We start from the raw sequence: 143,496 nt of genomic DNA on the forward strand, positions 1-143,496 counted from the left end.
TTTATTTTGGAGAGAGCGCAAGCGGGGAGGGGCAGAGAGAGGGGGACAGGGGATCTGAAGCGGGCGCCGCGCTGACAGGCTTGATCGCCTCGAGCCGGATGCGGGGCTCGAACTCAACAAACCGCGACATCACGACCTGAGCTGAAGTCAGACGCCCCGTGCCCTGAGCCACCCGGGTGCCCCCCCAAATGTTGGCTTTATTGAAGCAAGCGTTGACATACAAGTTACGTTAGTTTAGGTTTTACAACACAGTGAGTCAACAATCCTGAACGTTCCGCTGTGCTCGAACGTTCCGCTGTGCCACGGTAAGCGTACCTACCATCTGTCACCCCCAACCGTATTATAATATTATTGATTAGATTCCCCAAACTGCCCTCCACCTCCATGACTTATTCATTTTATAACTGGAAGTTTGTACCTCTTAATTCCTGGCACTTATTAAGCCCATCCCCCCCCCACCCCCTCCTCTCTGGCAAGCCACCAGCTTGTTCTCTGTATTTATGAATCCGTTTCCATGTATTCATTTGTTTTGTTCTTTAGATCCCACGTCTGAGGGAAATCAAACAGTGTTTGTCTCTCTGACTGATTGATTTCACTTAGCATAATACTCTCTAGGTCCGTCCTGGTTGTCACAAATGGCAAGATCTCTCTCTTTTTTTTTATGGATTATTTTTGAGAGCCGGGGGCACAGGTTGGGGGGGGGGGAGCGTGCAGAGAGAGAGGGAGACGGAGGATGTGAAGCGAGATCTGTGCTAACAGCCGAGAGCCTGATACTGGGCTTGATCTCACGAACTGCGAGTTCAAGACCGGAGCTGAACTGAGATGTGTAACTGGCTGAGCCACCCAGTTGGTGTCCCTCATTTTTTTTTATGGCTTTTTTGTGGAATCGTTTCCACGGCGTGTATATATGCCACATCTTCTTTATCCACTCATCTCTCGGCGGACACTGGGGCTGCTTCGTGCCTTGGCGATTATAAGTAAGTCTGCGATAAACCTAGGGGGGCATGTATCTTTTCAAATTAGTGTCTTCGTTTTCTCCGGGTAAATAGCCAGCAGTGCAATTGCTGGGTCGTCGGGTAGTTCTCTTTTTAATGTTTTGAGGAACCTCCGGACTGTTTTCCACGGCGGCTGCACCGGTTTGCATTCCCACCAACAGTGCACGAGGGTCCCCCTTTCTCCACATCCCCAACAACCCTTGGTATTTCTTGTCATTTTGGTACTGACCATTCTGCCGGGTGTGAGGTGGTATCTCATTGCAGTTTTGATTTGCGTTCCCCTGATGATGAGTGACGTTGGGCACCTTTTCGTGCGTCCGTCGGCCATCTGGATGTCTCCTCTGGAAACACGTCTCTTCGGGTCCTCTGCTCATTTTGAATGAATTATTTGTAGGTTTTGTGTTGAGCTGTATGCTACTTCTATATTTTGGCTATTAGTCCCTTATCGAATGCATTACTTTCAAATATCTTCTCCCATGTTAGGTTGGCTTTTCATCTTGTTGATGGTTTTCTTCACTGTGCAGAAGTTTTTTATTCTAGCGTAGGTCCGACAGTGTATTTTTGCTTTTGTTTTCCTTGCCTCAGGAGACAGATCCAGGAATACGTTGCTAAGACTGATATCCAAGAGATTACTGCCTATGTTTTCTTTTAGGAGTTTTATGGTTTTAAGTCCCACATTTAGGCCTTTAATCTATTTTGAGTTTATTTTTGTGTATGGTGTAAGAAAGTGGTCCAGTTTTGTTCTGCATGTGGCTGTCCAGTTTTCCCAACACCATTTATTTATGTATTTATTTAAATGATTATTTATTTTGAGTGAGAGAGAGAGAGCTCAAGAAGGGGAGGGGCAGAGAGAGAGGGGAGAGAGAGAATCCCAGGCAGGCTCCGCACAGTCAGCTCAGAGCCCAATGCGGGGCTCAAACTCATGAACCGTGAGCTCATGACCTGAGCTGAAATCAAGAGTTGGATGCTTAACCAACTGAGCCACCCACGCACCCCCAGCACCATTTATTGAAAAGGCTTTCCTTTCCCCATCGTATACTCTAAACTTTTAAAAATTAATCCACCAATATTAAAAAGGGAAGTTGGATGAGGATATGACTGATGAGGGGCACCTGAGTGGCTCAGTAGGTTGAGCATCTGACCCTTGAATTTGGCTCAGGTCATGATCCCAGGGTAGTGGGATTGAGCCCCACATCGAGCTCTAAGCTAAGTGTGGAGCTTGCTTAAGATTTTCTCTCTCCCTCTGCCCTCTCCTCTCTCTCTCTCTCTCTCTGTCTCTCAAAAATAAATAAAATAACCTTAAAACAAGTTAGAGGACGGGAGGTTTTTGAAAGATCAAGGTGTTCAGGAGTACAATACCGCAGTGAGGCACCGATACTGCAAAGCACAGCCTTGGAAACATTACATTTTGCCTTGGAGTTTGTTTAGCAGGAAATGTCATATATGTACGTAAGGTTAGACGTGCTATCCTAGCTGGCTAGTTTGAAATAAAAAAGGGTTCATCATTTTAGCTCAAAGTGCCAAAGCCAGGCATTTTAGCTCAAGTGCCAAAGCCAACCTGATTGTTTAAGCGCATTTAAAACGGCACAAGATAAAGGTCAAATACCTTATAAGTCTCTAGCTTCTGTCAAATGGGGTTGGAAACATTCGTAATTCTGAAGCATGGCGGCGAAGGCGGGGAATGCTCCAGCCGCCTACCCTCTGACTCCAGAGTCAGGACTCCTATCTCTCACATCCCCTCCGGCCAAAAAAGGACCCCACCCTTGGTGTTTGACCCTCCTAGGCACACCCCCCCTCTTTGTACTTTGCTCACGCAGGCAGTTCCTTCCGCTAGAACCCCATCCCCTGCCAATAACAGTCCTTCCTCCACTGACCACCCTCCACTCCCTGACTGCGGTGGATCGAATCTTTGTCCCCCCCCCCCCCCATCCACGTGTTGAAACTCAAATCTCATTGTGATGGTATTTGGAGGTGGAACCATCAGAAGCATTAACCTTAAAAATAAAACCGCTCGGGGCGCCTGGGTGGCTCAGTTGGTTAAGTGTCCCACTTCGGCTCAGGTCATGATCTCGCGGTTCGAGAGTTCGGGCCCTGTGTCGGGCCCTGTGCTGGCAGCTCAGAGCCTGGAGCCTGCTTCAGATTCTGTGTCTCCTCTCTCTGTTCCTCCCCTGCTCACGCTCTGTCTCTCTCTCTCTCTCTCAAAAATAAATAAAGATTAAAAAATAAATAAATAAAACCGCTAGTTATATTACCGGCAAACAAACAAACAAAAAACAAAAAACAAAAAAAACCAACTGGGTTTATTTGGGCATAACAGAGAATTGCAATCCGGCACGAGCGAGCTATGGCAAAACGATATGCAAGTCTCACAAAGGAGAGAAAGAAACGTTACTTAATGGAGAAGGGGATGTTGGGACGAGTTGTTTACAATGGAAGCCCATCAGAGAAAAGCAAGCGTTCAGGGCAATGAGGGTGCCTCACTGGTAGTTCATTTCTTGGATGAAACGCAGTGCACATCATTCCCTGTTGGGGGCTGTAACTGATGATTCTTTCCTGTTGGCTGTTCCCCGGTTCTCTCCTGGAAATGACATCGAGTGGTTTCCTACTGCCAGCCTCTCCTAGCATCCCAAGTCCATGTTAATGAGGTTCCCCTTTATTAATTTTTACAGGAGGTCCCTAGGTCATGAGGTTGGAGGCCTCCTGATGGGATCAGTACTTTTTTGGTTTTGTCTGTTTTTAAGAAGAGGCCGGAGAGATGCTTTACTTCTTTTCACCGCAGGACGACACAATAAGAAGTCTGGTAGGTGCCTCTCAGACTTGCAGCCTCCAGGACTCTGAGAAATACATTTGCATTGTTTAAAGCCACCCGGGCTATGGTACGTTGCTATGGCAACCCCGGCTGCCTGCTCGCCACCGCACCCCCCCCCCCCTCACCACCACCACCGCACCCATCTTTCAAGGACGGCCCAGCCCAACTGCTGCTGTTTCAGGGCAGGGAAAAGTTCACCTCTGAATGTTGGAAAGAGGCAGGAAGGAAAATCATTGACCGGGGCTGTACCCATAGTGCAGAATTTATTTACTACAGCTTACTAAAAAATTAACTTCAGCAAATTCCATATGCCGGGTATTCCGTTGCATTTCCTCAGTGGTAAGATCATGCCTTTTCAAATGCTGATGGCCCTGGAACCAGGATGCTGCTGACAACGGATTTTTTTTTTTGTTTGTTGGTTTAAAGAACCTGCCTTCTCCCAAAACGTTGCCTCTGCCTGCCAGGTGCTGTTACCTAATTTGAGTTATTTGACTTGGCAGCAAAACATAGGCTTGGATTTTGTCTTAAGTTGAATTCCTAATTGTCACTTGCGATGTCTTCAAAAGGGTTACGTCCTGGTGCAATTTTAGAACCAAGTTTAAAAGCTTGGAGCCGCAGGGGGTAAACTGACTAAGACCAGAGCAAGTAGGGGAAGGGGGCCCCAAACTACCTCATTGTCTTGAAAAGCAACAGCCAAGTGTGTAGGGCTCTGGGCAGGGAGAAGGTAAACCCACAGTGCAAACGGCTAGTGTGTGGGGGGGAGAGGGGTGTACATAATTTGTATTTAATTTCTTCCAGCTTTATTGAGGCATAAGTGACATACAAAATCACCGTCCACATTTAACGTATACAATTTGATGAGTTTGGATATACGCACACACCCTGATGCCAATCAAGGTTATAAATGTGTCCATCATCTCCAAAAGTTTGTGTCTTCGCTTTTATGTGTGTGGTAAGAACACTCAGCATGAGACTAGCCTCTTGCAACAGTCTTTTTTTTTTTTAATTTTTAATTTATTTTTTTTTTTAATTTCTATCCAAATTAGTTAGCGTCTAGTGCAACACTGATTTCAGGAGCAGATTCCTTACTGCCCCTGACCCATTTAGCCCATCCCCCTTCCCACCACCCCTCCAGCAACCCTCAGTTTGTTCTCCGTATTTACGAGTCTCTTCTGTTTTGTCCCCCTCCCTGTTTTTATATTATTTTTGTTTCCCTTCCCTTAAGTTCATCTGTTTTGTCTCTTAAAGTCCTCACATGAGTGAAGTCATATGATTTTTGTCTGTCTCTGACTGACCAATTTCACTCAGCGTAATACCCTCCAGTTCCATCCACGTAGTTGCGAATGGCAAGGTTTCATTCTTTTTGATTGCCGAGTAATACTCCATTGTATATATATACCACATCTTCTTTTTTTTTTTTTTTTAATTTTTTTTTTCAACGTTTATTTATTTTTGGGACAGAGAGAGACAGAGCATGAACGGGGGAGGGGCAGAGAGAGAGGGAGACACAGAGTCGGAAACAGGCTCCAGGCTCTGAGCCATCAGCCCAGAGCCCGACGCGGGGCTCGAACTCCCGGACCGCGAGATCGTGACCTGGCTGAAGTCGGACGCTTAACCGACTGCGCCACCCAGGCGCCCCTGCCACATCTTCTTTATCCATTCATCCATCGATGGACATATGGGCTCTTTCCATACTTTGGCTATTGTTGATAATGCTGCTATAAACATGGGGGTGCATGTGTCCCTTCGATACAGCCTCTTGCCACAGTTTTAAGTGCACAGTACCATGTGTCTATCTACAGATGCCAGGCTGTACCACAGATCTCTAGAACTTACTCATCTTGTGCAATTGAGACTTTATGCCCTCTAAACATCATTTCTCCTCATCCTGTCCCCATGGCAACCACCATTCCAGTCTCTGCTTCTACAAACTTGACTAGATAGGTCAAATCATGCAACAGTTGGCTTTCAGTGACTGGCTTATCTCACTCAACATAACATCCTCCAGCTCCCCGCATGTTGTAACAAATGACAGGATTTCCTTCTTTTTAAAGGCTGAATAATATTCCACTGTATGGGTATACCATACATTCTTCATCCACTTATCTGTCGACGGACATTGGGACTGTTTCCATATCCTGGCTCTTAGGAATTATTATTACAATGAAGAGGAGGAGTACAGACATCTCTTCACAGTTCCGATTTCCATTCTTTTGGATATGTACCTGGGAATGGGGTGGCTGGATCATGCAATAGTTCTATTTTAAAATTTTTGAGGCACCTCCACACTTTTTTCCATAATTTTCCACCCTTTTGCATTTCCACCAACAGAGTACAGGGGTTCCCGTGGCTCCGCAACGTCACCAACACTTATCTGTTATTTATTTATTTATTTATGTATTTATTTATTTATAACAACCACCCTAACAGACATAAGGTGATTTGGGGGCTTTGATTTGCATTTCCCTGATGGTTAGTGATGTTGAACATCTTTTCCTTGACCTGTTGGCTATTTATTTGCATGCCACTTTTAGAGAAATGTCTGTATCGAGCTACGTTTTTGGCTTGTTGTGGGACGCATGTAAAATGATGACACAAGTCAAGCTTGCACTCAACTCGTGGCAAGAAATGAAGATGCTCGGGGCGCCTGGGTGGCGCAGTGGGTTAAGCGTCCGACTTCAGCTCAGGTCACGATCTCATGGTCCGTGAGTTCGAGCCCCGCGTCGGGCTCTGGGCTGATGGCTCAGAGCCTGGAGCCTGCTTCTGATTCTGTCTCCCTCTCTCTCTGCCCCTCCCCTGTTCACGCTCTGTCTCTCTCTGTCTCAAAAATAAATAAAAATTAAAAAAAAAAAAAAAGAAATGAAGATGCTCACTGGGGACCCAGGGAATAATGGTGGCTTGGAAAGAGAGGGTTCTTCCTTGCTGAAATGCACCCCTTAGCTATCACCTCACGCCGTTGTCTAGAAGGAAATCTCTTGGACGCTGTAAAATTTTACACAAAGATTTTCATATGTCTCCAAAGCCTAGCAAATAAATGTCACGGTCTTATTTGAGATACTGGCCCCGCGTGTTTTGTGGCCAGTGGACACACGCAGATGAGGATGGTTGGTACACTTCACAGGTGCCAGGAGTCAAGGTCTGGACTGCGGGCATCCCAGCGGAATTATGGGAAGAGCGCACGATAAAGACACAGATATGCCTTCCAGCCTCAGCAATGCTCAGAATTTCCTCTGCAGCCTTGGGCAAGTTGCATTCCTTTTGGGGACCTCAGGTGCTTCATTTGTAAAATAAATGTAGTAAGTTAGATCCTTTATCGAGTTCCTTCCATCTCCAAGACATTCCGTATTTTATGGCTTATGTGGCTATGCCATTTGCTGACTTTCCACTTTTGTGGCATAAAAGATGTACACTTTTTTTTTTTTGGAGAAAGAGAGAGAGCGAGTGAGCATGCGTGCGAGTGAGAGAGGGGCAGAGGGAGAGAGAGAACCTTAAGCAGGCTCCGCACCCAGCACAGAGCCCAATGCAGAGCTCGATCTCACAACTGTGAGATCATGAACTGATCTGAAATCAGGAGTCGGACGCTTCACTGATGGAGCCACCCAGACACCCCAGGATGTACGTTCTTACATTGAGCTAGTGGAAGAGAAGCTTTTCTTTTTTTTTTTAAAGACATCTCTCCCAACCCCTACACCAGCTGGCTTTCTTTTTTGCATGGAGAAGCACAATGAGACTCTGTGGAGCATTCCCACAATCCCTGGCGTACTTCTCCATGCTCAGTTTAAGGCAGATTCCTCCATGGCTTATTTCTAGATCGAAGGCATTGAACTAGAGCCTGTCCCTGGGACCAAGCTCCACTCTCTGGAGTGCCCGATGGGCCTGCTGGCAGGGCTCCCAGTGTCTATGGAGCATCCTTCATAGGAGAAGGGAAAATCTGCGTGATCACAATCCTGGTGGATGCCCAGAACTTTATGATTCAGAAAGTATGTTACCTCCAACATCTGTACCCATTTGCCGCCCTTGAAAGATCCCGTGGGATAACCGTGGGTCTGCTGGGCTAAACAACTATCTGTGGACATAATGCTGTAAGAGGCAGAGTTTGGCTGGACCCAGTTCTGGGACTCCCACTCTCCTGCTCTGTCCCACACACCAAACCACCAGTGGTACAGGAAAACGGGGCCCCATGTAGCCTTTGTTTCTTCAGCGAGCAACATACAGACAGAAGGCACAAAAAGAGTTTCCTCTTCGAGCCTAGCTCATCTGGAACCCCTGGGCGGAGGCTGCCCAGATGGGGGTTCTGGGCACCAGGATGTAGGTGACTGACCCGGATCCGGGGTACCCACTCCCCCCGTGTGACAGCAGAGTTAGGGCAAAACAGCCTGGGGCCACCGAATCAAGAGACTGGAGACGCGTGGCTTCTGGTTCTGCTCGTCAGCAACTCACAGCGTGAGCTCCAGCGAGCCCCTCCTCCTGTCTCCTCGCCTCAGTGTCCTTATCTGTAAACAGTGGGTTTGTAGTCCACACTGGCCATACTACCCTCAGCTCCGACGCTCCACAAACTGTGATCTAAACCTTAGTCGGCCCTTGTTGGACACTGTGATCGTGGCCTTCGTCTCCGGACTTCGGTTTCCTCCACACCAAACAGAGACTGTAGTCACAGCACCTGCTTCCGACCTCCTTTCGCTCCTCCCTCCCTCTGCTCACAACACAACCTGCCCATTTTTGATTTGATATTTAGAGGTCAGTAACAGAAAGCCCCAGTCAAGCTATTTTTTTTTTTAAGTTTTTTATTTAAATTCCAGTCAGGTAACATACGGTTGTACTAGCCTGGATTTTCCAGAGAAACAGAACCTATAGGAAAGGAGATCTGTTTCTATTTACATTAATGACCGTATTTTAGATGAGATTCGATTCACTATCAGGATTTGGTTCTCATGGTTACGGAGGCTGAGAAGTCCAAGGTGGGCAATCGGCGGGACTGGAGACCCAGGAGAGCCAGGCTTGGTCCAAGTCCAAAGGCAGCAAAAGACTGGTGACCCTCCTTGAAGATTGAGGTCCCAGTTGGAAGATAGTCGGGTGATGGATGAGGCCCACCCACAGTGGGGAGGACACCTGCTTTCTTCTCCCTGCTGATTCAAATGCCAATCTCCTGCAGAAACTCCCTCATCTGCACACCCAGAAATCGTGCTTGACCAAGTATCTGGGCCCAGCGAAATTGAGGTCTAAAATTAACCATCATGAAAATATAATTGGCTGGCGTGTCTGCACCGTCCAGCAGCTCAGGGGACACAACCAGGACCCTGTGTCTCATCTCCGGGTTCTACTTGCTTGGAGTTCGCATCCTTCCCAGGATGATTTTTCCTTCATGGCTGCACCATGGCCCGGGGCTCTCTCTGGGGCTGCATCCTCCCTGCTTCGTCCCCGAGCTGGCGTGTGGCAGGAAAGCAACTGTCTTCACATGTGACTGGATCAACCTACGTCACATGCGCATCCCCAGACCAACTACGTGGCCTAGGGGATGGATTATGCTAACGATTTGGGGCCCCAACTCTCCACCTTAGAGCTGGAGCTGAGCCCTCCTTACCGAGGCGGGAGCTGTGCCAAGGAGAGAGGTGGTTACGCAAAAACTAGCTGCAGGTGCCAACGGGGAGAGAATGGCTCCGAACACCAAGTCTTCCTGACAGTGGTCCAGCTAGCGTGTCACCTCGGGTGGCATTAGTTTTTGACGGCTGCTGAAGCGAGTCACCACAACCTTGATGGCTTAAAACAACACACGTTTATGTTTTTTTTTAAGTCTATTTATTTTTTAGAGAGCGAGAGCATGAGCTCAGAGGGGCAGAGAGAGACCAAGAGATGGAATCCCAAGCAGGCTCCGCCTGACAGGCTCCGCACTGTCCCAATGCAGGGTTCAATTCCACAAACCTCGAGATCATGACCTGAGCTGAAATCAGGAGCCTCCCTCCTCTCCCTCCTCCTCCACTTCCTCCTCCTCCCTCCTCCCCTTCCTCCTCTCTGTCCTCCTCCTCCTCCCTTCTCTCCCTCCTCCCCCTCCTCCTCTCCCTCCTCCTTCTCTCTGTCCTCCTCCCCCTCCTCCTCTCTGTCCTCCTCCTCCTCTTCCTCCTCCTCCTCTCTCATAGCTGACCCTCCTGCCTCCCTCTTACAAAGACTCTCCTGCTTACATTGAGGCCACCCAGAAACCAGGATAGTCTCCCTCTCTCAAGATCCTTAACTTAATCACATCTGCAAAGTCTTTTTAGCCACATAAGGTAACACTCACAGGTTCCAGGGACCAGGACCCGGATATCTTTGGGAGCCGCTAGCCCCAACCGACCAGAGGGGGCTCTCCTGCTGCCCTGGGCACAATGAAGCGTACCACCCCCCCCTGCCACGTAGGCCTTTAGCACACCTGTGCTCTGGCATCTATCACGGCCTCATCGTGGAATCCTGTGAGTATTTGCACGCCTCTCTCCTCCGTTCGGCTCTGAAGACCTCCGCACCAGGAGCACGCTACTGACTTCCCGAAAGCCCAGCGCCATGGCGCGCCCAGGGCAGGTTCTCAGTGAATGAATGAAGAAATCTCTTCACTGGAACCAGCATACTGGAGACACAAGGCCTGAGGGAACCTGGCACCAAGGAGGACCCGCAGACGGCAGGGGGTTAACGCAAAGACCCCCAAATCCCAGTCTCAGATCTCCAGGCCCCTTCTGCTGCCTTCATACGGAGACAGTCGCCCCAGCCCCCCCCCCGCCCCGTTTCCTGAGGCCTATTTTTAAATAGAAGCCATGGATTGTATGATCAGAGAAAATGAGTCCATCATATTAAAATACACACACACACACACACACACACACACTATTTATAACCCAAGGATTTCCACAGCTGAGCACACTCCCTGAGAACCCCTGGCTGGTTTTCCTCCCAGCCACACAAGGCTCACGGAAATGCAGCAGGCAAGGGAAAAGTATGTCATTCTAAATTGCATTTATTTTTGCAAACCCGCTTTCCAAGGGAGGAGATCATGCAAAATGTATGAAACTGACAGCAGCTGAGGGACCGACCGGGGGTGGGGGGGGGGGGGGGCGGGGGGGGGGGGGGGGCACCGAAGGAGCCTTGCAAAGACATTCAACACCAAACACACCAGAGAGGCCAAAAAACCCAGGGCCCGTGGACCTGCACTGAGCACCTACTGTATACCAAGCCCTGTGTTTGGGACTTAAATGCATTATCTCCTTACATCATCTCAATAGAGCACATCATATTGGTACTATCCTCACTGACCCCATACAGCAGATGGGTAAACCGAGGCCAATGAGGCTGAGGAACTTGCCCGAGGTCTGGGAAGACTTGGAATTGGAGAGGGAGCCGGCATGCTGAAGCCCTAATTTAGCCCACCAGCATCAAAGCTTCAGAGTGCAGGCACATGGTGAGCTGAAGAGCCAAATACTCAGGCCCTTCTGCTTCTCTTTCAGGGCCTCTGCGATCAAGCTCTGTCTCCCTCCTGCGGCACCTTCTGTTGCCAATTTCTCCTCCCTCTCCTCCCACGTACAGAGTACATTCTAGCAAGGGAAGTTGCCACCCTACATTCAGGGAGGTTATTTACCGTATTTGCCAGCCAGCCCGGGATGCCCTGACTAATCAGGGCATAGGCTGCCATCGGCCAGCCTGCCGAGGCCACTGTGCCGGCTTGCCGTGGCCCCACGAGGTGACTTTCTCTTTCTCCGAGCTAAGTCCCTCCCCATTTCTGCACCGCACCGCCTCCCCTCCTCCACAGATGGCTTCCCTGATTACCCCAGTGCTTGCCACTGTCTGTCATCTGACTCTCTGTCTCCCTGGAGGGCCAGGCTATTCAACCGGCCCAGATCCTAAGACCCTAAATGTCCTTGGTAAACGCAGATGTTGCAGACGTCAGGTGTCAGCACTCAGAAGCGTGGGCATAGACAGTCACAGAGCTGAAGCCAGGGGAAGCTTAACTCAAGTCCCAGGTATGACAGGTGAGGAGAAAGATCCAGCACGCGGCAACATGATTTTCTCTGGCCAGCAGCAGGACCGAGAAAGGGCCCAGCTTTTCTGAGACTGAGCATCGTGGGTCACGTAGGATGATTCCAAGCAGGGTCGTGACAATGCTCAAGCTTGTTTTCTTTTCTTTTCTTTTTTAACGTTTACTTATTTATTTTGAGAGAGAGGGAGGCAGAGAGAGCACAAGCAGGTGAGGGGCAGAGAGTAGGACAGAGAGAATCCCAAGCAGGCTCTGTGCCATCAGCACAGAGCGCGATCCAGGGCTTGAACTCACAAACTGTGAGATCAAGACCTGAGCCGAGATTAAGAGGCAGATGCTTAACCAACCGAGCCACCCAGGTGCCCCAAGCTTGCTTTCTTTTAACTTCCTCTTTAGTAACAAGGGCATAGAAAGTATGACTTGGTGAATCCTGTCCAAGAACATCCCCTGTGTCTCTTCTGTCCGTGCACTTCTCCAGGACATCAGCAATAGCCTCCTGATTGGTCCACTTTGCTGCCCCTTGTTCCCCACTCTCATTCATTTCTCACTCTTCCATCAGAAAGGTCTTCCAAAATTTAAAATTGGGTGATGGTGCCCTCTGCACGCTCCCCACCCCCCTTCCCACGAACCTTCCTTCTGGTCCTCCAGGTAAATCACAAACCTTCCGTGATATTTTGTAAGCCTTCTTCTCCAAGTTCTTCTCTTCCTCCCGTTCCTCCACAGGGGTTTTCGCTCCAGCCTGAGTGAGCTACTTCCTGTTCCCTGAAGCCAGGTGCTCTCCCCAAGGCCCTGGAGTCTTTGCTCAAGCTCGCAGGAGCTCCTTGGGGACCAAGAGCATATCGTATCATCTCCTTATTCCTTGAGCTAAAGGCTTAACACCTGTCGGTGAGATGAACAGATGAATAGATGCATACTATTTTCTATTTCTGGAGCCCACCTGTTGCCTGATCATCCTTCAGACCTTCCTTATCCTCAGCCTTGCCTCTTTTGTAAAGTCTCCCCTGGGCCTCACCCCCAGGCAACATCAGGTGCAATTTTATAAAGGCTTCTGGGAGCCCAGGTACAGCAGCACAATATATATTTTCTGTGTGTCTGTTCTCTGTCCAGATTGTCCAGATTGTCCCAAGGACAGAGATCATGTTTTCTATGTGAGTGCATCCTGAGGGTGCAGCATGAGGCCCTGAGCTTTGATGACTGAATGAACAAAGAACCGAATAAGGGGCCAAACGAAGGAATGAAAAAGCCTGTGACATTTGCCCACATGGGGAGGTAGGGGGAAGAGTGGGGCCTGCCTCCTGGTGATCAGGATTCCAGGTCTCTGTTCTTTCTAACCCTTCTCAGTGCGCATAAGAAACTGGGGATTTCACTGGCTTTAGAATTTTCTCCAAGCTTCTGGAGTGCCACAAAGCATACCTAGTAAGTCAGAGTCATCCCAGAGTGGTAACCAAATGAGAATGTGGCTCATTTGTGATGCCAAACTCAATCTCTCATCAGTGGTTTCCTCTCTGGAGGAAAGGTACCCAGGAAATTACTAGTTCACCCTTATATCCTGAGTGATTAGTCACAAAACAGGGCAGAGTGGCTTTGGACAAAGGCCACTCAGCAACATGGAAGGACACTTCAGAGCTGGGAGCAGTTTGGAGCGGGGAAGGAGCCCTAGAGAGAAGCCTGGATTGTATTCCAACCCTGTTGCTAATTTACTGTGTGACCTTTGAGCAACTGCATGGTCTCTCTGGGTCTTGGCTCACGTCTCTGTAAAGTGAGGGAACCAGAATATATTTTCTCTAAGGCTCTCCCCAGTCCTTGGGCTCTGTGGCTGTATATCTGAAGAGCTCATTTGGAAAGACAGGAAGGACTCAGAGGTTAACAGTGAAGAGGGAACTTTTTCAGTAAAGGGGTAAGTAGCAGGCGTACTTCCCAGGTATTCAACCATCAACAGCAAATGGAGGGCAAATAATAAGGAAAGTGAAAAATCCAGAAGGTTTTATGGAAGAAACCCTACTAGATTCAATATAGAATAAATTCACTCACGAGTAATATCCTAGACGTAGACCAGCCGTTACCCACAGATGCTCAGAAGCCCTCTGCTTCTACTGATCCCGATCCCTTCCTTTACTGGAAACCCTCTTCCTCTCAGTTTGTTTTTGGAGGAGGAGGGGAAGGGAGACACATGCCTGGCTCACTCTATCTCAGGAACCCAGCCCCAAAGAGCAAGGCAAGAGTAGATGTGCCACCAATACAGGCTGAGGAAATAAAAGAGGAACCCAAGTTCCTGATCATCAGTTTCATTAATGATGAAATTCAATTACATCTCTTCCCAATTATCTGAACATAAAATAGACCTCTTCTAGCCACAGCACTGATATTCCATGGTATTGCACCTTTGAAATGAAAAGGTTCGCCTGATAATATTCCCTTTCAGTGTGAGGTTTGAAATTTCCAAGTATTTTTAGGTCCACTATTAACTAACAGTAAAATAATCACCAGTACTTTTGTAGAGGTTTATGGTTCACGGAAGTAAGGCTTTCACTTCCACTATCTCATGAGCTATGGGGCAGGAGTTATTACGCTCATTTTGCAGGTGAGGAAACCAAGGGTCAGAGAGGCAAGGTGACCTTCCCAATGTCTCACAGGCGGTCGGGAGCCAACCTAGGGCTGCAGTCCGGGACGCCTTCCCACAATGCCACAGACTGAAGTGCGCCTCTGCCCCCTTCCTTCATTCCTCCCCAAATTTCCCTATCGTTGCCAGCGAAAATCTGAAGATTCATGGGTTTGCTTCCATTTTGCTCTTTTTTTTTTTTTTTCACTCTCTCTTCTATTATCCCTTCAAGGAAGGCAGCCCCTTACTGGACTTGCAAAGTGTTTCCATGTAGGTTTATTTCATTCCCATTAGAAGCCTCTGGGGCAAGCCTATGATCCCCACTCTACGGACAAAAGAACGGAGACTTAGATACATCTCTTGCCCAGCGTCACATGGCTAGTGAAAGACACGGCCAACACGTCTCGTAGCCCTTTTGAGATTCCGTTCTATGGAGCTGACAGCATGGTGGAAAGGAGAAAAAAACGAAGCCCCAAGCCGACCATTTCTTTCCTCCAAAACAACATGAGGTGAGCCTCTCTTACTGGGTGAACAGCAATATGGGTCACCAATTTCAATTTACTGAAGTACAAAGAACACAGCTAGCGTGGCTCTCTACTTTGGAAAGATGTGGTGCCATGAAAAACATTTAACTGAATGCCACACAGTGTAGTAAGATAACTATCCATTCTGCAAATTCCTCCATAATGGTTCATCTTCACTGCTCCCATTCGAAAGAATTTTCTCTGTGAGTTACATTAACTTTTAATTAGCATCCTTTTGGAGTTTTACAACTTTGGATATTTCCCCGAAAGCCAAGAGGGAAGGGATAGAAAGACAAGATATAATTTGGAGGGTAATGCAAATTCAGTTTTTACCCAACACACGTAACTGCTTGGTTTGAGTGATGTGGCTTAGAAAGGCATTCATTTCAAAGCAAGTAGCATTTGTTGTGAGTCTGGTGCTTGGCATAGGGAGGGGGCTGACAGAAAGATGGGACACCGTGGCTCTTTGCTTCAAAGAGCTTGGCATCTGCTGGGAACATGGGTCCAGCCATCGCTAACTTGAATGTGAACCCCACGGGGAGGCTTCTCTAATTGTCCTCCCCCAGGCTCTTCTTCTTCTTCTTCTTCTCCTTCTTCTTTTTCTTTTTAAAATTTATTTATTCTTCACAGGGAGAAAGAGACAGACCATGAGTGGGGGAGGGGCAGAGAGAGGGAGACACAGAATCCAAAGCAGGCTCCAGGCTCTGCGCTGTCAGCACAGAGCCCAATGCGGGGCTCGACCTCACGGACCGCGAGATCATGACCTGAGCCGAAGTCAGACGCTCAGCCGACTGAGCCACCCAGGTGCCCCTTCTTCTTTTTTCTTTAAATGTTTATTTATTTTTGAGAGACAGAGTGCAGGGTGGGGGGAGGGGCAAAGAGAGACAGACACACAGAATGTGAACCAGGGTCCAGGCTCCAAACCATCAGCTCAGAGCCCTAGCAGAGCTCGAACTCATGAGGTGTGAGATCACAACCTCAGCGAAAGTCAGACGCTTAACCAACTGAGCCACCCATGTGCCCCTCCCCCAGGCTCTTCTTAGACTCCAAATTTTTTGCCCTATTTACAATCGCTGTTTTTGTGTGTTTGTCGAAGAGAAAAGGTATCTCTCCCCTCTTACATCTCTTCAAAATAAATCCCACCAAAATAATGCTATTATTTCTAACAAGGGCAACAAACATTTGCACGGTACTTTAAAACTTAAAAAACACTTTCCTACTCCGTGTACCTTAAAACTACAGAATCAAAAATACTTAAGTCAGGTGATACTTCTCAGCTGAAAATACTTATGTTCAATTTTCTATAACTAGCAAATTTGAGAGATCACCTTTTTCAAACATTGTAAACAACACCCCTGGCGGGCTGTTGCCTGCTATGCCAAAATGCATGCTGACACCCTTCAAGTATTAAAAAAAAGCAAGCAAAACATTTCAACTATTTTAACTATGTGCAACAAACCAGTGGGGAATGTGTATGACTCTGCAGAAACAAAGAACATTATTCAGCAAAAAAGACATGCATTCTGCATAAGGCTATAAACTAATTTTTTTCCTAGAGAATATTTTTAGATCATTGAACTGCAAGTATGCTGATTTCTTTCCGAAACAAATTGGCTATCAAGAATTACTGAAACTGTTAAAAAAAAAATAGCAACTGATTTAAATGCCTCGTCTGACAAGAAAGCATCAAGCACGAAGGATATGCTATATGATTCTCACATACATCGAAACTGATGAGATTTTGCTTGGTACATCAGATACCTTTATATCAATCCTTAGTTAATTTGTGGATTCAGGAAACCATTGGCCCAGGACCTGTGAGCCACTGTCCGTGGTACTGAACTACCCATCGACTCACCTCAGGGTCTGGTTGTTACATCTCACCCTGGAGGGCCTAATTCAGAGTCAGATTTAGAATCCTGTTCTCATTTTAAACTATATGACTAATTGTGTGCTAAGGGATAGGTTACTCACTTATTCTCTTTCAACCTTGATTTCTTCTGAATGTAAAATGAACAAGTTAAACAAGAAGGCTCTAAGCACCAACATCCTATGATTTGGTGACTTTAAATTGCCAGAATATCTGAAGGAGTAGCCGGGCTCTCAGTGATTCAATAAGATATTACTAAGGGTAATGTCTCATGTTCTAGGTACTACCGTAGGCACTAAATATACAATTGTATATTAGAAACTTTTTGGTTGAAATAGAAACAAAACACTCCGGCTTATGTGGGGAATGGGTAACAATGATGGAGCAACTTATAGGATTGCAGCCGGGACTAAGGTGTAATTGGAATGAAGATCTGTTGAACTCTCAGTTCTTCTTTCTTTATTATTTCTGCTTTGTTCCAAACTGAATTCTTCTATTCAGCATGTGAGTGGCAGACGGAGTCTAAGATGACCGACCCCCAGTTGTCTCAGCCCCCTAACATTCATAACCTTGTGCAAACTCCTCCCCTTGAATGTGGGCAAGATCTGTGACTTGTTTCTACCAAGCAGAATATGGCAAAGGTGATGGGATGTCTCTTCTGTGATCACATTACATAACACTGTCACGCCTTTCTTGCTAGCATATTTTCCCTTGTTGTATTGGACGATGCCAATGGACACGATGCAGAGGTGCACATGGCAAGGAATTGAGGGCAGCCTCCAGCCTGCAACCAGGTAGGAACTGAAGGTGGCCTATGGCCAATAGCATCCATTAAGCTAAGACCCTCTGTCCTACAGGCTACAAGGCCCTGAGTTCTGCCAACAACCATACAAACGTGGAAGAGGATCCTTCCCATTTGAACCTTGAGATGAGACTGGCCACCATCTCATTTATAGCTTTGATGTGAGATCCTGCAAAGTTGTGCCCAGGTTCACACACACTGTGAGGTAATAAATGTGCATTGTTTTAAGCCATGGGGTTCATCTTTTGTTATGTAATAGACTAATAATGCAAGGAGCACGGCGCCTAAAATCCCTAGACTCATATCTCAAACCTTGAAACATGGATCGATCTGAAAATCACTTTTTCTCCTTTCATGTTCCAAGATCCTAATGAAGGGCTCTGATTGGCCCAGCTTGTGTCAGGTTTCCATCTTACCAATCACTGTGGCCAAGGAGGTTGGAATCAGCACAAAGATAGTAGCTGCATTCTAACTGAATTAAATAGATGTTTTCCACAAAAAGAGGGAGTGCAATTATGGGCAGGCAGAACAGTGGCTGCCCACTACAAAGGGCGAACAATGTAAATACGTTCTTTGCCCATCATCTAGGGGCAGATGTGGATGAGTTAATAGCCTCTGGCAATGCAGTTTATGTGCTGCAGTACAGGAAGTACAGGTCAAAGAGGGGTCTTTAACATAGACTTGAGAGTCAGACAAGAAGTTCCAGGGAGAGGGACACCTACGACAGAACCTGAAAACCGAATGGAAGTAATCCAGGTAAATAAGGGACAGGTAAGAATGTCTCAGGCACAAGGAGTATCATATGGAAAAGTTCAGGAGCTAGAGAATAAAATATTTGGTGGACCCCAAATATTTTTAACGCAGTCACATCATGGCATGGAGGGAGTGAGAAAAGTGCCAGGAGGGAGGCTGAAGAAATGTGTCAGGACTGGGACATAATGACCTTGTGTTGGTCCGGATTCTTATTAACAACTCAGAGACTCCACTGCATTAGTTAAGCCCACAGGGTTAAGGCACCATGAGGTCAGAAACTATGCAGCCATGACTAATACTGAGCATGCCATAGCATCATGTTTTTCCAATCTCCACCACTTGGCACCAATCATCCAGATACTGCCCAAGATTCCTCCACTGCTGTGCCTGACAAAGACCATCTCCTGGGTTACAATTGGTCTTGGTGCTTCATAGAACACTTCCACACCCCATTCTCCCAGGAGGGACCTGATTGGAAGAACCCAGGTCACATGCCTAGCTGCAAGGTGACTGGGAAATGTTGCTACTGATGCTATTTTTCAGTCAGCCATGAGAATGTAGGAATCATACAGGTGATTAAAAAATAGTCTGCACTATTAAAAGTGTAGACAAGTTTCTCGAAAAAGATATTGGACAGCCATGAATGGCAGCTGTTCATGATAGGCCTCATGAGCCAATCAAGGAGGTTTGCCATTATCCTGAGGTATGTCATTGAAGGGGGTTCAGTAGGGGAATGGCATGTTTGCCATAGTTTAGGAGGTTCACTTGGCCTACGGGGTGGAGGTTGGATTGGAGGCCAGGAGGCCAGGTGGGAGCCTGATGCAGGCATCCAGGTGAGAAGGTCTGAGTGCCTGAACAAAGTTATGGCAATAGTAATGAAAAAAGAGGGTACCCATCTCTGGGTGGGTCCTAGAAGGCGCACAGAGAAGTGTTTTCTCTTATGTAGATGAAAATAGGCAATAAATTACATTGCCCTTCCTGCCACTACCCATCTTAGCAACTCTTGGGGATCTTCCTGTGTACATAGGGTCAAACTGAGATTTTTAAATGTATTTTCCCAAGGAAACCATGTTACAAGTGGTGGGATATCTGAGGAATTAGCCTATCACTTGTAACACTGCTTCTCTGACAAATGGCTTCCGAATATCTGTTCAACATGGAATTTTTCTTCCAATGAACTCTAATATAAGGTAGAGGACAGGGGCTCTTTAGCTGTGTGGAAAGGGGCTTTGGGTTCAGAATTTTGCCCTCCATGTCTCTGTAAAACATCAGCCCTGAGGAAGCTCTGCAGAACCCTGGGTTTGCATGGTTCATATTCTAAAGATATGTGCCCCTTGGAAGTGTGCCTTCAGAGTCAAACAGCTCACACACACACACACACAAAATGGTATGCATCAAAACACAGATACCATGTCTGCAGCTATCAACGCTGGAGGAATTCACTGGGGAGAGAAAGGCAATGGATGGCTGGAGTTTCCCTAGATGATTTCTTGGAGGAAGGTGTGGCTGGTGCAGAACCTCCGTGGACAAGAAAGATCTAGTGAGGAGAATAAAGGAACATGCTAGAAATCCTAGAGACTAGATGCCTGTCCAGTGGCCACTAAAACTAGATGGCTGGCGTGATGTGCAGACTCAGAGATGTCCCCTGTAACCCGGTCCCCTGGTATACATACGCAACCTAGAAAAATGCCCCCTTCTTGAGTGTGGGCAGGACCTCTGGCTTGCTTTTAACCAACAGAATACAGAAAAGGTAATAGGGTGCCACTTCTATGATTAGCTTACATAAGCTTATGGTTTCCATCTTTCTGGCAGGCTCTCTCTAATGCTTTCTCCACCTGTACATGCTGATGAAGTGGGTTGCAATGTTGGAGAGGCCCACGTGGTGAGGACCTGAGAGTGGTCGCTGGCCAATGGGCAGCTAAGAAGTTAGGCCTTTGTTCTAGCTTCCCTCAAGGAACTAAATTCTGCCAACAGCAATGTGAGAAAAAGCTTAGGGTGGGTATTCCCCCAGTTGAGCCTTCAGATGAGACCCCCAGTCTGGTTGACAGGTTGATTGCAGCTTTGTGAGCCACCATAAAGTGGAGGGTCCGGCTAAACCATGCCCATACTTCTGACCCACCATAACTGTGGAATAATACGCGTGTGCTGTTTTAAGTCATTGAGTGATGGGGGTCATTTGTCACGAAGCAATGGATAACGAATGGCTTGAGGTATGTTCTTGCTATCTCTGATACTTGGCTTTCTTCTCTGGAAGAGAGGGTAGTGCATGAACCACCTCTCAGGCTTGGTAGAGAAAAAAAAATCTCTAGATGCCTTAAACCCCTCAGTTCCTTGGTTGGCCCTGACCGTATGTGATTCTCAAAAACACAGCACCAAAAAAACTCTGGGTCCGGGACTATGGGTGGGTTTATGATGCTTATTAATTAGTTTGTCTTGGGTCATGGGACAGTGGGGGAGAAGGGCAACATCGTGCTGGTTCTTCAAGGCAGCCTTTTCCCAAGTTGCGGTAAAAAACATAAGTGTGCATTTTCTTTATTCGTGTTCCATCATACTTAACCCCCAATGCGGATTATAACCTTTGGCTATTAGTCACTCTCTCGTAATACTTAACATTAACAGGGTAAACATATATTCTGTACTGCTTTGCCAGAAAAGCTCGGCTGATCCAACAGATTTTCACTCCGTGGGACAGATTTTGCTGTATTAGTGCTTTCTCTTTTTTGTTGTTCCGCCTTCCCTGGGAGGAGTATTAGCTCAAAGTCATCACGAAAGACCCATCACTGCCTGCCGCTTTCTGCACGACTGTTAACATCTCTCTTTCTTTTATAACTTCTCCTCCAGTTTGAGTAAGCACATCCACACTCACACACACACACACACACACACACACAGGCAACAATGTGATTAGGAAATGGGGAAATCATCATCATTCGTACTGACTACACTTCCATCCACCTTTTCCATTCTACCCAAGCCAGCAGTGGGGCTTGCTCTGTTCACTTAAGAGATGCTAGAGGATGCAGTTAGAGTGATCCTTGAGAGGACCCAAGAAGATCGAAGTAGGTTGGAAGCTAACAGAAGGGTACACTCTGGACTTGTATATTCCACGATCTCTAAAAACGTAGTGGATGACAATGATGTTTTAACAAGGTTGCTGATATTTAAACCTTAATGGTTTAGAGAAAACCAATAGGAGGCGAAAGAACGTTTTGGTTTTTTTTGTTGTTGTTGTTCTTTGTTGGAAAGTATGGGCAGTAACTAAGTGTTTTGAACCAGTAAACCCTGAAGATAACAGTGGTTTAAAATAATAGCCGTTTCGGAGGCAACGAGGGAAGTCTCTCAGCCGCTGCTTGTTGCGTTACTCTGAAAGGGGAGAGATCAGTTCTTGAAAGTTCTGCATTTACGTGCCCTGACGTGACAGAGTGCATTGCATTTTCTTAGCTATAGGCTCTGGCTGGTCAGACGTGAATATGTTTTATGACTACCTTTAAGTTAATGAGTTCTAACGGTTTGAAATATTCATCAGCGAAGTTCAGAGTTTTGAAGATTAAAAAGAGCCTTGGGCTCTTGGGGGATGCTGCTCCTTCGTCAGTAAAATGGGAGTAAAGGTATGTACTTGCAGTGTTTCTGTATATTTTAGGTGGAAATAATGTACGTGAAAGTGCCCGGCACAGAGTAAGGTCACCAATGACGGTGACGATGATGAAGACATTATCGCCGAGATTCGTATCCCTGATATTCTTATGTAAAGTCTTCCTAACTCCACGAGCCATCTTTGGACATTTTCCTGGATGGTTTATTAACGTAACCCCCCCTAACAATTCCACATGCACCTGTTTTAGGAGATGTTACTTTTCACAAGCAACCCAAAGCCCCTCCCTCTTTATTCATTTATTTGTTTAGAGAAATCCCAAGTGCAGGGAAGCCGGCTTCCTCGAACTGGACTTGATTCTATGCGGAGTCTCAAGAGGCAAATCAGCCTCTGGCCAATTTGCTGGAACAGATGAAAGTCTTAGCGAGGACCTTGATTGGGAAGACAAGGAGGGGAAACTTTTGTCTCCTTTGCAGTCAGGAGCCTCACTCCTTACACGTGACGGAGGCGACAGTGTGACAGTCTGTTTAATGTTAGCAGATGACACGGATAACTGGCTGTGTGTTCGGGGGGGCGGGTTCCAGCAACGCTCTCTGATTGTAGATCAGTTCTGTGGCACGTTATCTTTTCATTGCCATGGCTTCCCCGTCATCAGAGAATATTCGCCTGTTTTTAGAGCAGTTGACATTATGGATGGTTGAGGCTAAGGAGGAATGACTGACGTCAGCCACCTTTGCATGTTCAGCAGTTCTAGGGAAATGTCTGTTTTATAGGAAGATCTCCTCGGCAGAGCTGAATTACTACATTAATGTTAATCCTTGGAAGAAGGCAATCTGTACCTGAATGTACACAGAGCCATTCATTTAACAATACTTCCCAATTTTTACCTTGGGAGCTGAAACCAAGCACGCTGACACCTGGTGATTATCAAGAAAGTATCTAGGAATCATTTCATGTGTAATTAACTGGGGACCGGCTATTATTCCCTTGCCCCCCTGCATCGTAAGTTGTTGTTAAAACACACACAGGCACACACACACAGGCACACACAGACACACACACACACACACACACACACACAAGGATTAACCCTCGTTTAAGAATTAAACACCGTCCAAGCTATGGCTGAGAGCGATGACAAAAATAAACCAACGTTTAAGAGTCAGGCGCTCTGTGGTTTGGAAGAGAGTCTTAGACGGAGGCGTAAGCACTGACATTAGAGGGTCCGTATCGCACATCACGAGTGGGAGGGAAGGCCTAGCAGTAACCGGCTTCGGGGATGCCCCGAAGGCAGGGAACATTTAGAACGTTTGGCACAGCACTGCTTCGTGCATTGCCAGGTGGAGGTCCCCGGCATTCTGTACGTTCTCCTGAAATTCTGTGTAAACACAGACGACATCAAGACTTCCTCTAGCTGGAGAGCTAGCAAAACTGTGGTTGAAATGGGTTTTGAGCATGATGAAGTGTCTGAGAACGGATGCGTCAGGGCCTGAATGCTTCTCGGGAGAGAAGCTCTTAGGGGTGTCCGTCAGCTGGGGATTTCGGCCAAGGGCGGCCTGCAACCAAATACCTTGATTATCTGTCACCTGGAAACAAAAGCAGCAGCAAAAACAATACGAAATGTAAAAACCCGAAGCCATGGTGGCTTTTAGGAAAATCCGTGCCTGGAATTCACCATGGCGTGAACTGGACCAGGCCACCTAGGATCAGGGACGCAGTCTTTCTTGCAGACACTAGGGACAGCATTTCCTCAACTTGGTCTTGCTGGTGCTACTCATAAGGGGACATTCTCCTTTTCTGGTCGGAAGGTCTTTGCTTCTGCACGCACGCCGTGGATTACTGCATGGGAACATTTTCCTTTGTTTCCATGACGGTGCTTGCAAGATGGTCTGGGGTGGGGAAATCGAACCCGTCCCTACCCAGCCTGCCGGAGGCAAAAGAAAAGACGGAGAAATGGCCACGGACCTTCCTTTTTTTCTTTAAAGAGACCATTTTGCTTTTCGTTGCCATCTCACTTGGAAAGAAAGCAAATTTCTGCTAACGGCGCTGAGCAGCAATGTTGCTTTTGCTGGATAAATGCACCTGGCTGAGTAAGTCTCTCCCTGCCTTTGGGATCTACCGAGCTCTCATCACATTCTGGCCAAGCGAGCCGGTGCCTAGGCGACCAGCTCTTCAAGGGCAGGTGTTCTGCCCAGTTCAAGGTCTGGCACTGAGTTTGCTGAATGATGTCCCCAGAGACCCCAACACAAGCCTAATGAAGCTAAGTTAGCTTATACCGAATCCTTGAAACACACAGTCATGTGTGAGCCTCGTGGCACGCTAGCAGCCTGGAAACAATCCTCGAGGTCATTCATCAGCGAGTTTGCACGCGAGCGCGTCTTTCCCGGTGGACGGGGCCTGGGTGTAAGAAGGATTCCAGCAGGGGCCCCTGGCTGGCTCAGGTGGTTAAGCATCCGACTCTTGATTTGGGCTCAGGTCATGATCTCGCAGTTCGTGAGTTCGAGCTTCACATCCTGCTCCGCGCACTGTCACCGCTTGGGATTCTCTTTCTCTCCCTCTCTTTCTGCCCCTCCCCCTGCTCTCGCTCATGAGCTCTCTCCAAATAAATAAATAAATAAATAAATAAATAAATAAATAAACTTTTTTTTTTAAAAAGAGAGATTTCCAGCAGATGTTCGTTGGATATGGGATTGCCTGAATTTGCACATTTGCCATCTCCTATTAAACAGGCTGAGAAAGCTATCGCTCTCTTCGATGGACTTAAGGTTCTGGGGGCAAAACCCTACACACCTGAGATCCTGCTGAGGCTGTTCTGCAGACGGATTAGTTAGCCATAGTTGGACTATCTTGACGGGCAGGCAACGCAGAAATTTGAATAATTAATTGAATCATTTGAGTCATTAACTCCCGCACTCTTACCGTCTCCAAGGGACTTTAAAGGTCACCTGGGCACTTTGCAACATCACTGCTTAGCAGCACTTCAGCTTTTTTTTTTTTTTTAATGTTTATTTTTTGAGGGAGGGAGAGACAGAGTGTGAGCGGGGGGAGGGGCAGGGAGAGAGGGAGACACAGAATCCCAAGCAGGTTCCGGGCTCCGAGCTGTCAGCACAGAGCTCGCCGCGGGGCTCGAACTCACAAACCGTGAGTGAGATCACGACCCGAGCCAAAGTCAGACGCTTAACCGACAGCCACCCAGGCGCCCCGCGGGACTTCAGCTTCTGCTTGAAGACTACAAGTGATGGGGAACTCGCCACCTAATGAGGCAGCCCGTTTGGAATTTGGGTTGCTCTAATTCAGGGGTTGGCAAACTGTTCTGCCGAGGCCCGACCCTAAACACTTCAGGCTTAGTAAGCCATACAATCTCTGTAATAGATACTCGACTCTGCCCTTATAGCAGGAAAGCGCCATAGACAATACGTGAATGAACGGGCAGGCTGTGTTCAGGCAGAAATTGGCTGACCAAAGTAGCCAGAGGGCCGGATTTCGCCGATCATTGCTCTCCTAAGCGTTACTCTCTTTTGTCCCGAAGAAGCCCCCGGCTCCCCCGCAGCCTAGATCAACCTTCTGGGGCCACACCTAAGGGCTGATGAAACCGTCTCGATTAAGGAAACGCTTCAGCTTCTGCAAACTGACGACACCCTCTTTCCGAGTTATCTGTCTCCTTGTCTTGCGTTCTCTCGTCTGTCGTCAGCTTGTCCTGGCCAAGTCTCCCACCCCCTTCTGAGTGTGCTCGCCTGAATTATCTTATTTTGATAACCACCTTAACATGGGTGTCGCAAAGGAAGATTTCAGACCCCAAAGCCTCCTTTCCTCCACAAAAATGGTCCTGGAGTCTTCTTCATTGCATTCTACCTGTCCTTTGTGTCACCCTCCCCTCCCCACCAAGGCTCTGTCCCTCACCCAGGCGGTCCTGTTAGCAGAATGCAGACGGTTCACGCTGTCGCTCAGTCCAGAGGCCACAGCCCCTCCGCATGAGCCCAGAAAATCCCCCCTCTAGGCCTCTTGCTGACCAGGGGGCTGGCATTTTCTTCCTTTGAAGCTGGAGATGATAACACAGTCAGGTGACAGGGACTGCGGACGTGAGTATGCTTGGTCCTATAAAATTATTAGGGATTATCGGGACCAGACCAGCCACGTGGAAACCCCAGTTCAAGTTGTGGGGTCTGCTAATTATCAGCTTTGAGGCTGAGGGACTGTCTTGACCAAATTCCCTTCCATGTGATGAGGGCCAGTGAGACATGGGATGTGGAAGGTTCTGGAAAACTGCAAAGCACTGCAAATAACTGGGAAGTCATTGATGAACAAAGATACCTACTTTTATTTGTTTATTTTTAATTATTTTAATTTTATTCTAGAGAGAGAGCGTGCTCGCAATTGGGGGAGAGAAGCATAGCCGGGGGGGGGCGTGGGGGAGAGAATCTCGGGGCTCAATCCTACAACTCTGGGATCATGACCCGAGTGGAAATCAAGAGTTTGATACTCAACCAACCGAGCCACCCAGGCATTCCAGAGATACCCGTTTTTATTTAAAAACAATTTTTTAGATGTTTATTTATTTTTGAGAGAAAGTGTGTGTGTGTGTGTGTGTGTGTGTGTGTGTGTGTGTGTATGAGCAGGGGGAGGGGCAGAGACGAGAGGGAGACACGGAATTTGAAGCAGGATCCAGGTTCTGAGCTATCAGCACAGAGCCGGATGTGGGCCTCGAACTCACGAACTGTGAGATCATGACCTGAGCCGAAGTCAGACGCTTAACCGACGGAGCCACCCAGGCGCCCCAGAGAGGCCCGTTTTTAAAGAGGAGGTTGGCTTCTGACTTTCCTGTACCATTTCTAAGGAATTCCTTCCTTCCTCCCTCCTAGACCCCACTTCCCCCACCCCCACATCAAAGGCTTATCCGGCTGGCCTAGCCATAGTTGTTCTCTGAGTTACAACTAGGTTTGACTTTGCTCAGTGGGTCTCATTTTTCAGGGTCTGGAGTGCCCCACAATTCACCTGCAGGCCCCTGCCAAGTGTAATCCCTGTACATGGAACATTCCACGCTACCTCAGTTCTCCTCCCCCTACACATTCCCTTCCACTCGACTCCCACTCATCTTAGAAAATTCCCCACCAGGAAGTCCTCCCCGATCCCTGAAATCCAGGGAAGGGCCCCTCTCACCACCACGCAGCCCGCAGGCACCACAGCACTGACCCCGGGTCGTGCTACACATCCTGTTGGCTGGTCTCTCCCCACCCCCTGCCTTAGACCGTGAGCAACATGAGGGCAGGGGCCACGGCCTGTTTCTGGCTCAATGCTTAGAACCAACAGAGAGCCGGGCACACAGGAAGGGCTCAGTTCGCATTCATCACATGAACAAACGCACAAAAGAATGACTGAATTGGGTGAGAAAACTTGCGCGTGGGTGAACTAGTCAGGCCTCTCGTGTGTGCCATGCACCTATGAACAGGTCTCCAAGCCTTGCCTCACATCCAGCGCCCCTGGTGGTGGACTATGTCGCTCGCAGTGGCACTGCAAAGTGCTGAGGCTGGCAGGGATCACGACTCCCGTTGTCCCTAGGTGTGATGGGAGATCTGTTCTCCTGGGGACTTGACACGCACGTGTCATTTGTAATCCTCAGGAGTCGGGTAGGCACTTTCTATATTTTCATCATCCCCATTTTCTTTTAGCCTGGCAGACAAAACAGGGTAATGGCTAGGGCCGTGGGCTTTGGGGTCAGGGAGACCAGACTGCAACTCGCAAGTCCATCGTTTGTCACCTGTGCGACTTTAGGGAACCCACGTAAGTCAGCCTTTAACTCTTCCCTCGGGGAAGGGATAACGGACCTACGTTACATGCTTTGGTGACGTTAAAATGAGCTCTTGTAGGCAAAGCACTTCGTACCTGGAGTATCTGCGTGGGTTTCCCCCCCTCCCCCATAACTGTCCCTAGGAGGACCCGGAAGACAGAGGGCTTCTCTGATACATCTTTGCATCCCTAGTGCCGAGCAGCGTGGATGCCGCTTGCAAACTTGGGGACACGTTCCTCCACCGCATTGCAGGTGGACATCTTGGAAAGACGCGGCCTTAGGGACTCACGGGCCTCCTTGATCTCGATGCTCACGAATGACAAGGCCACGTAGGGGAAGCCTTCCCCGCCGCCTCCTTGCCCCACCCCCACGCACGTGCGGCAAAGGAACACCCTGGCTTTGGCTACAGCATAAGCTAGCACTTTTCAAATCTTTGCGTCCTGTGAATGAGTTGAGTGTCCCATCAAATCACATTTCTCCACGGGCTGCCTTGGTTCCCGGAAGAGCAGGGCCCAGATACCAGTTGCGTGCGGAAAGCGAGCCCTGAGGTTTCATTTGCTGTTAGCACTGGGTTCTCTGACCAAATGAGGTATCGGTTCCCCCTGCACCTCAGGAAGTCTGTGCTGAGGGCGGAGCCAGTGGCCGCCGTGGCCCCAGGACACAGCTCTCCTAGAGTTCCTGTAGGCCAGCTAGCTGGCTGTCGTCAACCATAAAATCTGGTTGGGGACTCAGGGAATTAAAGAGCATTGCCTCCAATTTCACTAGGAGATGTCACATCTCAACACTTGCACATGGGCTGAGATGCAAAGTGGTTTTCCCGGAAAAGTGCTGCCTTTGACCTCAGTTTCTTAAGACCCAGGTTTCCGTTTGGTGGTGTTTGCAGGGTTTTTCAATATGAGTTACGGCATCTGGATGATGATGATGATGATGATGGCTGGAGGACATATCCTGTCACTGGGCCAACAAAACTCAGGCCCTGCTATTTCCCAGAGCCCCTTGAGGGAGGGGATCTGCACCCTGGAGACCCACAGCGGGAGGTAATGATTGTTCTAGGGTAGGTAGGATCCCCCTCGTCCGCTGCAGGGCCCATCCTCTGCTTGTTTCTCCCCACAGCCGTCCCAGACAGGAAGAGAGGAGAGCAGCGAGGGAAAGGGCCATGACCTTGGTCCTGTGGGTGACCTGGCAAGTGGTTGCTATTCTCAGGTGTTAAAGAGGGGGCGGTGGTGGGGTGTTGAGTTCCTGGGAACCAGGAAGCCTGCGTTCCGGGCCCAGCTCTGCTTTGAAGCACCCAGTGGATTTGGGCAAGTTACCTCTCTCATCTGTAACAGCAGGGGTCCCTGCTGCTAGCATATGTTTCGTATGTCATAGCACCGTTTCCTGGGTGCTGGGGTGTATTTTGGTGAGGTCCCGCAGGCTCAAGAGACAGGCCGCAAACCTTCCAGCAAACACATGCCGAGCACATTCACGGAACACCTTAGATGCTAGTACTTAGCTGGGACTTTGGGGGACAAGCACTTCGTTTTAGTGAAGATGTTAAATAACTTAAGGAGCATCATACAACTGAAAGGGCCTGAATGTGAACCCCAGTCTAAGAGGCCCCCAATGCAGAAACAGGAAAGTCCCCCGACGAGGCGGGCAAGGAGACAGGGGAGATGAGGTGGGGCGGGGGGGGGGGGGGGGGGGGGAGGTTTGATCACCACGCAGCTGCCCGCGACCTCCTGTTCTCCGAAGGTAGGAGGAGCTCAGAGCAGGGAGCAGAGCGACCTGTACTTCCATGATGAAAGACAGTCATCGCAGGGAGCAGAACGTCCAGGAAGGAGGGAGGGAGACCAAGGAAGGAGGAGGCTCCTCCTTCACTCGCGTCCTCAGGTCCCATGTACGCCACGTGGGTGGGAGCGTGTCACACACACCCACGCGCCCACAGCCACACTCGCCGCGCTCCCGCCCGGGCCAGGCCCATCTCGGCGAGCCTGTGGGCGCCGGGCCTCAGCCGGCCACGCCGCCGCCACCTGCTGCTGCGTCCCCAGTGAGGGGGAAGGAACATCTCCGTGCCTCCCCCATCCGCTTCCCGCCCGGCGCCGGCCCCCACCGGCCCCCACCGGCCCCGGCCAGGCTGAGGCCACGTCTTCCCCGGGGCCCCCTCTCCAGCGCGGAGGGGGAGGCGGTGGGAGGGAGGAGCTCCGGCCGCAGCCGCCCGCCCTCCCCTCCCCTACGCTCCCCCTCCCCTCCCTTCCCTTCGGCTGCCGCAGCCGCGTTCGTGGCGCGCGTCAGCTTGGGCTCCCCGGAGCGAGTCGCTAGGTAACGGGGCTGGCTCCGCAGACCCGCGGCCGGGGAAGCCCGCGCGCGCCGTCAGCAGCCGCGCCGCGGGGCGCGGGCGGGGACGCACGGACCCTCCCGCATCCCGGCCGCAGACCCCGACTCGCCCGCGGCCCCCCTCCCAGGATGCCTTAACCGGCGCGGATCGCCACCGCCCAGGTGTCCCTCCCTCGCAGGGACCCCGACGCCGCCGGCCCCCTCCTCCTTCCCAGCCGGTGCGCACCGCTCTGCGCGCGGCCGGGTGGGCGCCCCACCGCCGCGGTCACCGTCGCCGCCGGTAAGCTGGGCTCGGAGGCCGGGGCTGGGGCGGGGAGGGAGTGGGGGTGGGCGCGCGCGGAGCCCGGCAGCTCCCGCCACCGCGGCCGCGGCCCGGCCATGTGCTAAAGTTTCTGGGGCTCGGCGCCCCGCCGGGCGCACAGCGCAGGGCGCAGCGGCACGGTGGGTGGGGCGGCGCGGTCCTGCCGGGGGCGCCGGCCCCGGCGGGGTGCAGCTCTGCGCGCTCTCACGCTCTCTTTCTCTCTTTCCCCCCGCGCTGCCTCCCCGAGATCCTCCCGCCGAGCCCCTGCGCGGGGCATGAGGAGCCCCGGGGCGCCGCCCGGAGACGACCCGGCTGCGCGCACACCTCGCCAGCGGCGGACGGGGACATGAGCGGCGCGCGCGGGGTCCGGCGCCCGGCGGCCAGCCCCAGCCGGCGGCGGCCAGCGGGTCAGCGCTGCCCGGGAGAATGAGGCAGGAGCCCGCGGCAGCCTCCTCCTTCATCTCCTCTTCCTCCTCCTCCTCCTCTTCGCCTTCCTTCGGCTCCGGCGCCTCGGGCCCGGGCCGGGCTGTGGCTCTGCTGCGTGCCCCGCGCGCCCCCCGCCCGCCTCCGGATGCGCTGCTCGGTAAGCCAGGCCCTCCGCCTCGGGAACAAAGCCCTTTCCGGCCGGGAGGCCGCCTCTGAGCCCCCTTCCCGGCCCCCACCGATAGCCTGGAAGCCAGCGGGGCTTCCGATGGAACCCTTCCATTTCCTCCACCCTCAAACCTTGCCCGGGAGGCTGAACAGCCCTGGCGCCTTCGAGACGCGGGGCTTTCCTCTGCCATCGGGGAGGCAGATGCGGGCTTGTCACGCAGGCGGGAGACCTGTTTGGTCCAGATAGGGATATATGCATCTTGGTTCAGACTCATCGGTGGTGGGGGGAGACTCATCGGTGGAGGGAGACGACTCCTATATAGCGACTACGTAATGGGTGTCCAAGCCGATCTGGGTAAGTCGGTTCCCCTTCTTCCATGGCTCAGATTTGGAAACTGAGGCCCAGAGAGGTTGAATGACTTAATCAAGGTCACAGGGCCAGCATGTGAGAGACCAGGATTGGAAACCGGCCTCTCCACCAAGCTGATCCGTTTCGTAGCAAACACACTCTTGTCCCAGTTCTGCTACCTGCCTCTTTCTGGAATCATTTGCATGTGTGTGGAAATACTTGTGCCAGTATCTGCTCTGGTGAAATACATTGCCGGTAGCATGTCATTTTTGTCCATTCCTCCCTCACGTGGCTGCTAGCCCCTAATGTGAATTGCAAGCTGAAGGTTACTTCCTTTAGTTAAAAGGGGGGGGAGGATAAAAATGTTCCCCGGGGTGCTGTCTTTTCTGCAGTCCTGTGTCTCCCAGGCCTCTTCAAGGATGCCAAGGGCAGTATTTGGTTCCTCTCCTGAGCCCCTTTCAGGCTGTGCCTGCCTGCACATGCTCAGCCCCAGAAGCCGTGACCTAAACCCTTCTGTGGGGTGAGGGCTGATCAAGGCTCCCCGCCCCTGGTTGTGTAAGTCTTGGAGATGGTTATTTAACAGGCGCTGGGGCTGATCCCAGATGGCCACCGTTCAGGAACTGACCCTGTCAGAAATGTTATCCTGGCTCATGCTTGCCAACCCTCCCTTTCAGCAGAACTTCGCACTTTCTAGCCTAGGAGAAAAGGGGATGGGGGGGGGGGTTACAGTAGACATGGGGCTCTCTCTTCTTGTCCCCAGTTCTCAGGCTTGCAGCTTTTCACTGTTTGCTTAAGTGCACTTAGGTCGATCCTGGAGGAGGAAGCCACATGGAATCCTTTGGTGCTGGTCTGAGCGGCTTAGTTAATCGATTGAGTGTCCAGGCGTTAGGCTTGGTTGTCATGACATGGACAGCGTTCGTGTCAGGGCAGGGAAAGCCCTTAGCAGCGGGGAACCTCAGTTTCCCGATTCCCAGAGTCCGACTGGACGACCTCTCCGTTCCTTTCCAACCAAACAGTTCTGTGAGCGGGAGGAGAGCGGGTTACTGGCCTGAGCCAGGGTGTGTGAGCTCATCAGCCACATGCATTTGGACTGATAGTTCTGCACTGAATAGGCTGTTGATCTCCAGGAAGAGGACACGGTTATATTAGTGATGGGTGCAGTCTATCCCTAAGCAGGGGTTGAAGTGGGGACCCACAAGACTCGGGTTCCACCCGAAAGAAGGGAAGGTTGAGCGGTGCTTTGGTGGATTATTTACTGGTCTAAAGCATGGCGGCTGTTATGGGAGAGGTTAGGCTTTTCGTTGGGAGAAATGACATTGGCCCCTACGAACTGATGAAATACAGTGCGTCAATTAGATGTCCAGCCGGCCAGAAAGTGGCAAGCTGGTGAGCCTGCCCTCCAGAAAGAACGCATCATAGTTGCATAGGTAAAGCTTTTTTAGCCTAAACAATTAGTCATGTAAATAAAGTGATGTTTAGATTCCCCCCCCCCCTCCATTGTTTGCCGGTTATATTAGTGATGGGTGCAGTCTATCCCTAAGCAGGGACCTAGAGGGACTGTGACAAAAGAAGGTGGGTCACAGGGATGTTGAGACCCTGACTTGTTCTTCGCCTGTTGTAGCTAAATCCGTCAACTTGACCTATGGGCCCTTAATGGGGTTGTCATAGGTCTTTTAAAGAGGTGGATTAACGGTCCTTTAAAGTGTTACTGACTCCCCAGTGAAATGGGCATGTGTCTCACCTTTTCCCCAGAAACTGAGCTCCCGGGTTTCGGGACTTTGAAATTCATAAAACCAGAGCAAAGCTTTCATTGCGACATGCTCATAGCTCATAGGGCCTGCGAGCAGCTAATAAGGCATCTCTTGTGGGCGTATCAGTCCCAGCATTGTGTGCTTTGGCTCCTCATGGCTAACTGGTCAGGCTTTGAATAAAAATGAATGTAGAGAAACAGTCTTCGTCGAGTTAACTTTTGAAAATGCCAGTGTAATTACGAAAGAACAGTTTTTACACTGTGAAATCTGAAACCACGGGACTCACAGTAAAACAGTACTCCCGTTCCTGGTAATTTAGTTTATAATTTGTCGGTTCTTTCCTGTTTTCTTTTGCCCCCCATCTCCAGCATGAAAACGTACAATGAGGAATAAATTCTCCCTTTTCAGTTTTGGGTTTGTCTCAAACCTACCTCTTTTTGGAAGAGCTCTAAAACGGAGCTCATGCACACCATACATCTAGTGGCCTCGTGTGCAGATAGATATGCTTTGGGTGCCTTCGATTTCTTTTGGGATGACGGGACAGGCGTGTGTCCCAAATGCATAATAACAACGAGGCTCTCCCTTGTTGGTATCCCGCCTCTGAACCGGGATCTACACCCTGAAGTCTTGCTCGGAGCTGACATGCCCAGCATCCTGAGAACTCAGTTCAAGTGCCAGAGATTTTCTACAACATTAGGGATGGACAGAGGTATCTATGGGAGGCACAGATGAAAGGAACATCCCCAGAGTCAAGGAAACATGGGATTTGTTCTTGACTCTGTTGTTCATTGGCTCTGTGACTTTGGACATATCCTTCCTGTTCTCTAGGCCTCAGTTCAGGCACCTGCAGCGAGTATGTATGTTTCCATTCGTGTGTGTGTGTGTGTGTGTGTGTGTGTGTGTTAGTAGGAGGTGATCTCTCCTACTCTAAGCTTGAAGAGTCCTCGGATTGGGATGCAGCCGGTTATTAATAGCTCCGGAATGCTCCGTACTTTAAGGTTACGTAACATCTTCAATTAGACATCCATATAAACAGTAAGGAGAACCGGTCATTATAAAACATGCCGTTTATTACCCTTAGTGGGGACCCTGCTCTGAATGTGTGATGATGGGACTTTCATCCTAAAGGCAATTATGCCAACTCTCCGATCGGGGTTCCTTGCAGGGTAGCGTCTTGGTGCACGTCTGAAAAGCCTAGAGTGAGCCGTGACCCTCTCCAGGGTCCATGTGGCAGGAGGCGTGGGAGCCTTTGTATACTCTGGGTCGTTGGGGGAGGAAGAATATGTCGTTTTGTCTGTGTAAGTTGAAGTCCTGGGGACTCGGAGCTTCTGCCTCCGTCTCAGGCCGTTCCTGGAAGGTAGGGAGGGGAAGTGTGTAATTACAGTTTGCAGTTGTTTTGAAAATGGAAAGTGCTTTAATTAGAGCCTTGAACTCAGCTGAAGCTGAAAAAGTGGTGAGAAGTTCGTGGATTTGGCAATGGTATTTTTCCCGGGTTCTCTGCGAGGGTTTCCTTGCAACCTTGGAAGTCACTGCTGTCTGAGGTCGGCTTTCCGGACAAAGCCGCAGTGACCAGCAGATACAGAGGGTACGGGAGGAGACAGGAGACGGTGGGGAAGGGATCCAGCAGTCCTTAAACACGTTGTCTTCTGTAGACGCCACCAACCTCCCGTTCCAGATGAGGAACCCGGGGCTCGAGAGAGCATCACCTGGAACGTGTCACTCAGACCCGCGCAGTTAGTGAATGGCAGAACCAGGGAGGATTTCAAATTAAGTCACCCGTGCCACACCTCGTTTCCGCTGTCCCTGCAGTGTGCCTGGCAACCAAATTGGGTCCTTCATTCCAAATTTCTAACTAACACCATGGCACCGAGAAAGCGTCTAGGTGGTTTGACGTGGGTGACCTGGGCGGGGGGGTGAGGGGTGATTTTCCTGCAGAGATTTCTGAATTCACCGGCATTTTTGTTAGGACGTTGGATTTCTCGTCCCTCTGTGCCTGATGTATTAGGTTCCGAAGATATTCAGATACAAGCCAAGTGCCACCCAAAAAGGGTTAGTATTGGTAGTCCTCCAGGGGAGGCTAAAATAACCCCTTGAGATCCCGTGTCACCCTGGGGTTCTGGGGGAAGTGATCACAAGCTGGCACGTGGGACATTTCGGAAGGCGTTGCTAGCCTGCACCCCTTAAAAGGGCTTCAGAATCAAAGTTATGTAACAAGCTTTCCACAGGAGTGTGACTGCTTCTCCAAGTTGCCACACGGGTTAATCCTCCCGAAAGAACAAGCCAGAAGGAAATAGGAGGAACGGATACCAGAATTTCAGGGTTCACCTGCAGCTTTTAAGAACTTCCAGGAAGTTGGGGGAAATGCAGGTTTTGAAGAACTTTTCGAGCCACTGAATAGAGATGCCATCATAACAGGCTTTTCGAGCGGCTGGCGGAAGTCGACGCACATTCCTAGAGCCGCTGCTGTTCTTTGCTGATAGGCCAGCGGATCTGGATGAGTGTCATCCGTACCCAGGATGGGAGGTTCCAGACACACGATGTACGGACAGCAAGGGAGTCACTGAAGTCACCTGGCTTCACATTCTAGTAACCACACCCAGGCTACTTTTTTTCCACCGCAGCTTAAAATCCTTCCAGCCCTGATGCCGGCCTTGCCTGTGTCATGCGAGTGACCTCTCAACAAACAGGACCCTCCCTCTACCTCCCCTGGATTGCTAAACTGCTTATCTCCCAAGAGCTTCAAGTTTTGTGAGAGGTGATTAACGAGAAAAAGGAGACCCAATGTGTTGCAAAACTCCACTGTGATTCACCTGTCATCTGTAAGATACCAAAGCCTCTCTGCAGCCAGCACAATTTTTTGATTCGGTGATTTAGAAATAGCATTGCATGGCCCCCATGAGACCCATAGAGTCGGTACCTCTTGCCCCCAAACCTTGAGAGAACAGATGCCCAGGGTTTTCAGCTCTGGGCCAGATTTCTAGTACGTACAGCTATTAAATGGCAGAAAACACAAAAGCAGCCATGCAGAGGCATCGGGGGATAAGGCAGGAGGGCACGGAAGTCTGTGACTTATTTATTGTTTTCTTTTTTATTAAAAAAATTTTTTTAAGTTTATTTGTATTTAATTTTTTGAGAGAGAGAGACAGAGAGAGAGCAAGCGAGGGAGGGCAGAGAGAGAGAGGGAGACAGAATCCCAAGCAGGCTCCGTGCTGCCCGCGCAGAGCCAGATGCGGGGCCCGAACTCCCGAACTGTGAAATCGTGACCTGAGCCGAAGTCACGAGTCGGGTGCTTAACCGACTGAGGCACCCAGGCGCCCCTGAGGTCTGTGACTTTTGCTCTGTGATTACGAGGAACAGAATTTAGGACGTGGTCGTGGAAATGATGGAATGTCCATCTACACACCAAGGATCCTAGAATAAATTCACTAAAGAATTTCAGATGTTTTCCTGCTGTCTGTCTGTGGCTTAGGATGAGCGCAGATGGCAGGGGCACCTTTACGCAGGGGTAGAGCCTATACCTTCACAAACCCTCCTGGTGGGCACAGAGCGGTGGGTGTTGGTAATTTGCCAGGCTACGTGCTTCTGTGATTGTTACCGAAATTTGAATCACAGGGTCAGTGGTGGTGTTTAGAGGGTCGCAGGCTTCCCAGTTGGCTCAGTTTCTTAATGATCTGTGATGAGCTGATATATGCCGCACTCAGTATTCTGCAGCAGAAAAGCAAATAAATGTCTAGGGCCTTGTGGTTTTTCGGTCACCCCAGGTTTTCAGCCTCTCTCTGCTAACGTAGATCCCGACCAACACGCCGCTTCATTCTGCCACAGGTTACATTGTTTCAGTTCATAGTGGCCTTGACGTGACCGCCGGAGGATCCTCTATTGCTGTTAATTCAGAAAGTGGATGATAACGACAATCATCTTCTTTTTAATCATCAGCATTGACAAGTCTCTTATTTTTAAATAGAATGAATGTGTCTTGGGAGCCTAACGCACACGCTGAAAATGATTTATGAACGCACACAGTGCCGTTAACGTGCTGAGAGGGCTTTATTGAATAACTTCTAAAAAAAGTAAGCCTGGCTTTGCGACGTGAAAATCTAATGGCAGAAATGGAAGTCGGGACCCTGGATTCTCCACCCAGAAGGCAGCAGTGGAACAGCACACTTGATTTCTAAAAGGAAACGTTGAGACTCTCCTCGGTGGGTGTTATTGACAAGATCAGTGTCGCCTCGGTCCCGAAATTCCCTGTAGATGCTGATGCTGCTTCTGCCCAAGGGCCGGTTGTCCTCAGGCCCCCCCCACAACATGGCTGTGGAGTTTGAGAGCTGTGCTGTCCCTCTGCCCGGGCCTGGCACCGTCTCCTCCCATCGGCGGGCCCGCCTCTGGTTCTGCCCGAGCCCTGGGATGGCACCCCATCCTCCCCACCCCCCGCTCTTCAGCAGTCCATTCAAAATCTGGGAGACTTGGCTATGGCAGCAGAATACAGGCTCTCCCTGGGGGGTAGTCAGGGGCCTGTCCATTGGGGCCGCCTTCTGTCTGTCTCACCTGGGCGCCTGGGGACGAGCCTCTGCCCCGCTGTGTTCCTCCCTTGGCTTCCCGGGCTGTCCGTGCGAGGACGGGGCCATGCAGGGTTTTTTCCCCAGTGGGTTTGGGGGACCACCTCCATTCACACCCCCGGGAGCTTACTAAAGTACGGATGCCCCAGCCCTGTTGCAGACCTGTTGAATCAGAACCAGAATCTGTGTTTTTTTTTTAAAATTTTTTTTTTTTCAACGTTTATTTATTTTTGGGACAGAGAGAGACAGAGCATGAACGGGGGAGGGGCAGAGAGAGAGGGAGACACAGACAGAATCTGTGTTTTTAACACCCTCCAAGTAATTCTTGTCTCAGCCACAGCGAAATTCTAGACCCGCTGGTTGTCACGGCTGGCTGATCACTAATGGCCTTTCCTGCTGCAAAGTCCTCAGACTGTGGCGCCCCCTCCCGTGCTGGCCACTCTCCTCAGCTTCACCCAGGCCACCCTCCTGTCTCCTCGCCACCCTTTCTGCTTCCCCTCTGCCCTCCACAGTTTGTTTTCCAGCGGGGCCCCAGGCTCATGACTGCCTTCTGTTCAGAGCTCTCCATTACTTGCTGTGTCCCCGAGGGCGGTGGCCAGTGACTTTGGGAAGGTCCCGGGCCCTGCCACCAGCTGGCCCTGGGTCTGACTGCCTCTCCTGCCTCCTGGCCTTCGCTTCTGCCCTGCTAGCCACACTGGTTTCTGTGTCGTTCCTAAAGCCACACAGCTCACTCTGCGAGAGCCCTCAGGGGCCGGGGACTGACGAGGCAGCGTGCTCGGAGGGTGGAGAATAGCCCTGAGGAGCTGCCATTTTCTGCCCCAGCACTACTGTGTAAACCCATGAGATGGATACGCTTAAGCTCACTGGGACAGATCTCAAAGGCCTTCCCCCAGAGTACAAGTCGTTTTAGGAGCAGCCCTTTAACTGGGCACCGTATTTTAGGGTGACTCATCAGCAGACGGGGTTATCAAAGTGGGTCTAGAAATCTCCTTCCAACGAAGTTTTCTAGAAATAGGCTAGATTTCCCTCCTCCCCCACCTCGGGCTGGAAAGTTCCCTCAGCGGCCACCGATCCCAACGGTCCTGCCATCCCTCTTCCCCTTCCTTCCACAAACACTCCCAGAACACCTAGAGCTACCTCCAGGCTCCGTTCTAGGCCCTGTGATGCTCCAGAGAGACGAGAGTTCTAGAGGAGCAGAGCTGGCTTGGTTTCCTCTCTGACTCCTGCTCTGGCCTTCCTACGGATGGAACAGTGAGGCCTAGACAGTATTCCTCTGGCCTTTATCTTCTCCCACCAGAGAAGACGAGCCATGGGCTGTGTGTGAAGAGTGGCTCTCCTGGGGCCCGGGGGAAGCACAGCAAACCGGACCCAGAAATATCGATGGCATAGTGAGGAGGAGGGAGAGATGGACCGTCTTGTAATATTTGCCTTCGAGGCAAGCTGAGTGCCTAACTGGGTGGAGACACACGAGATACAAGGAGTCTTGCAGGCGGGATTATGTGGTCAGTACGAGGCACTAGTTTGGGTCCTCTTGAAGCCTACAGCCTACCCAGCAGTGCGTCAACGCGGAGAAGGCCACGAAAACTTCGGACCCTTCCGGGCCCTGCTTGCCCACGGTCGACGCTTCTCGAATCTTCTACGAGGGGGAGTTTTCACGCGCAGCTTTGGTCCTCTTGCAGATTCCCGCTCTGGGTACGCTGACCAGGCCTTTACGGAGAGTCCCCGCAGGCGGGAGGATGACGGTACACAAGGTGTTCCTTGCCTTCAGCTGACCCCGAGACCGTCGGGAACCGTGTCGCGTAACCACCTGTAGCTCGTTAGAGTGGTCGGCGCGCCTGAGCAGAGGTGGGAAAGACGGCTTTGGACGGAGGAGGTTGTGGGCATCTGACGTCAGCCTTGAGAGATGAGTGGCAATTCGCCAAGCCGCGGCGAGGCGGAAGGGCATTCGGGGAGGGGCAGCACCGAGCAGACGTTGCAGATGCTGGACCGCTGGGGGTGGGTGAACTGGGGGTGGCGGAGGGCTGTAGCGTCGGGCCGCGGAAGCAGGTGTATCAGTCCCGGCCTGGTGGGCGCGGGTCTGAAACACCAGGATAAGGAGTGTTCCGGGTCTCCTAAGTGATGGGGAGCCACGGGAGGTGTTTGAGTGAGGGTATGGGTTCTAAAAAGCCAGCTGGTGGTCCCGTTTCACGCTCCCTCCGTAACTTGCACATCATAGTGAAGACACGTGAAATGTTCGGGAAGACGTGCTGCGTGGATGTAAGCGTGACTGTCTGGGCTGTGACCTCCAGGCCATTTTCTCGACTGTACTGTGTCCACTGGTCTGTATTTACTGAACGATTCTCCAGGCCCCTGATGCCCAGACCCAAGCTTCAGCGACCCTGCTGGGGCTCGGAGGGAAGGTGAGGGAGCCGCTGGCTCAGGCACTCTCTGCCCGGCCATCGTGGACTCTGGCCAACAGGAAACGGAGCGGGCAGTGTCCCAGCCTGATTCACCGGGCCATGGGTCTCCCTGCGCCTCTGCAGAAGCGTTCAGGCTGCTCCTGGCCTAAAAACAATGCTCCCGGACCTACATCCACAGCTGAGAGGATCCAGGGCAGACATTCGCCGGCCAGCTTCCCGGAGCTTCCCCCAGCGACGGGCTCGATGGGCGGGAAAGGGAGTCAGTGTCAGGAACTTAAGCGTGTGGCGCTGGGTGCTGCGACCATTTGCTGTGAAGTCCTGGTGCTCAGCAGGGTGGTGATGGGCGCAGACCCGGCGGGGCAGAGGGGACACGGGGAAGAAGGTTCCAGGGGTCCCTAGGCTTACCTCACCCGTCTTCACCTCCACCGTCTCATTGCTAAGGGGAAGAGAGAGAGAGGGAGAGAGAGAGAGCAAGCGTGTTCCACAGGCCAGTGGGTAAATTTTTAGCTGTTTCTGGGGAGTCTGGCCCTGCCAAAGGGCCTTCCTTGGGACAGGCCGACTGCCAAATCATGTCAAGGGCAAAGCATCCCGGGCAGTTTGAAGAGCTGCCGTGTGCTAGAGAGTTCAGTGCCCTGGAACGTGGGCCCAAGAAGTAATGCAACTCCACCCCCCCGTTGGCCCTATTTATAGGTCAGCACACCGAGGTCCAGAGACCAGAGGCTGCTGGCCCAAGGTTGCACAGTGGGCTTGTAGCCCAGCGGGACATCAGATCGTTCTGGAGTCAGCCATGATCTCTGAGGCTGGCCCGCGCCCAGTGTTGGCAGGCATCCACGTGGCCACGGACAGTTTGTACTCGCGCTGCCTTGCCACCAACCGGGCACGGAGGACGTGGCTTTCTCCTTGTTCCTGTGCCTTTTGTCTGGGAAGCCAGGGCGAGAGCCAAGGTCCGGGGCAGTCAGAGTTGGAGGGGGCGGGGCGTGACATCTGTATCTCTGGCCGTTTCTCCACTTCTTTCGTTTCTGAGGCTGGTGTGGATGCTTAATGCAGGAAGAGAGCAAAACCGGAGCGAATCGGGGCGCCTGGGGGGCTCAGTCAGTTAAGCGTCTGACTCTTTATTTCGGCTCAGGTCATGATCTCACGGTTCATGGGTTCGAGCCCCGCATCGGGCCACGTGCGGGCAGTGCGGAGCCTGCTTGGGATTCTCTCTGTCTCTCCCTCTTTCTCTGCCCCTCCCCTGCTCACGCACGCTCACTTTCTCGAAACAAATAAGTAAACGTGAAAAAATACTGGGACACCTGGGTGGCTCAGTCGGTTGAGCATCCAGCTTCCGCTTGGGTCTTGATCTCGAAGTTCGTGAGTTTGAGCCCCATGCTGGGGTCTGTGCTGACAGCTCAGAGCCTGGAGCCTGCTTCAGATTCTGTGTCTCACCTGCCCCCTCTCTCTCTGTTCCCCTCTCTCTCTCTCTCACAGACACACATACACAAATAAATAAACATTTAAAAATTTAGAAAAAATATATTGGGGTGGGGGGGGGTACCTGGGTGGCTCAGTCGGTTAAGTGTCTGACTTCAGGTCAGGTCATGATCTCGCAGTCCATGGGTTCGAGCCCTGCATTGGGCTGTGTGCTGACTGCTCAGAGCCTGGAGCCTGCTTCGGATTCTGTGTCTCCCTCTCTCTCTCTGCCACTCCCGTTTGTGCTCTGTCTCTCTCAAAAAAAAAAAAAAAAAAATGGAGCAAATCCTAACAGTTCTCAGGATCTGGTCATGGAAGCAAAGGAGGATGAGGTCCCTGGAGCTCTGAGTATCACAAAAAGCCCCATCAAATGTCCCGGGAAAGCCGGTCACCCTGGCTCAAAGCTCCTCGACGTACCTGGGTGTGGCACAGAGCGCCCTGTGGCATCACTGTCCGTGTCTGTCTCCTTGAAGCTGTGTGCTCCCCTGCCCTCCCCTCCCCCCAGCGCCGGGCGCAGAGTTGGCTCGGCACCAGGAACCGCTGCAGACCTCTTGGTGGCTGAGCGAGGGGTGCAGGGTGGGAAGGGACTTGTCCGACGCCAGCCCAGCCGAGCCTCGGGAGCTCCCCGGCTCTTCTGGCTGCTTCTCGCCTTATCAAGTAGCTTCTCCCAGGTGCCAGAGAAGCTGCCGGCTGACTCCGAAACAGTAAAACCTTCAAGGCTTTATTGGGTAGAAATATACGTGCGGTGCCCGTTCACAAAATGCGTCTGTCACGGCCCTGCCGACTGTGGACGGATTGTTTGCAGACCTTCCCAGGTTATCACCCCCACACTTAGTAAACACACGCGTTAGGCGAATAATCTTGGGAGGCCTGCACGTTACTGCAGCTTGGGAAGGAAGGGACCCGCCTGCTGGCACATTTCATAGATGCCGCTACCTTATTTACTGTCGGTGCGAAGGGGACTGGAGCCTTAGCGGGTGCCAAGCGTGTGGGAACCAGGCAGGCAGGGGCTGAGGAAGAAAGACGAAGACGTGTTGGGCGTCTGACCTCAGTCCCTCTTGTTTTTCTGGTCGTGGACCTAGCACCTCCCAGATAGGAATGACAGCTCTTCGGCGAGATTGTGATCACGGTCACGGCCGCTGCCGGGAGCGCGCACGTTGTATCTGAGGCTGTTCTCAGGGTCGGACTGTGGAGCATCTAACGCCCCGTGGGATTCCTGGACAATTGGCGTTGGTCTTTCCGAGCCCTTGTTTCTGGTCCGTGCAGTGGCCACGATGGTAACAGTGAGTGATAATCAGAGCGTTTGTATCCTCGGGGCTTCCTCTGGGTGGAGACCCTGTGCTAAGTAAGGACTTTGCGGGGACCGTTTCATTTAATCGGAGCAACGGCTTGATAAAGTAGTTGCTTTTATGGTTCCCATTTTACAGACAAGGAAACCAAGGTTTAGAGAGCATTGCTTGCTGCCCGCGAAATGCTTCCAGATCGCGGCTTCAAACATGAGCCTTCTTTATTTTGCTCACGAGTCCAGGGCTGCCTGGGCTCAGGTGGGTGGTTCTGGCTGGAGGCCTCCCGTGAGATTGCATTCAGACCGTGGCTGGGGCTGGAATCCTCTCGAAGGCTTCCTCGCTCACACGTCTGGCGCCCAGGCTGGGAAGACGCAAACAGCCTGGGACATGGGGAGGCTCCTCGGATCTCTGTGTGGTCTTTCCAGCACGGCTGGCCCAGCGAGCCCGGATTCCTACATCGTGACACAGGCCTCAGTGTGAGTTCCAGGAAAGAGCCGGCTGGGGGGGACGGGGGGTCTGTCTGTACCTCCTCGTGTGGCCCTGGCTCAGAAACCACACAGTGTCACTTCTGGCATATACCCTGCTCCTTAGAAGCAAGTTCCTGAGGTTCCCACGTTGGAGGCATTTGGATTCTGTCTTTTGATGGTGGGGGGGGGGAGTGTTGGGGTATTTGCAGCGCGTGCTAAGCCAGGGTAGCACAGGGTAGACGATGGGCAGTAGAGTGTGACCCCGGCGGACAGAGCACATCCCGTCACCCTCAGACATTTATAAACAGTGACCATCTTGCCCCGTAGGAAGCCCCCACACCTTTCCCGTTCGCCTGTCAGGCATCCCCCCTGAAGAAGCAAGCAGAGCTGTGTAAGAGCGTCTGCTCCTGTGGTTCAACGAGGTGCAGGTACAGACCCTGCTGCGGTCTCCCTCGCCTCGCCTCCCCCCTGCGTCTGACTCCTGATTTCAGCTCATCATGATCTCACGGTTCCTGAGATCAAGCCCCAAGTCAGGCTGTACCCTGACCGTGTGGAGCCTGCCTGGGATTCTCTCTGTCTCTCTCTGTCTCTGTCTCTCTCTCTTCCTCCTCCCCTGTCTACCTCCCCCTCCTTGTCAGTCCTCCCCCTGCACTACCTAGTTCTTCATTCCCCGTGTCGCAGGCCACTCACCTCTCCTGGACTGTGAACTCCAGGCCCTTGTCTGTGTCCCTTGGGCGGGTACCCACACTGGACACAGAGCATCCCCGCTGCCCCTTGGGCCTCTTTTCTCTCCTGGCCCTTCCCTGGGGGTGGACACTCCTTATGAGAAGGGACTTCAGCAGAGGCTGCCCCGCCCTCAGCTTTCGAGCAGTCACCCCGTCTGGCTTCTGGCTTGTCTCTGGAACCCCTCACTTCATTTTTCCCTGAAAGCTTGAGAGAGGAGGCTTCTTCCCACGCCCTCCCCGCCCAGGCTGCTGCTGGCGCGTGTGGGGTGGCAAGAATCAGACACCCCCGGCCAGCTTGTAATCGCCCTCTCATCCATCTAGAAGCTTCATCGAGCACCTGCTCCGTGCCAACAGGACCTCTTGGGTCTCTGTCCTCCTGGAGCTTAGAAGGGCACAAAAACAGATCAACACATGCATTTGATAAGCGATGGGAGATTTGTAATCAGGAATCAGCATTTCACGGAGGCCAAAGCGAGCGGGGCAGCCTGGCTTCACAGAGGAGAAACGGTCACAGGACGATCCGCAGCAGCGGCCGGGACACCTTCTTTCCTGTCCGTCTGGAATGCCACGTCCCACCACCTGGCGGTGCCCACCCCCGCCCCCACCCACCCCCCGGCCGTCTCTTCCTGCTCCTTGGAGCACAGGGCCGAATAACGCCCACTCCAGAGCGGCAGCCTCAGCCCTGCAACCGTGTGACCGACCTCCCAACTCGCTCCTTCTGCCGGGGCCCCGGATTCCCAGGAGGGGTACCCAGCGGCTTGGATGGGGTGCTGGGGGGGGGGGCTCCTCTCGTCTAAACAGCCGTGGCTGAGCAGGTGCCGTCACGTGGTCTGCGGAGCCGGCTGCGCGCAGAGGCAGTTGGGACGGTTCCCCGGGAAGAGCGTGCCAAGGGAGGGGGGAGGCGGGGGAGAAAGATGGGGCAACGTCGCAACACCCTACCTCAAAACCGCTTCACTGCGGGGTCGTACTTGCCGGCCTTTTGATGGACAGAGGCGAGGAAGTTTGTTTAATCGAAGACTTGCGTGAGACTGCCAGACTTGAAGTCGCCCCGTGATCCCACCACGGTGCAATAAATCGTTAGAAAAACAGGGCGGCGCCTGGTCGGCTCAGTCGGCAGAGCGCGTGACTCTCGATCTCTAGGTTGTGAGTTCGAGCCCCACGTTGGGTATGGAGATTACTTAAAAATCAAATCTCAAAAAAAAAAAAAATAGGAAGAGCCTCATGCTAGAATTTTCAAAATCGGTTATTTTTAATCAATTCATTTGATTAATTTTTACTCATTAGCCAATCAGCGTGCATGGTTCTTGGCATTTTCATTTTGCCAAGTGCTGCGAAGACTTTGGTCGTAGACCTGAGGTGGTCTGGGGACCCACGGGCATTAAGGCGTCTGCAGAGGTGACTTAGCCGTAACAGCAGCACACTTTGAGCGGCGGGAAGGGCTGACACGTGCCAGCCCTGGACTCCGAGCCTGACGTTCGGTCCTGAGTCTCTACAGGACACTGTGGCTGCTTGCACCTTGTAAGACGGACAGGACGCGGCTCAGGGAGGTCACCTGTCTCGTCCAAGGTGCACAGCCAGTGAGAGCAGGAGTGAGATTTGATTCCAGGTTGTTGACTGCTCAAAAAAGGGTCCTTTTAGATGAGGGAGATGGGTGGAGTCCCCTCATTTAGAGCAAAGGCAAGCTGTGATGTGGGGGTGCTCGTGGCAGAATGCACCAGCTGTTCGGAGACCGTAAGGTGGGGGGGGGGAGGGGGAGGGGCTCGGGAAATTTCCCTGAAGAGGTGTTGGCTTAGGCAGGCCTGGAACAGGACAGAGGCATCCGGGCCAGGGACGGCCACAGAGGCATGGACACAGCTCGGAGCGAGCGTAGAGAGCCCAGACCGGACTTTCCCATCGGGGCAGAGCAGGGTTGGGCTACGAGGAAGCCACATGATCCAGGCTGGGATTTGGAAGGGCAGCCCTATCACAACATGGAGATTGAACCAACATTTACGAATCAGAAATCTGTGCTGGCAAACACTTTGAAGAGAGCAAATGTTTGGCGAATGCAGATGCACTCATATATACTGATTTCCGAAAACGCGTTCCCATTTGGAAGGTCCCACGTCTGTGCCATCTGTGGAGCTTGAGTGGAGCCCTGTCTGTTACCACCTCCCCGGCTCCAAAGACACCACCAGCGTGGGGGGGGGGGTGACCTCGAGAGTGGACTTCACGTTGATTCCTTTCTCCGAGAAAACACTGGCTTTTAGAGCTAACTCCCGTCCTCTTCTGCAAGGGTCCCCTGACTCCCATGGTCAGTTTTCCGTCTGAAGCCCTATCACGGGCACAGTCAAGTTCAGCAACTCTGGGTAAGTGGGGCAGGGTTTAATGGCCCGAAATGACAGATGAGGCTGCCTCGGGAGTGGGCCCAGGGTCACACAGGTGGGGCAGGAAAATGGACCAGGGTCTCTCTGCTGCCAGGTCTTAACCCCGGAGGACTTCGTCCCCTGTCTTATGCAGGACATGTGCAGGGGGGAGGGATTTTCCAATCTCAGCTCTCTGGTGTCATGTGCCCTTGCCGAGTGCTTCTTCCTCGGGCTGCATTCACAGAGCCACAAGCTCCGTGGCTTGAAACAACAGAAACGTCCTCTCCGGCTGTTCTGGGGGCCACAAGTCCGACGTCAAGGTGCTGGCCCCTTCTGAAGGTTCTAGAAGGAACCTGTTTCATGCCTCTTCCTGGTTTCTGGAGGCTGCCAGCAATTTCTTGGCGCTCTTGGGCTTGTGGCTGCACCCCTATAGTCTACACCGCCCCCCCACCTTCACGTGGGAAGATGTCTCCTTGTGTGTCTGTGTGCCTGCCTCTGTACAAACCTCCCTTTCCTTCCTCTTGCAAAGACACCACCCATTGGATGCAGGGCCCGCCCTAATCCAGCACAACCTTTTCTTAACTCGATTACATCCGCAAAGATCCTATCTCCGTATGAGGTCACAGGTCCCAGCGGTTAGGACTTGGGCATAGCTCTCGAGGAGACACAATTCACACTGAGAGACTGCGCCGGGGCGGGCCCCCTGTGGACCACGCCCTCAACCAGAAGGTTCTGTGAGCATTAGTTCTATCAGCCCATGGTGGGGGGGGGGGGGGTCTCGCCCGTCCCCTGCTCAGGCTGCCTTGGCACATGCCCCCCACTGGGGTCCTGTGTCCTCTGGCCCCTCTGCTGAGATGGCCGTGAAGTCAGCTGCTGCCGGCTTCGAGCTCATGGGGGCGGGTGGTGCTGCTTTGGCATCTGTTTGGGATGCTGCCCACGTAGGGGCAAGTAGGAGGTGGCTTGGGCACACTGTGTGTTCTGGGGAGCAGGGCCCCCCCCGGCTGGATAATAACATCCTCCCTCAGGGCTTCTGACCGCACCTGGCACATTATTCCCCCAGGTATCATTCCGACCTCGGGGCGGCCAAGGGACAGCCGAGTCTGGGAAGGTGGGGCAGAGCTTAGACGTTTGGGCCAGTCTGGTTCCTCTCCCCCCGCAGACCGCAGACCTCTCTAGGGCAGGGACGTCTGGCCATCTCTGTCTTCCCTCCAGCACGGTTTCAGACACGTGGCAACTGCCCCGTGTCTTCGGATTTGGTCACCATGTGGCAGGCCTGCAGTGACTGTGGGAAAATGTTCTCACCGCAGGAGCCCAGAGGGAGGGAAACAGGCACCCTCTCGAGAGTTGTGCTAGGGGGTCTTCTGCCAAGGGCGGGCGGGAGGAGACGGGGGGGGGGGGGGGGGGGGGGAGGGGAGGCGGCAGCGGAAGGGGTGGGACGCGGTGCAGGAGCTTGGGCAGGGGCAGTCTGTCCTGCGGGTAGCACAGAAGCCACCCTTGCAAGGTTAGGCTCGGAGGATGGGGATTCAGGGTCTCGGCAGACGGGGTTCTGGGGCACCGTGGGTGGGCACGGCTCCAGCAGATCTGAAAATATCAACTGCCTGGCCCTTTCAGGAAAGTTTTGTTGCCAGGAAGAATCTGGAGTGGCTCAGAGCCTGCAGAGAAGGGGCCGTCCTGCACAAACTCCCTACACAAATCTTTGAGGACACAAATCTGCCCTCTTCCGTGTGGGACCCTGATTTCCCAAGCCGCCTGAATGCTCCCCGAAGGCTGGGCTGGGGCAGGGGGGGGGGGACTGCTTCCAAAAGACCAACAGGACGCCCCCAGCTGCCCCAGAGATGCAGAGCAGGGGTGCAGTTAAGACGATGAGAAGACCCTCTCGTTGCCTGAGGCATCTGGGAATTCTGGGAGCGTTTGGAAAATGCTGAGCCTGGGCCCCCTCGCTTTGCATTATGGTTCAGCTGGTCTGCGATGGGGCCTGGGCACCCGTACTTTTAAAAGCTCCCCACTGACACTGCTCAGGGCTGGCCCGTCGGTTGCACCACTGGGCCCATGTGCCTCCTTGCTGGGCCTGGCTCATCGTTGGAAGACGGCGCAAGGCGCGGCCTTATGCACATGGTGCCTGTGGTGGGTCTAACGCCGCGCCTTGCACACAGACGCCCTCGCCACTCTTGATCCCAAGTAGGAAGCTGATTTTGCCATATGTCGAGGGTGTTTGAGGGAAATGGGCCTCCTCTTGGAGAACCCGGTGCCATTTTGTCATCGTCTCCCGTGCACTGTTCCTGTTAACAAGCCGCATCTGAACAAGGGGTTGGGGACCTCTAAACGAATTAGACACATTAGACAAAGTCGTGCCCTGTTTGGAGCCCCGTGTGCTTGCCCCGCCCCCCTCCCGCCACCCCGTCTCAACCCAGGGCGGCCGGAGAGCAGGGGAGGGAGAGCGGTGTTCCAGCCCCGCGAGGGACGGGTGCGAGGCAGACGGGGACCGGGCGTGCAGGCCACGGGCGGCAGTCGTGATCACGGAGACATTTTTTTTTTCTTTTTTTACCTTGGTGTAAACCGTTTTCAGTCGGCCTCGAGAGGAGATTTGGAATCAAGCCAGTGACCTTCTGCAGGTGCTGAGCTGTGGGTCTATGGATTATTCGGTTTTTACATTAAAAAAAAAAAAAATCCCTAAGGCCATGCCGGAAAGAACAAGCCTCTCACGATTGACCTGCGTCTCTCTGCACCGTTGTCAGCTTCAGGACCTCTTCAGAGAGGAGCTGCCGGCCCCTCAGGGAGCCTCGGGTGGCCCTGGCATGAGGTGCAGCCAGGGCGCAGGTGGAGTTAAGGCGGAGGACGGCCAGAGGACCCAGGCGCCCAGGCATCCTCATTCGGGGCGGTGTGGGGTGCCATATGGCATCCCCTTTAGGCGGACTGTCCGACCACGTGCAGCCGTGCCGAGCTGCGACGTGGATCAGGAACGCTGTCCCCTCTCTGGGAGTCGGGTCAGACAGCGGCGTCCCTAGAGATTCCTGGCAAATGCTGGCAGCCAACCAGGTACGTGCGGGGAGCGCAGAACCAGCCCTGAAAGCAGGCGCGGGTCAGAGGAGACTTCCTGGAGGAGGGGACCTCTGAGCTGTGTCTCCAGGAGGGAGTAGCAGTCAGCCCCCTGCAGCAGGACAGTCCGGGCGGGAGCAAGGGCTCTGTGTCCTCACCTGGAAGAGAGGCACAGAGGCGGGATGCTGAGCCCAGGGCGAGAAAGACAGATTTGCATGCGGGTTTGCTTTGGTGGGAGACAGGCTGGGACCCCAGTCAGGCGGAGCGTCCAGAGAGCTCGGTTCCAGCCAAGTGCGAGTGTGTGCCTGCATTCGGTGCGTGTGCACGCGCGTGTGTGTAGGGGTCCGGGTGGAGGGCTGTTGTAGGATGAAGCAAGCCAAAATCGAGGCAGCGGGGTGGTCAAGTCAGCTAGTCCGGGTGACCTACAGGGTGGCTCCCAGTACATGATCGTGCGAGGTCCCGGGGCCCAGTGACCCGCCCCTGGTCATGGTTCCCTAAACCTCACATTTTTACAAAGTGGGAATTATCGTCCTGCATTCACCAATGATTTAGAATCCTTACGAGGTCCCATCAGGGGCTCAACCGAGCCTCTGATCTGACCTCAGTGACACCACTCTGTGCCCCAAACCTCGCACCCGCTGTTTGCTCCTCTGGACCACTTCTCTGCTTATGCTCCTCGTTCACATCTTAACTCAGCCTCCCGTTCTCCCTGCCCTCGGCCCCGCCCACCACGGGTTGTCCCTCTGGGCAGCTCTCCTGCAGATTTCTCGCTTCCGGAAGCAGCCACGCAAAGTGGCCTTGTCCTTGCTGAGTTCCTTGCAAGCCGGCCACGAGCTTCGTGCACCTAGCACGGTACCTGGCCCCGGACAGGTGTTCAGTAAAGTATTCGTTATGTAAATCAATGAATTGTTGAGAAGGCCACAGGTCAGTGGGGTTAAGAAGTGTTCCCAAGGTCACATGGCCAGCAAGTGGCAGAGCTGGCCTTGAACCGTCTTTTCTGTGGCTCCACACCTGTGGGCTTTGGGGAGCACACCCAGCCTCCGCCGCCCTCGCCAACCCGAAGGGAGAAAAGGGGCTCGGAGACTGGTCTCAGGGAGGGAGGGCACTGGATGAGCCAGGTACAGTGTCAAGGCCTGGTTTAGGCTTTGTGGGGAAACTAAGGCAGAGGTCCAGAAATAGGCATTGGGCTGGTCCAGCTAACTGGGGAAGTACGCAGGCCTTACTCTGGGCCCAAGGTTCCTTCCAGCCCCATCTCCTGGGACGAGGTACCTCCTCCCCTGTTTGGCTCAGAATAAAGCTGGGACTTCTGGGAAAGGCCTGGGGGAGTCCAGAGTCAAGCCAGGAGCTGCACCACGCCCTCCGGCCTCCATTCTGAGCCTCAGTTGTCCCTCTCCTTCACGGAGACATAGAGCCTCTGCAAGCATTTGCTTTCCCCTACACAGTAATGTAAGCAACAGAGAAGCAGTCTGAATTTGCTGGCGAGTAGTTTTTAAAAAGTGCCCAGCGTCCCCAAAAGGTGTATCCAGACATGTTTTCCGTTTGCAAAACCAAAAATAATAATAATACTCGGCCGTGTCCGTATAAGGCAGAGGTAGAGACCTCTACAGTTTGCAAACCCTTGGCTAGTGCAGACAGCAGAATCTCTTTCCAGGCTCTCTCTGGGAAGCCTCCCTCACCAAAGCTCCCCTCCCATATGCTCTACCCTGCTTAGCAGTCTCTAACATAGTCGCCATACTTTATGTCCTGATTCAAGTTCACTTTTACATACATTTCTTTAAGTCGCTCTGTGTGGCATATCTTTTTACGCAACATTTAAAGTTCTTCTCCAATCAGTGTTTGCACGTTGTAAGGCAGGGGTAGGCGTAATAAAATACGTGATATATTTTGAGTGCTTACTTTGTGCCAGGCACTGCCCCGTGGATATTACTCATATGAATGCATTTAATCCTTAGTGCAACCCTTTTCCACTTTCTGCATGAGCCAGGATTCATATCCAGGCAGTGAATTTGTCACCTACACACCGTAACTGTGGATGTTCTAAAGCGAAAAGGGAAGATTTGACTCCTCCTTTGCCCGTTCTTTTTGTTTAAGTTCATTTATTTTTGAGAGAGGCGGAGACGGTATGAGTGAGGGAGAGGCAGAGAGAGAGAGAGAGAGAGAGAGAATGCCAAGCAGGTTCCATGCTGCCAGTGCAGAGCCCGATGTGGGACTTGAACTCACAAACCGTGAGATCATGACCTGAGCAGAAACCAAGAGTCGGACACTTAACCAACGGAGCCACCCAGGTGCCCCTGCCTGTTCTTGTTTTTATTGAAGTGCTTCCATCCGTTAGTTTTTAATCTTGAAATCAGTGTCTTTCTCCATCACCCTTTCGGGGTACTCTGTCACCTCATGTTGTTAAGAAGAGGTGATTAGTGCCCTAGAGTTTTTCCCTTTCCTCTTGCCTTCGGCATTGTGCACCTTCTGCATTAGGGTTGACGCTGCGTCAGACTTGGTTATATTTACATCCTGTCCTGGACTCTCTACCATTTGCTTTGTCCAGAGCTTGACTCTAGGAATCAAAACTGCTAAGCGACATTGGTAAAGTGACTGCTGTATCAGGAGTGTCTAATGCTGTGTTAAACCATGTGTTGGGATTACATTTCCTTCTCCAGAGATCAGTTTAACAACCCCTGGATCGCTCAAGGCAGAATGTCCTGTAACTGAGTCAAATGCATTCTGTTTGCTTGCATTCCATCCTTTGCTTAAAATCAGGCCATTTGTTAGTTTCATTGGTGTTTGGATTATGCAGGATTGTGTGTGTGTGTGTGTGTTTCCTGGGATTTTTAATTGCCTTTCTTTTTTTCTTCTTGCTTTATCTATCTTTATCATATTGTCCCTTTATTCATACCGCCTGGTCTGTTGAGCTCCCCGTGTGTGTGGGGTGTGTGTGTGTGTGTGTGTGTGTGTGTTTCCTGGGATTTTTAATTGCCTTTCTTTTTTTCTTCTTGCTTTATTTATCTTTATCATATTCTCCCTTTATTCATACCACCTGGTCTGTTGAGCTCCCCGTGTGTGTGTGTGTGTGTGTGTGTGTGTGTGTGTGTGTTTCCTGGGATTTTTAATTGCCTTTCTTTTTTTCTTCTTGCTTTATCTATCTTTATCATATTCTCCCTTTATTCATACCACCTGGTCTGTTGAGCTCCCCGTGTGTGTGGGGTGTGTGTGTGTGTGTGTGTGTGTGTTTCCTGGGATTTTTAATTGCCTTTCTTTTTTTCTTCTTGCTTTATTTATCTTTATCATATTCTCCCTTTATTCATACCACCTGGTCTGTTGAGCTCCCCGTGTGTGTGTGTGTGTGTGTGTGTGTGTGTGTGTTTCCTGGGATTTTTAATTGCCTTTCTTTTTTTCTTCTTGCTTTATTTATCTTTATCATATTCTCCCTTTATTCATACCACCTGGTCTGTTGAGCTCCCCGTGTGTGTGTGTGTGTGTGTGTGTGTGTGTGTGTTTCCTGGGATTTTTAATTGCCTTTCTTTTTTTCTTCTTGCTTTATCTATCTTTATCATATTCTCCCTTTTTTCATACCACCTGGTCTGTTGAGCTCCCTGTGTGTGTGTGTTGTTCTCTCAAGACCCTCTCTGTTCCTGTACTTCCTCTGCATGCCTGCTCCATACAGGTCATCCTGGGCTCATCCTTCATTGTTTTCCTCGGTTGGAGCTTCCTAAGAGAAAAGCTACGTGGCTAGTAAACCGTCACAAAATGTCTGTATTTTATATTCACGCTGAAGGTAGATTTCCAGGTTCAAAGTCATTTTCCTTCAGAATTTTGAAGACTTCGGAGCTTTCCATGTTGCTGATGAGAAGTCTGATTCTAGGTCCTTTGTAGCTTTTCTGTTTTCTGTTTTTCTTTTCTGGCGGATTTTAGTAATTATTCTTTATCCGTGACATTCATATATGACATGAAGATACTGAGGGGGGAGGCCCCATCCGTTCTTCCAGATACTTAGTATAACCTGAAGATGAGACCTTGAACTCTGGGAGATCCTAATGTATTTGATTTTTTTTTATATCTGCATTTTTTTCCCATTCTGCATTTCTGGACCCCTTATTTGTTGGTTCTTCTATCTTCCAGAATGAGCCTACTTACTTCTGCATTTTTCTCCTGTTTTCTCATTTCACTGCTGTTGTACCACTTATTCTAGATTTTCTTGACTTCGTTTTCCGGTCCACCTTTTTTGTTTGTTTACTTTTTTTAAAGTTTATTTATTTTGAGAGAGTGCACGTGCAAGTGGGGAAGGGGCAGAGAGAGAGGCGGGCAGAGGATCTGAAGCAGGCTCTGTGGTGACAGCAGAGAGCCCGATGTGGGGCATGAGCTCACAAACCGCGAGATCAGGACCTCGAGCCGAGGTCGGACGCTTAACCAGCTGAGCCACCCGGGAGCCCCGGTTTGCTTACTTTTAAAGACACATTTCTAAAGCAAGAGTATTTTTTTTTTTAATTTTAGTGTTTGTTTATTTTTGAGAGAGAGACAGAGCATGAGTGGGGGAGGAGCAGAGAGAGAGGGAGACACAGAATCGGAAGCAGGTTCCAGGCTCTGAGCTCTCAGCACAGAGCCCGACACGGGGCTGGAACCCACGAACCGTGAGATCATGACCTGAGCCCAAGTCGATGCTCAGCCAACTGAGCCACCCAGGCGCCTCTAAAGCACGAGTATTTTTAATTTCTAAGAGCTTTTTCCTTATTCTCCGATTGCTCCTTTTCTTAGAATCTCACTTTGTTTTATAGTTGTTAACGTACTGAGTAGTGAAATATTAGAGTTTTTGTTTGTGTGCTTTCATTCATGAATTATTTCCCTCCTCTCTAAGGTCAGTTTTTGTGTTTATCTTGATCTTTTTCTCCGTGTTGCTCGTTTCCTTGTGTGCCTGCTCATCCAGAGTTGAGGTGTGTTTAGCGGCTTTTGGGTTTCTTCCTTGGCCAGTAAGCAATCAGACTCAGAAGGACTGAATCGCTGGCCAGGGTCACACAGTACAAATGACACAGCTGGTGAACCCCAACCTTTGGATTTCTGACCTGCCTCCTTTCTCCTGGCTGTTCTGCTTCTCAGCAGTGTGAGGATACTTTCTTTTTTTTTTTTTTTTTTTTAACGTTTATTTATTTTTGGGACAGAGAGAGACAGAGCATGAACGGGGGAGGGGCAGAGAGAGAGGGAGACACAGAATCGGAAACAGGCTCCAGGCTCTGAGCCATCAGCCCAGAGCCCGACGCGGGGCTCGAACTCCCGGACCGCGAGATCGTGACCTGGCTGAAGTCGGACGCTTAACCGACTGCGCCACCCAGGCACCCGAGGATACTTTCTTTTCAAACCTGGCTAACACCTCTCGCCAATACACTGAGCCCCCGGCGGGGGGCAGGCCTGGGTCCTTTCATGCCTAAATGCCCTTCCTCCGGCAACCGTACATCTTGGAGGCTTCTGGGACTCTCCAGAAACCAGTTATTCTATTCTGCTGCTTCTGACTTATGCTTGTCAGACTGCGTAGCCTGATTTTAGGGTTTGGAGAAACAGGCAGCAAATTTAGGGCATCCCTCCTGGTACTTTGTACATAGTAGGCTCTCAGTATCTGTGTTCTTCCTGAAAGACCTGATTGACTTTAGGTAGACGTTAGGCCCAGATCCGTCTGCTTTGCTGATTGTATGAAGACTGGAATTTTCCGCAAATAGTACGCCGTGGGACAAGTGTGGCCCTGGTGCGTCAGTAAGAGGACGAGTGATTTGATCCCCAAAGCCCCAGAAACACCAGTTCCAGAGGGAAAGCGGAGGCTCCGCTAAGCTTTCTGACTACTACAGTCCCCTTTCAAAATTCAGCAGTTCTCTTTTAAAATTTTTGAAGGGTAGAAATAATATATTAATTAGATCCAGCAGAGGGGTTAAACCACCAGCAAAGGTTAGAAACCGCCCCAAAGGGTAGTGGCTCCAGCCCAAGATTAGTTTCTCACGTGTAAATAGCCTCAGTGGGGGTCCCCCGTCGGTGGACAACTGTCCTCCTTGGGGTGATGTGGGGACCCGGGCTCCCTCGCCTCTGCCTCCGCCACACTCCGGATCCTCTGACATCCCTGTTGTCATCCGTTCCGGGCTGGACGAACGGCAGAGAGAGCAACTTGGCTGCGGGCCTGCCCACGGCTCTCTGCTCATACTCCTCCGTCAAGACCTCAGCCACGCAGCCACCCCTAAGTGCAGGACGGACGGGGGATGTCGCTGGGTTCTGTACCAGAGGAGAGCGGGGTGTGGATGCGGTGGGACGGAGTGTGAGTGGGGGAGGAGCAGAGAGAGAGGGAGACGCGGAATCCGAAGCAGGCTCCAGGCTCCGAGCTGTCAGCACCGAGCCCGACGCGGGGCTCGAACCCACAGACCCGTGAGATCGTGACCTGAGCCGAAGTCGGACGCTCGACCCGCTGAGCCACCCAGGCGCCCCCTCCAGTTCAATTTAAAGATGGGGACAGCGAGGCTCAGAAAGAGGGAGTGCCGTGCCTGCCGTCACACTGCTGGCCAGTGAGCAGACCACGTGTGCTCTCCACGCCCCATGCTGGTGCAGACCCCTTTTGGGTCTCTCTTTTCCCATTGCGACCGGCTTCACATTTCCCTCCCATCTGTGTCCGCTGCCCTAGTGCGAGATTTGCCGGGGTTCCTTGTGCTTCTGGGGTCGTCAGGGGGCCTGCAGCCCCATCCTGAGATGGCTGCTTCCCCCCTGCCCGGGGTCCTTTGCCAAGGGCTCTCCACAGCCCTCAGTGAAGACCCGGGCTTGTCCCTTGCAGGACAGGAGAGCCTCCAATCGGAGATGTTATGTGAGGAGCCCAGGATGCTCACTGGCTGCCTATGGAGGGACACCCAAGAGGGACCCCTGGGTCCTGGGGCGCGGACTTCCACCTGCATACAGGATTCCAGCAGGTGGCTGTGACTCCAGACAGGTGTAAAACCGAAAACGTGGGCTAAACATTAACCATCGGTACTCCGGGTCATCTCCCCTCACCTTCCTCTACCCCAGACTTTCTCCTTTGAACGTTCCGACTTGGCGACGGCAGAGTCACTCACAACAGTCCCCCGGCTTCGGGGAGCCCCTCAGATCTCACGCAGGAGCTGAGACGGAGGCACTCACCAGGAGTTGGTCTTCATCCTGTGTTTTTCTCGTCTCCCCAGCTAATGTGCATGGAATCTTCCCGTAAGCACAGAGCCGCGCGGGGCCAGGGGTGTGGGGGACGCAGAGGCGGTTAAGACCTAGTGTCTGCTCTCAGCTGGGTCTTAGCCTCTGCGCCCAGCAGGAGTTCGGGTTTCTTGGTGGAGCCGGCGAGGGGGCAGGGCACGGCCCCGGTGGGTGGGAGCCCGGGACAGCAGGGGATTTGCCACGAGGAGGCCTGGGTGGCTTGTCTGACGCAGGGCACCGTCCCTGCCTCGTGCACGGGGCTGTGCCGGGGAGTAAATGAGCCAGCCGGGGCAGGTGGCAGGTGCCGAGGACACAGCAAGCGCTCAGTCCACGCGGGCCGTCACCGCATACGACGAGGTGGCTGAGGATCCTGGCGAGTCGTTTGCTGCCTTCCCGAGTGCTGTTGGCATTAACAAACGGTAGCAAAAAGGAGGGAAGCAGCGTGTGCTTGTAAGGGGTCAGCCCGCCTGGCCCAAATCCCCATTTCACGGATAGGCAGACAGAGGCTCATGGAAGGAAAATAGGGCTTGTTTAGGTGAGACACGAATGACAGCATGAGCTTTGCAAGTGCTTTGTGATTCCTTCTTCCTTCCTTCCTTCCTTCCTTCCTTCCTTCCTTCCTTCCTTTTTCTCTCCCTTTCTCTCTTCCTTTCTCTCCCTTTCTTCCTTTCTTTCTCTTTCTTTCTCTCCCTCTCTTTTTCTTCCTTTCTTTCTCTCCCTTTCTTTCTTTTTTCCTTTCTTTCTCTTTCTTTCTTTCCCTTCGCCTCCCTCACCTGTCTTTGGAGAGCGTATTTTTGACTTTCTTTTTTATTTCAGCGATCATTCATTGATTCTCTTTTGTTTTCTACAATCATGCTGGAGACGGGAGGAGGCGATCAGCCAAATGACCCAGTGGCGTCGTCTGGCTGGGCTGAGAACTTCCCCACTGTGGGCGCCGACGAGAGCCTGCTTACGGGAGGCAGTCGAGGATTCGGGCAGCCCCGAGGGGCTCCAGCAGAAAGGTGGGCGGTCACGCAGCAAGCCTGCTACACAAAGGGTTGAGGGTTCCGTGAGTGGCCGGACGAGAGGAGCGGGGGCGAGGGGGTTCTGCTCATGCATCGAGACCTGCTTCCGCCAGCATTTTCTGAGTATCTGCTGGGCATCAGGCCTCATGCAGATGGTTCGTGGGATCGAGCCCGTGTGCTTGGATCGAGTCAGAAAAAGTAAGTTATGCGAGTGTACAATGTAGGAGTTCGTCCAGCAGATTTGAGTGCGTGGCAAACCAAGGGTTGACGCCCCTGGCTCCTGGCCGTGCCATTGTGAACAGATCACATGCCCCCAGTGAGTCACAACTTCCTCTTCTGGAAAATGGGCACTGAGCGCATTCGTTCGGAAACAACTGACTGTCTCTGCAGTACTCTTGGTGGTTTGTTCTTGGCGTGGGGGCTCCCTCGGAGGACATGATTGCTATCACGTAGCTTATCTTCAACGTGGCGAGGAGTGGTCAGCCCGCGATCAGCCCTTTGATGCGAATCAAGTAGGGCATGTGCATGGTGAGTGAGAAGTGTCAGGCCTTTATCCACAAGGCGGCCAGCAAGGCTTTCCTGGCGACGGGAGGTCTGAGCCAAGCCTGGCCACCGTGAGAGAGCAAGTGAGCACAGAAGTTAGAGCAACGTGAATTCCGGTAGAGGAGATAGCAAGTGCAAAGGCCCTGGGGTGATATTTAAAAAAAAGAAATAGAGGGTGCTGGTCTAGTTGGTGCAGGAATGACTTAGAGAAAAAGGAGGAGGAGGAACTTGGAGAGGCAGGCAGGAGCCGCAGCATGTAAACTTTTTCAGTGGTGACACTTTGTAGCAAAATCCGTTTAAGCTATTTTTTCCCCCCAGTTCGTTTTGGACAAGTACTGGATCAAAACTGTAACCCTGACTTCCCTCGGTGTGTCAGTAGCGGTTTCTGCAAAAAATGCTATCATTCGGATGGATGCGATTTCCAGTCCGGACACAAACACGCTTGGAGAGGTCCATCTGCAGAGATGAGATTTTTGTGCCTCAGGAGTGGGTAAAACCCACCCAGCTGTCTGGTTGTGTCGAAAAAATCGCATTAAAATGCAGATGTTCCTGAGTAAGTGAGATGTTGATGGGTACAGCCCTCCCAAGAAAACTATTCATGAAATACACACTGTTGAGCCACAGCTCGCAGGCTGGGTCATTTGCTCAGCAAGATGGGAATTGCTAAGAAATCTCAGTTACAGGAGCTATTAGGAAACCCTGGGGTCTCCCCAGTGGCGTTTAGACGTGGGGACTCACAGGCACTGGGGAATCGTGGGATGGGCTCCTTAGAAGGACTTCCTGGCCACATCCTTTCCATATTTCCAGTTGGACCTCTCACGTAGACCTTGGGGACAAGGAATAAAAACCGATGCCTCCCTGGGGCGTCCAACTCTTGATTTCGGCTCGGGTCCCGATCTCACGGCCCGTGGGATCGAGCTCCACGGCGGGCTCCGCGCTGACAGCGTGGAGCCTGTTTGGGATTCTCTGTCTTCCTCTCTCTCTCTCTCTGCCCTTACCTCACTCGCTCTCTCTGTTTCAAAAATAAACATTTTTTAAAAAAATCTGATCCCTCCGTATCGCTCAGGGAGGTCCCACCTCCCCTCATACTTGTTCAGCTTCTCTTTCTGATCTGATCAAAATCTTCAAGGGAGATTTCTTGAACAAGAATTCTCCTTTCCCTGTGGGACTTCGGAAGAAAGAGAAAACAAAAGGGAACGTACGTTTTCTTAGTAAATACCCTTTATGTGCCTCATTGAACCATAAAGCGCGCTGACAGAGAGCTAGGTAAGTGTTACCCTGTTTTGCAGGCAAGGAGATAGGTTCAGGGATGAAAGGAGGAAGGTCTGTGGCCGCCTGCCAGGAAACCATAGAGCAGGGCCCCTGGGAGCGTGGGCCCCGTCCGAGGCGTGGGTTCGAATCCCAGCTCCCTTCCACCTGCCGGCTGGGGCACCGGCCAGGGCAAGTCTGTCCACCTTGCTGGCCCCGCTTTGCTCATTTATAAATGTGAAGACCGACCGCCCCACCCCCACCTTATTTGTTGTGAGGATTAAAGTTACCAGTGGATTTGAAGTGCTCAGATCGCTGCCTGACCCCCAGGAAGTGCCCAGTAGTAGCCCAGAGGCTCCTCGAACTGGCTTCCCAGCATCCGGGTTGCTCGGCCAGCAGGAAGGGAGGGGTGTATGTAGCCAAGCAGGGCCGTCCGTGTGAGGGACGACCAGACCTGAAATGCAGAGACTTTGCTTGATTCCTGGGATCTGCAAAAGACTTGTAACTGAGGTGACTGGCCCTCCCCCCCCCCCGTCCCCTAGTCCCCATACACACAGACAGTGACACGCAGGGACCTAATCCCAGACATAGCCAGCTCGGTCCATTGTCCGGCTGACACGGGGCTCATCTGATTCCCCAGGGAACCATGACTCTCACTTTACAAATGAGAATGTTCATGATCTTTGCTGTTCCGCAGAAGGCTCTGGCTGCCTGTTTATCAGATCTTGCTGGGAGCGCTTGCTTCTGCTTGAAGAAGAAAAACCTTTCCTTCAGGCTCTCGAACACCAGCCTCTTTCAGCCAGGGTCCTGTTACCTATTGGTATGTAACAGCCCGATCTACAACTTAGTGGTTTGAGACAAAAGTCGTTATTATCTGTCGCGGTTCTGTGGGTGGGTGGGCTCAGCTGGGCAGCTCTGACGTGGGGCCATCCTGTGCTGGAGCTGAGGACCCCCCGCTGGGACATCCGGTGGCCGGCTGGCCTCTGTCTCCACGCTCCTCTCCAGGTGGCTCGCTCGGGCTTCTTCGTAGCAGGCAGTCCCGGGGTCACTGGACTTCTGACCTGGTGACTGGCTCCCCCCCGGAGCGGTGTGCTCCGAGAGACGGGAGGTGCACGCGGCCAGTCTCCTAGGGCTGGGCCCAGAGACTTCCCAGGGTCACCGCCACCATAGGCTGTCACCCACGGGGAGGGGACACAGATGCTTGCGTCTCGATGGGCGAGGATGGCAGGTTTGTTGTGATCTGTAATCACCACAGCTGGGGAGGAGGCGTTTGGCAGGCTCTGTGGGGTCTGAACGCCTTTGACTGCTCACTCCCATGTGACCTAGCGTCTGCTGAGTCCCTCAGGAAAGATCGGGAGCCGGGCCTGCCACACCAGGAGGCAGGCTGCGTGGCCCAGGTGATTGGCTTAGACTGGGATCTGCCTCTTTGGGGAGCTGGGGAAAAGCCCGTCTGGCACACACACTGAGACCAGACAAGCCAGACGGCATGTAGGGTCTGTGGGGCACCGGGCAGTGGAGGACACGCTGAAAGATGGAGGACTAAGGAGCAAAGGAGCAGGAGAGGCGAGGTGAACACAGGCAGGACTCAGGAAGGCAGGCAGCCTGACCCTTCCCTCCCACCCCCCACAGCCTCAGGAGCAGAACAGCTGGGGCTCTAGAGTAGGGCACTTGTCCCTGGAGGGTGGGGGACGGGCACAGAAGTCAACAGCCCAGACCCAGGGTCGCCAAGCAGGCTTCTGGGACAGGAACTCACAGAGCCTGCACAGTCAGAAGCTGGTCCTAAAAAGAAAGCCACAGACGTGTGCTGACAGAGCCTGGGTATGATTAGCTCCAAATACAGAATCCGAAGTGACCGGAACCCGGGGCCCTTGAGACGGAGCTCCTGAATGACGGTGGCTTCGGATCGCAACTGGTTCTAAGAACCACGGTGGGCAGCGTCTGCAGGGGGATCCAGGAATTCGAGAGAACCCCACAGGGCCTAACTCTGGACCCCTTCCCTTCAGGATTCTGGTTCTGGCTGAGGATGTTGGGCAGAATGTTCCAGAAGTTCCCTTAGGTTCTGGGGATCTCTCTGTAACCAAGGACCAACCTGGGACCTGGGACCAAAGGTCCCTGGAAGCTCTGGTTCAGAGCTAAGACCCCTTAGCATCTCTCCCCCTGCCGCCCCCACAAAGGATTCACACTGAAACAAATCCTAAGTAGGGCCCAGCAAAGGCCTGGTGGGTTGGCATGAGTGTTAGTGGAATAATTGAATGATGAATTTAAACATGACGTCTTCACTGATGAATGGATAAAGAAATTGTGGTTTTGGGGCGCCTGGGTGGCGCAGTCGGTTAAGCGTCCGACTTCAGCCAGGTCACGATCTTGCGGTCCGGGAGTTCGAGCCCCACGTCAGGCTCTGGGCTGACGGCTCGGAGCCTGGAGCCTGTTTCCGATTCTGTGTCTCCCTCTCTCTCTGCCCCTCCCGCGTTCACGCTCTGTCTCTCTCTGTCCCAAAAATAAATAAAAACGTTGAAAAAAAAATTAAAAAAAAAAAAAAAGAAATTGTGGTTTATACACACAATGGAATACTACGTGGCAATGAGAAAGAATGAACTATGGCCTTTTGTAGCAGCGTGGATGGAACTGGAGAGGGTTATGCTAAGCGAATTAAGTCAGACAGAGAAAGACAGACACTGTATGTTTTCACTCTTATGTGGATCCTGAGAAACTTAACAGAAGACTATGGGGGAGGGGAAGGAAAAAAAAAGACAGGGAGGGAGCCAAACCATAAGAGACTGTTAAAAACTGAGAATAAACTGAGGGTGGATGGGGGGTGGGAGGGAAGGGAGGGTGGGTGAGGGGCATGGAGGAGGGCACCTGTTGGGATGAGCACTGGGTGTTGTATGGAAACCAACCTGACAATAAATTTCATATATTGAAAAAAATAAAAATAAAAATAAACACGGCCTCTTATTTCTAAACAAAGACACCGAGCTAGACTGGAAAGGTGTAGAAATAGTTGAGAAGGTTCCCCTCACCCAGCTTATCCTCAGGTCCCCAGCGTGCATGACCAGAGTGAGGTCACCAGACCCAGAAAGGGAGCCTTGTACAACACGACCGACTGAACCTTGTCCAGACGTCACCAGGGTTTCCTTCCGCTCGTGTCCTTTTCTGCCCCGGGACCCCATCGGGACCCCACAGGGCTTTATTTTTAGCTGGGTGTCCTGGTCCCTTCCCGTCTGGAAGGGCTTCTTGTACTTTCCTTGTTTCTCACGGGCCTGGTGCTTTTGGAAAGTGCTGATCAGTTATTTTGTAGGATGTCCCTCAGTTTGGGTTTCTCTGAGACTTGGGTTCGTCAGGAGTGGCTCGAAGGTGTGCATTCTGGGCAAGAACCATGCCTCCTGCCGGGGGCGGGGGGGGGGGGGGTTGGTCATGGTGTCCGTGTCCTGTCACTCTGATGATGACCTTGATCGCTGGCCGGGATGGTGTCTGCCAGGCTCCCCTACCCTCAAGTCCCCATCTTTCCTACAAATTCCTTGGGAGAGGTACTTTGAGACCATGCAAATCCGGTTTCTCCTTAAACTTCCACCCGTTAGTTTTAGCATCTGTCGGCGGATCTTGTCTTCAGCAGTTACTATTGCCAAGTTTGCCTAAGGGTGATTTTCTCAATTCCTGCTTTCCTTCCACATTTATTGCTTAGAAATTCTACTGTAAGAAAGAACTAGCCCTTCTCCCCCATGTGTGTATTTCTGTGATTATTTCCATGAGTATAGACCCCTGGGTATTTCCTTTCTTCTATGAATTACAATCTGTTACGGTGTTTTTTCATTTTCTGGCTCAGATTGTGTCAGACTTAGCCTAATATTCGGATCTTCTTCAATTTTGTGCTTGTGTTTTTGGCCAGCCCGTGCCCCCTTGTCTTTCCGGGGACACATTCTTGCTTTCTCGAATCACAAGGTGTTCAGGGTTCGGCTTCTGTTTTCCCTTCCCCAGCCCTACAATCAGTCCTTCTCCAAGGAGCCCTGGGTCCTGTCCCTGGAGCAGGTGCCTAGAAACCAAGGTCTGGAGGCCGAGTGTGCTCATTGCTTCTGGGGCATCACTGCTTTTAGGCCCCTTTAGGGGACAGAGCTGGGATAACATGGACGCGCACTAACACATCACATGTGTTTCTGGCTCTGCCCACCTGTCTGTACATTGAGAACCATGAGTCGGCTCCGAGCTCTCAAATTCTAGTCCCAGCAGCAGGAGCTCCACGTTACCCGTCTCCCCTTTCCTTATTTGTAACTTCTTTCTCCAGCCGGGAGTGGCCGTCCTCAGTAGCTACAATGTATTTTCTTAACTCAAGTATACAGGAGTTCAGAATTGCTAACCCACACCCTGTGGGAAACACTTTCCCAGTCGGTGACAGGGTGACAGCGTCTGTGTTTGGTGTCTCGTCTTTGGCTCTCCACTGTTTGGTCAGGATCCTGTTTTCCAAAGTCTCTTAGGTGAGTGGTTTTATTTTGTTTTGTTTTGTTCTTTGTTTTTTCCCTATCCCCTTCTATGTGGGTAAGCTATGTATTTGTACTCGTTTGGTCCATCTGTTGGTATGAATACTCCACTTTGGGTGTCCCTCTCGTCTTGGTTGGTTACAGTCATTTTTTGTGTGTGGGGTATATGAGGGGCGCGTGGAACAATACAGTGCTTTGAAGTCAGATCTGTCCTGAAAGACCCACTCCGAGAAGGGTCACTCCCTGTGTCCTCTGCATCCCAATCCCATCCCCATCACTCCATTCCTCTAGCGCCCACCCCTCTAGAGAGCCCGTCTCTTCCATATCTGACTCCTGCTGTCCAAAGAGCGGGTTGTGTATTTTGTAACCCTTTCTTACGCGACTGGTAGCAGACCATACTATTCTTTCGCCCTTTGCTTTTCTAACGGGATGGTATGTTGTGGAATTCTCTCCACATCTGTTCACATCACCCCTCCCTTCTTTACAGCTGCACAGTGCTCCACGTGTGCAGGTACCAGGGTTTATTCAGCCACTTCCCTCTGTCCGGGCACTTAGGTTGCTTCTCCTAGTTTTGCGTTTACCAACGATGCTTCGGTGAATGAACTTGCAGGTGTATTTTTTGTAGAGCTGGGGGTTATCTTCACGGTAGAGTCCACGGAGTCGAGTCGCTACGTTGGTGAGCCAGTGCATTTGTTGCAAAGTTGCCTTTCTGAGAAGTTTTTTGCTCAGCTGTCGGAAAATACTTGTTTCTTGTTACAAGTCAACGGTTCGTGTCCATCGTGAGTCCATCACAGATGAGTATTAGAGGGGGCGGGTCATGTGTTTCCGTGACACAGCTCAGCGGGGGCCAGTCAGGAACTCAAAGCTAGCTCTCTAGAGTCCCAGGCTCCTTCCCTGTTTCCTGCTGGTCCTGGATAATGGGGGTGGAGTCTACAGGCAAGTGGGGTCCATGGCCAAGTGGGTGCTTGGCAGGTAGGTGTGATGTTGTCCATGGGGCTGGTGGGCCATACCACAGGCCTGAGTCTCGCTTTCACCTCTGGGTTTAAGCCACCTCATCACAGAGCTACCTCATGACTTGGGCTCCTTGGGGAAATCTAGGCTAATATAATTACTTTTCCCCAAAACTAAAGAATGTGCTCTCATCTGAACATGGGAAATACTGATTAATTTGCCCTTAAGTGTTAGTACCGGGAGCTGTTTTTTTCTCTTTGTGATCAGTGTTCACGCTTTCCTTACTCCACACACAGTAGACTAAACCTCCTTAGTTAGGGAAGAAAGAACTCCACCGAAGGCCCTTGTACCTTATCATCTGGGTCCCTGCGCTCCCTGGTCACATGACCAAACTGAGCCCTAGGAGATTTACCCAGGCTCTTTCTCCCCAAAGGACGAGAAGGGAAGGCAGATCCCACTCTGTCCAGGGCTCTGAGTGTGGCACTTGCACTCAAGAGAAGGAAGAGGCCAGGACCTGCTGGGGCAGGAGGGGTCTCTCTGACCTGGTCCCAGAGCAGAGGACCCCTTGGGCTCCCCACCAGGTGTCCCCAACCACCCCACCCACACACACACTCACTAGCCCAGCCTGCCTACCCTGGTGGACCCCCTGCTTGGAGAGTCAGAGAAGAGGGTGTGTCCTCTTGACCGTAGGTTCTTCTCACTGCCTGTCTCTCTCTAGTAAGTTCTAGCCGGCTGGGCTGGACCATCCCTGTCATCCATTCAGCTGCCTCCCATGCCTTGCCCTCCCCTGACCTGGAAGCTGGGCCTCCCCAGGCTCGCTTGAGGTCCATCTTTCCTTTCACTCGGTACACCGAGCACCATCTGAACTCTAGGCGCGGGGGCGGGGGCAGGGGCAGGGGCAGGGAGATGAATGGGACCCAGGCCTGTCCCTCCTGAGGAACTCGCATCGCAGTTCAGCGGGGGAGACCGCAGATAAAGGGATAGTTACGGACTCAGGCAGGAGATGCTCAGATGCGGTCTACAGCGGGCCTCCCGACATCAAGAGGGGGTCCCTGGAGATACGGTCAACCGAGCTGAGCCCGGAAGGACGGGCGGCAGTTGTCCAAGCCAAGGAGGGAGCGTGAGCAAAGGCGGCGCTGTGGCAGGAGCTCCGCGTGGGGGGTGCACGGGGGGCAGGGCAGGAGATGGGCAGCTTTGGGTAGCAGAATTGGCCGCTGTGTTCAATCCCGACTCCATTGTTTGAGGAGTTCTTTGTTTTACTCACTGCTGCTCCCTCCTGCCTGCAACGGTGCCTGGCGTCTTGTAGGTGTTGCGTAATTATTTTGAATCTCAATTCCGTATCTTTAAAATAGGAAGAACACTTCCGTTTGTCCGTATCCCAATATTCTAGAAAATGACCCAGAGTATAGCAGGTGCCGGATAAACCTGTGTTGAGCGGCTGGCCGGCTGAATGGTACAGGGCTTGGCCCATACGTTGTGCTGACTAATTAGCAGCTATGATTGTTATGGCCGTGTGTAGCCAGAGGAGCAGTTACGAGCCACAGCATGACGGAGGTGGGCCTCATGTGCAAAGGCAGATCCGGCAACCCTTTGGCGGTTAAGGAGGGACAGTGCTCTACTTGTTCGTAAGAAGAATCGTGAACTTTTGTTGAGCAGATTAAACGCTTTGCAAATGTTGCTTCTCTTCAGTGACTCTTGGGGACTCGGAGTAATTTCCGGTCCCTGGGGCTGTCCTGTCTGCCACTCCACTGAGTGGCCATCCGTGGCACCCAGGCCATTCTGTGGCCACCCGGGCTGGGCGCGGACATATCCAGAGGGGTTCATCTTCAGAGACACGCCCAGCCCCTGCCGAGGACCTCAGCTGGGTGCGGGGGTCCTGTCCCTTGGAGAGAGGCTCCCAGTGAATTTCCCGAGGCCCCAAGAGGCAAAGAGCAAGGCCTCAAATGGTGGCAGAGCCAGGAGCCATCCGATGGAAACGTTCCACCTAGAACGTTCCGTCTGACCTAGAGAGCAGGTCACCAGCTTCCGCTTAATGCAGCCTGCCTGATTATAGGAGCCAAATGGGTTTTTTAAATTTATGACGAGGTATCTCAGGCATACCAAAGAGTATACATGCCTACGTGTCCCGTCGAGAAAGTAAATACGAGTCGGGTGTGTTGCACCTATTGAATTCCAAAATTCTTTTTTTTTTTTTGTTTTTAGCTTTTTTAATGTTTATTTTTTTTTTTTTAATTTTTTTTTCAACGTTTATTTATTTTTGGGACAGAGAGAGACAGAGCATGAACGGGGGAGGGTCAGAGAGAGAGGGAGACACAGAATCGGAAACAGGCTCCAGGCTCCGAGCCATCAGCCCAGAGCCCGACACGGGGCTCGAACTCACGGACCGCGAGATCGTGACCTGGCTGAAGTCGGACGCTTAACCGACTGCGCCACCCAGGCGCCCCAATGTTTATTTATTTTTGAGGCAGAGACAGAGCATGAACAGGGGAGGGGCAGAGAGAGAGGGAGATACAGAATCAAAAGCAGGCTCCAGGCTCTGAGCTGTCAGCACAGAGCCCGACGCGGGGCCTGAACTCACGGACCGTGAGGTCATGACCTGAGCCGAAGTCGGACGCTTAACCGACTGAGCCACCCAGGCGCCCCTAATTCCAAAATTCTTTTGCGTGGTTTGCAAGAGCTGCTGTTCTGGCCTGTTTTCCGCCTACAACCTCGGCTCTTCCCTCGCTCGCCAGGATGCTTCATCACCCCGACAGGCTGCAGCCTCCCACCCTCCTGCTTTTCCTTTGCACCTGCTGGTCCCCTGACTGCACTCCCCTCCTCTGCCGTCGCCGAGCTGGTCTCGCTAGACTTGCACACGTCCACTTCAACGCTGCCCATCTTTCAAGGACAGTTCCCGATGTGCCCTCCCAAGCAGGTTGAGGCTGCTGCATTCTTTGTGCCGTCCCGTGCCTGGCGCTCACATCGCCACCGTGATCTGCTGGTCTTTTCCCCTCCCTGGGTCATGAGGTCCTTGAACGCCAAAGGCCTTGGTCTCTCGGCGTTTGCCTGTGGCTTAGTCCGGAGCTTGGATCAGCACGGGTGCTCTGGGCATATTTGTTGGAAGCACGGTCCTTAGGTGACCCCTGAGGTCTCTCTCTCTGGGGAGGGGTTCCGCCGCATCCCTTCGATGGGCCACTCCGGTGATTTTGAATTTCCAGGCAGGAGTGGATCGGAGTGAATCTTCCTCATCCCAAAATACAGAAGTGTCCTCGAGACCGAGAAACACTTGGAATGGTGGCTGAGCCTGAGTCACTCCAGAGAACACGGTCAGCGAGTCGTGGAAAGAATTTGGATGATCTGGTGCCTCCCCTTGTCTTGATATCACTTTCCCTGCCTTTGACTTCAAAGTGATCAACCTGAAGCAGCTTGGCCAAGTCACACAACTAGCGAACTACGGAGTCAGGGCTGATGTATTTGAGGCCAACGCTTCTCACTTCCTATCAGTTTTTCAAAACCCGAGTGTCGCCTTGCGGAAGACAATGGGGATTGTTTTTGCTTAGTTCCCAGTTATACACGTGGTTCCAGTGGATGTAGGTTACCGTGAGGGTGTGCCATTTAAAAACTTTTTTTAACGTTCATTTTTGAGAGAGAGAGAGCGTGAGTGGGAGAGGGGCAGAGAGAGAGGGAGACACAGAATCCGAAGCAGGCTCCAGGCTCCGAGCTGTCAGCACGGAGCCCGACGCGGGGCTCGAACCCGTGGGCGGTGAGATCGTGACCTGAGCTGAAGTGGGATGCTCAACTGACTGATCCACCCAGGTGCCCCGAGGATGTGCCATTTGAAAGCAAGGGAGAACGTTCTGGACTGAGCTGTGGGCAGGTGGAATAAGCTGGCCTGACCGTGGTGAGTTCGAGTGACAGGAGGTACCCAGAAAACAACAGTGGAGCTCCTGTGGGGGGGATTCGAAGGGCAGATGAGGAAGCAAACAAAATGCACTCAATGTGTGTTCTGTGCGAGTACAAGTTCCTTGGTCATAAGCGGCGGATGTGGGTAAGGAATGGGTTTGACTGCCTTCAGCAAAAACACAGCATTTTTCAGGGTAGTTAGAGAGGGTCATTTACGGGACAGAAGGAAACGGGCAACAGAACCTGAAAAAGGGCAGAAGTCAGGCTGGCTCCAGGCACCCAGGTGGCACCAGCCACAGGAGGCTCCTTCTGGAGCCGTGGCCGTGACGACCCAGCATTTAGAGCCGACCCGCCCTCAGCGCCCTACCCCGGGGTTGGGCTCTGGGAGCTTCTGATGGACTCGGCCTGGGTGGAAATGTCACCAAAAGAAGGGCATGGACGCCGGCAGGCCGGGTGGCCCTGACGGGCTGTGACCGCAGGGGCCACACGGGGGCCTTGACTTCTGTCCGGGCTCCCCTCCCACGTGGCCCTGCAGCCCCCACACCCGGGCCGCACCCCGCATCCTGTACTCCTGTGGCCTCTTTTCCAAGGCCCTACGTCCCCACTGGGCAAACCATGAGCGTGGTTTTCAGAAGCGGCCCGGCAGAGGACCGGCTGGCAGGTGGGCTCGGAACGGAGCTGTCCGTCAATTGGGTGGCCCCCTTCCTGGTTGGAGCTGCTTCTGGGATCGATGCTCCCGGTCTTTCAACTCCTGTTGCTACTGCTGTGGCTGTTGTTAACTTTGTTGTTGATATTGTTTTACAGTTACTCTGCTGGAGTGATTATTAATTAATTGATTGATCGTTTCTTAGATACCAGAAGCATCCTTACAAAATGCAAAGTATAAAGAACAAACCCCCGTGTACCCACTTTCCAGCTTAAGGAGTATCACCAGTACCTCCGGGGTCCCCAAGCACCCTTCCCTGACCCCACCCACTGCCCCTCTCCACTCACTAGTATGGGCTCGCCTGCCTTCGTGTTTGTGATTCTCTCACTTTTTCCTTGGAATTTTGCCATATTTATATCTCTGGATCACGTAGGGCTGTTTCCAAACTTTCTATAAAGGGAAACACCCTTCGAGTGCTCTTTGGCCACAAGCCTTTTCACGCATCGCTGCTTTAGCCATCCATACGTGTGTGTGCGATGGCATTTTCCCCGCCGTACGTAAGCGCCACGTGTGAAACGGGACAGTAGGTCCAGGCTGCCGCGGGTGACCCTGTCCGTGAACGTTCACGGCTGTGTAACCTGGCGGGTCGTCGCAGGTGTGTTCAGGGTGGGAGCCCGAAGGTGGGATGGCGGGTCACGGGGCCTGCGTATGGTCAGCTTTACAAGGTGATGTCATCCTGCTTTCCCGAGTGACAGCATCCAGCTTGTGCTCCTGTCACTTCAGAAGCTGTGTCGTCAGTGTTGGGCGGTTGGTTGGACCTTATAGCTCTTGTGAAGCCGATGACTGTTGGGTAAAAGCTCGTATTTTAATTTGCGTTTCTCTGATCACGGAGGTTTAGTTTCTTTATGGCCGTTCACTCTTTCGGGAAGTTCCCGAACGTGGTTTTTGCCCAGTTTTCTACTGGAAGTTTATCGTTTTCTCACTGACTTGACTGTAACAAGATCTGTGTGATATATAGAGTATATATAAGGTGTATATATGACACATGTACATCCCAGTTTATGATTTAATAACTTCACTTTTTTATGGTCTTTTTTGATAAACATTAAATTTAATGTGATTGCTTGTATTAGTATTCTCTCTTATAGCTTGAGCCTTATGTCTTATTAAGATAGCCATATAAGATATAGGATATATATAAGATATATATAAGATATAAGATATATATAAGGTATCATATATCTTATATATCTTATTAAGATATCCATATAGGAGTGCAGATGCATAGGGGCACTTGTACCCCAATGTTTATAGCAGCACTTTCAACAATAGCCAAATTATGGAAAGAGCCTAAATGTCCATCAACTGGTGAATGGATAAAGAAATTGTGGTTTATATACAGAATGGAATACTACTTGGCAATGAGAATGAATGAAATACGGCCTTTTGTAGCAACGTGGATGGAACTGGAGAGTGTTATGCTAAATGAAATAAGTCATACAGAGAAAGACAGATACCATATGTTTTCACTCTTATGTGGATCCTGAGAAACTTAACAGAAACCCATGGGGGAGGGGAAGGAAAAAAAAAAAAAGAGGTTAGAGAGGGAGGGAGCCAAACCATAAGAGACTCTTAAAAACTGAGAACTAACTGAGGGCTGATGGGGGGTGGGAGGGAGGGAAGGGTGGGTGATGGGTATTGAAGAGGGCACCTGTTGGGATGAGCACTGGGTGTTGTATGGAAACCAATTTGACAATAAATTTCATATTAAAAAAATTAAATTAAATTAAATTTAAAAAAAGATATCCCTTACCAAAAGGACATGAAGATAGTCACTTCTATTGTCTTCTAAAAGGTCTTAAGTTTTCCCTTCCACAGCTGTCTCTAATCCATTGGGAATTGATGAAATACTGGTTCAATTCCATTCCCCTCCCCCCACCAGATGCTTAGTTACTCTAGCACTATTTATCCACAGGCCTATTTCCTCCCACTGATCAGCATTGTCCATGCACATGTAGCTGTTTCTGTTCTCTTGGTCTGTCTAAGATTTCATTAGTCAAGCAGCATGGTGATTCTTGAGGTCTTTTGGAGCAAATCCCCCTCCCTTATTCTTCTTTAGTGAAGATCTTAGCTATTGTTATCCCTTCTCAATTTGATACACATTTTAGAGCCAGCCTATCAAATAGCACCAAAAACCCTGAAGAAATTTTGCCTGGAGGGTAGCAAATCTGTAGATCACATTGGAAAGAACTGATGATTTGGGGATGTGGAATCTTGCACTCCATGAAGATGGTATATCTCTCCCTTTTTATGTTGGTCTAATTTTAAGTCTGTTGGTAAAGTTTTCTGATATTCTTTATAAAGATTTTACACATGCTTGTGATTATTTTTAATAAATCTTCATTAAGATACAGAAGGGATGTCTGGGTGGCTCAGTTGGTTAAGCATCCAACTCTTTGATTTTTCACTCAGGTCACAATCTCACGGTTCGTGGGATCGAGCCCCGCTTTGGGCTCTGTGCTGTCAGTGCAGAGCCTTCTTGGGATTCTCTCTTTCCCTCTCTGTCTCTCTGCCCCTCCCCCTTCTCTCTCTCTCTCACACACACACAATAAATAAATAAACTTAAAAAAAAAGATACTCTCTACAAACCACAAAATTCAACTACTTAAAGCGTACAATTCCGTGGTTTTAGTATATACACAGAGTTGTGCCACCATCACCAAAATCTGTTTTAGAACATTTTTCTCACCCCAAAAGAAGTGCTTTTATCATCCATCAGGCAGTCACTCTCTGATTCCCCTCCCACCCAGTCCCAGGCAGGGAGGGACGAGTGAACGAGGGAGTGAAGGAATGGAAGTAAGCTTTATGCCCCGCGTTGCTCAGCCCCAGACTTTGCTTTCTGTGTTATTTTGGTTTTGTTTCTCCTCCCACGTTTATTACTGCTGTGGCTTCCAGGCTAATCTCCCTCTCTTCATCCTGCACACTCTGGCCAGACAACTTTGTCCCAGGAAAAGAACGTTCCAACCACTTCTCTCCTAGGAAGCCCTCCGTAGCTCCCCTGGGAGCTTCACTCCCAGCCTGGTTTCCACGGGGAAGTTCAGGCTGATGAGTCAAGCACTGTAGAAACAGACTTCGGGGTGTAACAGACTTCTGTGGGGCGGAGAAGGCCTTGGTTTGCTGCAGAGCCCTCAGAACGTAAATACGGTCGACCTGATTATTCCCCTCCACTTCCCCCTGAGTCAGAGTTATCTCGGGTTAACTCAGGGAAGAGGCTAAATTAAGCCTTGAAGCCAAGCTGCCTCCCTGACAGGCACTTTGTTTTGCTTGAGTGACTGTGATGATCGGTCTTGGGTTTTAAGGGCAACACTAACAGCGTCTCTTTAGACCAACCGTGGCGATGCATTCCCTGCCCTGCAGAGACCGGGAGATGCCCGTCCGTCCGCAGTACACATTCATTCTGCACGCTTCTCCCAGCGCCCGGCCCACGCCGGGCACCGTGCTTGGAGGTGAACTTTCAGCAGCTTGCTCTCTTGGGGCTCGAGGTCCAGCTAAAGAGACTCCAAGCCACAAGAGGCCCTCTAAGGAGATAACGGCTACTCATTGGCTAGATGTCTGTCCAGAGCAGAGAAAGGAGTGGGTTTCTAAAGTTCTTGCACCTTCTCGTGACTTGGTGCAGAGGCTGGGCTATGGAGTGTCCAGAAGAAAAGAGACAATCATCACTCTAGCACTCACAAACAAGCAAGCGGACACAACCCCTTTGCGGGACCGTCGAGCACCATCTAGTAAACCGCAACACGTGCACGCCCTATACCTCAGCGGTTCCTCTCCCGGGCTCAGGTAGCCAGTAGGACATCGCACACGTACAAGTTTTACATCAAAAGGAAAATTGCAAGCAAATATTGAACGCTAGTTAACCCATGCATGCTGCAGGATTTAAGCAGACGTGTAATCATATTTGCAGTTTATTTTGAAATACACCCAAAAAGGAAGATGGACGGGTAGGCGCACAGATATTTGCTAAAGCAAGTGTACTAACCTGTTCATGGTGGCATTCCGATGGTGTGTGTGGGTGCTCACTGGAAATTTTTTTTTTTCTGTATGTTGAAAACTTGTATGTAAAACGTTGGGGGAAATGCACGCTTTTCACGTTTGCCAGCAGACGTGTGCAAGAACGTTCCGAGCAGCATGATGGCTTCAGACTGGAAGAAATCCAAATGTCCATCAGCAGTAAATAGAGACATAAATCATGGGTCTGTTTATATAATGGTGTACTGTTCTCAATAAGAATGAATGAGCCACAAGCTACACGCAACACAGGTGAATTTCACCAGCATAGGACTGAGGGGGAGAACAAGGATGTGCTGTATGATTCTATTCGTGTAAAATTTACAGACACGCACAACTAACCTAGGGTGTAGAAACCAGGGTAGTGGGGTTTTTTTGGGGGGGAGGGGAGAAGGCAGAAAAGATAGTAAATGGAATAGGATGCCACGGGGGCCCCCTGGGGTTCTGGAAGGTTCTGTTTCTTGATCTTGATGCTAGCTAAACAGGTGGGAACATTTGTCAAGCTATACATTTAAAGTCTGTGCACTTTTCTGTGTGTGTATTATGCATCATTAAAAACCGTACTAGGAAAAAGAAGAAAGACAACCGAATAGATCCAGCCGGAAGCTTGGCCTAGCCTGAGCCTGTCCGGTTATACTAAAGCTGTGAACGAAATGGGACTTCGCTTTAAGACATTTATCCACTCATCTGTGCATGCATTCACGCTGCATTAATTCCCCTGTCTTCACTCATTGTCTGTCTGTCCCTGACACAGACACCTGTTCGCATGTACTGGGCTCCAAATCTAGACTTGATCCACACGGCCTTACCCAGCCCTTTTAGGGATTCGCAGGCCCAGGGGAAGAGATGTGTAGATAATTCACTTTGCAACCACACCCTCCACCTTCCTGGATTCCTGTTTGTGATCCTTCCCGGGTATTTGCCCTGAGATATCTTCTGACCCCTGTATTAAAAAGAGATTTATTGTAAGGAATCGGCCCATGTCATGATGGAGGCTGGCGAGTTTCGAGATCTGCAGGGTGAGTCAGCAGCTAGGAGACTCAGGAGAGCCGATGGGTTTAGTTTCAGGACAAAGGCTAACAAGCTCAAGACCCAGGAAGAATCAGCATTTCAGTTTGAATTCAAAGGCAGGGAAAGTGATGCCCCAGCTCAAAGGCAGGCAGGCCGGAGAAACTCCTCCTACTCAGCCCTTTTGCTCTCTTTGGGTCTTCGGCTGATTAGGTGAGGCCCACCCACTTCAGGAGGAGCCATCTGCTATCCTCAGTCTCTCCATTCGCATGTGAATGTCATCCAGAAAAAGCTTCATGGAGTCACCCCAAATAATGTTTGACAGATGTCAGGGCACCCCACGACCCAGGCAACGTGACGCATAAAATTAACCATCACCATGCCGGAGCCTGAAACACTTCCTGGCTGTAAAGGAGGAAGTGCACCCGGGGTGAGGTGGGGTGCTGGCCTGGTCTGAGTCCCATCCCATCAAGTAGACAAGCTGCTGCCGTGACACACACACTGATCGTTTTTTACATACGGTTCAGATTAGTGGCTGGTGGAAAATGGTTTTCTTGTAGTGGTTTTCTATTTGTCTCATCTGTTCTTTGCTCCTCTTTTCTTTTATCCCGGTTTTTGTTTTTTTGGACTAATTGATTATATCTTACAGTTCAGTTTTTATCTCCACTATTGGCTAACTAGCTCTTCTACTTTTTCGTTTTTTTTAGGAGTTGCTCCAGTCTTTGTTAACTTAACACCATCGATCTCTAAATCCTATTAAAGTACTTCACATAAAATATAAGATCCTTAATGTTAATTTTTATTATTTATTTGTTCATCATTATTATTTTTTTAAGTAAACTCTACCCCCAAGGTGGCTCTTGAACTCACGACTCCATGATCAAGAGTCGCGTGTTCTACCGACTGAGCCAGCCAGGTGCCCCTGAAATATAAGATCCTTACAACGGATTTACTATCTCCATTTTCTGTGCTATTCTTATCATATGTAGTTTAGTTCTACATTTGTTATAAACCCTATAATATTTTTAAAAAATCTAAACAATTATCTTTTAGAGCTATTAAAGGCGAAAAAAATTTTTAAAAAAAGAGATGATTTCGGTTACTGCAAAATGCCTCATACAAAAAAAAAAAAATCTGGAACCTATGAATACAGTTCGAAAGATAATGAGGGAAAAATGAACAGCCAGGTGTCCCCCAGCCAGCTTAACAAAGGGCAAGTGGCCAGTGTATTGAAGGTTCTTGGTGCTCCTTCCAAATGGCCTCCCTCTTCGTCCTCGCCTGTAAGAAGCCTCTCTCCTGAATTTTGCGTTAATTATTCGCTTGCTTTGTCTAAAACCCAGACACGGTAGAACCTCGGATCGCAAGTAACGTGTTCTGCGAGTGTTCCGCAAGACGAGCAAACGTTGCTCACAAATGTTAACTTGATAAACGAGCGATGTCTTGCAGTGTGCGTAGTACGTGACGCGGGACGTCACATGATCACGACTGAGCCAGTGGTTCTTGAAATTCGCTTTGATATACAAGTGCTTTGGATTACAGGCATGTTTCCGGAACGAATTATGCTCGAAAACCAAGGCTTTTTCCTGTACGCGTCTCTAAACACTATCTTGTTTGGTTGTGCCTGTTCTCAGCCTTTGTGGTTTGACTCCTGCTGCACAAAGTCTTCTGCATCACATGCTGGGGCTTTTTCCACGTTGTCACAGGTGCCCTCAGCTCGTTCATTTCACTGCCGTATAATATTCCATCACGTCCAGACGTGTCTAGTGGGCGGACCACCACGGGTCCATCTGTTCTACACTTGATGCATGTTTGGGTGGCTTCTGGTCCTCTGCTGTCACAAACGGAGCTTGTAGGAGCGTCTCGCCCACGTCCCCAAGTGCACAGGTGCCCAACCCCGTTGTACAAGATGTGTCCCTTTAACGCCAAGGAACTTTCCAACTCAGACTCCTGCTAGAGTTTCTTACGGCAGTCTTCTCATCCTCTTGCCGTCCTTCTGGCCCCAGTGAGTCACCTTCCCTGGGTCCCGACCACCCCTGCCCACGTGGCAGCCAGTGCTCCTGTCGTGTGTAGGAACCCCTCTTTGTACATATGCAGGATGGGACGTTTCTGGGGTGTGATGTAGGACATGAATGCACATAAAATTCCCGCTGCAGTGGAGGGTGCCTGTGTTTTCGTTCAACTGCTGTGCAGTAGCTTCTGTTCTCTGCTTCAAGGAAGAGGGGAGAGAACAAGCTTGGTAGAAAAGGTGGCACCCAGGCTGGACTCCTGGGCCGATCTCTTCGAGCCAGTGTCAGGACAGTCACCCTTGAAATTGACAAGCCGTGCTCTGCTACTGCTCCGTGGCTCAGAGCGGCGTGTCCCGGGATGGGATCCCTGGGTGATTTTTCACTCCCACGCACGGTCTAGTGCCCAGGCACGAAATCCCCTCCCCTCCGCCCCGGCTCTGCCCTGCCGTGGAGAGGATGCTTATAAATGATCGTCTTTTGTGCTGCCTCTTTCCATTACAGGTTAGCCTGGGGCGGAAGATAAAGACACTTGCCACCAAGATGGTAATCACGAGTGGAAATGATGAGGACAGAGGAGGCCAGGAGAGGGAGAGTAAGGAAGAGAGCGTCTTGGCGATGCTGGGGATTATCGGGACCATTCTGAACCTGATTGTTATCATATTTGTATACATATACACCACTCTGTGAATGGCTCAGAGGGTGCTGAGGGGCCTCGGGGATGGCCGAATGACGGGAGTCCTGTGTGTCGGCAGGTGACTGATCGGACGCTGCCGTGCAAGCGAGCAGGCCTGACCTACACACGCTGCTCAAGCAAATGCACCTTCGAACTGTAGAAGAGGTCACAAAAACAAACCACTCCTGCTACAAAGAGCAGACACTAAAGCACAATGAACCCAACAAAACTCATTCACACGACAAGGAGCTCAACGTCTTTGGCCCGGGGCCCGAAAGAACATGCAGAAGACCAGCCTTTGACGCCATGGGTGAGCGGATGGGTGCAGAAACTCCTCATCCCGGGTCTCTGATGGATTTCACGCGTTGGGAAGGAGGAACAGGGCGGGCGAGGCTCGTCGGTGCGTCTCCTGGGACACGGGCTTCACCTTAACTCGACGACGAGCCGTTCGGGACGAGAAACCACAGGGGCAACCCTTTGACAGAATCCCATCCATCAAAAGTGGCTAACTATTTGATACTGGGGAGATAACTTATTTTTCTTTTTTCATTGGCTTGACGTGTGTATCTGTTCATATCAACGTTTATAAATATATATTTTTAATAAATGTGCTCTATTTTTTAGCATGAACCAAATATTTGGAGAGGCGCTCCTCGAGTCCTCGAGCTTTCGTTGGTTTTATCTGCTTCGCCCCGTAGACTGCAGGTGTTGTGTGGCATAGCCGTTCTAGTCCTGCTTCGAACATCTTGAATCTTTTCCCTTCCCCCCCCCTCTTTCTCTCTCTCTGTCTCTGTCTCTCTCTCTCTCTCTTTGGTCTGGAGGACATTTTTCCATAGCACCAGCCCTGGTCCTGGTGGATGCATGTTTTAAGATTGTCCGTTGAGCGGCTTTTTGTTGTTATATGGGAGATCTAAAACGATTGTGGGCATGTGGACCTTAGTCGGACCATATCCTTACTGAGAATTTTGCATGAACGAGGACTGAGCGATAGATCAGCTTCGAAGAAACGTAAAAAGGACTGTCGTTGAAGAGGAGAGGGCAGCTACGTGCACAGATCAACTCTAGGACGGAATCGTCGGCTTCTTATTGCCAGCATTATTTTTTCATTCTGGTGACATCGATCAGATTTTTATTTCAGCGGCCACATACCGTGCACGTTAGGGAGAACGAGGAGGGAAGGCCAGCACAGGGGCATAATTCCTTCCTTAGTTAGCGAGCTGCCTGGGACCTTTTTCGGAGGAGGTGGGGTGTAAATGGCACGTGGGCTGTCCAGCGTGAGAGCTCACGTGGCTCTCTCGGGCTCTGCAAGGACACCCCCGTGACAGGTGACTTTTTAAGGGCCCTAGAAGGGGATGCAGTGATCACCCTAAAAGATTGCTGTGCTTCTTAAAGCTCCTGGTTTACAGCCACACAAAGCTACTTCCTCCCTGGTAGGGATGGGTGAATATATACAAATTTGCCCTCTGCTCCTGGCTCCCTGAGAAGGGCCTTTGCCTGGCTGTGGCGACATACCCTGACAAAGAGGGTCACGGTTCCTTTTGCCGGCGCCAGACTTGCCCGTGGATGAAAGAAGCAGCAGCTCGCCTAGTTGGGTTCAAATGATGCCCAGGAGGTCGCTACCGCCAGATCTCTCCCTCCCCTTGTTGTGGTGTCTGAAATTCCACCATTAGAGAGTCACTTCTTGTGCTCTTTTAAGGGACCAGGTTCTTTTATAAAGCAGATGCCCCCAAGCACCTGACTCTGACGGTATTCATCAGGTGTCTTCTCTTCCCTCCCAGAAGGAAGTAGACATGCATTTAGGGCACACTGTGTGCCAGAGACTTTATATTCCTTAGGTCACTGAAATCCCCCTATAACCCTGTAATCCCCCTGCGAGATGGGAGGGGCCCTTTTCCCACCATTTGTCGAAGAAAGAGCTCCGAGAGATCAGGAAACTTCCCCGAGATCAGGTGGCTGAATCTGCCCGGATCTGCCCGATTCCTTAGCCCAGTGAGGGCTGCGGGGCTGCTGGAGAGAGAGATGATGCACAGGAGGGGAAGGCGCAGGAAAGAAAGGGCCCTCAGGGTCATTCACAAACCCGATGGCTTTGTGAAAGTCCAGTTCTGCACATCTCACCCCCCCCCCTTCCTCCATAAAAATAAATAACCCTTGGGAACTCCTTGGACACTGGCAGAATATCATACAAGTAAGGACGAGGGACAAGAGGAGGTTGGTTGGGAATAAAATGGGCTGTCAGGGGGAGGGAGCCATCCACCAGGTTGTGTGTGATTCTGGAAAGACTATATGAAAATTCTGAACAGTGAACAGAGTAAACAATAAAGGTGCAATGGATTAAAAAAATACTACCAACGTCTTTTTTTTTTTAGCACTGTGGTATTTTCAAACGTCATTCACTGTCATTCCTTTGTCTATACTTATTTTTTATTTTATTTAAAAAAAAAAACAAACACCTGAATGTGATTCTGTTAAGCAGACCTGTTTGGTTTGGGCCGTAGAAGCCCCCGTGATTTTTCAAGTATACTCATTTGAAATTTATTGGGGGGGAAGACTGCCCTTCCAGCCCTCGGATCAGCCTCCAGATGGTTCTTCGAGATCATCGTAATCCAGAGCCCGGAAATAAAGCTGCCCATTCAGTGCCTGCCGGGCCGAGGGGAGGCGCTCTGGCCCGCGTCTCTGGCCTGCGTGGTCTTATTTCCACCCTCATGTAGCAGGACCCAGGAGCGCACACTGGGCAAACCCACAGCTTCCCGAGGGTCTAGGGGCATCTTCAGGGAACGGGGAAGGGAGAGGCCACCATGGCCTCGGGTCTCCAGTTTCACGCGCGCACAGAGCCCAGCCCGGGGATTAATAACAGTGATCACAACCACGCCCAGCACATTGTGCCCATCCTACTGGAGGCGGGGGCGGGGGGTGTGGGGCTCACAACCACCCCATGAGATGTGTATCCTTCTCCCTTTTCCCATTTTTTGAGGCAGCGGCTCTCAAAAAAGCTAATTGGTTCCACCAAGGTTGCACCACGGTTGGGAAAAGTGGAATCGGACCTTCTGGCTCCGCACCCCGCGTGGCCCAAGGTGTGGGGGTGAGCTTGCTGGAATCTGGCCGGTTCGGGCTCGGGGCCCAACGCTTCCCACCAGCCCTGCCTCGCTCTGATCTCCCCACCGCTGGCCCAGGCAGCACAGCTGAATGGATGCCTTTCGCTTCAACCCCTGCAGGGGGGACCTCCGAAAGCCGAAAGCCCGATCCTGGAAGCCTAGGTTCGGAGCCGCGAGGTGCTTGCCTGTGGCTTGAACCCCATCTCTGGCTCTTATGATCTGGGATCCCTGGTTTTCCTCCCCTGGAAATGGGGGTGATGCTAGCCCCCTAATCCCATCAGGTGGATACGTTTGCCTCACTTAACTGATGCAGAAAGTGTGACCTGCAAGGTGAGTTGACTTGGCAAAGGCACGAGGACTGTGAGGTCACGCAGCAAGGCGCTGAGCCTAAGTCCCAAGCGCGGTCTTCCCCACTGCAGCCCAAGAACGGCATTGAGACCCCGAAAGAAAGATCCCTGGGGGAGCCTGAGGTTCAGTGGAGGACATAGGATGCCTCAAAGACCTTCCAAGTTCAGTGAGAGGGACCCACACCCTGGGAAGGCAGAGGGGGCCTTTGGGGTCCCTCTGATTCTACGGGATGGGGGAGGGGCAGGGCAGAGACCCTTTCCCGAAGATTTTTTTCCTTTTTTTTTTTTTAACCCAGTAAACCATCTGAAACCCAGACAGGATCAAGTCCCCTCAAGTCACGTAGCTCACGAGTCCAGAGATGTCCAGGGAAGTCTGGGGAAAGTTTCTAGAGACTGTTTTTTTCTTTTTACAAGAGTTTCATGGATACTACATGGACCACAAGCTCTTTTCCCACTGCCTGTTTCTGTGATTTCTGTGCAAAGCAAACGGTTTCTCCGCGAACCCTGAGTCCTGCCCCCACCTTATCCCCCATAATGTGCCATCCTAACCCCAAGGAGCACAGCTTTGGGGTGCCCTCCTGCATAGCGGGGGCTGAGACCTCTTCATGCCTCAACAGAAGGGGGCCAGTTGACCCAGCAGCTCAGTCCTATCTTTCATCCTTGTCTGCCTTTCCATGAATCATACATGCATAGTCCCAGCCGAAAAGAATTGCAATTTTTAAAACATTCTATACATTTTTTAAAAAATTAAAATAATCTCCAGAGATCACCACCCAGAATCAAGATGATATTTAGTGTATACGTTATAGACCAGGTGGACTGCGCATCTGTTTGGAGAGACCATTTTCCTTGAAATACGAAAGTAGTGTCGCGTTTAGGCAAGGCACAGTCTTTAGGTCATTGTCCCCACATTCCCTGTTATAATGGACAGCTTCCTTTGTTCCTCGTATTGGCTGGGTCCAAAGGCGTTCCAGACGGCCATCGTCAACAGCCATCCAGACACTTCCTCGGGAGGAGGTAGAAACTATAATTTATACAAATGGCGCCATGCTATGAACATTGCTCCCAGATACGTTGTCATTAACAATCCGGACTACGGTCGCGTATCAATGAATCTTGGGATCCTGCTGTTTAGATGTAGCATCACCCGTGTCCCTGTTTTCTTACTGTTGGACCGTCAGGTTGTCAACAGTATTGGCTATCAACCAACCTCTAAGCCTTCTCAAAAGCAGCCCGAGCATTTTTCCCTTACCTTCCCGTGACCCCTTTGAGTGATCTCAGTGGTATCCTTCACCACAGCTACAAGGACAGTATCTGCGGAAGTCACTTGCCCAAACAAAAGAGACGGTGGGATACCCCTGGATGCTCAGGAAACATACACCGTCTCCCAGATCCCAGCTCCAGAGTGGAGCCTGGCCCCCGTCTTTACAGGGCCTCCCAGGTGATCAGGCATATTTGGAGGCAGTGAGGCAGATAGAACCAGATGTCGACCTGGGCCAGGAGCCCGGGACCCAGGTGGTTGTGCTGGTCTTAGGTGAAGTCTCCGTCTCTTCAGCTGGCTTCCCTCATCTATCCAAAGTGACAGTAACACCCCGATCCCAGGTCATTAGGCAAGTCCAATGAGACGGTGCAGCTACAGCTCCCAGCAGAATGCCTGGGAGAACAAGTGCCCCGTCTTGGCACCAACTGTATACGACCTCACAGGAAGTCTTTCAGTTAGAGTGTCTCTCGCCGCCATCCTCCCCCGCTCCTGCCCCCTTCTCTCCGCATTTCTCTTTCTCCCTCTTGTGTTTCCTCTCTTTTCCCCCCTCTCCTCTAAGCAGCCCCCCGCCTCAGCCCACTTTCCTGTGAATGTTGCCATCAACCGTGCTTCGTCTTAGGGCTCTCTCTTCCCCGTCGGCTGCCCGCAGAGCATCAGGAAACCCGCTCGCTTCCTGGTTTCCTTGTCCTCTGCCAGAAACAATCCCATCCGCCATGTAAGCACTTCCCTGATAGCTACTTCAGGAGCCCAGACTGGCTGCGGCCACACATTGGGAAGAGAGTTCCAGAGGTCAAATTCCTGATTCCTCCTCTGACAGTGCTCTCCTAGCGGACTGAGTGGCTTCCCCCTCCCTAAGGGCAGAATTTCTATGGTGGGCCATCCCCAGAAAGACCCCTTTGTGAGCTGGGTGGGCGAGGGGGGGGGCTGCTGGACATCACTACCTGACGATTCTTCTCTGTCATGGGAAGCAGATGGAGTGAGCAGGCTGCTGATATTTTCCACCATTCGTAAACAAGTTACACAAAACTGTGCACACTCCCGGCAGAAGGGCCACATTATTGCTCTGAGAGAGAAGGTCACAAGATATCTGCAAACCTTTCCCTACAAGACCCTTTGTTGAGAGGTGTATGTTCTATGGGTAGACAATAATGGCGGAATTTTGCAAAATAAGAGACCAGATGCATCCACAGCGGGGTAATCCAAGGTCAGCACACCTCCCTGCCTGGGACAGCCTGCCGGGTAGGTAAACTTGGCCTTAAAGCTGGGGCTTTCAACTCCATTGTCTGTCCTGGTCACTGGGAGGACAGCACAACTCAGTGTCCTGTTCTGAGCATCCCATCTCTCAGCCAAGGGCAGGAAGCTATGGGTAACAGCTGAACAGTCCTAAGCACTGCAGTTGGTAAAGAAATAAAGGCACAAGTTCCTTAACTAGCATCTATCTCATTGGGACCAAAGAAATCAAAGTTAGAATGAGCAGAGAGGTGGGTCAGCCTTAATTCTGGCAAGACCCAAAGATGACTCCTCAGATCTTCCCTACCCATAAGCTGCCATCTTTCCCTTAATCAGAAAGGGGCCCCTTCTGTCGTGAAAGGCCAAAGGCACAGACCGACGATGACCCATTGATGGGGACCAGTCACAAATCAAAGCTGCTGAGATGCCTGTAGGTCACTTAATCTGTGGGAAATCCAGCCCAGGAAAGGTCAATTTCAGGTACTTCTTCACATACCTGCATGTTCCAGAATACACGTGTAGGTGCCACTGGAGTCCATACATGGTTGGCTTACCCAAACCCTGAGTCAGCTCCCAAAGAGACTTGTATTTATAATTATTGGAGCAGGGGTCCAGCAATGTCCCACAGAATGATTGTCCTTCCTGTGGTTGCTATCACCCTCCCTGCTTCTTGCCATCTGAGCCCCTGTTGTCCCAGCCTCTGAGGTCATTATCTGACCTTAGTTGGCCACGTTTTTTCGTTGGTAACTTTGTTTCTCGTCCTGAGGAGCCCACGTCAGTGTTTTTCGTTCTGAAGACTCTGCTGTAGAACTTTGGGTTCTGAAGTTCTAAGACTCTGCCTCAATATTAAAGAGATGTGTGAACTTAGCTTCCGTGGGGCGTTCTGGTTTGATGTTGGCTCGGCCACCAGAACTGGGCAATAGTTCTTTCTCATCTCACTTCTCTCTGGAAAACTCTGTGGGTAAGTCCATTTCTTTGGGCATTTGAATCATGAGCATGTGCAGAAAGTCCATCGCTCACTCCTCACCAATGACCACCCCTTAGCTTTTTCTGAGAGCCAGGAAATCATCCAGAAATGAAGGTCAGGTTCAGAACCTGACAAATCTGTGTTCAAGTCCCAAATATGCTACTGATCAGTCTATAGATCTTGGACCAGAATCTTGATGTTTTTGAACTTTGATTTTCTTGTCATCAGTTTAGTAAATCTGTTCTCCCAGTGTAAGTGTATGGGTTACATTTTTTATGTAATACAAGGTTCTGCTACTTACAAGCTGCATGACCTTGGGACAAATGTCGAGGCACTTTTTTTAGAGGGGGCAATGCTACCTGAATAGTATCTTCAGGAATAGATAGCGGCACACCAAGATTTATTGTTGATAGCCCCTTCCCATTAGCTAGTTCCCATGCCACATAGATGAGTAGATATGTTATTTTATTTATTTATTGGTTTGTTTTGATGAGTAGATATTTTAAATATCACTTTGCCTCCATCAGTTACCTTAGCCCCAGGCTTCCCACAAAGGACCAGTATACTCCACTCTTTGCTATATCCTCCACCACTATGCCCCCGTCAGCACTCCCCATACTTCCTCCCAAGTGGAAGAATCTTTGAGAAAAGTCTGCTGCAGACGTTATGATTTACCCAGCACGGTCCCTGTCACGGGATATGCCAGTCATGATGCCAACTGTGCCCAACTTCCCCTTCTAGTCGAGGCTGCCTCCCCAATATTCCTCTGCAGGAAGCTGTGTCAGACTCTTCTTTGCTCAGGAATAGCCACCAAAGGTCCGGGGATGGATGAGTGACCCAAAGGTGGCCTTTCCACTGACAGGGCTCTGATTCATAAATCGGAGTTTCCAGGAAAAATCTCGTCAGAAGGATAAAATATACTGAGAGTTTTCATGATGTAGGGAGGGCTGGGAAAACCTTAGGGACCATACACCCAGCCTGAAGTCTTGAATACAGTGATCAGAACAAACAAATGAAACATGGACAGTGTGGTAGATTGAATTATGGGTTCTTATTCTTTACTCCTATATAGTGATATCATATACACTCTTTTCTCTTCCCACCTCCCATAGTTAATTCTCCAGCCTTTGTTGTGGGTTTGGCTACATAACTTGCTGGGGCTAAAGGAACGCTAGTGGGCACGATCCAAGTAGGGGTTTAGAATTTGCTTCTGCATTTAGATTTTCCCTTTAGACCTTCCAACACAGTCAGAATATACTCTGGGTTTCTGCTGCCCCTGCAGCCTGAGTCTGAAAATGAGCCACCGTCATCAGAATTCCCTGGACAGCCTGCAGCCTGAGCCACCCTCGCCAACCTGAAGACCTTGATGAGAAGTAAGATGGGACTGCTGAACAACACTGAGCTTCCGTGGTGGTCTCTCAAGAGCTGACTAATACAGGCAAAGCAAGGTGCACACAGCATGGTAGGGAGAAGCTTCTATTTCCGACCCTTCCAACTTGGGAGTTTTCCTGAACCTGGCGGTGCTCCTATTCTTCCTCTTGGGTTTTCACGGAGCTCTTTTTTTTTTTTTTTTTTTTTGTATTTGTGCAATAAACTCTTTTTTCCAAAGGTTTTCTTAACACAAATACCACACACACATAAGCTGTCTGTCTACTCACTTGCTTTGCTGCGCGGCCTGGCATCAGGATTGGGGACTGACGGCCGGCGGGGCTGCTCTTTCCGCAATGGCTTTGTGGTCCTTGGAGGAGACATCGCGAGCCATCTTTGCGTGGTAAGATTTGTTGCACATCAGTAGCCCTTCGAGTTCCTTGGTGTTGTGGACTAGGAACTTCTAGAAGCCACTGGGTGGCATGGGCTTTGTTTTCTTGTTGTTCCTGTAACCAGTGATGTTGGGCACCAAGATCTGGCCCTTGAACTTCTGCCCACCCTATTGTCCGTGCTTCCGGGTTCCTGCAAGTTGCACTTCATTTTGACATGTCAGTCTCCCTGGTGCCATATAAACTTCTTGGTCCCCTTTCTAATGACCTTGGGCCTCACCAGAGGTCTGAGGGCAGCCGTAAAGCTGAGCAGCAGATAGCTACCACCTCTGCAGACAGCAACAAGGAAGGGAGTAGAAACTCTTATTTTCATTCAAGAAAATAGTCTTTTTTAAAAATGTTTTGTTTTTGAGAAAGAGAGAGAGAGAACGTGTGTGTGCAAGAATTGGGAAGGGGCAGAGAGAGTGGGACAGAGGATCCAAAGTGGGCTTGGCCCTGACAGCACAGAGCCCGACTGGGGGCTCAAACTCATGAACCGTGAGATCATGACCCGAGCCGAAGTCGGATGCTGAACCAACAGAGCCACCCAGGCGCCCCAAGGAAATAGTCTTAATGAGAGACAGATTCCGTTTTGGAGGTCTATAGTTTCTACAGTGTGGGGCCCTCCTTTAGAAAAATAACACAGAATTACAAAGGCAAAATCAGGTGCTAAAGTGAACCCTTATTTATAATGACAAAAACGTGTCAACAAATTACTGGATTTTAAAAATTTGAGCAGACATCCTACTTTTGGCCAGATGGAGTAACTGATACCAGACCAGCCTTCTTTCCATAAACAACTAAAAACTAGACAAAATATTTAAGCCTGCTGTCCTCAATATCATCAAGCAACAAGCAATGCAGGACTGATCCCCGAGAGAAGGGAAATACATGGGATGAGCCCCTATACACTATTGTCTCTCATAAACATAGATGCAAAAATCCTTCTAAAATTATCGAATCACGTACAGCGATATATAAAAAAAAAAAATAATATGCTATGACAAAGTAAAGTTCTTCTCAGAAATGCAAGGTTGGTTTAACATTTAAAAATCAATCAGTGTAGGGGCGCCTGGGTGGCGCAGTCGGTTAAGCGTCCGACTTCAGCCAGGTCACGATCTCGCGGTCCGTGAGTTCGAGCCCCGCGTCAGGCTCTGGGCTGACGGCTCGGAGCCTGGAGCCTGTTTCCGATTCTGTGTCTCCCTCTCTCTCTGCCCCTCCCCGTTCATGCTCTGTCTCTCTCTGTCCCAAAAATAAAAATCAATCAGTGTAGTTCATCATATTCATGGAATAAAGGAGAAAAGCATCTGATCATCTCAGTATGCATAGAAAATGCAGTTGGCAAAATTCAATACACGTCCATGATTTTTTTTTAAAAAGTCTTGGCAAATTAGGAATATAAGCAAACTTTCTTAATGTGTTAATATGTGTATAATAAGAAAAACTACAGATAAAATCGTAATTACTGGTCAAAAAATGAATGCTTCCTTCCTAGAATTGGGAGAAAAATACCAGTGCAAAAAATCTGAAGTAATTAAGAATAAATTTAAAAATATGGCCGACATCTGCTCATCGAAATTACAGATTTTTGCTGAGAGACATTTTAAAGGATCTAACTAAATGGAGACAGACTCCACATTCATGATTTCAAAGACTAATATTGGTAACTTCAGTTTTCCCTAGGTTTGACCTACTCATTCTCACAATCTCTATTGAAGTTCAGCAGCCTTTTTGGGTAGTAATGGGCAAACTGATTCCAAAATGAATATGGAAATTCAAAGGACATATAAAAGCCAAAATAATTTTTTAAGCCAAAATAACTTTTAAAAAGAAGAACAATTCTGAGGATTTAAACCACTCAACCTCAAGACCACTTGAAATTACAGTTAACGAGATGTTGTAGTCTTGGTATAAAGTGAGACAAAGGGATCAACAGAACAGACTAGAAAAGCCAGAAATAAATTCATACTTAATAAGTCAACTGTTTGTTTATTTATTTATTTAGAAAGAGAGCATGAGCAGGGGGGAAGCAGAGAGAGAGGGAGAGAGAATCCCAAGCAGGCCCTGTGCTGTCAGTGCAGAGCCCGATGTGGGACTGGAACCCACGAACCATGAGATCATGATCTGAGCCAAAACCAAGAGTTGGATGATTAACCAACTGGGCCACCCATGCGTCCTTAGGTCAACTGATTTTTGACAAAAGTCCCAAAGCAGTTTTATGGGAAAATTAAAATCTTTTCATCAAGAGTGCTCTTTCAGTTGAAAATCCACACTGACTGTTGATGGGAATGTAAAGTGGTGCAGCCACTCTGGAAAACAGTATGGAGATTCCTCAAAACTCCAAAAATTAAAAATATAACTACCCTACAACCCAGCAATTGCACTATTAGGTATATATCCAAAGGATACAAAAATGCTGATTCAAAGGGACACATGCACCCCAATGTTTATAGCAGCGCTATCAACAATAGCCAAAGTATGGAAAGAGCCCAATGTCCGTCAACTGATGAATGAATAAAGATCTCATGTACACACACACACACACACACACACACGTATATAAACACACAATGGAATACTATTCGGCGATAAAAGAATGAAATCATGCCATTTGCAACAACATGGATGGAACTAGAATGTATTACGCTAAGCGAAATAAGTCAGAGAAAGACAAATATATGATTTCACTCATGTGGAATTTAAGAAACACAACAGATAAACATAGGGGAAGGGAAGGAAAAATAAGATAAAAACAGAAGAAGGCAAACCATAAGAGGCTCTTAAATACAGAGAACAAACTGAGGGTTGCTGGAGGGGAAGTGGTGGGGGGATGGGCTTAGTGGGTGATGGGCATTAAGGAGGGCGCTTGTTGGGATGAGCACTGAATGTTATATGTAAGTGATGAATCACTGGGTTGTGCTCCTGAAACCAAGATTATACTGTATGTTAACTAACTTGAATTTTTAAAAAGAATCCATATCGGAAAAAATTGAAATTTGACTCCCTATCTCATACAAATAATACAAAATTCATTTGGAATGAATCAAAGGCCAATGTAAAGGTTAAATCTAGAAAACTTCATAAGAAAACACAAGGGACTATCTGCTCCACCTGAGGATAAGCAAAGATTTCCCAGAGAGGATACAGAATGCACTTATTAGAAAACAGTAAATTGATAAATCATACTTCATAAAATTTAAAATTTTACTCAAGAAAAGACATTATTAGAAAATGAATAGTCAAGACACAGACTAAAAGAAAATATTCAAAATACATTTATCTAACAAAGGACTTGCGATCGGAATATATGAAGACCTTCTACAACTCAGTAATAAGAAAAAAAGAAAACCCATTTTTGAAAAATGAGCAAAAGTCTTGAACAAACACCTCATAAAGGAAGACATACAAATGACCAATCGTCATATGAAAACTTTATTGATCATCAGAGAAATACAAATTGAAAATACCAACTCTACACCCACATTTGGGACAAAGTTTTTGCATCTTGTTTGTGTCCTCTGAGCCTCCAAAACTGTTTGCCAGGCTGACATGTCACCCAAGTGCAATGTGGATTTTTACCATGTGTGCTTGAAACTGTCCAACCATGGGGCACCTGGGTGGCTCAGTCAGTTGAGCATCTGATTCTTGGTTTGGCTCAAATCTTGCAGTTTGTGGGTTCAAGCTTCACATCAGGCTATGCTTGGAGCTCGCTTGGGATTCTCTCTCTCCTTCTCTCTCTCTGTCCTTCCCCTGCCCATGCTTCTCTTCCTCTCAAAATAAAGAAGCTTAAAAAAGAAAGAAAGAAAGAAAACAGCCATCCAATTATGAGATTCTGAAAGCTTGAAAGAGTCAGACATTTTGCAGATAAGCTGCTTTCTTGTATATTTCAAGCCTTATTTCTCTTCCATTAACCATCCACTTCTGGTGCTGGTGCCATCGATCACGTTCATAACAGGAATCCATCAGCGGCCTTGCACTTAGGTCATAATGCCAGTTAAGTCAGTTAAATGAGTGGCAACTTTCCTGGAAGCTCTTCCTGCACTGGGCGAGCTATATATGGAATATAACTATATATGGAAATAACTGTGAATGACATACATTTATTTCACAAAACTAAAAATAAAGGTGTCCCTAACTCAACATCCTTTTAGCCAGATACCAAAAATGTTCACAGCCACTCCGGTGGCACCTCCTACAGAGGCGAGTGTGACAGATGAGAAGTCAGATTGGAAAGAGACAGCGGGATTAACCCATTGTGGTTAAAATGCTTTACTTTCACAAAAACGTATGACCCTGTGGAAACACTGTTAGCACCGCACCAAGGGCCTCGTAAAAAGCCCGTTCAGGTCTGAGAGGTCCTGCCATGTTGGCTTTGTTAGTTCGCGGCGAATCTGTTACTGGATCTTACAGCAGACGCCTACAACCTTGGTTGCAAAAACAGAACTCGTTCTTCTCAACAGTGCCCTCCTCCTACTTGATGTGGCTTTAGAAGGACCTCCCATCTTCTTCCTGACCCCACCTCTCTGCACTCCCCCTTGCTCTTGATTGGCTCCTGAGTGAGCCAGTCAGAGTACCCTCTCACATGCCCAGCATTAAATGGCCCAGAGACAGTCACCAGACCCAAGCAGGGGCCATTAGGACTAAAGATTGGGAAGCATATCAGTCCCTTCAGTGCAAAGCCGTGGCATGCCAGCAGACATCATTGGCATCATCATTATCATCGTCACCAAAATTTACTAACTACTCCACAGTATTTGCAATTCTATTTGTATTTTATGCAGTAAGCTCCAATATCATCCCCATTATACAGGTGGGAACACTGAGGCTTGAGGAGTTTAAAAGACCTGCTAATGGAACCGAGCTAGTAAGCAGAAACGCTGCAATTTGAGCCTGGGGAAAATCGACACGAGGGCTCCCATGCTTAAAAGCACTACTCTACATTGCCCATTTGATTTCTGTTGTGAGAGGAAGCTGGTCTTGAAAGAGTGGGGGCTGTGGTCCTGGGAACTAAAAAACAAAACAAAACAAAGCAAACCCTGTGTTACCATAAATAGCAATCAGATCTCTTCTCACGATCTCTCGGGGTCTATGTGCAGTAGGACGGGAGGAAGAAAAGATAATGAACCTATCCTGAGATCCTGATAACCCAGGCGTTACCTTCCCTCCCAACCATCTTTCCCTTAACACACCTGGTTACACAATGCCGATTTCCATTTTGCTGGCATCCTGTGGACTTTCCTCAGCATCTGAACCCTTCACTGCCCAGCGCGCATGGACCCATGAGTTAACAATTATACACCGCGAGGGGACCTTCAGGAGCCTCTAGTCCACCCCTTCTGCTTTACAGTTGGGGAGACAAGTTCAGGCAGGGGAAGTGACTAGCCCAAAGTCACCCTCTGAGTAGGTGGCATGACCAGATGTCATAGCTCCCCAGTGACACCGGGTAGAAGGGTCAGGCCTGGTGTGGTTCCTACCTTACAGGCTGCTTTGAGCTACAGGCTGGCTATCTCTGAAGAGGACAGCTGGTGGAAAGAAGACACAACCCATTTTCCTGATGTCACGGGGAAATGTGGCACTCCTTCCTGCCAAGAAATGTGAAATATTTATTTTCTTGGTTAACAGCTGGCCGCTAGGTTTTTATGCCCTGGAATCCCCGTCCCAGTAGAGAATATAGATTGGCTTCCTAAGTCTGGCATGCACACTGTCAGGTATATAAAAAGCCAGATTTGTTCCAAAACCCAGATTTGTGCAAAGTCCTCTAAATGTCCATCCATGAGCTATAACTCCACATTTTTGGCACAATCAACCCCACAGGGCTATGTTGCTTGTCAAGCTACAATGAAGACAGAACTGGGTGTAGAAAATATGGCAGAGAGGACTGGACAGAGCCAGTTGACCTCAATTCAAGGGGCGGGCTAATGGAGCTGTGACTGATTAGGAGATTGTAGAGGACAGTGAGTAAGACCAAGGTCTTCGAGTTCAACTCTTTGGTTCAGAGCCTGTCTTTACTACTTACTAACCAGAAAACCTTGGCAAATCACTCAACCTCTTTGTGCTTTAATGATCTTGCTTGTGAAGAGGAAGTATTAACAATAGAGTCTGCGTTATATAGGCATGTTGTGAGAGCCACACGAGTTGTCTTATGTGTGAATAACCAAGAACCGTGATCCACTGCTACGATCGAGGACCCGCCATGGCTTTGTGCAACTCACAGCCTCCTTGAATCTTAATCACACTTCATGAAGTGCTTCTGAAGTCATATTGGTGAGGAAACCAGATGTCAGGGATGAGGTGCCCTTGCCCCCATTCCCATGGGCAGACTTGCCAAATCTCCATCATTCACTCTTATCCTTTGTAAGGTATCTTAGCTTTGAGTTCAAGCTACCTTAGAGTTGGCTTCCATTTCCAACTTTCCTACTGCTACTACACAAAAATTATACGATGAGATGTCTAAGAGCTTTGACTGAGGCACCAAGGTACAACAGATTTTAGATGTCAAAGTGGGTATCGAGATAGCCCCTCGGTCACACTGGGGTAGGAAAGGGTCACGCGTGGGGTTTGGGAGATAGTTGGCAGGGAGTATGTCTTCGGAAAGGACAAGGGGCAGCGAATCCCACTTTTCTGGAGGATGGACAGTGTCTCCCCCTTCACTTCTAAAGACGGGCTTCAAGGAGATGACTCAGAGAGCACCCAAGGGCTCTAACAGGTTATAAGTGGGTAACGCAGAGGACTGGTATCTCAAGGACAAGGGTTCAACTGACTGACCATTAGCACATGCCAACAGAGTATGGCTGTGTTGGAACTGGCTGCCCTCAGTTTGGCAGGAGAATCAGCTTTAGACATTTTTCAGACTCAGCTAGCATGAGCCAGTTCTTTCATAGGTCTGGGCCAGTTAAGAGAAATGAAACAGAATGGAGCAGTTGTCCAGGGCTAGCGAGAGTACAGGGCTATTACCACTCTCCCAAACCTGAAAACACACGGGAGGGAGAAGTCTCCAGAGCCCAGACGGAGTAGCTGCAGGGGAGGGCGGCTTGACAGGAGCTGTGGGGACTCTGCCAACCCAGGAAGTATAGCAGGGAGGGAGCTGGAGGGGAGGGGGAGAGACATCTCCCCTTGACTCCTCTCCCGCTCCCTGGTCGCCTGCTGGGACTTCCCATTGGGTGGGGGACCAGTTGGAAGCCAGAGGCAGAAGACAAGGACACCTGTTGGTGGTCCATGCAGGTCAGTGAGGGAGATGGCTGGAGGGCGGATCTAAGAGGCCGGTGGAAGATTCCAGCACACACGGCACCCTTGGCCTGGAGCTCCTGGGGCCTGTCAATCTACCACCTCGGACCACAGCAGGTTTTGAAGGTCCTGTGACTGAGACAGAAGCTCCAGAAGGGCGGGGACTTTAAACGTCTGTTGTAGGGGCACCTGGGTGGCGCAGTCGGTTAAGCGTCCGACTTCAGCCAGGTCACGATCTCGCGGTCCGTGAGTTCGAGCCCCGCGTCGGGCTCTGGGCTGATGGCTTGGAGCCTGGAGCCTGTTTCCAATTCTGTGTCTCCCTCTCTCTCTGCCCCTCCCCCGTTCATGCTCTGTCTCTCTCTGTCCCATAAATAAATAAAAAACGTTGAAAAAAAAAATTTTAAACGTCTGTTTTATACTGGACCCCCAGCACCAGGAACAGCGTCTAACCCCTAGCAACCATTGAGTGAGGGGGTGAGGGAGTGAGTGATTGAATATTCTCCCTCAGGTATGGAAAATACCTCCCAAGCTGAGGGGGTATGGCATCTGCTGCAAACAATATCCACACGAAAGTGCTTTGTCATTTCAGGAGAGAGGAGGGCCATTATGGCGCTCCTGGCGGATAAAATACTCAACACGCCCTTGCCAATGACAAGAGGACCAGAAGGAAGTTTGGCTAAAAAAAGAGCCAGAACACGGATGGATGTCCCATCCGGACTCATAGGAAGCTCTTTACTTAGAGGATCACCTTCTTTTGCCATGTGCTTGCTCTTCAACAGATCCTTGTGGAGCCCTCCTTGGCCCTGCTGAGCACTGGAGACAGAGTAATGAGCAAGAGGGTGTGGCACCTGGGTCCTCCGGGAAGCGGGCGCCAAAGCCAAGTGAGGAACTGAAAAGGCTTATTGGGGTGGAAGGTCATGAAGGGCAGAGGAGTGCAGTGCAGATCCCAGTGCAGATCTGAACGTCAGCAGTGAGCTCCGGAGTAGGCTGCCCATCGGGGGAGCTCCAAGCTGGGGAGGAAAGGCAAGACCCAACTACCCTGCTGACTTCGGTTGCAGGCTGGGTCTCAGGTCAAAAGCTGAGGTGGAGGCTGAAGGAGCTGGAGCAGGAGGCTGCCCGTTTCCTGCACCCCTCCCCGTAGCAGGATGGGGGCTCTGTCCTGCACAACGATGCAAACGGCACCCCTCCTTGGTGTCCCCACACAGACCCGGCCCCACCCTCATGTTCTGGTTTGTGCTCCGCTTCACAGAGCTGGGCGTGAGGTCCTTGGGAGAGCAAGGGCCGTGCGTTTTCCTCCTTTGCTGTCGTCCTTGTTAATGCCACGGTAGCCAGATAGCCTGGAATCAGTGACTCACAAACTCCCTCCTTCGTTCATTCCTTCACTCACTCGGTGCGCATTTCCTGGGCACACACCCTGTGATGGATACTGGGTTGGGCATTGGGACTGGATACAAAGACCACACAGAGGGGCGCCTGGGTGGCTCAGTCGGTTAAGCATCCGACTTGGGCTCAGGTCACGATCTCGCGGTCCGTGGGTTCGAGCCCCGCGTCGGGCTCTGTGCTGACAGCTCAGAGCCCGGAGCCTGCTTCGGAACCTGTGTCTCCCTCTCTCTCTGCTCCTCCCCTGCTCATGCTCTGTCTCTCGCTCTCGCTCTCGCTCTCAAAAATAAATAAATATTAAAAAAAACAACAACAACAAAGACCACGCAGATTTAACTCTGCCCTCAAGGTGAGGGCATTCAGCCAGGAATGACAGAAAAGACATATTCAAATAATGGTAAATAAAGAGAGAAGCAGTGATGATGATTGATGGTGGTGGTGGTTGTCTAAATCAGTTCTGAGTGCTTAAATAACAGAAATCTATCTCTCACAGTTCTGGAAGTCAGGAAATCCAAGATCAGGTATTGGCAGATTTGATGTCCGGTGAGAGCCCGCGTCCTGTTTCTAAGACTGCGTCATCTCAGGGATGGAGAAGGGTCAGGGATGTCCCAGGGGCCTTTTTTATAAGGCACTAATCCCAACCGCCAGGACTCCCCCACTCATGACCTAATTACCTTCCGAAAGCACCATGTCCAAATGCCGTCGCATCGGGATCGGGTTACAGCACAGAAATTTGCTGGGGGGTGGGGGGTTGGGAGCACACAGGCATTCAGATGAGAACAGTGGTGGTGAGGCCGGTGGTGGTGTGTGAGTCAGAGAGCAGCACAGAACCCGTAGACAGGGTCAGAGGAGGCCACGGTGACTTCTGTCTCGAGCCATTCGACAGTGGTTTCTCGAAGACCAAGTTGCTCTGAGAATTCCACGAAGAACGGCGCAGGGAGACTCAATTCCCCAGAACACTGGGAGGAGCGAGGAAGCAGTGCAAGGCAACGGAAATCGGAGCCAGGGGTCAGCAAGAGTGGAGTGCCATCTCAGGGGGCCCGGGCTCAGCTCAGCTGGCGTCGGGGAGCCACGGATAGATTTTAAGCAGGACAGTGGCTTGGTTTGAGCTGTGCTCTGGGAACATAATCCTTGCTGGAATCGTGGAAATGGTTCGAGGTGGTAGAAATCAGGCCCGGGGAGGTAACGCAGTTCAGGACTTGGTTGAGATCCCCAGGCACTGGGGACACAGACCAGCGACACTGCAATGAGAATGGAAAACACTGAGGGACGAGCAAGAGACATGGAATAGCCTGTTGACTGGCACTCTGGTTAATTCCTAGATAGCCCTCTGCACAGTGTCTGGGCAACAGGGCCGTGCAGAGTCCTGCCCTTGATGTTCCTGCCTTGAGGTAAAACAGCCTGAAGAGGGAAAGGGGCAGCCTTACTTGTTGCTGAATACGTGCCCATTAATTTTCATATATAATGTCACTTAAGCCTTGCAGTAGCCCAGAGGGCTAGGAATGATCACCCTGATGTTACAGACAAGGAAACGGAGGCACACAGAGGGTAAGGCATTCACCAAGTGAGTGACCAAGCCGGAACCTGAACCAGAATTGTCTGATACCAAAGGCTTTGGGGCTTCAGGCACGTTGGCTTCCTGTTGCTAAGATTCTGCTAGTTCCCTGAAATGAACACTAGGGACAGACTGACCCCCTGGGACTGGAATCACATGCACCTTCCAGAAAAGAGCCCAGCCGCTCAGTACCCATATCTCTCATATGACATTTTGCCTTTCTTTAAACACTTGGAGTTCTGGCAGGTTCCCCCACCCCCACCCCCATGGTGCCCGCAGAACCAACACAGCAGCTTTCCGTGGGATTTCTTAGAGAACCTCTGTGAGCCCTTCCTCCCGCACCTGAAGGTGGCTTCCTCCGAAACTGCAGGGTCCGCTGACTTGTTTACTCCTGCGGCCAACCTGTGTGGACCACCAGGCACCATGCCGGGCTAGAGCTTTTCAGAGATGACCTCGACATGGTCTCTGGCCACAGCTGAGTCACAGCTTGGTGGGGGAAACAGACAGGTCACCATCCCATTTCCCAGGATGCTTCCTTGGCCTGGGGTGAAATGGAAAATAACAGGAGCTTTCCTAGAAAAGGTGATGCTTGAAGAATGAGTAGGATTTGGTCATGGGATTAAAGGTAGAGGATGTTCTAGGTAGAGGAAACATCAAGTACAAAGGTACCAAAAGGGGAGAGATGACGGGGCCATCTCCAGCTCCAGGGCAGACCTATTGGCTTGTATGCCAGAACTTTCCAACTGCTGTGGAAGAACACCGGGTTGCCCAGAACTTGGCGTTTGGGTGGGGTTTTTACTTTATTTTTTTTTTCAGATAACATAGATTTTATTTATTTGTTGACTTCCTTAATGGACTTCAGGTGCACAGAATTTGATTAAGCATAATTCTTGTTTCTTTCTATCATTACCAGTTCATGTTCGAATCACTGAGTCGGTTTTTTTAAGAGAGTATTTATTATGGAGGTATAGTTGACATACGATGTCTCAGTTTGAGGTGGACAACATAGTGATTCAACAATTTGTATTTTTACTTGTTTTTAATCTGAGTGTTTCTTTTAAGTAAGCTGTACACCCAGTGTGGGGCTTGAACACATGACCCCAAGATCAACAGTCCCACGCTCTACCAACTGAGCCAGCCAGGTGCCCCCATGATCCAACGATTCTATACATTATGTGGTGCTTGGCATGATAAGTATAGTAACCACCTGTCACCATACAATGCTATTCCAATATTATTGACTGTGTTCCCTATGCTGTACTTTTTATCTCCATGACTTATTTATTTTCTAACTGGAAGTCCGTACCCTTAATCCCCCTCACCTAGTTTGTCCATTCCCTCACCTCTGGCAATCCCCAGTTTGTTCTCCGTTTTTAACCTCAAAATTTTCTCAAAGCGTGGGCTTTTAAATTCCAGGATCGCATGATTCTTTCCAGAGTCCAGTTTTGGTGGTCTGAGTGAGCTACCTTTAATCGGTCGGATGCCATCCATGTTCATAAATGTGCCATCATCTCGACAGCCAGCCTCAACTTCTAAAACATTTATGAAACATGCTATAGGCCCTTATCCACCCTCTAAAATATTTAACAGCCAAGGTGAAGCAGACCTGCAAAGAGTGGGCTATAGCCCTGGGCTCACACTGGCTCCATTCGGCATCAAGGCCCTCTTGAAATCGGCTCTTTTGTTAGAAATCAAATATTAATATGAAAGATGAATAATTCATTATTGAGGCTGAGTCCCTGAGAAACTCAGTAGAAATCCCTAAGAGGAGCTTTTGGTGTCCCAGTGACTACAGACCCAACTCTTTCTCCCAAGTTCAGAGTGAGAGGTGCTGGGTCCAAGCATGGGCCCTGGTGCCAGGCCGCCCGGAACTGCCCACTAGCCCAGTGCTGAATGCCTCCCATGTGCTTCTCCAAACCACCCTCTATCCTTCTCCACTCTGCTTTGTGCTCCAAGAGGCTGAACTCCATGGACAGCATCAAGAGGTGCCCTTGACCTCCAGCTTCCAGTTGGGTTCAGCCAATGGGGAGCCCCAGGAGAGAATGCAGGAGTTGAGGAGAGGCAGGTTTGGGAATTGACTCCTTCGGCTCTCTCTCTGATGGATCACTATGGGTTCATTGGGAGGCCACATCTTCTCGAGAGTGGCCTCTCTAGACAGTTCTCTCCACGCCCTGGTAGCCACTCCCTCCTCTCACTCCTTCAGATGGTGGTTACAGCTCCTTGAGATGTATGGCACCGTGCCTTATTATTGCTTTAAACTCTGTTCTTAGATTTGTATTTGGCTTAATCTTATAAAATTACCATTTTGAAGATCAAAAGTTATCCAATACTGGCAATCCCACATGTGTCAACCTAACAAATGCTTCTTTTATTAAGCCTACCTTAATATACCAATGCGTATGTGCTGTTTCCTACCATAACCCTGACTAAAACAGAAGATGTATGGCATTGGGCTAATTACTTAACCTTTCCATGCCTCAGTTTCCTCATCTATCAGATGAAAACAATGCTAATACTAGTACCTAATTCAGAGAGTTGTTCTAAGAAGCAAATAAGCTAATGTACCTCAGGGACTAAAACAATACCTGGAAAGTAATATCTCTGTTTAGTAGATGCTGAGGAGGGCACTACCCGCTCCATGGATATTAACTCCATGAGACCGAAGGGTCCGAAGAATGGACTCATGCCTATCTGAGCAGGAAGGGGGATGGGATCCTGTCCAATCTCCAATGGAGAAGGATGGAAATGACTTAGGTTCACGTGGTTGCCACCGTTGGAAACTACATTCGTATGTTCTACGTTAGTCGATTGAAAATCCATTAAGTGCCTACTCTATGGCTGTCAGCCATCATGGAAATACAACGGGGAGCACATCAGGGACCCCTATCCTCTCCCTACTCACCTCCTGAGAGGGATCCAGACAAGGAAGCCAAAAGCTACATTACAGAGTACTAAGAAATGCGGTACCGAGGGAGGTCAAGGGCAACGTAAGACCCTAGGGAGCCCGGGGCCCCGATTCAGGAAGGGAGAGCATCACTACCCACAGAAGGAGCCCTCTGATCCCTGACCCGAAAGAGGAATAGGAATCATCCAGGCAAAAGATCCAGGCGGTGAAAGGAACAGCATTCCCACAGAGAGAACAGGATGTCAGAAGGCCAAGAGATGAGAAACTATGGTATAGAGAGAGGCGTCCAAAAAAATTCAGTGTGGCTGGAGCATGCCCCCGGTGCCTAGGCCGGTCCCCGGTACACCACAGGTGCTTAACAATGAATGCAGAAACACGGGGTACAGCCACATCTCTCATACACTGATAGGTGGAGGAGAATGTTCTCCAACATGGTACTTTCTCTGTCCGCCTGTGTACTGAATGCTGTTGCTTATGTCTGTGGAGACAGCTCGCTGCGACGCTTACAAACCCCCTTCCTTCCTGTTCACTCACTCTTTATCAGAATGTCGGGAACAAAGAGTCAAGATCTCTGGAACCCAAAGAGGGAAGGAGAAGGAAGATGGCAACAGGCTGGGAGCCAAGCCGTTGGGAGAGGGCCTTTGAAGGCAATCCAACGCAGGCCGAGATCTCGAAACGCAGGAAGATTTTTCTTTTCTCATCCCAACTACCACTTGCTACAAAACATAGGCCCCTCCTGGTCGGTTTGCTTCAGTCATACTCCGTTGTGGTTCCTTTCCTTCCAACGCACTGCGGCTTCGAGGGTGTAGATGCCCGAAACAATCCACTGAAGGGTTGGAACAAAATATAAACTCCTGTATGTGAGTATTAAATTTGATGTATACCCGATACACGAATGTTGCTGCAACAGTAAATTGTATACGATGTGCAAATAAGTTTCACAGGCGTAATACCCAAAGAGAGGGGGCCCAGCATGGGGGTTCCAAGTAAGGGGTTCTGGAGCCAGGCTGCCTGAGTTCTGTTGTGTACTTGACCAAGTTGTTGAATCTCTGCGGGTTTGTTCATCCGTAAAACAGCAATAAGAAATGTCACCACACATAGGGGTGCTATGAGAGCTAGATGATTGTATAAATATAAAACACTTAGGATGAGATTTGAAACATAAAGTGATCTGTATTTATTCTTTGTACTATTGTATAGTCCATGCATGGGCTTGGGGGGTTGGGGGGGGGTGGGTGACAAGTAGGTGAGGCTTTTGTGGTTATTCCCTCCCCTGAAATACCCTTTCTTACCCTTTCTTTGATGCTAGGCATCCTCTCCTCCAGGAAGCCTTCCGTTCCTGCCCCCGCCCTGCCCTGTGGGGGCAAGGACCTCTGTGGACAAGCATAGCCCCACACCTACCCGCTATGGGCTTGCCCACGTCTGGATTATCGGCATCTTCTCCTAGCTGACAGCTGACCTTGGGACAGACAGGACCTTTCCAGATGTGTCGTGAAGGTTCCCGGCACAGGGTGGATGCTTTCAGTCCATGAGAGTTAAAATAAACTGAATTTATCTGAATTAGAAACAAAACTGCTTTCGAATCCAAAGCGATTTGCCAGCTCAGCCCATGTGCCTAGGGGGGAAACCTTTGCCAGCCACACAGAAAGAAAATCAGCAAGATGTACCCCGCCCCCCACCTCCATTCCCTCCGGAAGAGGCAACTGAGATCCTTCTCTCTAAAGAGAAATGAATTCTACCCAGAAATAAATCCCCAATGAGCCTCCCAAGGAGGCCATTAGCGAATCACGGTTCTCCACTGGCAGGAGTCTCTTCCTGTGCAAGTCCCACTGAGTCACCACTGAATTCTCTTCTCCTGCACAGCAGCTGGCCCGAGCCTGAGGGATGGCCAACAATTACAGGGGAGTAAATATTTCAGCAGCACGGAGTTAGGTTCTCGACGGCCAACAGGAAGCTGTTTCTCTTTCCTTTAAGCTGTTTATTAAAACACAAGGCTAACTCCAGCAAGGGAATACATTTTCCTGCTTCCTCCTCCAATTAGCCAGCTCCTTCAGAGCTGAGGTTTTCTTTTCTTTCTTTTTTTTTTTTTTTTTTGCTTTATCAAAGCCTCTGCACGAACTCAGGTGTGGTGCTTTCCCCCTCAGGGGACCAGGGGCCTTCCAGACTTTGCAAACAGAGTCAAATCCCACCTCTCCCAGGAACCAGCTCTGTGACCTTAAGGCAAATCACTGCGCAGCCTCCTGGGCTCTCCAAGTCCAGGAAAACGGGGCTGGAAACACCTACCTGCATGCTGCAGAGAGGCTTCCGTGATTTAAGGAGCGAGACAGCGGCCAGCTCCAGGGCTGGCACGCTGAAGGCAGTCAGCAAACGTGACGTCTGCCCAAGAGTCAGTCACTCCCCTCTTCTTCTCTGTAACAAAGCTCCCATCTCGTTACGTGGATAAAAGAAGCTACAGCCTTCCCAGCCCGGGACATGGTAATCCCATCCCCCTTCCATGACTAGTTTAAGAAAGCTTGTACGATGCAATACATTGGCCAGTGAGACACGAAGGGGAGATGTGCTGGGGGCGGGGGAGGGCCTTCTGGCAAACCTATCTTCACTTCCAAAAGGGATACCTTAAGGAAGGAGTGACGTCGGCAAGAGGGGCGAGCACCCATTCCCCCCCTCCCTCAGCAACAATAATTTGGCAGCCTCTGTGGGAGCTTTGGGGTCCGGGGAGGCGAGTGTGAAACCCCGGTGGAGCCCAAGACCAGGAAGGGCTGGGTTGCAAAGGCAGACTCACGGACTGTGGTCCTGGCTATAGGCCAGCTACGGCTCCATTGGCCTTGGTCTTGCCGCAAACACCATCCACCAAAGGACCTGATGGTAGTCACACCTACCTGTGCCCCACATAGCAGTCCTGCTGAGCTCAGTCCCAGCTGTGGGCCCTGAAGCAGCCCATGACCTGGCTCTAGTCCCTCTTAGTCACTAGGCCTTAGACACACCCATCTGGACCCCTGAGGCAGGCTAACTTCCACGGTCTGACCACGATCCTGAAATGACCCTGTAGTCTGGCTCTAACCCCTCTCCACTGTGGGTCAGGAACCCTCCTGCCTGCTCAGGGACCTGCTGGGAGATGTGACCTTCTGTGCCCCCCAGAGACAGACTTGTAGACCTTCATCCCAGCTTGGACCCTGAATCAGCCCTGTGACTCAGGTCCAGTTCTTCTTGACCATCATCCAGGACCACTTCTGCCTGCCCAGGGACCTTCTCAGTGACCTACCAAGAGCCCTCCCAGGGTGCCAGGGGGAGCCTTACCCGCGTGTGTACCTAGAACAGGCCCACTGTCTATAGACCCTGTCCCAGTGCAAACCCTACTTATCAATGTCCTGAAGGCCGGCCATTCCATTCACCGAGGGACCGGACAGAATATACGCTCACTTAAGCCCCTGGTGACAGCCCTACCAACCGCATATCCCACTGCAGACCCAGTCGCAGCCATGTGGCCAGGATCCAACCCCGGGCAACTGCAATCCCAGAGACAAGACCGTCAGCCCGAGGACCTGACACGAGAAGTCTTTGCCTCGTGAAACCAGTCTATAAATTTTGGAAGAGATGTTTACTCCTTCCAGTGCAGACATCAGTGCAAGGCTACGTGAAACATGACGAATCAAAAAAACCACGACATCACAAAAGGAAACCCACGAAACACCAGGAACCAACCCCCAGGAAACAGAGGTCCACAAACTGCCTGACAATTCAAAATAATCATCTTCAAGAAGCGCAATGAAGTTCCAAGAGAACACAGATACACAACCAAGTGAGATCAGGAACAAGGCTTGAGCTAAATGAGTTTAATAAAGAAATAGAAACCATAGAGAAGAACCCAACAGCACCCCTGGAGCTGAAGACCACGGGGACGGAACAGACACAGACTCCACAGAGGGCTTCCATGGCAGACTTGAACACGTGGGAGAAAGAATCCGTGAACTTGGGTCAACTTACGTGAAGAAACTGCTCCGACTTTGTCAAATTAATATTTGTTACGTGGCGCTCAGGGTGCCAGACGATGAGTCGTGATGCCACAAGAGGCCACAAGAGAAACTGAAATAAAGAAGTTTATGGCTCTCAGGTCCTGGAGGACGCACACAGCATTCCTTCCGGGGCCACGCGGGACATCAAATTAGAGTGTAGGCAGACGGGGTCATGGGGCCCGGGGCCATGCCTTCACCAGGGTCTGTGGTTGGAGAGCTTTGAGGTTCCCAGGCTAAGTCTGGATTGGTCAAGTCACACCAAAAAGAGCAGGATTTTGCTAAACTCCAGGGAGGTCTTCTCCGAGGGGTGCACCGAGGGAAGTGGGAGTTGACCGTTCAGCCCAAGGCCTGCTGGGAAGTCGTATCAGGAACTTCCATTTACTTGTGACTCTGCAAGCTGTTTTCAAGGGTACACAACTTGCATGAGGGGCTGGTGTCCCTCTAAATCCCCTGCAGGCTGCCCGGCCAACCAAAATGGATGCCACGCCAGCAATACCATGGGGTAGCTCAGCTAAACTCTCAACGGGAGCAAAAAGAAGGAAGAATGAAAAGAAGAGTGAACGAAAGCATGGAGGATCTATGGGACATCATCAGTGAACTAACCTAACACACACGAGGAGAAAAGGTAGGGGCCGAAAGCTTATCTAAACAAATAATGGCCGGACACTTCTCAACTCTTGGGAGGGATGGGCACATCCAGATACGTGAAGTTCAAAGGACCCCACGTAGGATCAACCCAAAGAAAATTACCCTAGACCCATTCTGATCAAATTGTCAAAAGGCAAAAAAGATACCTCAAAAGGAAGTATATAAATGTAGTAAGTAGGCGTTTTGCATTACCAGACGTCGGTGTCTATCTGTGATGTCTGGAGGTGCTGCAGCCTTTTGGTGACCATGAGCTGGTGACCTTGAAGACAAAAGCGAGCACACAACAGACGACAGGGTAGAGGCCGTGAGACCATGATGATATCACTGAGCCTCTCAATTAAGCAGTGCTGACTCTACCCTATCTCTGGTTCCACTCCGATTTCTGGGTATGCGAACCGATTACCCCCCTTTGTCGTCGAGGCAACTTTTAATGGAGTCATCTGTTGAGTTGCATCGGTTACGTGCGGCTGAAATCATGCTAATAACCCCTCCAAGAATAAAAGTGGTAGATTTCGTCACGGGAACTTCATTGCTCTACCCGACTAGCCAGCAGCCAGCAAATCATTGATGAGCACCTACTTACTGTGCCTGTCTAACTTGCCGTCGAGAAGTCTGCAATGTCATGTAAAGTTAAAGAAAAAAAAAATACCAGGACAATTTTTTTCTCTTGAGTCATCTTAAATATAAAATATAAATCATAACCGTGGTGGTGATGATGATATCTGTGCTGATGAGAATTTTTAGTTGCAGACAATAGGGCCCAATCTAGCTAGTGTAGACAGAAGCAGAATTTATAATGGTTGTTAGGAGCTCACAGAATCTCCAGGAGAGCCAGAGACAAGGGCCTGGAGGCCACAAGTCCAGGAACAGCATCCAAATCACCCTCCTGCGCTGCTCCCAGCTCACTCAGAACTCATGGCCTCTGGGTACAGGCCCCACAGATGCTGCACACAGGACACAGCTGCTATGTCCTTGGGCCCTGCTGGCTCTGAGATCTGGAAGCTCCCTCTGCCCCCACCCTCCCCCATCCTCACCAGGAAAGGAGTCCATGCGGGCTCTGTTGCTGATGCTTCTTCTTCTTTTTTTTTTTTTTTTTTTTTCCAGATCAAAGCCTTGCGTGGATGCTTCTGATGGTCTGAGGGCTACGTTCTTAGCCTCAAGAAAGCCTAGGAATTGATTTCTGGTCTCCACTCGGGAAAGAGGGACTCAAAATGCGGCCGTTTCCACACACATAGATGTAGTGTTCCTAAATGTTGAGTGAAATGGCAAAAGTCCATTATTCAGAGCTTTGGTTTCTCTAGAAAGCTCTTTTTGGACAAGCTAACAGTTTGGGAGGCTTATGTGACAACTTTGGGGTAGTCATGGTTGGGTTCCTTGACTGGAAACCTAAAGACCCAGGTTCATGTCTTTGCTCCCACACCAGTCTGCTGGGATGAGTAACTTCCCAGACTGGTTCATGGTGATCTGGTGAGTGACCCCCCGAGACTTCTGCGTCTGGAGCCCCGGACCCTCATACTTCCTTGTCAAAAGCTCAGAGTCAGGGAGGCTGGGTTTTAGTCCCGGCTCGGTTGCTAACCGGCTTGGTGACCTTGAGAATGTCATAGAACCCTTTTTAGCCTCAGTGTCCATGCTCTATAACGGTGAGGCAGACCAGCTGGGGTCTAGATGCCCTTCCTGACCCATTCCATGCCCCTAAAAACGTGTCGTCGCATCCAACAACTCTTTAATACAACTCTGTAGTTTCTGACCATTTTGCAGGAATCACCAAAAAGCAACTTCCCCAAGGAAATCTGACGCTCAGGCCTTGGTAAACTTGCTCCCAATATCTCCCAAGTTAAAGTGACCAAGGAGTGTTTTGCAAACAGAGCACCACGTACAACAATCTCTCCCCAAAGATGTGCCACCAAGCCCAGCTGCCCAGCTGACTCATCCACCTGGGGAAGCCAGACGGCTTGGCCTTGAACGCCAGCCTCTGCCAGCCCCTCTGGCCCCTGCTGGCCCACGCGCCCCGTTCCACTCCACTTTCCTCCAACGAGGCCACAGACCGCTGTCTACGCTGGCTCCCGGTGAGAAGGAGCGACTTCCTTATCTCTCACCCTGGAAAAGGCATGCGCTGTAAACACAACGTCTGTGTCTCTGGAGAGCCCGTCCCCCAGCCTGTCATGCATACACCACAAAGACTCACACCTCCGTTCCCTCCCGCAGGCTAGAACCCAGTCTTCCCGGAGCGTGGGAGTTAGCACTGACATGCCTGTTCGTGGACAAGCTCCTAGCTCTCTTTCCGAGCTAGTTCTCCGTCTCCATCCTGAAAAATGGAGCCCAAAACACTCACCACAAGGAATTAGCAAGTGAATGTGTGCAGAAGATCCTAGCCAGCGCCTGACCCTTAGGAACTCAGTATAAGCTCCCTTTCTTCCCTCAGCGCCTCACTACCTGGACCCCCCTAGTTTTTTCCTCTCCTTTGGGAGCCCCCACCCCTCCCTTCAGACCTGTCTCCTGGAGCCTTCGGGGTTCCTTCTGGCCCCAGCGTTCCAGGAATCCTGCTCTACCCTCACACCTGTCTTCTGTCCCGACTGCCTGCCCCCCCCCCCCCCAGAAGCCTCACCCTGCCTGACACCAGAGCAGCGACTTGTTTAAAGGAACTAAAAGGACAGCGCAATGTGACGACTGAATTACGGCAGTGTGAATGACATCCATGACGAATCACTACGCCTTCCGTTGCAAAACCCGGACTAACGAGAGAGGGCGTTGGAGGGGCCGTAACCAGGCTTCTTGGGCTGATGGTGCCAGGCATCCAGAACCCCGTCCCTGGCTGGGGGCTCCCAGAGAGCTGCTGCTGTGCTCTGTGCGTTCTTGTCAGACCTGTGACCCGAAGCTGGGCTCACTGTGGGTGAGGGTCTGGGCACACCGGACGTGTGACACAGTCGCTCCACTTTGTGCCGGGCGTCAGGCACCCTCGACCTGGGGGCCGAGTCCAGGCCGAGGCCCCCGCCCTGCCCTCGCTTGTTGTGAGGCTTTGGGGGATCACCTGTCCTCTTCGTTTCCCTCCCCGCCCCTCTAAAATGGGCGTGTCCAGTAGAACGGCTGATGGCCGTCCAGCAGGAGCTTTGGGTCAGAGGCTCCACATTCAGTCGTTGCTACAGCCCTATGCAAAGGTTCACGACCATCCCCACGGAGAGGAGAGGAAACCGAGGCGTGGTCCCAGCTCACGTAACCGCTAAGTGGGAGGGGCGGGATTGGACCTTCAGAGCCTGTGTTCTGCCCACGCCGCTGATCCCGCCCCTCCGCCCCGCAGGTGACCTCATGAACTCTGGGAGAAGATGACATTCAGGGCACTCGAGTGCAGGAAGCAAAAGTCTTTACATGACACAGGTCTAGGGACTCCCTCCGCTGATGGAAAGGAGAATAGTCGCTGTGGCCTGCCATCACCCACGCGGGGTTATGCCATGGCCGTGTGGCAGAAGGTGGAAGTCACAGGCTCTGTAGCCAGACGGACCCGAGGGCCAACCCTACTCTGTTGCTGCGTTGTGCTAGGGCGCAGGCGTCTATCCTCTCTGAAGCTCGGTCTCCCCACCTGTAAAATGGGCCTGATCCTCTACGTCCATGGCCGCCACGGGGAGGCCTGAACTAATCGCGCGTGCAAAGGGCCGGGTGAGAGGCCCGCCACACGGACCTGCTGGGGAGCCACTGCAATTGTGGAAGATGACTACTGCCTTCCCATCATAAAACAAACTCAGCCGATTTGCTTAAAAGCAGATGAGTTTGCAGAAATGAAGCTGGTCATTTAAAACAAGCAGAGAAAAAAGCCGCTCTCCGCATCCTCTGGCTCCCTTTCCTGCCAGCTGCCGTTGCCGTGGTAACGCACAGGCATCGGCAGGCTTGTGTCTCAGCGGTGACTCCCCTGCTCAACTGGGTGTGCGGCCGGTCTCTCCCCTGCCCTGGGAGGCTCCAGAAAGCCGCATCTAGGGCTCCCCTGTTCTTCCTTAACTGTCCCAGCCAGCACCCCATCCGTGCTGCTTTCTCTGTGTCTTACACTCAAGAGGTAGGAAGGAAGGTTCCAAACAGCTGCCCCCAGAGCGGGTGACAGCCTTCATCCATCCACTCCGCAGATGCGTACCGCGGGCCCGCTGTGTGTGCGCACGGGGCCAGACAGAAATCTGCCAGCTCCGAAATGGACGAAGAAGACCCTTCCTTTTTACCAGCGGGGAAACTGAGGCCCAGAACGGGGAGGAGACTGCCAGGTCCCACAGGCGGGAGCCGGGCCTGTCTCGGAACCCGGTGTCCGGAACCCAGGCGAGGGCCGCGCTTTTGTTTTCGTTGGCCTTTGCCAACCGCCGGCCGCACGCCCGCCCGGGCTTTCCACCTGCCGGTGAGATGGCACCGTGGAGCCGGCCAGTCCTCACGAGGTTCCACCTCCAGCCGCAGGCGGCAGGGTCAGTGCCCAGGCCTCCTTGGGCTTGTCCTCCCGGCACGGCTGGGCCGGGCCTTCCCCGCCACAGCCCGTCCACTGCGGCAGGCCTCCAGGTGTGCACGGAACCTCTCCCGCCTGCCACCCCCCCGCCATCTGGCTCCTTACCACGGGCACAGCCGGAGCAGTTGTGGCCGCAGCCAGCTCTGCCCCGCTCACCTGCCAGCTCCATCTGTGGACTGACGTCACCGAGGCGGACGCTCTTCCCCCCGGCGCGCTCCGCTCGGGAAGATGCACAAGCCGCCCTCCTCTCCTGCGCCGTTAAGGGGGTTGCTCGGCAGCACAGGCACAGCCCGCTCGGGCGAGGGAGGGAGGGAGAGAGGGCAGCCACGGATTCTAAAAATGAACGTGCAACGGAGCATCAGCCCCTGCTCCCCGCGAGGCGACTGTGTGGAGAGGCCGACGGCTACTGGAAGGCTCGGATCGCTTCACGCGGAATCCTTGAAAGCGAGCGTCCGTTGCTGGGTGCTCGCCCTTCAAGGTGGGGTGGACAAGCACTAAGCGAGCACCTCCACGGGTCAGGCACCGGGGCGGGAATCAACCCACGTCGTTGCCGCCCCGCCCAGGACTCAGCGGACATGCTCTGCGTGCCAGTCGCCTGACCAGGCCTCCCGTTCCTCGCCTTCGCTCACACATGCTTCCGGCCCCTGCACCTCCACTGTCCGGCTCCTTGGGGACACCCGCTTTCGACTCTCTCCGCTGCTCCCTTGCACGTTCGCGTCCACGCTATTCTATTCACTTTCTGCTGTGGAGCGTGGCTCTCTTTTGCCACCTCCCGCACCGCCCCCCCTCCCCCACGTCCACACTCCCCGTCTCCATCCTCCCCACGTGGCTTGTTCATCATCACCTTCTGAGATCAGCGGCCAGTTTCGCGTTGTTCCGATTCAGTGAAGGCAAAACCAAGCTGAGCCACGCAGGGTGTTTTGTTTTCCGGGGTGTGGCGGCCACAGAAGCGCACCTGTCAGATCCCTCGCCGCGGGCGTGGGCTTGGGTGCTGCCCCTCTGGGTTCGTGGCCACGTTCGCTCCGGGCCACGTTCCTGCAGCCCGGGGACGGAGCACAGGCCCGTTCCTGCAAAACTCAAAGCTCCTCCCGTGTGCATCTCTGGCTGGAGAACTTTCCACCATTCCAGACGCCCCTTTCGGGGAACTGCACCTGAGTCCACATTCTCCGGTCAGCCCCGCAGGCGGTCTTCGGGCTGCCCTGACTTCTCTTCCCCCTTTGTCATTCACACCATCTCCCCAGTCAACCTCTCGAGCATCTCATTCCATTTCTGTGTCCTTCCCATCAAACCTGAACTGTCAGTCACTGTTTCTCCCTCACACCCTTGGTCTAGACTTTTCATGTACTCATCACTGGACTCCCCTGGCAGGTCAATCTCTCCCCGATGTGTCCCAACACCCCAGGCGATCTGTCACTTTCATCACGAAGTAGCCTCTCCTGGAGCCTCTCCCGTGCCCCCGCCTGGACTGACCTCCCTCCTCCTCTATCAGCATCCTGGGGATTCCACTCACCTCTCCCTTTTGTTCCTTATTCCCCACTTCCTCAGTCTACATGCCTTGCTCTCCCGTGACTTAGCCCCTCAAGCGGTGCTGCACATCCTGCAGAAGCTTCCCGAGGACGGGGGCAAGCACACGACCGTCTTTAGCCCAGTCTCACGCTGCGATGAGGGTCTGGCCGGGCATGCCGTTCTGGGTGGGGCTGATTCTCCCGAAGAATTTGGAAGGCTTCACTCCACGGTCCCCTCACATCCGGTGCTGGTGTTCAGAAGTCTGAAGCCACTCCAGTTCCCAATTCTCCGTGTGACATCGATGCCCCTCTGAAAGCCTGAGGGGCTCCCCCTTGCCCACCGCATTCTATAACCTTCCTGCCCCCATGCCTTAGCGTGGGCAGGCCTATTTCCCTCCGTTGGCCCGGGTCTCGGTGGGTCTCTAAAGGCGAGAAACTCAGTTCCTTCAAAGCTAGGAAAGCAACTTGCATTTTTCTATGGATGACTTCGTCCTGTTTCCTCTCCTTTTCCTTGTTCGCAGCTGTTTTATCTAGACATCGGACCTCCTAAACCGGTCCTGTCGTTTCTTACCACTGAACCCCACCCTCCCAGCTTTGTCTCTTCCTCTGCTTTCCAGACTTTTCACCTTTACCCTGCTACCCCGGAATGGAATCTTTATTTCTGCAATCGTATCTTTTAATTTCTGAGAGTTCTCTCTCTCGGTCTCGGAATGGTCCTTTTTTACAGCATTTCCTTCTGTTTAAAGCGTTCTTCCCTGCTAGAGAAGATGTTAATGATACTAATTGTTAAGACCAGGGAGGATAATTTATTTGAAGTTTCCTCGTCTCTGATAGCTTCTGTTTCTTTCAAGTGACTTTGGTTCGCTTGTTTTGATAGCTTTTACGTATTAAGCGTGTCTTCAGATTTTCTTGGCTGATTGGTAGTATTTACAAGTAGTCATTAAGAAGCTAACTGGAAGTCTGGCCAACGCAGTGGGTGAGCTCTTACTGGTGCTTGCAGGGGGTGATCCGGTTGGGCATTTTCCTCGGAAAATCCCAGATTTGGGTATCTTTGGTTCTTTCCTATCGGGCTGGTTAAATTTCCCAGAGAGGGGCGCCTGGGTGGCGCAGTCGGTTAAGCGTCCGACTTCAGCCAGGTCACGATCTCGCGGTCCGTGGGTTCGAGCCCCGCGTCAGGCTCTGGGGCTGATGGCTTGGAGCCTGGAGCCTGTTTCCGATTCTGTGTCTCCCTCTCTCTCTGCCCCTCCCCCGTTCATGCTCTGTCTCTCTCTGTCCCCAAAATAAATAAACGTTGAAAAAAAAAAATTTCCCAGAGAGACTCCTGATGTCTTTCTGGAGGCCAGTGGAGGAAGATAACCATTGTTTTCAATCGTGTCAGCAGAGCCGTACCCAGCCAATTTCCAGAACAGATTGTCTTTACGACCCTTTCCTCTGTAATGAAAAATTATTTTCAGTAATAGTCATCTAAGGAGTCCGATTTCTCTACGGCCTTAACATTTTCTTTGTTTTTTTTTTTTTCTTTTACAATAGTCATCCTCATGTATGCCAGGCAGACCGACTTTTAATCAGTTTTATCATTTTTGCGAGGTTCTCTACAGATGATGTGTGTGCCCTGCTTGCCCGCACCCAAGGCAGACCTTCCAACACCTGCCCTTGTGCTTGGCAGACTCCAAGCATGTAGAATTCTCCAGCAAATCCCCCCCTGTCTTCCATCATGGCGCCAGGACACCCTAACGCCAGAGCCCCACGTTTTATCTTCCCAGAGAGTAAGGCTCTCATCTTCTGCTGGAATGGGACAGGGGCAGGCCCAGTGAGGTGGCAGGAGGAAGCTGGAGGTCTAACCACTTTGTGAACCTTCAACCAATTCTCCTGTTTCTGGCCCCAAATCTCTTCCGGCACACAACTCGCAGTCTTTGGGGGTTCTGCCAGGCTATGCGTTGTTTCCCGGGCCCAGATGGTTCAGGATTTCGTGCCTCTGGGCTGCTCAGCCATTTCCTCTCACCCACCTGCTTTCCAGCTCAACATTCCAGTTCTCGAATGTGCTGTCTCCTCTCCTTCCTTCTTTGGCCTTGAGAGGCTAAGGCTTCTTAAAAACCCCTTTGCTGTGGTTTTGATGAGAGTTCAGAAGGGGGCAAAGCCGAACCCATCTGTTCAATCTGCCGTCGGTAACCAGCCTTTATGGGGCCTTACTAGGCATTAGTTAATTTACATTTTACTAGTAAAGATGAGGAAACAGACTCACAGCCAAACAGCGGTAAGAAGGAAGGCGGGGATTCGAAACCGAGTCAGAGGTCCCTCCCCTGTGCCACACTGTCTGGGATCCACAGCTGAGAGGGAGTTCTGGAAGCCCCAGCCATGCCCCGAAGGTCGTGGGCATATGGCTGCCACGGAGGATGAATCCAGACAGGCCAGCTGGGATGAAAACAGCCAGATGAGGGCTTGCGGCAGTCCGGGTCCAGAACCCAGGAGCTCGGGGAGAAAAACACGGTGATCATACACTCGTTCTCTCAGAGTCGAGGCTTTTGGCTCCTGTGGCCTGGGGCCATAACGATGTCAGTGGCCAAGAAGGAGGCCCACAGCTTCACTCCCTGTCCCGTGCAGACGGTGCTGAAAGCCATCCCCCCGCAGGTACGCAGAGGCCCCCATACACCCACAGCTCCCTCCAGCGCTGCCCTTGCCCACCTCCCACTGAATGTACTTGACCTAACTCTGCCTTGGGGGAGCAGAGGGCTTCCCTATGCTGCTTCCTGACCTCCACTCACAGACCCCGCTAGGCCTACCTTTCCAGGGTCCCCCGGGCTCTGCTAGGAATTTTTCCTGTTTGCACACACGTAAGTCCACAACGGCTCTACACTCGGTTCCCTCTTTTTGTTTGTTTCTAATTTCCAGGTTCCTTCACTCGCTCCACAAATACTTACCAAGCACCCATTATGCGCCGGGTCCTAAGTGGATCCCAGGGATGCAGTCCCTGCCACCAGGAGCTGACAGTCCCCGGAAGACGGGCAGGTAAACAGGCTCTCTCTGGGCAGCGTGGTCCGAGCTGGGATGGAAGGGAAGGGGGAACGTGGAAGTCCAGGAAGGACCTCTAAGAGGTCATTGAAAGCTCTCCCAACGTGGTAGCATGTGAACTGAACCGTAAAGGGGGAGCAAGAGTTTGATTCAACCCACTTGTGCTCTGCACTGAGGACCGAGGGCCATGAAGTTCGAACGCGCTTATTCATCCATCGATCCAAATTAACCCCTAGGTAGCTCCCACTGTATGCCGGACCCCACTTAAGCTCTGGTGAGTTTCCCTCACATCGCTCCAGCGCGAGGATCTCCCCTTGTGCTCTCGCCCCACCGAGAACTCACCTGCTTCTGCTTTCTGAGACCAGCCTCAGACCCTGATGAGGCTTCCCTCACTCTGCTTCCAAAGACTGTGACTCTCCCGGCCCCACCTGATCCTCCAAATGACCTCTGCGTAACAACAGCACCGCAACCCGGCCTCCAAAGACTCGCTGGGAAGTGCCTCCCTCCCCCTCCGAGCACAGAAGGTTTCACGAGGTCACCAGGAAGATGTTCCAATGAAACAATAGAGATTGTGCAGAATTCACCGGTGATGACAGCCGAGCCAGGGGCAGATAATCCTGGAGGAAGCTTCAGGGCTCGCTTGAATCTCTGCCCACAGAGAGGGGATCCAGAATTCAGCGTGACCTTGAACAAAACTTCAGCCTGCTCCGGGACTGAGCACCGACTCTGCCTAATTAATCGCAAGTGCTGTCCTTATGACTGACAGGCTGGCCACGATGAATGGTCTTAATATTTGCTCGGGGTTCTGAGGGCGTGCAAAGTGATTAAAGAGGGGCTGGGAAACACAGATCTGTTTGTTCCCGTCTGCTAATTGCTTGCCAAACGATACACGGTAATTACATGTAACATCACGCTCCCCCGGGTAATCCAGGACAAGCACAGTGGGGGTGGGGAGTGGGCTGCGAAATTCCAGAAGGCGTCACTCACGTGACCGGCCAATCCAAAGCCCCCGCCTGGTGCCCTGCCCCGATTCGATTCGTAGACTAACGTGAGCAGGGCTCGCACGGGGCTCCGGGGCGGGGCTGCCTGACAGCAGGATACCCGCGGGCGGCTAAGCCGTTGGCATGTGACCGTCGGTGGGGCAGTGAGTTCACTCCAGTGCCACCGGGAGAACCGGGTTCTAAGCCTGGCGTTGCCCTATCGTCCGAGTGCAGGAAAAGAATCGGAGACAGAGAGAGTCCGACTCAGCCACCGCGGGTCTCACGGAGCCAAGTGTCCTGGCCCGTGCCCCAGGCCCACAGCTGCGGGGGCCCAGGCGTAGGTGCACAAAGAGGGGAACTGCGTCCCGGCCATCTCTTTTCTTCTGATAGGCGAGCGGTGCCACTCCACGGCCAGCCCATCCCCACAGGGCCCACAGGAGGTCGGTAGATTGGGGTGGGCAGTAACAGAGAGCATCGTAGACAGACACTGGGGATCCCCAGTCCCCAGAAACCCCCCTTCCTGATTCCAGTGTTCCTTACCCATCGGAGCATGGACTGCGACAGTTATTTCTGGTTCCAGAAAACAGAAATCAAAGACCCAGAGGCACTAGATGTGAGACGGTCTGCAAGGTCACGGAGTCCGGGCTGTCTCCTTGCACAGGAGGACGCTGAGGCCCGGGGACAGAGGGGGGTTGCCGACACCCAGCTAAGCCCGGTTGCTCGGGGCCAGCCAGGTCTGGCCTCCCTGCCGCATGCCGCGCCTGGCCATCTGTCCCTCAGCCTGGACCCCGGGTTCCCTGAAGGCAGGGGGTGCACCTCAGTCATCTGTGTCTCCAGAAGCCCGCACAGGCCGACCACAGAGGAGGGGCTCCGTGGACACAGCCTCGACTTCTGCCCATCCAACCCCTGCCCCCGCCACCGGGCATATCCCCATAGGCCCGACCGTGGTGGATCAGCCTGTGCTTGGAGCCGGCACCCTCATGCTTCTGTGTGTTATTGTGGCTTTTTTCCCAGCTATGTAAACTGTCTCCACGATAAAACTGGGAATTATGAATTCATACTCTCTGAATCCTTAATATCTGGCACAGATGGGTAGGGTAACCATGTGAAGTGTGGCCAAGAGTAGAGGTGGAGAGAGAGGAGAGGAGAGGAGAGGAGAGAAGAGGAGAGGAGGGAAGGGAAGGGAAGGGAAGGGAAGGGAAGGGAGGAGGGGAGGGGAGGGGAGGGGAGGGGAGGGGAGGGAGGAGGGGAGGGGAAGGAAGGGAGGAGGGGAGGGGAGGGGAGAGAGAGGGGAGGGGAGGGGAGAGGGAGGGGAGGGGAGGGAGGAGGGGAGGGGAAGGAAGGGAGGAGGGGAGGGGAGGGGGGAACGGAGGAGGGGAGGGGAGGGGAGAGGGAGGGGAGGTGAAGAGAAGGGGAGGGGAGGGAAGAAAAGGGAAGGGGAGGGAGGATTGAAGGGAATGGGGGGGAAGGGAGGGAAGGGGAGAGGGAAGGGAAGGGGAGAGGGAAGGGAAGGGGAGAGGAGGGGAGTGAAGGAGAGGGGAGGGGGCGGAAGAGGAGGGAAAGAAAGAGAAGGGCAGGGGGGAAGGGGAGAGGGAAGGGAAGAGGAGGGAAGGGGATGAGAGACAAGGGAAGGGAAGAAAGCAGAGATAGAGAAGGAGACAGCTGTAGGCACAGAAACTTAACAACGACACAGACACCAAGAAGAAAGCAAGAACACTCTGTGTCACTCTGTCATTACCACAATTCAGTGGCCCACAAAGCAAAGGAGGAGCCCTTGGAGCAGGCGGGCTCACCGGTCTGAATCCAGACTGCGCTTTATTTATCCTGATCGAAAGGTGAAAGCAAGCATCATGACTCCCTGTTGCTGTACAGTCAGCAACCCCCCCCCAACCCCCAAACCCCAAATGCAGGACAACTATTGATTCCATGAATCTTGCCTCCGGCGCGTGCTCTGGGCAACCCCTCTGCATCCACACATTAGTCACCGGCTGTCACTGCCCGCTGCGGAGGAGTGTGCGGCTAAGTAAAGGGTCACAGCTGGCGGCTTCCTATCAGGTTTGGGGGAAGCATCCGTGTGAGTCCCAGCCCGGGGGCCCCGGCTCTCCTGCGGACAGGCTACTTGGTGGACACGTGTAAGAGCCAACCGGCCGAAGGACGACGAAGTCAGGAGGAATGGGCCCTCCCTCAGCCTCAGGAGACTCCCGCCTGGAGGGTCGAATGAGGATCTCCGGCTCCAAAGAGGGAGTGTGGTTTGTAAGGGCGCAGCCCTATCGTACTTGGTTACCCCTGGAACCATCACGCCTCTGCCCGTCTCACCAGCTGGGTCCGGGCTGCTTACCCAGAACAGCAGGGCGCCAAGGTCTGGTCATCCACGCTCCAGACGTGCCCTGTGCCCCCCCCCCCCCGTCAGCTGGGGACCCCCAGGCATCCTTCAGGCTGAGTCACCCATCATTCCTCTGCGCCCCAGAGGTGAGCCTCCACCAGCTGTGTGCCCCTCCACCAGCTCCCGTATCAGATGATGGGCTTACTCCCCCCACTAAGCGGTGAGTCCCGAGGGCCGAGAGCCTGTGTGACGGGCACCGATGGCCCAGTTTTCCCCACTCCATCGCCCACCGTACAGCAGGATGAATTCTGAGCAACGGATCCCGGTGTAAGGATGAGCACGTATGGAGCCAAGGCACGAAGTAACCTCATCCTCGTCGGTGGTAGTCGTCGAGAACTCAGGGCTGAGCCAGTCAGCGTGGGGCTTGGCGGGGGACACGGTTGCTGGGTCAGGCGTGGGCGTGAGATCCGGTCCAGGCAGAGGAAGCCAAGAGCTTCGCCTGTAGAGGGTCAAAAAAGATCCCTCTCTCTCTCTCCCCACCCCCGGCTTCCCCCCACTGGCCATGAACGAAGAAGGACATTGGCCCAGTGGTTCCTCGACCATGAGGAAAACCGGCCTCCGTGCGGATCCAGCCTTGAGGATGCCAGAAGAGAGACGTGGGACCAACTACATCTCAGTGACGCCATGGAACCTTGGGATCCTCCAACCGTGCTCTGGGGCTCTAGGTCCGCCAGCGCAGCCATTCCTTTCCGTGTGAGCCAGCCTGGGTCACTCATACTTGAAATCCCTGCAACGATACCGTACCCCCCTTTGTATCCCAACGGCCAGCACCTTGCAGGACACATGACAGCCGCTCCGAAACGGAAGCGTCAGCACTGGGCGCTCGGAGTCCTGACTCATGAAGGAATATAATGGGTAAGAACAAGGACAGAAACCAGCGGAGTACGGTGAGTCCCTCACCCCCCAGGTTGGGACGGACCAAGGGCAGGTGATGCCCTGGCAATACTCCCTGTTTTAACAGCGGAGCCTGCACTCACCCTGGGTCTCCCTGGCCCCCCGAACCCTGGCTTTTCTCCCCCATGGGTCCTGCCTGGTGGTGCAGACCCCACGGACGGCATCATTAGGACACGCTGTGTACCCCACACTCAAGTGTGTTATCAGGAAATGCTTTGAAGGCGTATTTTCATCGCGGCCTAGAAAATATTATTTCATATCTTCTTTGTGCAACAGCATCGCATAAAAATATAAAATCCTGTTACCTTAACAAAACAATCAGTCATCTCTCTCCAGGGCCTCTGCTGATCATTATCAACATGTCAGCATTGTTTGTATGTTTCTGGAATCAATATCTCTTCAATATCTCTTCCTGCTTCGTGCAGTTTTTCACTTAACTCTTTCACCGACAGGCAGGTGTCTGTCTCATCGTCTGCATAATCACTGCATTTGTCATGGTAAATGACCACATCCCTTTCCGCCAGGGTGGTAGCTTGACTCTGGAGCCTAAAATGGTCGGCTGTGTGAACGCCTCTGGCTTTTCACTGGAATAATCCCGCTATGTGGATAGAACAGCTACTCGGGACGCTAACTGGACGGGACTTTTTTTAAAAGTAACTGCCACAGCGTAGAAAGAAAGACAGTGATCCTGGGTCCCCACCACACATTGTTTTTAATCAGAGTACATTTATTTGCAAGGGTGAAACTGTTTAGTATAGTGACAGAGCAGGACACTGGGGAACCAAGAGACAGTCCGTCACAGGGGAGAAGCTAGGAACTGTCTTTACATTTTTTCTGTTCTCCCTGTCTCTCTCTCTCTCTCTCTCTCTCTCTCTCTCATCCCTTCTCCTCTTCTTCTCCTCTCTCTGCCTGTCTTTGTCTCTCTCTCTCTGCCTCTCTGTGTCTCTTCTCCCTCTGCCTATCTCTTTCTGTGCCTCTGTCTCTGTGTCCCTCTCTATTTATGCCTCTCTGTTTCTCACTCTCTCTCTTTCTCTGTCTCTCTCTGGCTGTCTCCCTCTGTCTCTGTTTCTCTCTGTCTCTGCCTGTCTCTTGACAAGTCTCCATTCCCACCGGGTTCCAAATCCACACTGCCCTTCTGGTCCAGTGCCCATCATCAGTCGCCCCTGGGCTGAAATTCCCAGGGCATTGAGCTCATGTGTGGCCAGATTGGAGGTGGGGGCAGTGGCGTCGGGGGGTGTCATGTGTTGTAACCCTCCCCACCGACTTCTGTCTCTTCAATCAGGACAAAAGGCAGAGCATGTCCTTCGACAGCAGGTCTCCCAGGTTTGAACCTGGACCTAGCACCCACCGCTCTCTGACCCTGGGTAAATGGTGGCTGTGTAGTGAGCTCCTCGTCACTGGATGTATTCAAGCTGAAAAATGCGGACTCCTCACTGTACTTGGCTGACATTAACCAAGACTTTCCTCCATGCCAAGCACCGTATAAACACTTTATACAAGTTAACTCGTGAGCCTTCACAACCTCTTAAGATGAGGAAATTGAGACACAGAAGGTCAAGTAACCAGCTCTAGACCAGACAGCTAGCTCGGCAGTCGAAGAAATGCAAGTCACAAGGAACTAGCACTCCGCATTCATCAGAGCGGCAAAAAGAGAGCGTTGGGTCATGCAAACACGAGCCCGGATGTGGGCAAAGTGGGGTCTCGCGCAGTGCGGATGCCCGTGGGCTTGGAGAAGCCTTTCAGCCTATAGTGCCCGTCCTGGGAGCGTTCAGACTCAATGGCCAGCGGCTCCCCCTTGAGGCTCGGGCCCCGGAGGAGGTCTCACCGCTGCCCAAGGACACATACTCAAAGGCGTTCATCGAACAGTAGCTTACACAGAGCTTTGTTCACACAGCAGCAAACACCGGCAGCAGCCTGGGGTGGAAAGGGATGTGTGCACAACCAGATAGCTGTCAGCTTGATTTCTAACCCAAACGCCGAGTGGAAACCGTGGAGAAAGTGGAAGACAATCTATTATCCATTTTATAAACGATGCTCACATGTTCCCCAAATGATGCCGTGCAATCTCCTGGAGACACGCAGGTAAGTACTTGCTGGAAGGACACACAGCACGGGTGTGTGGGGGGGGAGAGGACGATGGGATCAGGAATGGAACGAAACAACACCAGGCCCCCACCCCCCTCTGCAAACCCCACTTTCCAAGCCGCTGGGGATGGGGCCTGGCAGGGACAGCACCCTGAGCTGGAAGGAGGGCTTCTGTCCCCCTCTGAAGGAGGCGTCTCCAGACCTCTGCCGGGCTTGGGTGCCAAGCCACAATGTGCCTGTGTCTTTACCCACGCTTGCAACAGGGACAGTAGGTACCCGGTCGCGCCCCACCGCGGGCTGCTGGAAGCCGAGGTCCGGAGAGGGGTGGGGGTTGCCGTGAGCCGAATGGTGGCCCCCTCCCTCAGAACACAGGGGCTGGCCGTGATGCCACCTGACTATCCTCCAGAGCACAGACCGTCCTCACTCCGTCCCCTGACTCAGGTCCCTGGGCAGGGTCTAAGCTCTGAGGGGCCGCGACCCGGGGGTCCCCTGGTGCACTCCTACTGAAGACTGCATCCAGGACAGTGCAGACACTCACCCGACGTTTGTTGAATGGATGAATAATTTCTGAGGATTAAGTGAGATGCCGTTTTGAACACTTTTGAATGACATCGTGTTCTTCCCTGCGAACCGATGGTACCAGTCTCCCCAGTCTGGTTGTCTGTCTCTAAAGATGAGAGGAATTACGCGTGAGCTGCGATGTGCCGGTCAGCGTCAGGCACAGAGGCAATGCTCGGCAAATAGCATTATGGTTTTATTTTCTAAAAATCTGCTTAAAAAAAAACCATAAAATTTGCCATCTTAACCATATCGAAGTGTATTTAGTTCAGTGATGTTATGCACACTCACATTGGTGCAACCGTATTCTCCAGGACATTTTTTTATCTTGCTGAACTGAACCTCTGTCCTCATTTATGTCCCCCACCCCTCCCCAGGCCCTACTTTCTTTCTTTTTTTTTTTTTTTCGAGAGAGAGAGAGAGAGAGAGAGAGAGACAGAGCACGAGCAGGGGAGGGGCGGAGAGAGAGGGAGACACAGAATCGGAAGCAGGCTCCAGGCTCCGAGCCGTCAGCCCAGAGCCCCACGCGGGGCTCGAACCCACGAACCGCGAGATCGTGACCTGAGCCGAAGTCGGACGCTTAGCTGACTGAACCATCCAGGCGCCCCAGCCCAGGCCCTACTTTCTGTCTCTAGGAGTCTGATGACTCTGGGCATCTCATGTATTGTTGTCCTTTTCCGTCTGGTTTATTCCCCTCGGCCTGATGTCCTCAAGGTTCATCCATGTTGCTGAAGGTGTCAGAATCTCCTTCCTAGTTAAGGCTGAACAGTAGTCCATTGCCTGTATATACCACATTTTATTTACCCATTTTGCTGTCAGTGGGCGTGGGCTTGCTTCCCCCCCTCGGCAACCGTGAGCAGTGCTGCTGCGATCATGGACATGTGCACATTATTGATAGCAAGCACCTGATGAGAAGTCTGTCTAGCCCCGTGTTACAAGACAGTCTGGAACAAGAAAACCTTTGGATGTCTGCCTAGACTTGGGGGCACTCTCTCTCAAATCTCAGACCTTCTGCATCCCAGCCTCCTGGAGTGCACATGCTCTAGCCTGACCCCTGGACTTCCTGACCCAAACTCTCGGTGGATGGGGCCCGGATGTTGATGTGTTGATCAGCCCCCGGGGGAACCCTGGATACACCTGAAGTTTGAGAACCAGCCTGCAAATCCCCAGGATGGGGGTAAGACTGCTTCCGGCTGTTTCTTAGATTGGCAGGCTACTGCCACACCAGGAAATGGAAAACTGGAAGGGGCACAGGGTGCACCCCGGGGTCCTCTGTTTAAACAGAATACGCCACGCACCTGTATCTAAGGGTGGCTGTGGGTGTTCATGGTCTGGAGTCACCAGGTGGGAGCAGCTTGGAAAGCGGAGAACAAAATGCCAGGGCACGTGGTCTCCCTGAGTCCAGCCCTTCCTTCCTTCTGGGAGTATGGCCTTCATCACGGGGGCGTAGGGATGCACTTGCCTGAAGGCAGAGTCCAATCTTTAGCCCCAAGTGCAAGGCCCGCCTGGCCCAGAGACCCCTGAACCAACTCCCACCTCCCTGCAGCTTCCCCCAGAAGGAGCCCTGGCCCTAAACATAGTTCTCTCTCCTTCTCTGCTACCCTGTTAGCAGGGCAGATGGCCCAGAGAGAGGACGTTGGCCAAGGCTGGCCCGAACACCAGTGCAGAGTTGTGACCTGCGTTTACGAGTGTCTGATGCAGCTGACTGATCACAGGGAGAACGGACTTCTGCCTAATTCCAGTTGTCTTTGGACCCTGTGAACGAGGCGGCAGCACACATCTTCGTCCACATGAGCCAGCACGTAGTGGCTTCATTCCTGTGGGATATATTCCCAGGAATGGGATCGCTCAGTCAAGGTTCATGTGAGTTTTTAATTTTCACAGATGTTGGCATATTGCTTTCCTGGAAGGTTGTGAACAACTCACACTTCCACCCACGATGTAGGAGACAGCCTTGTTTTTCCCCCACATGCCCTCCTGCAACGGTTATCACTCTTAAATTTTGCTGGGCGTTGGGGGAAAGGGTGATATACCGTTGTAGCTTTAATTTGCATATTCTTGGCTGCTAGTGAATTTCCATGTGGATTTTGGCCATGTGGATTTGCTGCTACACACACTGCCTCTTCATATAATTGGCTCTGTTTCTATCATGTTTGTTGTCTGTTCTTGTGAAATTTTAAAGCACTGTGTATAAATCGTATCTATGTTGACCATCACCTCTGCCACAGATGTTTTTTTCCCGACACTACCATTGGTATGATTACTTTGTTCATGAGAGCTTTTTTTGCCATATGCATTTTAAAGTCTTATATACACAAATATGTCTGTCTACCTTTCCTTTTGTAGCATATCCAGGTTCGGAAAGTTTCTCCCCTCCTTGGATTATACACACAGTTTAGCTTGCAAAGTTTTAAGGTCTGTAATCCATTGGGTTTTCTCGTGTGTCCTAAAATTCACTTTTGTTTCCTTCCACATGGATAGTCAGTTGTGAGACATCATTCCCTTGACAATGTTGTTTCCCGCCATACTGAGCCCCCATTTTCTCATGCTAAGTAGGCCCTGCATATGCCCCATCCTGTCCCCCCGATCTATTTCTGCAGTCCTAACCCAGTGTCAGATTGACATGGCTGCAAGGGCTTTGTAAGATATTCTGATATCAGGTAAGGAGAGTCATTCTTCTTCTTCTGCACCTTCCGTGTGTCTGGCGGATGGCATCCTCCCAGGCCCATACCCATGTGGTCTATGTGGAGCGTGGAACCTGACATGGGCCTTGACCCTGAGACCATGGAATCATGACCTGAGCTGAAATCAAGAGTCAGATACTCAACCGACTGAGCCACCCAGGTGCCCCTCAATTAGATTTTTCTCATGAACTTCATACAGACCTTGTCTGTATTTATTTACAAGTACTTTGGAGTTTTCATCATTACACAAATGAAATATTTCTCCCTGTTTCCATTTCTACATGTTTCTCATTGGAAGAGACAAAAATCTATTGATTCTTGTCTTTTTATCTTGTAACCATTCCGTCTCTGCTGTCTTCTTCATTGTAAACATTTGTGACTCGGTAAATTTTTCTTAAAACCCAGCATGGAAGTCTCTGCCTTTGAGTGGAAAAATGCAGCCATTCACATTTAGTGTAACTATTGATAGACTTTGTTCTTTACAATTTATTTTACATGTATTATTTGTTTCACTCTGTGTCATTTTCCTGTCTTCCTGTTTTGGGGTCATGTGATCAAGAAGCTATTATTCAGAAAAAAGCAAAATCTAAGATGATTCAGTCATTTAAAAAAAGGACTCAAAGTAGGACTAGATGGAAATTCTTTAAATGTCTGGTAGAATTCACCAGTAAAACCATCTTGTCCTGAGCTTTCCTTTTTGGAAAGTTTTTGGATTACTAATTTAATGTCATTACTTATAACACTACTGTGGTCTAGATGTTTGTGTCCCCATCATGAAAATTTATATGCTGAAATTCACTCCCAAATTATTGGGAATTAAGGCCTTTGGGAGATGATGAGTTCATAAGGACTTAGCGCCCTTATAAAAGAGGCTCCACACAGCTCTCTAACCCCTTCTATCATGTGGGGACACAGCAAGAAGATAATGGCTGTGAACCAGGAAGACAGCTCTCACTAGAATATGACCACGCTGGCACCTTGATCTTGACCTTTCCATCCTTCACAGTTGAAAAAAATTTCTGTTGTTTATAAGCAAAAGAAGAAGAAGAAGAAGAAGAAGAAGAAGAAGAAGCCATTATTTATTTTGTTTTCTCCCTTTGTTAATCTGGAGACTCTCTTGGCCTTTTCCATTCCATTAGTGCCTACTCCCCCTTTTCCTGATGTCCTCATCAGGTGCATGTTTTGTTAAAAATATTTGGAGCAGATGGGGCGCCTGGGTGGCTCAGTCAGTTAAGTGTCCGACTTCGGCTCAGGTCATGATCTTGTGGTTTGTGGGTATGAGCCCCACGTCGGGCTCTGTGCTGACGGCTTGGAGCCTGGAGCCTGCTTTGGATTCTGTGTCTCTCTCTCTCTCTCTCTCTGCCTCTCCCTCACTCATGCTCTGTCTCGCTCTTTCTCTCAAAAATAAATAAATGTCAAAAATTTTTCAAAAAAATATTTGGAGCAGTGATGTTAACTCTACTTTTTCCCGCCAAAGATGTACTGCGTCCCCACCAAGATGCTCTATGTCACCCACACTTCCTCCTCGCCCAGGAAGACGGCTGCTGGAGATGCTTTCGTGCTGGCCTTTCTTCTTCCTCTTTGCTCCTCCTCCTTCTGCCGCAGATAAGACTGTGAGGGCACTTCTACTTTCCCCCCTGAGCCCACCACCCTCAACTCTGAGGTTTCACTGAGAAGGTTTCATATAGCTTCAGTTTTGAACCGTGTGGGACAGTAAGTCCTTTCTCTTTCAAGACTTTATTGAACAAACACATTACACAGCCCTAGGTAGCTTCACCTTATTCATTTATATTAAACTACACACACGTGTTTATATGCAGCATATTTTGTTACACAGCACTGCTCTCACCATTGCTTCCCACCTCTTCATCTCCCCCATCTTGAAGTCTCTCTTTGAGTTTCTTCATTTACTGAGAATCATTACCAAGCCATTTTTTCAGACAGATCATGTAGATGTTTACTTCTGCCGAAGGACACCCTGGATGGAATCCAGGAGTTGGTGTCTTGGATCTGTGGGCCCCACTCTGTAGATTTTCACCATCTTCAGTCTTCTAGATGATGTCGAGGAAAAGTCCCGAGCCAGTTGGATTCTAGTTCTTCTTTTCTCTCATGATTCCAAGTCTCTATAATTTGATTCCGAGAGTTCAGTTATCTTATACGCTTGCCTGTCTTGGCCTACTAACTTGGGTCTCAACCATGGCCAACATCTTCTGCTTGGTTTGGTTTTGTTTTGTTTTGTTTTGTTTTGTTAGCTCAGAGAGAACACATCTCAGGCCCGGAGAGTGTTATTCACCCTATTACCTGAGTCCCTTTATGTCACTCTTTTTTTTTTCTTTTTTAATTCAAGTTGTCATCTGTCTCCACCAGAGACATTTACTGTCTGTATCTTGACTTACCTCCTTCTCTCTGGCTCCAAAGCCCCAAGATTGGCGATTGTCACTTCTTCAGAGCTCCAGTTTCATTTGATTATTAATGTGCCCTAAGCAACAGAAGTTTGGCAGGTAAGAAGGTAATGCTGAGGGCAGAGCCGTGGGCAGCGCCCTGCCAAGGCTCCCGGCAGGAGGAGCCACCCTGCCCTCCAGTCTTCCCGTGCTGCCTGGGCATCAAGGGCAGGGGGAAAACAGCCCATCGTTTCATCAACTCTTCAGCACTTAATGGCCCAACATTCAGGCCAAATGTTAGCATTTCCTTTATCCTCCCAAAGTCTTCAGGTCTCTAGGTCCAAGTCCATCGGGACTGATGCTTGCTGAACACCCACCATATGCCTACAGGCAGACACCAATGGTTTTGTATATTAGGCCATTTTGTCCTCCCGTCAACCTTGAGTTTGTCCAGTTATCTCCAATGGTCTTAGTTCCAGCTGCTGTAACAAAGCACTACAGACTGAGTGGCTTAAGTGATAGACATTTGGTTCCCAGATGCCGGGAAGTCCAAGATCAAGGTGCCAGCTGATGAGTTCCTGGCAAGAGTCCTCTATTGTGATTTGTAGGTGATCGTCTTCTCCTTGTGTCCTCCCATGGCCGAGAGAGGGAGCTCTGGTGCCCTTTCCGCTTCTGCTCAAGTCGTTAATCCCATCATGAGAGTTCCACCCTCATGACTTCACCTAAGTCTGATTACCTCCCAAGGGCCCCACCTCCAAATACCATCACATTTAAGGGTAGGGTTTCATGAATTTGGTCGGGGTCGGGGGAGACACAAACACTAAGGTCCCAACCCCAATCACAGATGAGAAAACAGCTATAGAGGAGACGTTCAAGTAGGTTAAACATTTTTCTCAAAGTCCAACAGCCAGAAGCGGCAAGGATGAGATCTCCCTTATTCCAAGGGTCATAATCTTTGTACTACAGCATGCTGAACGCAGGTCTCCTTTTCAAATTTTTTCTTAGGAAAAAACCCACAATCACTGTGTCCGAGAGTGCCTGGTTACTTTATGAGGCTTTATAGCATTCACTTCTCCCTGTGGTGACACTACTTGGAATGAACGTGCTGTTCCTGAGCAGGGGAGGAATTCATGCTCTTCCTCTAGGATCTGCCTGAACTAAGGACAGGCCAGGGACGATCTGTGTGTGATACTCTGAGCCAGGCACACCAGCCCGGTGAAGCATCCCCTTGTCCATGGATGAGACTGCAGAGGGGAGGCAGAGAGAGGCCCATGGCCCCTCTGCAGCAGCAGGGCTGCGGATCTCAGAGACGGCAGGCAGGCACGCGCACACCCGCACGCTCACATGCGCACATATGCACACACATGTACACACACACATACACATGCGTGCACGCGCACACACGTATACACACGTGCGTGCACCCGTACACACGCACACGCATACACATACGTGCATGTGCATGCACACGCGTGTGCGTCCAACATACACACCACGCGCACACATGTGGTGCACGGTTGACATACTTTTTTCCAACTCGGGTGTATGCTGGATTCATGAAGCAGCTTTAACGTGGCAGCGGAAGATAAGAATTTCCCAGCGAACGCTTTTGTATTAACAAAAAAAAAGCAACTAGTCTTTTTTTTTTTTTCCTCCTGATTTGTATCCATTGCACAAGTGGCTTTACGTTAGCGATAAAGGCCATGAGGAAGAAGGGGAAACGTTCAGGCAGGATCCTTCCAGTCCAGCAGGACACTCTGTCTTCGTTCCCCCCTACACTCCCCTGCATGCCTTATTTACAAAGCTCCAATCACGCTTCACTCCGTCTTTTCCTGCGTTGCAGATCATTTTCAGAGTTATGGTTGTTACCCGCCAGGGTTTATTCCATTGGGTGGAATTTCCTAATTTACTTTGTGGTGTAAATATCCGTACTGCTCTTTCTTTTTTAGTTGTTTGCACATTTTTTGCCACCGTAAATAACAGCCCAGAGAACATTTTCACGAAGAGGGGCTCTGCTATTTGGGGACTATTTCCTAAGGGTGGATGGATGGGTCGCTGGGTGCGTGGATGGGAGAGGCTGAGCTAAACCTGGGTTTTGTAAGTGTCATCTTCGTGGGGCCCTCGGGGAAACTCAGAGATAGTGCTTGCTGCTCACAGGAAAGTGAGAGGCGAGAGGTAGGCTGCGCTGGGAGGTCCAGAGAGGGTAAGTGGCTCCTGCAAAATTGCACAGCAAAGGCAGGAGAGAGCAGGAGCTGGACCTCAGCTTCCCTGAGTCCCAGTCCAGTGCTCCAGGCTCATCAGCAAAGGACAGGCACCCCAGCTCTTTGCCCTTGCGTGGGGTGGGAGTGGACCGTGAGGCTTCCTGAGACACGGTGTGCTCTTCAGGGCAAGGACAGCAGAGGCGACAATGAGGGGAAATTTCTTTGACAAGGGACAATGGAAATGCGGGATTTTAAGCACAGCAATCCCTCTCGGGTTCTTTGAAAAACTGGGTCAGCTCGCGAAGCTGAACGCCCTCTTTGCCTGGAGTTTTCTACCTGGAACAGCATTTCACGCACCACAGATGTCATTATTGGCCCCCGGGGGACTGAACAGTCTGACAATGCTCCCCAAAGTTAATGACCAAAATGATGCAAAATCTCAAGGAAATGAGAATCAGGGACGATGTCCCTCGCTCTGCACTACCCTCCTTCCCTCGGGGGCTGAAGTTCTGAGACATGAAAACCAATCCGCTTTAACCCAAACCCCATTGCTTCTGCACATAATGAGAGGGCTGAAAGCAGATGAAGCACAGTGGTGCCGGGCTCAACTTTCTCACCGTAACAGAGGCTCAGGAGGAGTCTTTGGGGGCAGGAAAGAGCCTCGGTGGGCCAGGATATGTGGGATCTAGCTGCCAACTCAAAGTGTGACCTTGGGCATGTCACTTCCCCTTGCTGCTTAATCTCTCATGCATCACATGAAGGCATTAGACCAGTCAAGTTGTGCTGAGGAAACAAAACCAGTAAGATTATATATATATATATATATACACACACATATATATAAATATATATATATATTTATATATATGTATGTATATGTTTATGTATGTTTATATATGTTTACAAATGCATTTATATATATGTATATTCTTATATATATCCTTTCTATCTGCACACAGATATTATACACACATCTATATTTTTATATATTTACAAGTCCTTATCCATATATAAATCCATACATACACCCATGTACCTATATCTTTACACATCTATCTATACAGATACAGATATATAAAGACACTTTTTAAAAATTTTTTTAATGTTTATTTATTTTTGACAGAGAGAGAGAGAGAGAGAGCAGAGCATGAGTGGGGGAGGGGCAGAGAGAGGGAGACACAGAATCCGAAGCAGGCTCCAGGCTCTGAGCTGTCAGCGCAGAGCCCCACATGGGGCTCAAACCCACGGACTGCGAGATCATGACCCGAGCTGAAGTCAGACACTCAACCGACTGAGCCACCCAGGTGCCCCTAAAGGCACTTATTTCAAGGAACTGGCTCTCATGGGTGTGGACATTGAAATTTGTAGGGCAGGTAGGTAGACTAGAGACTCAGGAAGGAGTTAGTACTTAAGTCTGAGGGCAGAATTTCTTCTTTGGGAAACTTCAGTTTTTACTCTGAAAGCCTTTGATTGGATGATGAGGAGGAAGAAGGTGGGATGATGATGATGGCAAAGGTGATGGGGGTCATGATAGTGATGGTGGTGGTGATGATGATGATGGTAATGATGATGGTGATGGTGATGATGTCATGATAATGATAATGGTGGTGATGGTGATGTTGATGATGATGGTGGTAATGATGATGATGGCAAAGGTGATGGTGATGATGGTGATGGTAATGATGGAGATGATGATGTCATGATAATGATGATGGTGGTGATGGTGATAATGGTGATGATGGTGATGATGGTGATGGTGATGATGATGTCATGGTAATGATAATGGTGGTGATGGCGATGCTGATGATGATGGTGGTAATGATGATGATGATGATGATGATGGTGATGGTGATGGTGATGGTGATGATGGTGATGATGATGTCATGATAATGATGATGGTGGCGATGATGATAATGGTGATGATGGTGATGATGGTGATGATGGTGATGGTGATGATGGTGGTGATGATGATGGCAAAGGCAATGGGGATCATGATGGTGATGGTGGTGATGGTGGTGATGATGATGGTGGTAATGATGGTGACGATGATGATGGTGATGGGATGATGGTGATGAAGAGCATAGGAGGAGGACAATGATGGAATGAGGATGGCATGATGAAGGTAGGACATGCTCACGGGTGCTGCTCTAACAACACCCAACTGGGAGAGAGGCAAATATATGCCGTGACAAGGATATACGCTTGATGCCATCATATCTGAGTTCTCATCCCGTTTCCAACATGTTACAGCAAGTAGTGTGACCGACCTGAGCCTCATTTGTCCAAGAGACGTAGAGAATATGTATCCCAAGAACCAAGAGATAGTCAAATCCTGCCTCTGACTGGCTATCACTCTCCGTAAGTCCTCTGGGGGAAATTTAGGCTCAGAAAACAGGCAACAAAGAAGCCTTGATGACCAGCTGAGGCCCATGAACAAGGCAAATATGCCCATTTGCACTCAGTGGGCCCCTTTCATGAGCCAAGCTGCCTTGACTGGCCTTTGGCCTTTGGTGGGTTGAAAGGCCTACTGGGCTCCCACACCCCATAGGCTGATCGCTCATGTCTGGGCTCACTGCTCTGCTCCCTGACCCATCCACTGCCCCCTCCCTCTGAGAGGTCACTCCCCACTCTTTCTCTGATTCCTCCAGCCTCTCATCCTCCGAAGACGGTGACCAGAGCCCTTGGAGCTGCTTTCCTTCTCATTTCACTGCCCGCCTGCTTCTCCCGCAAATATGCTTCAATTATCTTAATCACCGTGCGCTTAAGATTTTGAAATCTGCTTTCCCGTTCAATACCATGTCCACTCAGTATCATCAGTTGCATTTAGTTGCTGCATATTATTTTTAACACCCACCAAGGCCCAGCAAGTGGGCTGCGAGGTCGTCAGCCTGTCAGAGCTGGGCACGGCGCTAGGTCTGTCTTGGCTTTCAGAGAGATAGCAGCCTGGCTTCATGATTCCATGCCCACGGTCACTCAAATATTCCATTACTGGATGTTTGGGTTCGCTCAGATTTCCCCTTTTGCAAATGATTCCAGAATGAGTATCTTTGGGCATGAAGGTTTGCCCAATTTTTGGCTCGTTCACGTCTTTGACCATTTATGGAACAGCCCTACAGTCGGGGGGTCTGATCCAGCTTGGCAGGAACACCATCTCCCTCCACCTTCTCTCCTGCACTGCAGGAGAAATGCACAAAACCAAATTTCCCAAGATCCTCTTTTAATATGGCTCCTACTTAGGTTTTGCAAACGAGAGGCCCTCAACTGACAAGTGGAAGGGAAAAGGGAAGAAGTCATTACTACCTGAGCGAAGCTGGGGGCAGGCAGCTGGGATTATCAGCACCAAATGCTCTTCGCCTCGGTGTCCACTGAAGTCAGCTGCTCCAGGGCTGCGGGCAGCGAGGTCAGTGATGGGGCCTTCCCTGTAACGCCTACACCTTCGTATTATCTCGGATGGGCACTACAGTGTCCCCCCTCCCAGACCCACTCTTCAGGGATGATATACACGTTCCTGGCTGCTGACAGACAGCTCACAGCTACATCTCTCACGGGAATTACCTTCTGAGCGGGGTCAATCCACATGCAAGGTTATATCCTCTCTAAGGGTATGGCCAGTAGTCGGTAACTGGCTGATACCTGGATACAAAGGCATAGCTCTCTTGCTCCATGTTGGGACAACAATGAAGGACCGTCCCAGCTCCAGAACTCTCCGTCCGATTGGCTGAGGTCTCCAGGCAACACTTTGCAGGTCAGTTTCTCCCTCTAACCCAGTCCTCCCTTCCTTGTTTCCTTACAGGTGTATCTCCCGAGAACACTCCCCAATAATTTCCACACACAAATCCTCAGAACCTGTTTCCAGGGCCTTTCCTGCCCAAACCCTTCCACGTAAGCCAAGCAAATTCAGGGTTGAGTTGTTGTGCCAACTGGCACTTAATTATCCCAACTGTAACAGAAATTGGGACCAGAAGTGGAATTCTGCCAGAGCAATGAACCCGAAACATGTGATACTTCCTTAGTGGTTGAGTAATAGGCATGGAGGAAAATTAAGACAGGTTGGAAATATGTCAATTCAGCTTATTATAAAATAGCACAACATATGGTGAAACTGTTGCCTGCAGTTATTTGAGAGGCAGACCACGGGCTTATTGAACTGGCAGGTTCCAGGGTAGGGGTTGGAGAAACGTCATTAGTGGTGTATGCTCGGTGTTACTGGCTGGATTTGATAAGATATTATAAGGAAAGATGAACTCAGACACACAAAGAAAAAGGTAAAATAAAGAATCCAGAAATTTGGGGTTTTGCATGGATGAAAAAAAAAAAGCCAACTCTTTTTAGATCCAAAACAGGAAGAAATGGAATCAAAAGAGGCTTTAAGGTACAAAGTCCAGTCAAACTTCCCAGTGAAGATCAAATTTGCAGCCAAGATCAGAGGAGGGGTGTACATTGCCAACCTAAAGCTCCAGAGAACCCCAATGGGGCCTCTATTAAGTAAGGAAGGGCGTGGGGCAAGGGAGCAGAGAAAGAATCAGACGGGGAACTAGCTTGAGCAATGTTGAAGTGCATGGACCCAGCTGGAAGCTAATATATCAGAAATGTACTGTTTGTGAGGTCCTATTACCAAAGGAACCACACATCCAGGCTGAGCAAGCCTTTCACCGTTCAAGTTTTAAGGAAATTCTTGTGCCAGACTTCTAGAATACCAAGTGAGATGGAGAGACAGGCCGTCCCCCGGAGAGGGATTATTCCTCAGTGACCGACCTCCACGCTACCAAGAAGGTTCATTCAAAATAACACAAAACAAAACCAAAACCAAAAAACACACAGAGAGGGGAATCAAGGCTAATGGAGAAAAATGAACAAGGAGCATCTCCCAGAGATTGATGACAGGGCCTCACCATGGACCATCCCCTGCCAGTAGAATACGGTTTTGACAGCGTCTGCCCGGTGGGATTTCAGAACCATAATGGACAGACCGCTGTGTATCTCTCATCATTCCTGTCTCTAAATGAGAGTGTGTGTATTGGGGTCATATTCTCCCAGTTCTATCAGTATATATTGAGGATGGGATTAAACAAGTGACTTTTTTTTTCTGTTCAGAGATCTCTGGACCCAGAGGAGCCATGTAAACAGGATGGGAAGATAGTCGAACATCGTGTGGAAATCCTGAGTTTGAAACTGCATGTACAACTGGAAGAGATTTTGGAGGAGGGGTTAAGGGAACTGTGGGGGTTGGGCAGGGAGTGGGGTGGTGAGGAGAAGAGATCAAAGGGGCATTTGGAGCCCAGAGGGCATACTTGGTAGAGATAGTACTCACCCAGTATTCTACCAGCCACCCTTGCAGTTAGGTTGGGGCCACGTGACTAGTTTTGACCAATAGCCTATGAATGACATCATGTGTATCTTTCCCTCTCTGCACCAAGTGACACAGCTACAAGGTGCAGAAGGGCCTCCTGAGCACATTGAACTGTACACAGAGTGCCTTGAATTTTATACTTTATTGCATTAAGTCACAGAGAATTGAAGGCTTCTGCAGCACAGCCTCACCTGTCTGGACTAATATTTCTACTATGTGCTATTTTCCTCTAGTCACTGAGTAGAAACAGACATTGCATTACAAGGTAACATAATTAGATTGTTACAAAGACTCCAAAATCTTACACCACTCTAATGCGGCTGGTCTCTGGACTTCTTTCTGGAGCCTCTTTGAGTTAGATTCATTTTCCTGCTGTTATTTCTGAGGTGTGAGGGAGGGGTTGAAGGGCTCACTGCTACCCTCCCTCCTCTTTCTGACTCCAGCCCTTCAGTAACGTGTGTAGCCCAGACTCTCCTATGAAGACTTTCACTGCTCATCCCACTAGGAAAGAGCGATGGGGACCCAGCAAATAATCTTCACTGTGTCTGAACCCAGTCAGCCTGGCAACAGCTCACTCCTTGGGTTCCCAGCTCCAACCAGAGCCAGCTTTCTTGGAATATTTCTCTCCGCCGTGATATCTTTGTCCAGTGCACCTAGGCCAAAAGACTCTATGCTTTCTGAGACACTGAGCTCCTTGAGGAGCATTTGTTCCCAGCTCGAAGGATGCCTTTACCCAAAGTTAGGAAATCTAAGATTTAGAACCTTAAGCATGAAAGCCTAATGGTATGTCTCCTTCCCAGACCTAGCATTTAGGAGTGTGGAAGGCACAGAGAAGCTTGATACAGGTTCAGCTCCAAAGAGTGCTCGGGTCAGGATCCCGTCTCTGCACCTGCTGTATCTGAGTTAAAAACCTTCATTCATTTCCGTGAAAGGCAGTTCCCCCTGAAGCCAGCCATCAACTGGCAAGCAAACAGGACTGGCTCACTCTTCTCCCGGTAAACCCTGACTTTTGAAAATACAAAATTGTCTAAATTATTCAGTGGTTCTTAACTTGCCTTCAGTTGTAGGAAGTTCAACGGTCCCCTAAAGCCTAAACGTGGGATTAGGGATTTGAATATCTTACCTAGAGGGGGGAAACACTGCATTTTAGGCTCTTTGACAAATGTATAAGAGGTCTTCCAAAGACATTTCCTAATGACGCCGACTTTGACCATCATTATTAAGAACGTGACTCTCAGGGCGCCTGGGTGGTTCAGTCGGTTGAGTGTCTGACTCTTGCTTTTGGCTCAGGTCATGATCTCATGGTTTGGGAGTTCAAGCCCTTTGTTGGGCTCCAGGCTGACGGTTCAGACTGTGCTTGGGGTTCTCTCTTTCCCCCTGTCTCTCTGTGCCTCTGACCCACTCACACACATGTGTTCTTTCTCTCTGTCTCTCTAATAAATAAATAAACTTTATATTAAAAAAGAACATGACTTTGAATCCATTACAAGGCTCAGAGTCATAGCATTCCTGTGGTCGAGGGGGCATTACAGATCAACTAGCAAGGGGTCATGGGAGTGTCCTAAGGAGTCACGGGGATCCCAAAACCATAATAGGGGTGCTTCCTAGATTGGAGGCCTCATCCTTTAACTACCTCAAACACCTGAATCACTTCGATCTATTTTACATTATGGAGGGTCACATAAAGTTCTTGGGAGGCAAGGGGAAAAGCACAGTTTAACTGCTCAGACAAATAACCTTCAGTTTACTGATGGAGAAACTGAGGCCCAGACTGGCCTCTAGGATAAAGCAGGCCCTACATCACATTCCTCTAGTTTTGCTGCACTTCCTCCTCTGTCTGGAACAGTCTTCCTGAAATGTCCTTCCATGCCTCCCTATGCCCCAAGCTTACCTGATGCATATTGTTCACTTTCCCAAATTGGGATCTCTCTGGGCTCCTGGAAGGAACAGATGGTCTCTTCCTTGGTGAACCTACAGAGCCCTCTGCATACCTGCCTCTTGAAGGTCCTATTGACATTTCCAATCTGTCTTCCCGTCTCGGTTGTGAGCTTTCTGGGCCCAAGATCTATATTGCTTGGTCTCTCTATCCCGCCCACCATAATATCTCATTTTGAGTTATTTATCCATTTTGACTTGCATGACTTTGGTTTTAGGAGGAGGACCCCTTGCACGTTGGAGGTTCCTGGTATACTGAGAAACCATGTGAAGGGGGGAGATGGGACTATAATGGTCCTCAAGACTGGGCAACCAACCACCCCCTGGTAAGTCTCCTGCTGTCAGGGCTAGGGTCTTGTCCTCGAAGGGGCCTAAGCAACACACTTCTAAATTACATGTAGATCAAAGAACAAATCTCAAGAGAAATTTTAAAATACTTTGAATTAATGAAAATGAAAATATAACATTTCAAATTTATAGGTACAGCAAAAGCAGTGCTTGGAAGGACATTTATAGCATTGAATGCAGATGTTAGAAAAGAAGAAAGATCGGGGTACCTGGGTGGCTCAGTTGGTTAAGCAGCCAATTCTTGATTTCAGCTCAGGTCATGATCTCACAGTCCATGGGTTCAAACCCTGCATCCGGCTCTGCACTGACAGCATGGAGCCTACTTGGGATTCTCCCTCTGTCTCTGTCTCTGCCCTTACCCCACTTGCTCTCTATCTCTCTCAAAAACAGAGGGACGCCTGGGTGGCTCAGTCAGTTGAGCGTCTGGCTTCAGGTCAGGTCATGATCTCACGGTTCATGAGTTTGAGCCCCGCTTTGGGCTCTGTGCTGACAGCTCAGAGCCTGGAGCCTGTTTCAGATTCTGTGTCTCCCTCTCTCTCTCTCTGCTCCTCCCTAACTTGTGCTCTGTCTCTCTCTCTCTCTCTCTCTCTCTCTCTCTCTCTCTCTCTCTCAAAAATGAATAAACATTAAAACAAAAACTGGGGGCGCCTGGGTGGCACAGTCGGTTAAGCGTCCGACTTCAGCCAGGTCACGATCTCGCGGTCCGTGAGTTCGAGCCCCGCGTCAGGCTCTGGGCTGATGGCTCAGAGCCTGGAGCCTGTTTCCGATTCTGTGTCTCCCTCTCTCTCTGCCCCTCCCCCGTTCATGCTCTGTCTCTGTCCCAAAAATAAATAAACGTTGAAAAAAAAAATGAAAAAAAAAAACCAAAAACTGATAAATAAACATTTAAAAAGAAAAGAAAAGAAGAAAGATCTAAAATCAATATTCTAAGTTTCTACTGTAGAAAACCAGGCAAAGTAGAGCAAAATGAATCCAGAGTAACCAAAAGAAAAGAAATAATAGGAATTAGAGCAGAAACCAATGAAATTGAAAAATAGGGAAAAGAAATGAAACCAAAAGCTGGATCTTTGAAAAGATCAATACAATTGATAAGCCTCAAGCCAGGTTAATTAAGGAAAAAAGAGAACACAAATTACTAATATCAGAAATAAAAGAGGGGACGTTGTTACAGATCCCATGGACGTTAAGGGATAATAAAGAAATACTACGAGTAACTCTATTCTCACAAATTTGAAAACCTAGATGAGATGGACCAATTCCTTGAAATACACAACCTGCCAAAACTCACACAAGATGAAATAGACAACCTAAGTAGTCCTGTATCTGTGAAAGACATCGAATCAATAATTGATAACGTTTCAAAACAGAAGGCACCAGGCCCAAGTGGGGCCACGGGTGAATTCTCCCAAAACTTAAGAAAGAAATTATAGCAATCCTCTATGATTTCTTTCAGAGTATGGAAGCCGAGGGAACACCCCCTAACTCATTCTAAGAGGCCAGCATTACCATAATACCCAAACCAAAGACGTTACAAGAAGAGAAAACTACAGACCAATATTTCTCATGGACATAGATGCAAAAATCCTCAACAAAAATACTAGCAAATTAAATCTAACAATATATCTGAAGGAGTATGCACCACAACCAGGTGGGATTATCCCAGGTATGCAAGGCTGGTATTTGAAAGTGAGGGAGCCCAGAGAGAGAGCTAGGCAAAGAAACCTAAGGATCAAAAACAGAGGGTTCCCTGAGTGAGCTCTCTCCTTGGAAATCGTCAGGGAACGGGACAGGCCCCAGTAGAAACTAACCCTGCCAAGGTCAGACATCTGAATGCATCGGGCAAACGAGATTCCTGTTCCTGTTGTCCTCTGTTGTCCCCACTAGATATTCAGTGACCTCTTTGGAAATTCCTGTGGCCTCAGCTTAGGGATCCAAGAAGCTTGGTCTCATGCAAGCTTTATTACTTGAGGGCGAAGGTACCTTCATGGGAATCTCAATAATCAGAGGAAAGCTACCGGGGACGGAACAATGGCTGCCAGCTGGGCTGTTTCCACCCTGCACCTGCCTGTTGAAACCTTGGGTATATTTCGATACATGAATCTATTCCCCCAAGACTCTTTCTAAGACCCATATGAGAACAGGGTCTGAATGTTGAACAAAAGCTACCTCCTGCATGGAGGCTCCAATATTCCTCCTTCATGTTCCCCACAGACAGAGGAGACTCTTCAGAGGAACTTCACATAGCAGTAACCAGGGCTCACTGAGCGTCCACTCTGCCAGGCACTCAACGAACACATCTCTGATCATCTCAGCAGCAATTTGTGGTGGAAGTTTCCACCTCCATTCACAGGAAGAACCTGAAGCTCAGAGAGGTCAAGTGACTGGCCCAAGATCTGCAGCAGATAGCAGAGCCGGGACTGGAACCCAGGCTTGTTGGATCTCAAAGCGTATGCTGTTTCTACCTCCAGCTTAGCTTTGCACCGGCTGCGTTGTCCCTTCCCTGTGAGAAGTCAACTCTGCATCACTTCAATCTCACGCACCATCATTGCCCCACCGCCTACCATGCACCCAGCACCAAGCTGGCCCTTGAGCATCTGGGGTGACAAAGAAGTATGCAAGTATGCAATACAAGCAAGATGGTCAGCTTCTTGAAATGCGCACCATTTAAATCGCCGTGGCTGATCTCTGTTGAATGTAAGGCAGAGGCTCAGATGGTCAATGTCCCCTTCCCATTCCAGCTTCCCACATGCCCTGTGTTGCAACCTTCTCAATCCGGTCTCTGATGCCAGCATATTCAAGGTGCCTTGCAGGACTCTCCAGTGTGGCTCTCAATCCTCCTCATCAAAGCTGGCCAATCCACTGACTCGTCTCCCAGAGCTCAGCTGACCACACACCGTGCTCTTTCTTCTCAGGAGCTCTGTAGACAAACAATTCATCCATTCGTTCATCCAGCAGACACGGTCCATTCAGGGTGCTGGGCTCCCTTGGGTAGACCCTGGGGTTACAATGATAGATAATACAGTGGTGTTGCCTGCACGGAATGCAGGCTAGAAACGGGGAGGTGGACACACAAGGGCACCGAAGTACGACAGGGGCGGTGACAGGAGTCTGGACACAGCACAAGGTTACAAGGGAAGGGAGAGTCGATGCATTCTGGGGGCCAATGGTTCCAGAGAGGCTTCAGGGAAGAGGTGACAGCTCAAAATAAACATGATGCATGGACAGCTAATCTTGGGTTTCCCGGAGAGGAAGTGGGTTGTGGGGGGTTTGGTACGGGAAGCATTCAGGAGAAGGAACCAGCATGAGCAAGTGCATAGCTGTTTGAACCATTCGGGTGCGTTCTCCAAAGCCAGGCAGCGGGGGAGGGCCAGGTTCCAGCGTATGGGATGTGTGTGTGTTGTCGGAAGAAGGATGCACAGGGAGGTGTGCTAGGCAGAGGCCCGATTCTGCAGGGCTGATGAGCCGAGCCAGGGAGAGGCTGGACTTTATCCTGTGGGCAGTGGTCTCACACTTTACTGAGCGTCAGGATCCCCCAGGGGTCAACTGCGTGCTGGTGGGTTCACACCATCATCTCTGGCGTGGGCGGGGGGGGCGGTGGGCAGGAGGCTGGGGGTCTGCGTGTTTGACAGGCAGCTGTGAGCCCTGTGCACGTGGTCCTGGGAGCCCAGCTTGCCCTGAGAGAGGCAGAGCCCGTGGACAACACCCTGAGCGAACCCCACCCTGGCTAACAAAACAAGAGCCAACCGCAGCACAGAGTCTCAGTGTTCTTGGTGGCATTCACACCACCCTCTCGCAAAATCAAGATGCAGAGCCTCCGAGAAAACAAGGGCCCGGCTCAGGCTCTGCCTTCATTTACAGAGGAGGCTCGGAGAGAGTGCAGCCTGTGGCTGCCGGTGGCCGAGCTGGGATTCGAAGCCACGTTCTTTCCCTGCTCGCACGGCCACGGCCATCTCTCCACAAAACCACGATCACAGAAAAATCACCTCCGGCTGTCGGCCGACTGGGACCAGGACTGGTCAGCTGATGGGCCCTACTGTTCTTCCTACAGAGCATAGTAACCGAATAAAGGGCTCTTGGGAGCCAGCGGGATGAATCTGTGGTGACATCAGCACAGGTGCTGTGACAAGAGAGAGCTGGGGGGGCAGGTGAGGTCCTCCTCCCAAGCCTTGAATCATTACACGACAGTTACTGGGGACACTGCTGAGAAACTGTCATCAGAGAATGTCGTCAGGTGCTTTGCATTCTATCAGGTCAAGTACGATAGCTTATATAAAGGCACTCTGGAGTGGTGTTGATGATCAGCTCTGGGTCTCTGGAAGGCTAACAGAAACGCTTCTGGAGCCTCTGAACCCTCAGCACAGGAAATGCACTGTTTAAGACAGGATATTCTGTGTGGGGATGTTGCGGGGTGAAGTTCAAACTGTTTCTTCCCCAGACTTTAGGCTGTCTACATCACTGACGGCAGACAGAGAGGCGTCTTCTCCGCGGGCCCTGGCCCGGAGCTGGGGGGCATCTAGCTCTGCCAATTTCAGAGAAAACAAATGCTCTATTGGAGGAATTTAGCCTGTCGCCAGAGACCCATTTCTTAAGCACCAGAGCCCCCTGCTGGCGACACGTGAATCTTGCTGATCCTGCCTAAATTGACCTAAGTGGGGAAGCTCCCAGCCGAAGATGTTCAATGCTCAGACTTCTTACTTGTGACATCAGATCACACACCCTTCAAATTCCATGCAGAAGAAGGTGCCTTATTCTGTAATGAGTGCTGGGGGCCGACTGTGGGAGGAGATTTCATTAGATTCCACTTCACATATGAATTCCACTCCACTATATGAATTGTAGAGTTACATGTAAAAATGTGGACCACTGAAGTCAAGAGAAAATAGGGTGAACATTAATTGGGTGCCTGGTGGAAAATACTTTATACAGATAGAACCGAAATAAGATTTCATAAAGGAAAGTAATAAAAGGTTTGACAAGGGGAAGTATGTCCGTTTCCCCATGGCAGTCGTCTTAGGCTGAAACAGACAGAGGACGGAGATGCGTGGGCAGGGGGTGTCCTGGAAGGACTCGCACAGTGACACCTGTCGGGGAGGGAGTGGAAGAAGCAAGACTGGACAGAGGAACGCTGAACTGCAGACCTCACAGGCAATTCTAGATCTGGGGCTCTGCCTCCAGCTGCTCTGAATCAAGACAAAAGGCGCGGGTTTTTGTGTCCCCGTGTGGACCAGGCGTGGGATGCCCCAGGAGATACTATTTCTCAGGAAGGGACTAGGTTGTGAGCCCATTGTCAGCAGCCAACACCCCTGGCAGCTGGGAAGTGAGTGCCTGTGTCCTGCAGTGGAAATCCAGATGACAAACCACAGTGTCCCCTACACCAGTATCTGTGTCCATGAATGAGTGACATTTTGAAATCTCTGCCGGTGGCATGGGTAAACATTGAATATTGTTTTCATCTATTAACAACCAATCTGCAAAGGGAACTTGGGAGCAAATTATGACTTGAAGGCTTTTTTTCTACCACCATAATCCTAAAACTGTAAAGGTATTCTTAAGAACAGAAAACCTTCTCGCCCTATTTTATTCTTACTCTCCATTGCCAGCAGCTGTATTTCACTTGGATTCCATTCCCTTCCTTTTTCTTAAAAGCCTCAAGGCAACAAATCTGATGAATGCTGCCTGTCAACTGCTAAAATAATAATCAATTACTTTTGAGACAAATCTATCTTCTAGCAAAAAGGCACTTAGATCCATTTTTAGATGTTCTGAAATCTATGTATGATTACCGAATCTTTTGTATTCCAAGAAGTGCATGTACTAGACTCGTTAAAAAGCCAAATTTGGCGGGGCCTCCTGGGTAGCTCAGTCAGTTAAACATCTGACTTCGGCTCAGGTCACGATCTCGCAGGTCGTGGGTCCGAGTCCCGCACTGGGCTCTGTGCTGACAGCTCAGAGCCTGGAACCTGCTTCAGATTCTGTGTCTCCCTCTCCCACTGCCCCTCCCCTGCTCATGCTCTGTCTCTGTCTCTGTCTCTCTCTCGCTCTCAAAAATAAATGAACATTTAAAAAAAAATTTTAAGCCACATTTTTTTAATTTTATTTTTTATTTTTTTAAATTTACATCCAAATTAGTTAGCATATAGAGCAACAATGATTTCAAGAGTAGATTCCTTAGTGCCCCTGACCCATTTAGCCCATCCCCCCCCCACAACTCCTCCAGCAACCCTCAGTTTGTTCTCCATCTTTATGAGTCTCTTCTGTTTTGTCCCCCTCCTTGTTTCTTTATTATTGTTGCTTCCCTTCCCTTATGTTCATGTGTTTTGTATCGTAAAGTCTTCATATGAGTGAAGTCATATGATTTTTGTCTTTCTCTGACTGACTAATTTCATTTAGCATCATACCCTCCAGTTCCATCCACGTAGTTGCAAATGACAAGATTTCTTCTTTTTGATCGCCGAGTAATACTCCATTGTATAAATATACCACATCTTCTTTATCCATTCATCCATCAATGGACATTTGGGCTCTTGCCATACTTGGGCTATTGTTGATGGTGCTGCTACAAACATGGGGGTGCATGGGTCCCTTCGAAACAGCACCCCTGTATCCCATGGATAAATGCCTCGTAGTGCAATTGCTGGGTCGTAGGGTAGTTCTATTTTTACTTTTTTTGAGGAACCTCTATGCTGTTTTCCAGAGCAGCTGCACCAGCTTGCATTCCCACCAACAATGCAAAAGAGATCCTCTTTCTCCGCATCCTCGTCAACATCTGTTGTTGCCTGAGTTGTTAATGTTAGCCCTTCTGACAAGTGTGAGGTGCTATCTCACGGTGGTTTTGATTTGTGTTTCCCTGATGATGAGTGACATTGAGTACTTTTTCATGTGTCGGTTGGCCATCTGGATGTCTTCTTTGGAGAAGTATCTATTCATGTTTAAGCCACATTTTCTTAAGGATCACTTTCTGAGAAAAAAAAAACACATTGTCAAACCATGAGACTTTTCTCTTTTTTTTAAGTTTATTTACTTGTTTTGAGAGAGAGAGTGCGCGCTTGTGTGCACACACAAGGGAGGAGCAGAGAGAGAGAGAGAGAGAGAGAGAGAGAATCCCAAGCGGATTCCAATGTGGATCCCAATGCAGAGCTCAATCCCATAAACCATGAGGTCATGACCTGAGCCGAACTCAAGAGGCGGACGCTTAAGCAACTGAACCACCCAGGCACCCCAAGACTTTTTTTTTTATGAACAGGGACAAATATCAATTTCACATGGTGGCCTAGGGAATGTGTTGGGGACAATGCTATTATTAAAACAGACATGGTAAAGCTGCAACTTTGCAAATTGCCTCTCTAACCAGAGGACAACAGACGGTTCAAGATAGAAACAATGACTTTTCCTACCTTCATATCCACTTCATTCAACATCACAGGAGCCTGTTGAATGTCTACCCTCTGGAAGGCGGCAGGCTAAGCTTAAGGATCTGTGCCCATATTTCTGAAGACAGTTCAAGGTTCTTCCTGTTCTTCTTCACCGCTCTTATCATTCCAGACCCTTCTCCAGCCACACCCAGCACAGCCCTCAAAGTGCCCCCATACAGGACCCCGAGAAGGCCCCGGCATGCCTCCTTGTCTCCCGCCTCCCTGTACTTGTTGACCCTCCCTCTGCGATCATCTTTCTGTACACAGTGATCTCCTGCTCTGTGTAGGCTCCTCGCTTGCCCTCTGTCCCCAGCGCGACTCTCCCTCCCTTCTCTGCGCTCCCACGGCGCTTTGCACCACCTGGACCTCGCTTTCAACAGTTGTTCTCTCCTACCGCCAGGAGGCCGCCAACTCTTTAAGGAAATGAGCTGTGCCCTCCAAATTGTGCAGCGTGCAGCTGTAGACATCGTTAGCAAATGTTTGTGAATGAGCAAATGAGTAGATCTGGAAAGCATGGTGTAGTTTACAAGGTGTTTTCACAGACTCGAGACAATGTGATCGTCACAACAGCCATGCAGGCTTCATGCTGTTTTGTCCCTTTTTTTTTTTTTTTTTTAATGAAAATAAAGGAGAGACAGAGAGAAGTTCCTACCCTCAAGGGGTTTACAAGCTTGTGGGGCAAGCCTTTGACAGTGACAGAAACCTAAATGGGACACAGCAGAATCAGTCTTGGAGTCCAAGAGGTGAAAGAGATGAATTGCAATTTAAGAGGCAAATAAATAATGTGCATTTTGATTTTTCCACCATTTAGAAAAATCCTAGCAATAACCTAAACACGCCACACAGGGGCAGAAGCAGCTCATTATAATTAGGATTTCTTCTTCAACGAGTTTGCCCCTGTTCATAGCTCTACATTGGGTGGAGACACAGAAGGAAATGAAGTTCCTCACATTTATCGAGCGCCTACTATATGTCAGAATGGTTACATATGGTGAGTCAGTAAATCCTCTTAATCCTGTAAAGGGATCTTATCTGCCCCTCAAACTCGTCGGCTCTCCATTCCTCCCCACGTCTTTTTAGTCCCAGAGGTGATGTGACATGTCCAAGGAAATACATATATGGTCAGCAGTGGGAGGATTCAAGCCCATGTTAAATTCCAAAGTCTGTTTTTATTCTTTTCATTTCCTATTTCCTTTTCACACTTTTTAATTTTTTTTAGTTTTTATTTATTTTGAGAGAGAGAGAGAGAGTGCATGAGTAGAGTAGGGGCAGAGAGAGAGGGAGAGAGAGAGAGAACACCCTCATGCATGAGTTGAGGAGGGGCAGAGAGGGAAGGAGAGAGAATCCCAAGCAGGCTCTGTGCTGTCAGCTCAGAGCCTGATGTGGGGCTCGATCACACAAACCACGAGATCATGACCTGACCTGAAATCAGGAGTCAGACACTTAACCGACTGAGCCACCCAGATGCCCCTCCTTTTCACACTTTTTAGATTACACAAAAAAGACGAGAATACATTCTCATGGCTAACGAAGACATTCGAGATAAAAGATACGTCACCCTTGGCTCCCACCCAATCCCATCCTTCTCTCAAATCAGTTTTCGGTGTCCCTTTCCAGACTCCTGTCCATGCATTTGTAAACATACATTTATCTGAGCACAAATTAGTTCATGCTGAGTTATTATGGCACTGTAGTGATACCCTTATTGACCTAAAACATATCTTACAATGACATCCTACGTTTAAAATTTGATGATGTACAGGATTTGCTGCAAAACAATCCACTGATGTGGGAGGAAACAAGATGAAATGAGAGGGGTCTCGGATTGACAGTTGTTGTAACTGGGTGGTTAGGTTCACTGCACTTGAATTTATCATACTAAAACTTTTTTAGATACCTTGACTTCCAGTCTCCATTT

At 50.6% G+C, this 143,496-nt stretch overlaps 1 long non-coding RNA gene across 2 annotated transcripts; it reads left to right on the forward strand.

The window, feature by feature from the left end:
• Positions 1-30,475: 30,475 nt before the first annotated feature.
• LOC122469507 lies at positions 30,476-79,309 on the forward strand. 2 transcript variants are annotated; one of them, XR_006293496.1, is made up of 3 exons: positions 30,482-30,919; positions 39,260-39,425; positions 76,793-79,309. It is a non-coding gene; the product is annotated as an uncharacterized LOC122469507 (long non-coding RNA). The 2 variants fall into 2 exon arrangements; XR_006293495.1 differs by lacking the exon at positions 39,260-39,425 and having other exon boundaries at positions 30,476-30,919.
• The last annotated feature ends 64,187 nt before the right edge of the window (positions 79,310-143,496 follow it).

The sequence above is a fragment of the Prionailurus bengalensis genome, chromosome B3 (genome assembly GCF_016509475.1).
Source record: "Prionailurus bengalensis isolate Pbe53 chromosome B3, Fcat_Pben_1.1_paternal_pri, whole genome shotgun sequence".
In the NCBI taxonomy this organism is placed as follows: Eukaryota; Metazoa; Chordata; class Mammalia; order Carnivora; family Felidae; genus Prionailurus; species Prionailurus bengalensis.